Source organism: Talpa occidentalis, unplaced genomic scaffold (assembly GCF_014898055.3).
Source record: "Talpa occidentalis isolate TD23 unplaced genomic scaffold, MPIMG_talOcc4v2.1 talOcc4.8, whole genome shotgun sequence".
In the NCBI taxonomy this organism is placed as follows: Eukaryota; Metazoa; Chordata; class Mammalia; order Eulipotyphla; family Talpidae; genus Talpa; species Talpa occidentalis.
In genome coordinates, this window is record NW_023605194.1 from 103710764 (window position 1) to 103814709 (window position 103946).

At 39.3% G+C, this 103946-nt stretch overlaps 1 protein-coding gene and 1 long non-coding RNA gene across 2 annotated transcripts; both read right to left on the reverse strand.

Annotated features, from left to right (window-relative positions):
• Positions 1 to 10764: 10764 nt before the first annotated feature.
• GUCY1A1 (guanylate cyclase 1 soluble subunit alpha 1) lies at positions 10765 to 60111 on the reverse strand. Its single transcript, XM_037497894.2, has 10 exons — positions 59549 to 60111; positions 59125 to 59198; positions 34223 to 34588; positions 33437 to 33498; positions 29571 to 29629; positions 27572 to 28281; positions 25454 to 25939; positions 21486 to 21629; positions 16327 to 16481; positions 10765 to 13582 (listed from the first exon to the last, which is right to left on the reverse strand). The coding sequence occupies exons 3-10, from the start codon at positions 34475 to 34477 to the stop codon at positions 13381 to 13383; spliced, it is 2073 nt and encodes a 690-aa protein (XP_037353791.1). The 5' UTR covers positions 34478 to 34588; positions 59125 to 59198; positions 59549 to 60111; the 3' UTR covers positions 10765 to 13380.
• A 321-nt stretch (positions 60112 to 60432) lies between these two features.
• LOC119234848 (uncharacterized) lies at positions 60433 to 102459 on the reverse strand. The gene is made up of 3 exons (XR_005122685.1): positions 102400 to 102459; positions 95746 to 95906; positions 60433 to 60624 (listed from the first exon to the last, which is right to left on the reverse strand). It is a non-coding gene; the product is annotated as an uncharacterized LOC119234848 (long non-coding RNA).
• Positions 102460 to 103946: the final 1487 nt, after the last annotated feature.

Below are 103946 nucleotides of genomic sequence, written 5' to 3' on the forward strand. Positions count from 1 at the left end.
ATTTTCATTGACATTGGCAGCAAAACAACTGTGTTATGTACACCCTTGTGTGTTTATAAAACAGACATGTTGGAGAAAATGTCATTTAGCCTGTCTTTTGAGGGATCTTCAACCACAATTTCCAGTGTCTCCACAGGCTATTCCCCCCACCTGGCAAAGAACATCAAACTCAGCAAAAACAACCAAACTGAAGTATTTTAACCGGATTCAAGAGCCAGTAGAGATGCTGCACTTGAGGATCCCCAATCCTGATTGAAGAGATTGGAATGTGAAAAATATTTGCTCCACTGGAATGATTCTAGTGCTATTTAGTTTAAAAAAAAAGCCTTACCTCTAAATAACCTCTGTAGTTCACCAAGTGCCTTCACACACTGTCTTTTTTCTCCTTTTCCATTATTTCATTGTCCCTGAAGGAAATAGCATATGGGTCATTTTGCATCTGAGGCCCTGAGGCTAGGAGGAGTGAGAGACTCTGCCCCCTAAGGCTTATCAATTGACCCACTGACCCTACCGCAAACCATTGACTTCAAACCTTGAGTTCTTTCCTTATATCATTCTTTTCCTTCATATGTCTGGAGAATCAAAAGGTGGTGTTTATTACAATGCCTAATAGAGTAGGGAAAATCAAAAAAGAGAACATGTGCAACTTGATAACTATGTAAACAGAAAACAAATTAATGTTAATTTATAAAAATAAATAAATTCAGTGCACTGGACCCTGCATATTATCCCCCTAACCAGAGCCTGGGAAAGCTATAACAAAGCAACATGGAAGGAATTCAAAGAAACTAAATGTTCCTCTCCCTTTCTAAATATGGGTATAGCTCGGAAAATTAGGGAAATGTGGGTTGAGATGTTTACCTGGCAATCCATTCACGATGGAGAAATGGTCTCTGTTGGCACTCCATGCCACCTAATAGAATTACCCCCCACTTTGAGGGACTGATACAGGTTCTTAAGATTAAAAATTCTGATTAAAAAAAAAATCTCTTGAGGAGGTTTTAAAATGCACATTTCTGGGTCCTGGACTTGTGATTCTAATTGATGAGTCTGTGGTTGTTTCCTGGAATCTACAACTTTAACAAGTAGCTTCTTCCTCCAATGATTCTAAAGGACTGTTGTCTGGTTCCAGGTGAAGCTAGTTACTCCTGTTCTCTACCCTGATCCCATCATTGAAAATGGAGAAGAACCCAGTATGTTGGGAGCTCCCTGTAATAAAGCGCAAGCAAACTTTAAGCTGTTTGCAGCAGCTCCAGGAAAGCTCTGTACAGGCTATTTCCAGCTCTGGCAATGGTGAGCTTCTGTTAGCAACTGTTTGGCAGGGATCCTACTCATAATGCAAAACTTATCCTGAACAGAAGCTGCCCTCATCTTCCTTTGACTGGGTGGAGGTGCCGCTCTGCAGGAAAGGATTGTCTAGAGACTCAGAGTAAAAGAAGATGAACCCCTCCAGGATCTCTTCACAGTCCCTACTGCAGCCAAAAAGAGTGGTCTCCTCTCTCCACATTTTAAGAACCTGTCAGTATCCCTTCTTTTGCCAGGAGACAACATACCTCTTTGTTTGGGTGCAGTCTTAGGGGGTGCTCTCCCTCCCCCACCTGGGAACCAAGTAATAGGGAGGTAATAGGGAGGACATTTTTGTTTATAACTCACATGTGTTTTTCTTTGTCTGGAGATAAGGACTTCTGGGTCCTGGTGAAGTTCACTCAACAAATGATGGACACACTCCAGAGAGTTCTGTTGGTGCTTGTCTCTTGTCGGGAAAGGAAAGGGGGCAGTAAACCCATAGATCAGAGGCTTAACGGGGTTGCTGCTTCAAGATTCTTCCTTCAGGGTGGCAGGTAAAATGAGGAAGAGGGTTCAATTTTATGGTGATGCATGGAACTAGACTTTCGTTTGGGGTCATATACAGATATTAAAATGTATGCCTGTACACCTGAAAAATGAAATATAATACACACACATATTTGTTTAAAAAGCTATTTGCACCTTAGCCAAGGACCACTAGGCATCCAGAATTGGGAGAAATAAAGTTCTGTTTTTTACGTAGAAAGAAAAAAAATAAGGAAAGGAAAAGAAAACAAAGATTTTTCCTTCATGGTTAACTACAGTCAGTGCTACATCACTTCCAAGCCATTTATATGTGGACTATAGAGAAGCAAAACAAGGGATCATAAAAGACCAAACCAAAACAAAACTTAGAAATCCAACTGTAGAATTGAGGCTACCAGAGTGGGTAGTGAAGTGTGGAAGGGGCCGCAATGCATTGTGGTGGAAGATTATGGGTACGTTGGCTGTGGGTGTGCTGTGGTTACATACATCTGAAGAGATGTGACTCTGTACCTCTGACCCTCATACAGTGTTGCATGCCAATGTTATCGCAATAAAAATTTAAAAACATATATAAAAATTAAAAAATATTAAATGTTGCAATAACTTTTGGAAACTAATAAATCATAGTAGATGTAGTGATAGTATACTGAGAAAATAAAAATTTTAGCATACTCAAAAACAAGGCTACCCTTTCATTTTGATTTTTGGTAGATATTATGGTATCTATGTGTGATATATGTGATAAAATGTATACATCTTGAGTTATATATAAAATAATAAAAGTAACATACACAGCTGCCTCATAGTCATACTATGGGCGACCAATATTGAAGCAAACCTCAAGCTAAGAAACTGTTCTGCTCAACTCCATAAAATTCTTCAACCATAACTCAAATCACATTTATATTATCAAGGAAAGGAATCTAATGGAATTCTAATAGGAACTGTGGGAATCTGTAAAGCAAAGACCTTTGACACAGCAAACATTCCATTTTATTATAATTTTCATTATAGAGCAGCTTTGCTGTAGTGGTGAGTTATGTGAGAACCATACCTTAGAAACTCAGGGACCCCAGGCAGGTCAGATAAAATGATGAGGCAGTTGGGTAGGTTTCAAACACAAGGGAGTGCTGAGGAAATCAGTGAACTATTGAATATTTACCCCACCCAGATGAGGCAGCTGCTCCTCAGAGACAGGACAGATCCTCAGCAGGACAGATCCCAGGCCCAGTGGTACACAGACACTGAAATTCCTTAGTGAGACCTGTGATCCAGATTTCTCTCTTAAATCATCCTACACTAACCTTATAGTAGTTGCAAACTAACAAGATAGCCTGCTGAGATACCATAGCATTAGCAGTAGCGAGAGTAGCCAGTTTTCAGAGTCCTGAGTCACATAGGGTGATGCAGAGGGTCACTGGAACCCTATGCATGCAGTGGGCTACAGTGCAAGATAGGTAGCATGGACTAGAGCACCTGTGTCTTTTACACTGGTGAGTCAGCTCACCCCTCTTTGCTCTGGAGGGAGATACTATCTCCATCTACCAAAGCAGTGTTTGCTGGACAAATATTCTTGCTATACAAATATGTACACAGATACTAGATAGTGTGGATCAAGCAGTCAGAACCTGTGTTCATAAGACTTTCCTTATGAGGAAAGTGAGGGCTCCTTCTGAGAATATTCACCCCTAATGGCTTCTGGAAAATGTTCATAAGTGTCCATTACTTTACCAGCACTCTGATTAATCCGATCAAAGAGCTGGGCCCGAATCTGTTCAGTTTGCCACATACAGGCATTTAATTGTAATTATTGTCAACATGATCCCAAGCTGCAAGCTGAGGCCAATCTGTAGCACTATCCTAAACTTTGCCCTGCCACCAATTTTTGGGTCCAACCACCTGAATAATTCCTATAAACAACCAGGTGTCTCTTAGAAGGTGAATTGGCTTTCTACTCACATTTCATTTTGCAATTTGGCCAGAAACATTGTTCCAGATACAGCATAGTCTATTAGAGATAGTATAGATTCTGACTTAATCCACAAGGAGAAAACTGGGGCAATTTTGTCATCATCCATAGCCACAATTGCTGGTCAATTCAGGCTGACCTGGCTGCCTTCAAGGGTTCTTGGCAGTATCTTTACTATAAAGTCAAGGAAAATTTTGCAACTGTGCTTAAACTCTCTAACTTCCATCACAGGGACAACTGATAGTACTATGTCCAAAAATAATCAGCTCTTCTTCCAGGAAGCTTTATTTATTAAGTAATCAAGATCTCCATAGCTGTCTGCAAGCTCCATGTCCATTAAACACTTGGAATATGCGTATTCTTTCTTTAGTCCTACTTAATCTTAGAGGATGAGTCACTGTGTTTTCAGAATGACGGAAAATTTATGTCCAAGAAGTACAGTCCCAGACTGCCCATGGTACCCTGGAAAGAAAGTGTTTACCGTTCTTGGGAGTTTCCAGGTGGAACTTACTTAAGTCAGGGTGCATGGTTAGTTGTATCTCCTTTATGGCTTCCGGGCAAGCTGGTAGACATCCAGGTTTCCAATTCAATTTGAATAATGAGTCTATTTTTATTTGTGGAGGCATTGTCTGTGTGCAGATGGCCTAACCTATCCTATAGAGCCTGGCCACCAACCAATAATTGTATCCATTGGCCCCACGAATGATTGATCAACAGCTATCGGGATGGGGTGAAAAAGACAGGTGGTTTATGGAGGAGATGCAGGAATTGGAGCCCCCCCTCCCCTGCTATTTTGGATAGATTCAGTGAGATTAAGGGAAATTAAATTATGTTCAGAATAGTCTGGCAGGAAAAGGCAGGTCTAGTGTTCAGTAAAATTTAAGGCATTTAAAACAATTTGGGAGTCATACCAGAGCATTTTTCTTTATGAGAAAGTCTCCCTGGGTGACTCTGAAAGATAAAGATCATTAACACTCTTTGCTCTGCCATATCCCCTGGGGTTCAAAATGTTCCCACCACAGGGTTATTGTTCTTCCCCTACCATGAATCTGTATCACAATTCAGTAACTCTGGCTTCACATTTTTTCCCAATCTTCCCCTAATTGCGCCCTGACCTTTCATTCAGAAATGAAAGCCAAGGGCATTTTATTAAAAACTTAGGTAAATTGATTGAATCCCCCACTTTAGCCCATGTGAGCCACACTCAACCGAGAGGTCATTATTTTTACGCACTAGGCCCATGTCCAACGCAGCCAGAGACTCCAGGGAGCTAAACTAGAAAAAAGACTGTTTTCTAGGTCCCGTTTCTAGACTACCAACCCGAGGCTGTATAGGACATGCAGACCTGGGGTTTCAGTTAGGAAACAGCAAGATGCATCAAGCCCAGGAAAGGTCAAAGCAAGATCCTAAATTTTCAAATGAGATCTATTTATCTCCTTCTCCTTCACCCTGTTCATTACCCCAGTGAGATGACTGCATTCTGCAATCAAACTTCCTAATTAATGTGTGTAAACCAGGATGGGGTGATAAGCACAGAACCAAATTTTTGATTCAAATTTTGAGGAGCCCATTCCTGTAATCAATAATACCCAGTGCTTATTGATGGCAGGAAGCATGGAAGGTCAGCTGCTTAACTGGGCTATGTACACATTGTTGAGTAGTTTATACAATAGAAAGTACACCATTGTTAGATCGTGCCTGTTCCAGAAAGCTTCAAAATATACACAGCTTATTTTCGAGGGCTACAATAATGAGACTCTAATGAGTTGATCAGGTTAGAATTTCAACACCTTGACCAGCAAGAAGTGCCAACATTCGCAACACACCACGGACTGCTTCAAAAAGAGGTCAAAGATCTAATTTCTGTCTGCCAGAATTGAGAGACGCAATGTTCCCAGTAATGGTCTGGCGACTCACACCATGAGACAACCCTTCTCAGGAAGGAGTGGCAAGCCAGGTCAGCAGCGGTAACCTCTGAGTCTGAAACATACTGTGCATTGCTTGTTATGGTGAACGTTTTGCTCTGTTTCATATAAAAATGGGTCCATACAGTGATGGTGGGAATCTGGGTGGGGTAGGGTAATTCAGCCCCTGGTTCCAGTCAGTGTATTCAGAGAACAGGCCCTTGTCATAGACATTGACCTTGGAGGGTGTAGGGGCAGGAAGGCCACAGAGCAGGATATCTAGGATCCAAGCAGACTGGGTGGGTAAAGGAGAGTCCTTGAGCCCTCGGTGGCTTTCTCTGGCTTTTCTTGAGCTTTTACATGTAGTACAGCAACCAGGTACACAGCAGGCAGAGGTGCCAGAGGGCCAGGAGGCAGGCAAGACTCCTAGCCCCCAGCAAGTCTTCACTCTGGGATTCTCTGGCTTTCTTTCTCCCCTTCCCTCTCCTGCCTCTCTCTGCGCCTCTGCATCTCTTGGTGAATATCTCAATACTGCTGCCATGGCCCACAGATGTAAACAACACAACTTACAACAATGTGACAAATGCAGGTGCCCCATAAGGCAGGGCAATCCTAATGCAGAGGGCAGAAAAGCCAGAAAACCATTTATCCTACAGAGGGAAATTGTCTCTGTTTTCTAAGGCTACCTCCTAGCTAGACATCCTTGAAAAGGCAGTGCTGCCAAAAGGTGGTTGATACTCTGGGAAAAACATGTTTGGTAACAAACCAAAACTGACCAAATGCCTAGGCAACCACACTTGGGTAAGCTGAGTCCACATTCAGTCTTACTTTTAATAGTGGAAAATTTTTTATTTCATGTGCAATTTGAAAAACTGGAATATAAGTTTTATTGGAAATAGGCATTTGCATTTTGATATATGCTTAGTAATAATTTGAATTATTAACTGAAAAGGGATTTTGGATACATTGACCTCTACACAGCAAAAATCTGGAATAATGGTTGTGGGTCCTGTTTTTCTGCACTGTTACTTGGAGTTAGTTCTTCATTTGTAGCAGCAAGAATAACATCAGCGTGAAAGTATTTGTGCTGCTTCAAGCAATAGTTTCTACCTAACTCAGGGGTTCCTTTTGCTTTTTAAGCAGACATCACTTTAAATTTTAAGAAGGCTTTTATTTCAAACTTCATTACAATATTTGTGTGACAGTAATATCTAACAAAACTTCTGAGACACATGGTAACTTTTTGATAGGCTTTGCAATTTGGCCAGCAGTAGAACTCAAAATAAACAAGTTATTTAAAACAACTATGAAGTAATAATAAAAGGACTGTTGCTTGTATCAAGAGATTTTCAACTCCAATTCCAATAGCTATCTTTTTTTTTTCACATGGGGGGAAAATGCAGAGTACTTGCATTAGGGGAAAAAAATGAAATACCAATAGCAGTACATATTTACCAAAAGCTAGATAAAATTAGGTTGAAAGATAGGGTAAATATTTGCTAAAATAAGCAAATCTTCTTTGTGAGGCCCCATAAGTAATTCTACAGACGATTAAAAAAGACCTAATTCCTTTAATTTTTAAAAATCAAAAGTAGTGCCAGCTAAACCAAAGCCATAGGTTTCTTCCAGTTATTCATTCTCTGCTCATTTCAAAAATTATTTACTATTACATCCCCAGGCAGATAAGAACTTCTTAGTTTGAGAACAGGTGGTACTTCAAAGGGGTGTCTAGAAGTAATTCCAGGGAATTCCCAAACCTCTGGAAATATACCCCAAACATAAATCTTGGGATATATGTACACATAAACGTTTTTAGAGGGGTGATGGTCTACATCTTTTATCCAGTCCCCAAGGTGATACATGAAAGTGAAAACACACTGGCCAATTAATTGTAGCAGTAATATACAGAAAATTTACTGGGATAGTGAAGAAATTATTAGAAGTTATAATCATGCTCACTTTAAAAGGTAAAATAAGCTTTTATAGTTTATTAACTTGAGAGCATCCTATTATATTTATAATCAGAAGCATTAATTTTTACAGAAATACTTTTTATACATTTATAATAATGTTGATGTACTAAAATGTTTTGCTAATACTGTAGCAAAATCCCAAAGATTGACAAACACTCCTGCAGAAGAGTGAATATCAAGTTCTAAGAATTTGCAGGGCATCTTCAATTGACATGTGGGAGGAGGTGACGGATCAGTACATTCTCAAAGGTGAACAAATTTTTATTCACTTCAATTTTGCAAGGTGCAGTTTCTCTGGGGAAGAAGCCAACCCCTTGTTACTGAATGGTGTTGGACATTGTACCTCCCCTGTCACTGGGCATCCTGCTTCTAAAGACACAGACTTCCATGACCACTGTCAGCATCACTTTGTAAAAGTCTGCAGTTTCCCCCACGTTTAGGTGTGTAATAACTGCATTATCCAACTTCCGTTAACAGTGTGTGAGTCTCTTCGCTTTGTTTTCCTTTGCTCAGAGTCCCTGATAGTTCTTCCCTCAGTACAGATGGTTCTCTGGAAGCCTTTTGGAATAAACGCACATCTTAGCAGATACTTTAAGATCTGTGTATTATACAATGTCATTTTCTGCCAAGCAACTTTTTTCACAGTGTGTAAAGTTAATTTGCAATTTGATATTTTGACCTTAAATACCTAAAAAAAAAAAAAAAAAAAAGAGAAAGACAGCATGATCTTGGCCGAAATCTTCTACCAGCAAATGTGAGACTATGTTCTAGGTTTTCTGTTTAAATATTTTGATATCTTTCCTGAAGTTTAAATTTAAAATGTTAACATTTTCCTGAAACTTAGTTTATTGTGATGGAAAAGAATCTGTACTGATGATAAAGGAAGCCTGGTTTTTAGAGGATCCCTTTCTTTTTCTTTAGCTTCCTTCAAAATATTGGAATCTATGCATTTATGAAGATGTTGGCATGTTGTTTAGTTTTATTTTGCAAGTACTGAATGTAGAAAGCCGGGGCCTGAGAAGACAATGGAAGACCCTGGGATTAAAAGGCATGTGGGTTGTCTGAGCTGGTCAGACAAGCGTAGGCTGACAGACAGGCTAAGAGCAGGGTGCTTCCAGAGATACAGATGGCAAGGCTATGCAAAATGTTTGAAGTGGCTTAAACTCAGAATACCAAGTGAATGCACATTAGCAGAGTAAAAGCAGCATTTAAGAGGCGACCACACTTTATCTAAAATCTGGAAGCTAACATCTAAGGACAGAAGGAAATGGAACACAACAGAGGACAAAGGGCTATTGACTTCCATGAGCTCATGGCTTTCACAGCAGGAGAGAGTCTTCCCCCTTGTCACTAGAAAATGTAGATATCCCCAGTGCCTAAGAAGAATCGCAACCAAAAATGACCCCGGAAATTCTGGAAACTGGTTGAAAGTTTCATTTGCTGTTCTCTGGGGCTTGGAGCTAGTGAGAGGCCAGGGGGTGCACTTCCCCACAGTGCCTGCAGCACTGAGCGTGTGGAAGAGAAAGGAGGGGAAACTGTCACAGGAATTGTGACCCCGCTGGCCTCACCCCTCTGGTGAGCACCCACCAACTCACCTGTGCCATGTCCCCCCATCCTTAAGAGCAGTTATCTAAAGAGTGAAATAATACCGAGGTACACAATGAGGCAAAATAATGCCTTATCGTTGGGTGAAGGGTAGCGATCTATCAAATCACCCCCCAAATATGCACCAGAAATTCCTTTTCACTTATTAATGATTTATCCAGATACAATCTATGGACTGAAAACTACTGAAATAATTCATTAACCCATTCTTTAACTGCTGCTTAAACTTGAATATTGGTTTAAAGCATACATGACCCTAGAAGTCATTTGGAGCATTTCCCAGGCTGGGCAATGTCAGGGTTCATGTGTATCCCCAGGGTCCAGAGACTATGTGGAGCATACTTCCCACTTCATCCATCTCTTTCTCTTGCTAGGCTCACCCCAGAACACCCTGCTCTGTCCTGTGACTTTCTGATCTAATCATAGGACAGGCTTAGGCGTGGTTTGCCTCAGTGAGACTGACAATATCAGAGAGAATTGATAAGGAAGAAAGGTTACTAAAATGCTGAAGCCACTCCTCCTTCCTTCCATCCCACCAAAGGACCTGAAAGGATCTGAAGACTAGTGGTCTTGAGAGTGATATGAAATTCCAAAGTCAGACATCCCAGCTGTATGATCACGCTTGCGGTCACACACCCAGTATCATTCTTCTGAGATACAGGACAATGCCCATTAAATCATCTGTGCGAGTAGACATGCACCCTTACCCATGTTGTCTCTGATGTTGCCCTGGAAATTACACATCTGATCATCCCATTCTCTTCCTTTAACACTTGAGGTCTACCTTGCCTAGTAGATCTTAAACTGTTGGGGAAGGTGGGTTGTTGTGCTTGTTGGTGGGTGGTTGTGCTTTTTTCCCCATTTTGCTGCTTCTTTTCTTGTGTGAGATTTATTTTGAACAAAGGACTCCATAGCAATTAATAATAATTACATCATCATCTATGGTCATCACCATCATCATCATCACACACATTAACATGACAGTCCCCTTTATGATTTATGTTCAAGTGGTTTTTCTGTCCTTCTCATCCCCAACTCATTCCAGGAAGCTCACTGTCCAGGATGTATTCTGTGACTCTAAGACTCCACTTCTTTGTGTGTGTACTTTATTTTCCTGGACATGTCCCCCACCCCCGCCACCACCCTGAGCCCCTCCCAGCTTGATGGACTCCTCTAAGACTCCAACTTCTCCATGTCTCCAAGCACGGAGTATCTTACTTTGTGCTTCCATAGAATTTTGTAATTATTTCTTATGTTCACCTTTCATTTTCCTTTCTTTGAATCCTAAAACAATTCTTTATCTTTGAATTCTAAAAACAGCATTATTCATGGCACATTGGAATCAGTAAATAGTTGATGAATAAATAAATGAAAATGGGTAAATGACTCTATTGGTATCTAAATTCACATTGCATTTTCTTGCAAAGTCTGGAGGGAAACAAAGATAAGGCAAAATGGGAAGATACATTTTAGCTCTCTATTTCCCTTTGCTTTTTGATGCAAACATCTTCAAAAAGCTTCAGTGGAACTCTAGGTTTGCTTGAGAAAACCGCATAGAGAGAAAATTTATTTACTACACATAAAACAAGGGGACAAGAGGCATGAATGGCAACAATTAAACCTGAACAGAAGGATCAGTTCCAGAATTCTCAGGAGAAACATGCTAATTGAGAAGCAGACATGAAATACACATTATATGCAGGATACTTAGACTGGCAACGAGAGCCCCCACCTTGTCACACAACTGAGTCCATTCTTTTCTTCATCCTCAGTTCCTGCTTTGGCCCTTAACTTTCTTTGACAACTTACTCTCTAGGGTCTCTACCCTGGCTGCCATCAGTGGTTTGGATCTGAAAATGTCTCCCTAATTGCTACCATCCACGGTGGGTAAGAGAAGGAATGAAAAAGGTTTCTTCAACATTTTTAGCATCAGGTTTGTGGGTTTTGAATGCACCCTACCATGGTGTATGTTTTTCTTGCATCAGGTTCACAAGTTATTCCATAACTTACTTGATGAATCTTAGTAGGCTGGTCTGGGAATCTACAACAGATAATTTAATTTTTCTGAGAAAATATACTTTTTAAGTAACTTTTCATTTAGATAAAATGTAAAATTTATGGAAAAGTTGCAGGAGTAGTATAACTTTTACTCAGAATGCTTTTATTTTTCTCCAGTGGTTCTGTGTGTGTGTGTGTGTGTGTGTGCATGTATGCAGACAAATATACCTCAAATTTTAATTTACAAACCTTTAGAACAGAAATTACTACAAATTTGGGGTCTACTTATTATTTGATAAAGAAATATTATTTTATGCTGTTTACATTTTTAAAATTTCTATTATTTTCCTTATAATAAGGGTTCCCTTCCTGAAAGAAAAAATGTGTTTTTATTTTCCTTTCAAATGCTTTTATTAACCTCATATAATTGTGAGACTATAACTATACTTTCCCGGGCCTATGTTATACCCCAAAAATAACACTAGTAATGACTGAGATATATTCAGTCCTTACAGTAGAGTATCATTTAGTAAGGACAATTATTATAATATCTACAGTAGAAGCCTGTGGAGATTAGAGATCAATTAATTATGATTTTTTTATTCCTGAGGTTACCATGAGTTTAGCTAGGGACTTAACGGAAAAGTTAAGAAATTTAAACTGAGTTACTTCTTATAACCCCAATGAAATTTAGGTGCCTCTAGGGATCTGCTAATACTGATTTAAAAACTATCAAGTCCTCTTTTTTCTTACTTTGAAGTTGAGCTCTAATTTTTAAAGGCAAATCCTTATCCCAAACAAAATTCTGTACATTATTTTGTTCACCAGAGATCTTAAAGTATCATTAAAAATAAAAGTACAAGCTCCAGAATAATGCTTGGGAATTTACATAATGAAATTACAATTTTCTTCATCAATACTAACATCCCATTTTAAAAATGCCATTGAAATGTTTGAACTAGAATTAAAAAAAAAACCACAGATGTGTACTAAAGACAAAAAACTTAGCCTACATACACTCATCAAATTGTTCAACACAAATATTTTTAAAAAGAAGTATCAGCGAAAAGAAAGTCTTATTTTCCGCTTCTGAATGAAGATGTTCTGATAGGAACTTTACATGGCTGAGCATGGCAAAGAGGATGTCTGCTGACAAAAATGGATCTCACTGTGTATGTGAGTGTGAGTACACATGAGCATGTGTATGTGGGTGTGTGGCTGTGTGCATGTAAATGTTTGACTTCTGTACTTCATGGTGTGTTCCCTGGACCTTACTTTATTCACACATTGCTTCTAGTTAAATGAAATTGTAATGATATTACTACATTTTAATACAGGCTAAAAGCCTCTTTTATCCTAAATATTATGACATGAAAATGAATGGATAAGAATTCAATTGCTAATATGAATGAAAATAGTTTTTACCATGTGTAGAATAAAACAATGCCAAACAAAAAGTAGTATATTTATTGTCATGACATGTTACGTTCAGTAGAATATTTTTATAAAATAATCTTCGATATTTACAGAATTATTTCATACTTATATTGCATCTAACCCATAACTGCTTATTTTCTCTTAAAAAGTGCAACAGAAAAACTTATTCTATTTTATGGTCGTATGCTAACAGTTTAATGAAGAAATGTAATAAACTGAAGAGTGGAAAGGTTAAAAGAGCTGATGGTATCAAAGACAGTAATTTCTACTCAAAAGCTTTTTTAAGGCAAGACTATCACAAATACACTTTCATAGCCAAGGCTAGGGATTCTACCAGGGCACGAGAAGGCAGGTGACTCCATCAGGCTACAATTCCTGGTCTATATACAGGTGCTAAACTTTGCAATAGAGAGTGAGTGATCATTATTTAACAAAAGTGGTCCCCAAAAGTCACATTTTGAGGTTTCTTTCATTTTTTTTCACCTAAGTACTGAAGTGAACACATTTTGTCATGTTAAGTGGAAGAAAAGTAGATTGTGACTGAGCTCCTGAAATTTTAATACTGCTCTTTAGCTGTCTGCAAGCCTAAAGTGCTTTTGGAAGTTCCACACAAGCTCAAAGGAGTCAAACCCCAAAAACTAATAATCAGCTAAATGTTCTGCTAATCTATTCCTGAAGCTTTGCCTAAAAAATCGGCATTGCCATCTTCAACATCTTTCTTCTGGAAACACGGTTTTGATGTTGTTCCTTGGTGATAAGCTTCCAGAAAATGACAGATTCCAGGAATTTCACTGGGGAAGTTGGGTGGAAGTTCCTCCCTGGAGCGAGGGGTGAACACAAAGCCAGGGCAGTCTTTGAGTAATCTGGGGAAATTAAAATAAGAATGTTAATATTAAAATTTAATAATGACATAAATGTTTTTCTACTCAAGAAAAGGCAACATAGTTAAATAAATGTTCTTAAGAATATTTAAAAAACAGCTATTTTTGGTATGCTTAGCACAATGTGCCTGATGATGTTAACAATGTCTTTGCATAAAAATCAATTCACAATAATAAGAAAATTCTACCAAATAATGTATTTTCTTCATTAGGGAAAATGACTGTGAAATATTTTTGCAATGATATAAGCTATATAATCTATATAGTAGTGCAACTTCAGCAATGTAAGGAAAGCAAAATAGTCCAAAGTTTAACTATAGCCAAAACAATGCATAAAAATGTTACAGAATAAGGTTTCCTATGTTGAAAGAAATAAAACAAGTCCATTTATCAATTCATCAATTTTGTAAATATTATTGTGAAACGACGATGGTAAGAAATGATGAAAGAGAATTTCTATGGAAGTGAAAATAGTATATATGTGAAGTTTTATATAAATGAAAAAAAGTTCTAATAAGATGAGATTACATTTAGCTTTCTCAATAAAAATTTTATGAATTCTAGGTTAGCAGGACTAAAATGAAATTTAATTAGACATGGGGACACTCTACTTAGTATGCTAGTACTTAAAATAGATTTTCTTCTTAAGTTCATCTGTTCTATCAAATTTTATTTTTTGTTACTACTTTTCCAATTGTGCTGAACTCATTTTAAATCTCAATGCCATTTGTTTCCCTGGCTCTCTGTCCAAGGCAAGCTTAGGCTGGCAGGAGACCAGTGAATGAACGAGAAAGAGGCAGAAAAGGGGATGGCAGACACTGGCAGGATACGGATCAGAGGGGACATTTTAGTCTGGATAACAAGTTTAAACTTTATTCTGGTTTCTCTGGGAAACCAGTGGAGGAGGTTTAATGCAGGAAGGACACAATGTGATTTATGCTTTAGAAAGACAATCTGGCTCTCGCATGGAGGAGGGCTGGTGGGGAGGAAGTGTGCAGGGGAGCAAGGAAGAGGAGAAAAAAGTGAGGACGGTACTAGGGTGAGGTGGGAGAAAGGAGGCTCCACTTGGGGTGTGGTATCGAAGGAGGTGAGAAAAGCTATATTCAGAACACAATTTGTAGGCAGATGAGATGGCCATGAGGGGAGAAAGGGATGATGGTGCTGAGGTTTATGATGTGATGATGTGCAGATGGCAGAGGCATTTTAAGGAAATTCAGCAAGTTTTCCGCATGGGAAATGGAACAGAGTAGTGGGGAGTGTGGGTGAGGAGAAGAATCACTTCTAATAGGATTATTTGATTTCAATATGTCACCTAATTTAATCACCTACTGGAAATGCAAATGGGATGTGAGTCTGTAGCTGATTGAAGAATGAAAGGACAGGTCGGCGGCAAAGAAGGTGAGTCAAAAAGGTTCAGACACAGATGAGACTAAGGGGTAGAGCTTTGGGCTCTAGAATGTTCAAAGGCTTAGCAGGGAAAGAGCACCGAGGAAAGACAATGAGAAAGTGTAGCCGCGGGAAATGAGCATACCAGGTGAGTACGTGGCCCCTCAAACCTAAAGAACATGTTTGAAGGAAGAAGTGTTCAAGCTGTTCTATGGAAGAAGAAGGAACTAGCCATGACTTCAATGGAATAAGAATGACTCTTATAAAACCCACCTCAGTGGGATGCATGGGACAATACTGCTGAGTGAGCTGAACTTGAGAAGGAGGCAAAACAGTAGAGACAGTGAGAATGCACATCCCTGGGAAGGAATTTTTTCTGGAAGGGGCAGCAGAGATAGGGGCAGGTTGCTGAAACAGACTTGGAAGCAAAAAAATCATTCCATCACAGAAATTGAGCATAGAGAGAATGTGATCATTTTCAGAATAAACATTTTTGAGAAAGTGAGAGGAAATAGTGCTGAGAGCAAAACTGGAAGGGATGATATCAAATGAGCAGGGCAGCTCTTCCCAGAGACAGAGGGGAGGCAAGTGCCCTGGGGTAGCTATGCCAACAGATCTGCAGCACGAAGGTGGTGTAGAGACAGGCTCAGCCCTTTATGCTGGGAAATATCAAGTGATGAAGGGAAAGGAAAAGTTGTTGGAGCTTCAAGGAGAAAGAAGTGCTATGAAATAGCTGTCTCTTAGAGTAAAGAGTTAACTTGCTTGGTGGACGGTAGCTACCATATAGTACTGGAAAACTTTTTTGTTGTTATTTAAGGGCATCCATCACAATTTGACTTTTATTTATTTTTAGGTTATAGACAGCAGACATTTATTTCTCATAGTTCTAGAGTCTGGGAAGTCACAATTTGATTTTTGAAACGAGGTAACATTTATACACAGCTGGCATCTAAGTTAAGGGAAGTCTTTGCTGGGGACAGCACCCTGAAAATGTGTGGATTCTGTGCTAATCCTGGGTAGTTAGTGCCAGGATGCACTGCAGTATACTGGTAATATCAAAATACCTGTCAAGGCGTGCAGAACATTAATACATGCTTTGAGAAGACGGGATATGCATCAAGGAGTCAAATTATAGCTATGCTACAAATCTCAGAAGAATCATTCTCATGAAGCTAATGAGTAGCTTAAATAGGTTAAAGTGGGGGTAATAAAAGTTATTGCTTTTTCTTTTTCTTTTATGGTTATCTTAACCAAAAACCAAAAAGTCATGGAGAATGACACAATGGGAGAAAAATGACAATTGCACATACATAAAAATAATTGGTACATGCAGTCAGTACCTGTACGTTGTTGGGCTGACATTGATTTTCCGTGGGACACTGCAGGACTCAAATTTGTTAGCCAAGGTGACGTTGTTCCCAAAAAGGCAGTAACGGGGCATTTTAACACCGACTACTCCAGCAAAAACAGAGCCGGAATGCAACCCGATTCGCATCTGAAACACAAAGTGACATAATGTCCCTAGTCCCTGGTAACACACCTCCCACTTGTCAGGGTGGCGGGAATGCCCAGTCTAAATTATTTCTCCCCCACTCTGCACTCAGCACTCCTCCTGCCTCAAGCCCTCCAGCCAATGTCCTGCTGCTCCTCACATTCAATTGGAAATGACGAGCCAGGATCAGTCCCACTGACTGGCTTCTGTGTGGAAAGACAGACCTCCCCAGGATGTCTGAGCAGGCCTCCCCAGCTCTATCTTTCTGGCATGCAGACTCCTTCCAGATGAAATCAATCAAACAAGGCCCTGTAGGAAATTTGACAACGCTCAACTACCTGAGAGAATGTAACTTGGAGACCCAACTCAGAATTAGGGTTATTACAGAAGTAATCTTTCTCTTTGAATAGTCTATTTATATGGCAGGTCAACATCTAATGACAGAGCATCTGCTCCTTGTCATGTGAATTACTTTCTTCCCACCTTATCTGTGATGCTCCAGGTCCCTGTCCAGTTTTTAAACTCAGAATATATACTCTGATTTTATGTCTTGTTCTCTGTGCCTGGTGGAGGTGGACTCTCTGTCTGCACAAAATTTAATTTTGATTTTTTTCCTTCTACAAATCAGCCTGATGTTAATTGGATAATTCGACCAACCAGAGATGAACCCAGGGGAGTAGGGAGAGATGCCCCCTACTCCGCCATAGTGTATGACATAAATCATCTTTATTTTGCTGATCTTCAATATCTGAAACAGTCTGTGGGCTGTTTATGTGAACCTGTTCTATCCATCAAATGAGACAGACAGAATTTTCAGGAGCTTTTTCCCAAAAAGCTGTCAGAGAGGAGCAAAGAGAACCCTCAGGAAAAGAAATGTGGGCTTCTAGGTATTTTGCTTTGAAAGACCTTTATGCCAAATACTGCCTCTGCTATTCAAATGACTAACAATTAGAGGAAGAAAGTTGTAATATTTAAGCAGAAAATGACAAAGGAAGCTGAAAGCTGGAGTAGCTTAGCCCTGGGTAACAGGGGCTACAGTGCACACACTTCAGTGGAGAGCATATGGACCAGTGCGGAACCGTGTTGGACCACAGATAGAAGAGGCAGTTTGGGGTATTTTGGGGAAGAGTTTAGTTATTCAGAAAGGAATCAATGATCTGGAGAGCCACTGAGACAATATTTTAAACTGGGGTCTTCCAGAAGATATAAAAACTTAAGGACCTTAGAGGTACACAGATTTTTAAATTACTGCTGCAACAAGAAGTTAAAGTAGGGACACTGTCAATGGAAATCAGACATCAAGTTCATTATTTTCAAGTTCTATATACAACTGATGATTTAAAAAATATTAAATAATGCATTTTAAACAAAGGCCAGTACTCAGCAACTTAGATGCAACTTAGAATTCAGAAGACTTTGATTCTGCCTCATTTTATAAGTCATTTCAGTTATCTGCCAATAACTTTCCAGAATCATTTGCTCATACAATGTCAAACCATGCATTTTGCAAAATTTTCCAGCAAAAGCACAGTATTATAAGTCAGGAGGTTTGCATTCTGAACCGAACTCTTCTGATAAGTGGCAGTCTTTCTGCCAGTCTCTTTATTTCCCTTATTTCTTCATCTGTAAAATGCAGGATTGGGTTAATTTTAAAGTCCCTTCTTTGTCACAGTTTCACTTGTATCAACGAAAATCATATGTGATTATCCTCCTTCAGAATATGGTTTTGCACATATCACAAATGAACAATGTAAACAAACAAGAAATGCTGAGAAAAGACTATTGCTGCCTGTAAATGCCAGCAACTACTGTAGCGTTAATGCTGAGAAGGTATTGGCTCTCTTCCGACACTCTTCTGGTTCAACCAGTTTCTGTGCACTCAGCCATTCCAGCTTTTTCTATGGTAAATCTAACCCAGAGTTTTTACTTTCCAAGTTCATAGTCAATATATAAATACAGCCTCCTGAAAAAAGTTCAAACAAGGCAGGTAAGGGAACATCACCCTGCCTGCTCTCCATTCTCCAGCTCTTGGAGCTCATTCTCAGAAACTTTCTCACCAGGGGTCTTTTCAAACACAAGCCTGAGGATAAACTAAATAAAACAAAACCTTTTAGACTCTATGACCAACTAGTGATCACCAGATCACCAGTGAAGGGATGAATGGTAACTGTGTAAAAGAGATGATTATGTGATGATGGATAGAATTTACATCTTCATGAGCAATAAAATGATCCAAAGTTTAAGATTCCTATAATGCTCTGAACAGAAACCTGCTGGAGACTCCTCTGTTTGGTGATCACTGTCACAGAGGACATTTTTTTTAATTAATTAATTTATTTATTTTATTTAAACAAGAACTGGGGTACAGTCCAGATGCATGGGAGGGTGAGAGGGTTCACCAGAGACAGCAGGGGACAGAACAGGCAGACTGACGAAATACCTGCTGAGGGGAGCAGCGGGCGAGACAGCAGAGGTCTGCTTCATCATGTGGGATTCTCACTGGCCGGGATCGAACCCGCGCTGCAGAGGCTGCGGATAGCCTCACAGCGCTGCGTTCAACCGCCTGCGCCACCAGGGGAGGCCCAGAGAGCATTTTTCATCACAAACTCCCGGAACCAGGAAAGGAGGGACACCAGAAGTTTGCCCACGGTCACCTGGCGCTTACTGACTTTCCTTTCTGCTTTCAGTGCTCTGGTTTCTGCCATTAGCTGCCTGCAGCTTCTAAGTCTGGGTTGGTACATGTTAGTGAGGAAATCAGTCAGAATAAGGGACTACATGACTGGTATACATGACAATTTGGAGGGAAAGAGTATAAAAAGAAAAATAAGGGAATATTTCCTGTTTTTTCATTTTGATTCCATGGGATCGGGATAGCAGGGTAAGAAGTGGTAAAAGTTTTTGAAGCCAGATAGACTTGACTCTGACTTATGACCCATGACAGCCCCTCATCCATCAGTGAATGTGGTTCCTCTTCATAATGCTGTTTCACAGATGAAGTGAGACAATGTTTAAGTCCCAACACGCTCCTTCTAATACATTCATATTCTCTCTATATAAAAATACTCCTCACTCCTATGTCTGTGATACTTCATGGGTGGGTCTGAAGGTCATTGGGTCTTTTCCAGGACCGTAAGTTAGTACAAATAAAAAGGTGGTTAATTCTCACTTTACAGGTCATTAAAGCTAAAATGGTACTACCCAGATGATTATCTCTGAAACTACCTATAAATAATTCTTCCATTTATGAAACCAATCTACATTTCTACAAATGAAGGAGTCATCCCACTCAATCCCCCTGCCACAAACATAAGCATCTTAATTACAAAATTCACTTATTTGGAAATAACTGGTTCTATTGTTACTTCATGTATTTTGAGGATTTAATTTGATGCTATAAGTACTAGAGAGAGAGAGAGAGGCATAATTCTCCTATTCAAGAAGAAGTAATAATAGAAATTAAGTCTGGAAAAGTTAGATGCTGTGGTGCTTTTAAAATACAATCACTAATTATTTCACACCCTTCCTGTGGAGACATGGGGTCTAAAGCGGCCTTCCCCTGTACAGGCTTATGATTGTTTTGACGAATAAATAGAATGGAAATGTCCCTGTGTGACTTCTAAGGTTGGGTCCAAAAAGGACATGGGCCACTGGCACATGGGCTTCTATGTGAGAAGTGTCACTGCCAAGAGGCTACTGTGCAGGAACACTATGGCAGCCCCAGAGGAGCCCAACCTTCCAGTAGTACCCCACAAGGATCCAGGCACATATGAGAGGCAGCCATCTTGGAATGGTCCTCTTGCTCCCAGTGGTGCAATCCCAACCATTACAATGCCCTCAGTCATTCAACAATTCCAGCTCATGTCCCAGATAGTGTAGAACAAAGATAATGCATCCTTATTATGCTTCACCCAAATTCCTGAAGCACAGAACACTGGCATAATAAAAGGTTTGTGGTTTTATGCCACTAAAATTAGGGAAGTGTGTCAACAACAATTTGTAACTGGAACAATAGTTGACTTTGAAAATAGCTGAGAAGACTTAGACATATGGCTTCTATTAAGATTGAAGAGAACCAAGGATAATTTTGAGATGTTATAGTTTTGCTTTTTTACATATTTTTTCTTTTGGTATGTTTTATAACATACCAAATAGGATTTTGTATTTATTCAAAGGTCGATTTCCGAAGACCTATTGAGGACTGCTTTAGAAAAATTAAACAGTAGATTCACTACAAGTGGGATGATTCAAGTGTCTATTCATGTTCTGTCTCAAAAACCAATGCCTAATATGTTAATTTATTTTCTCTTCTGCAAGGCATTATTCTGGTATCTGGCTCATCTCGAAGTTTTGGAATGTGATGTGCCTTGGAAAACATTAGTGGGTTAGTAGTCGACATTCACCCTAGTGCAATGTCCTCCCCTGCAGTCTCTGGGAAACAAAAAATTACATATTTCATTCTCTCCTGGCATTTCTAGATGCATTTAGTTTTGGTGAATCACACACATTTGCATGAGCTTTGGAAGTCAGGATTCCTGCCATGATTGCACTTCTGGTGCCTCCAAGGGCAAAACAACCGCAGAGGCCTCTGGGTCTTCTATGTTAAGCTGAACAGGGAGCTCAGTTCCAGTCGCTCATTTTGCGAGCGTCCTGAAATGGGATCACCATGTTGCAGATTCAAATTACAGTAGGCACTGCTCTGCACTGTAGTCAGTGACAGAGACAGCAGCTTTTGGGCAAAGCATTTCCCGACTTCTTGTGGTGTCAGCCTCTAGATATAGAAAAAGCAACAGTTCTGAAGTGTAGTTTTGGGAGCCATTTTCTGGAGCTCAACTACTAGATGGCTTCTTCAATCCTCTCAATGTAAGACTTTTAATACTCCGACGTCCTGCTAAACAAGTTAGAGATTTTTCTCTCTGCAATGAAACCCCAATAATATACCATTCTTTGGATAACAGGTAGTAAGCACGTCCTCTCCTGAGATCTCTGGGCGACATACAGCTGCCTTACCTTGATGGGTTCTCCATGGGGAGACATGACTTCACCAGAGAGCTCCATCATCTTCAGGGCCATCAGCGCTATCTGGACAGCGTGGGTGTCACTTTCTCTGTGCAGTCCCCCCGCCACACAGTATGCATCACCTATGGTCTCCACCTGCACACAATACACCCTCTATATTAAAAGTGAAAGCTCAGGAATACTCACAGCACACATTGTATAGCAGTGTTCATGCTCTGTGGGGAGCCAGAGTAAACCTGATCCTCTCATAAATGGCTTTCCCTTCCAGGAATAGCACAAGTTTGGAGACCTCACATCAGGGCTTAGTGATTTTACATTCTCTCAGCATAAAATTTAGTGTTTAGCACATTCACCAATCAACCAATATGGTATGAATTTTATGTGAGAACATGAAATGGAAAAACTAAGATATTACGATTTTCAGAAGGACTTTGGGGATCCTCATTGCTACTCTGAGTGTCTACATGGGTGTTAACCACATAGTGTAGAACCCAGGATGTCAGCTCAGGAGGGACAATGGGACAGTGGTGCCTGGAGGCTACCACAAATCAAGCTATACAGATTCCATGTATCATGTCATGGTTATTGCTGTGGCCACAGGTGATTGTATCTGTCTGTGATGCTGACTGTAGAAAGCTAACAGTTACTTTTTTAAAAAAAAAGATTTATTTATTTATGCATACAAGAGCTGCGATATAGGTCAGAGGTGTGGGGGATGAGAGGATTCACCAGAGACAGAGTGGGGAGCAGAACAGGCAGACTGACTGAAATACACTGCTGAGGGGAGCAGCAGGCGAGTCAGGATAGGTCTGCTGCACCATGTGGATTGCTCCCTGGCCTGAAGGGTATCAAACTCATGCTGCAGAGGTTGGGGACAGCTTATCAGGTTGTGTCTTAACCCCTCATGCCACCAGGGAGGCCCCACTAATAGTTACTTTAAATCCATGAAATGTTAATAGTTAGCTGCACTTTTCTCCTCTAAATATTTACTGTGACTTGTCAGATCACATCACCCTTCCAATGCAAAGCCTCAGATGTGGCGGGAGGGTGAGGAGAAAGCATGGAAGAAAAGAAGACAACCTTGCAGGGATTCCCCATTTCACACAGGCTGAATGCTGAAGCCTTCAATGCCCTCAGTGTTCTTGACCTGTCTACTAATTCCTGACATTATTTCCTTGCTTTCTCTCTTGTTTGCTTTGTTCCAATCCCACAAATATGCTCACGCTTTCTACTCAAAGTCATACTTCGAATCTTCCTGCAAATAATCACTTGGCCTGTCCTTTGTATCCTTGGGGATCTGCTAAAATGTCACCTTCTAAGAAGCTAGTCCTGACCACTATCCATAAAATAGCAATCATGCCTTGCCCTTTACCCTCTACCTGTTTTATAATAAATAATAAATAAAAGGTTTTCCTTTCCTCCAGAATACTGCACCAACTGGAGCACTATACATTTACTTATTGGTTTATGGTCCTTTTTCCCCCCAGTAGAATACAAGTCCTCTGAGTTTATTTCACTAACGCTTATATCGCCAGTGCCTGGGATGTGTGTTCAATATATTCCATCATTATTCGACAATGAAGAAACAAGGTGGCAGTGCTTCTAGAAGTTTCCCTCAGCAATGAGTGCATGACGTGCTTCACATGGTAGCTAATACATCACAGGTGTTCAATAAATGTTACTACCTGGACTGTCACGCCCCCTGGGAGGTGGTGCCCTCACTCCCAGTTGGTGCCAGTGCCTATTCTCTGGCCTGCAATGGCACCTGGCTGGGTGGGAGTGCAGTCAGCCATCTGTCATGTCCTAGGCAAATCTGGCATTTTCTCCCCCTACATATGAACACATAATTATCATAGGATTTTGCCCACCCATGTTGGCAAATGTTGGATGACCAGCAAAGATCTGCCGAAACAATGAATAAATGAAAATGGAAACAAATGGAAAAATAAGTAAGAGACTCAAAGACAGAAGGTGAAATGAAATCCCCGGTGTGCTCAGGAGCTAATAAATAGGCTTGGAGTAAATAAGCTTGACCCTGCCTTGGAAGGTGTCACACTCCAGCAGCAATGCTTATACCTTCCCTCTATTTCCAGTGTATCCCATGGTTATGCCCCTTCCTGATTATTTACAGCTTCCTCAGGTATTTTCAAGCACAGTCAGAAGTGAAGAGAAAGCGGAAGTAAGGGTGGTATGGAAGGGTCTGGCTGGAAATGCATTGGATTAACCAGGGCCTCTGGGGCATCCATCCTTGGGGAGAAGCAGAGATTGTGAGTACGTGACTCCTGTCTCTTCAGAGCAGTCACAGTGGCTGGCAAAGACACACAGGACTTCCCGCTCATAATTCTGAGAGAGGAGACACGCTCAAGATGGAAACTATCTACAAGTAAATATAGTAAATTCCACAAGAGGCCATCAAGTTTAACTGAAGCCAATTATTTTATCTGTCATATTACATGGCCCTCTTTTTTCCCAAGGGAATCTTAGCTCTGTCTGGAATTTCCTGTTAGAAAATTTAAAAAGGAAGGTTTTACTTCAGGCATCTAGATTGGAACAAAGCAGGGGCTTACGCATTCCCATAAGTAATGATGGTTTCCTCCTTAGTAGCTGATTTATTTCATGTCGGATTAAGCTCTAAAATACCAGATTGCTGTGTGGCAGATTAAGAGATGATTCAAGCCCTATCAATGAGAAACATGTTTTTTTCCTTAATGTGAATATCTGAAAAAAGGCAAACAAAAAAGTTTGAAATTTTAAAGTAATAGGCAGAATGTGAAATCACTTCATTAGTTCTCTTATTGATAAGTTATTTTTCATTATATAAAATACTATTGATAATATTTCTTAAAATAGTTGATTACAAAGGAGCAGACAAAACCAAAACAAAACAAACCCTAGAAACTGGACTAGAACTGAGGCTACCAGAGGGTAGGGAAGGGGTGGAGGTTGGGGGTGGGGGGTGAAAGGGCTGGGGGAGTGGGGGATGGAGGAGCACAAAAAGGAGGGAGGAGGCTCAAGTGGATTGTGGGTGCTTTGGTTGTGGTGTGTTGTGATAAATTACATGTGTGGAGGTGTGAACCTATAATCCTAAATTATACAAAGTTATAAATCAACATTACTTCAATAAACAAAATAAATAACTTTTTATATGGTACAACCACTGTGCATCCCCAGGGTCTGAAATGTCACCTGCTACATCATGGGCACTATTGTCTAATAAAGAACAGATATTATTTACCATAATATTTAACACAGCACTGTTTATGAAAAGTATGGGATATAATTATTCATGCTATGAACTCTGCAGATGGGTACTGCTTCCTGTTTTAGAAATGAGGATGATTATTTAACTTCCTCAGCTTGAAAAGTAAGGTAGAGAGCAAGAATTGAAGACAGGCCCCCATGATTCAGATGCCTCTGCCCTTGCTCTCCATAGTAAAGCCTTAAGTAGTGGCTAGATTTCTGTTAACCAGCTATGAAAACTATCAGGCTATCTCTATACTGAATTAATCTATGTAAAGACAATTTATATAACACTCATGTTTTGTTACTTTTACCTACGACACCAAGGGCAAACTTGCCCTGTATATGTTACATTTTGAAGTATTTCATGCTTCATAATTCACGTAGACTTTCATGGTCAGATGTCCCCAGTTCATTGACTTTTGACTTTTGCCTTTCCATGGTTGCTAAACCCCACCCTCCATGTAGCCCATCACCCCTCCACCCCATTCTATAAGACATTGTGGATATTCTTTCAAGGAATGACAATCTTTGCCTCTGAGCAGATCCAGAGCTATTTCTGGAGACACCCTCCCTCCCCCTGCCATGGCTAACGTCTTGCCTGCTCCAAGATGAGCCTTGCAGGGCCCTAGAGAAAGCCTTTCCTTCGTGCTATTACTCAGGTCCTAGTGGTCCATGCCTTTTGCTTGGGTAGGGCCACGGCCCTGCTCCATCCCTACCTTGTAGACATCCAGCTCTCCGCACTGCTGGTCAAAGCGCGTGTAGAGCGCATTGAGCATGGTGATGACCTGCAGGGGTGAGCACTGCGAGCAGATAGCCGTGAACCCAACGATGTCTGAGAAAAGCATGGTGACATTGCTGAACTTCTTGGCTTGCACAGCTTGCCCTTGCCACAGCTGCTGCGCGACCTCGCAGGGGAAGATAGAGCACAGGAGATCAACGGTCTTCTTCTTCTCCTCCTCCAGGGCTTGGTGGGCTTGCTCGAGGGTGGCCTTCAGCTTGCCCAGCCTCTTCTTCAGGCCATCTTGGGCCCTGGCTTGTTCCCCTATCAAGACCACATCCCTCAGGGCATTGTGGATCGGGATGTCTGAGAGATAGAGCCCTCGCCCTGTGAAATCTTCCAATCTGTCCACACAGGGTGATCCTAAGAACAAGATGGCGCTGGATTCCACAATGTAGATCATTTGGCCTTTGAGGTCCATAACCTGTGGAGCAAAGACAAACAAGTGTTGCCGTTCATTAAGTTGCCAATATCTTTTTGAGCCAAAAGAAGGGAAGAGGAGGTAGATATAGAGATAATCCCTTTGTATTTGAGCTCAATTTTCTCTACCTGCTGACAAAGAGCAATGTGCTCTCTTACAGTTCCAGTTTGAGTTCTAAAACCCATAGAGATCTGAAGAATATAGTGGACTACAGTCTACACGGAAATCATGATTTTCAATGAACAGTGCCCCAAACCCTTGCTTCAGTGCTTTCTTCCTACATGGCAAGCTGATGCGTTTGTTACTGTGCTGCTTCTATAACAGCAGCTGCCAGGAATGACTGTACCAAGGAAGACTCAGGAGAAGTGAGACCTTACGTGATTATCTGGAATCACAAGATTCACTTGCAGGAAGAGGACAGATGTGTCCTCATGTTCACTACAGCACAACCTCAAAAGCACACATCCTTCAAAAAGGGTCTGATTAAATAAAGCAGAGGACAAACACATAATGGGACACCACAAGCCTTTGAAAAGTGAAACAGACCTGTAGCTAGTGTCACAGAAGGATGCCCAGAGTATTTAAAATAAAATTATTGATAGTAATTTCGCTGCTATTAAAAAAGTGTGTAACTAGTGGTTTTGGTTATTTGCATATTTTTAAAAGATTTTTTTAAAAGATTTATTTATTTATTTATACAAGCACTGGGTACAGTCAGAAGGGAGGATGAGAGAATTCAGCAGAGCCAGAGCGGGGAGCAGAGCAGGCAGACCGACGAAATACACAGCTGAGGGGAGCAGTGGGCGCGGCAGGAAAGGTCTGTGCACCATGTGGGACCCTTGCCAGCGGCCAGGAATCAAACGGGCGCTGCAGAGGCTACAGGCAGCTTCGCAGCCCAGTGCTCAACCACTATGTCACCAGGGGAGGCCCTGATTATTTGCATTTTGAAAGTTTTAAGTATTATCTACTTTAAAAACATCTAGCTAGATTATCTTTATCCCAAGGAATAATAAAGCTGGTTTCATTTTGGGGAACAAACAGTGGGTCTGACAATAATGTGTCTAAACATTCAGTGCATCACAGCTTCTATATTAGCTTTGTTTGTACTATCAACTATGATTTAGCAAACTTTCCAAAAGCTAAATAATCACCAAAGTTCTCTACCCTGAAATGACAGAATATTCTGCCAAACACATTCTGTCATGGTTAATCCAACAAGTTATTGATTTTCCATGTCTATTAGATACTGATGAGAAATCCATTATAATGGTCTCCTTAAAGAAACAAGTAGTTATTCTTTCTTCATTGTAGAACAATACTACCTATTAATTAAGTCAGCTATTTGATGACTGACTATATATCTTTATATAATTTACCTAATTCAGTTACAAAATACTCTAAAAGGATTTTTAATGATCGACTATATTCAATGACTATTTGTGAAGTAAATAAGCAAGTGGAAGTATATCACAGAAAATTATATTCTTACATTTATTCAACATTAAAATTATATTAGAATTTTAAACATGTTTCTCTAAATATTTGAAGTGGTACGCATATATTTTTGTCTTTATGTTTCTAAACCCAAAGTATGATAGACTCTATCTCATATTCCAAATACTACACATTCCTTACCCGTGAAGATTTCTTCACCGAGTTGTCCCATCTTCTCACTCGGACCACAAATTGCATATTCAACATCGTCATGATGCCACTAAAGGTTTGGCTGATCTTGGGGGTCAGAATTTCAAAGTACTCTTCAAAATGAGGCTTTCCTTGAAGGTCTCTCCTGCTCATCAGCCTTCGAATGCCATTGCCAAATTGCAAGATTATCATATCTTTGTCAAACATGAAGTGGAATGGAAAGGTCTTACAGAAGAGAGAAGCAGGGATCACCAGTGAGGACTGGGGCTTGCCAGGGGACAGCGAGGGCTTGGTGCTTTTGATGTGAACGGAGTACAACAAACAAGGCTCATTAACAAACTCACTGCAGTCGCTAGGGAAGCAGGAGGGTATTATTGACACTTGCACTTCAGTTTCATACAATATGTGAGCAGCTGCCTTAATGATGCCTGGGAGAATCAGGGACGTGATTTTCTTAGGAAAGAAATAATAAACATTTAAGAAATCCTGATCCTTATCCAGACACAAAATGGATGCATCCTCAAGCCGGCCTCTCTTTTCTGCTTCTTGGCAGTGGCTACTCTGCTTCAGAAGGGTGCTGAAGCTGTTTAAAAAATCTTTGAGGGTTCCTCCAACCACCCCTAGGATGTGTTCATCTTCCTCATAACATATTTTAAAAAGCTCTTCACCGAGAGATTCTTTGACGTTCTCCACTGGAACTCCTGAAAGCACAAAATAGATCTTCTGCCACATCAAATGCACCATCCTGCTCATGTTGTTCTGTTACTGCTATTTTTAACATTGTTTAATTTGATTATTCAGTTTCCTCTATAGCTGGTACAAAAAGTACCAACCAAATTAGCCACCTATATTCAAATGAGCTACAAAGATTAGTGTCTTAAATTCTGACGACTCCACATAAAAATCCCAACTCAGTTAATTAAAAAAAAAAGCACAAGTTTTTATCTCCCTTAAACTTAACTTTACAAGAACAATTGGACTTCCAGGATCAAGTCTGTTTTCAAAAAAGCTTTGGTGTAGTACATTGACAAAAGACTACCCTCTCCCCTCCAGGACCTCCTGCAATATAAGCATCAGACACACAAATTAATTTAAAACCATTGGCTGTGAAATTCGATTTTGTCACTTTTTTGTAGACAGTGCATGACATCATTTTTAAGCAAAATAATTTCGTTGTTTAATGTTACCCGAATGAATATTTGTGTGGAATATTTTATTTACCTTCTCCAACTTCTCCTTCCCTTCCTTTATTCTTGAAACTTTGTTCCAAATTTTCTCACTTGGGTCATAGGAAAAAAAATCAGTGCCCCCTTCACTGTGCAGTTCCAATGTGTGGGGATGGTATTTAGATAGAGCCTGACTCCTAGGAAGGGACTCAGTATAAGTTATCATCACTGCCACCATCATCAGCAGCAACCAAAGATCTAACTTGTTGGTCCATATACTCAAAATTTGAAAAAGATAATGTAACAAAGTTATTCATCTACTTTCTCTGCTGAATTAGTTATTAATATGAGAACACTATTAATCCTTTTGCTAGAATAGCTTGCAGTTTTTGAAAAAAAATCTTATTTTTATTCTCTCTCCTCTCTTATTACCAAATAAAAAAATTCTCTATTTCACTTTGAGTAGACTTTTTGTGCATCAAGAAACAGTTAAAGTCAACAACATAGCACGTAAATGTCTATTAGTCAGTTCCCCATACAGCCTTTTCTGCTTCTCAGCAAATAGGAGAGGAGATGTTTTAGGGCAAATAAAATATAGGAAAGGAAGGAAAAAAGTCATCTTTTATGGTAACAACCCATGATATTGAACACTTTACATTGGAAGAGACAAGAGTATAAATATAAATATTTTAGAAGAAATATTGATAACTATTTTAGTTCTACGGTAAATATTTTCTACAAATAAAAATATTAGTTTATAGATAAATATTAGTTCTACAAATATAATTACTTCTTAATGTACATATACTATAGCAATTTGTTACCTGCTGCAACTGCTTGGTCAACAATTATTTTTTCAAAGTCTTCTCTTTCCAAAGAGTTCCTGAAAATATTGCAATACATTATAAACTGACAATGGGATGTTATCACTTCAGATTACAACATACAGAAATCATGGAAAATAATTTAAATTGCCTTTTCTATACAGGCAACACTTGACGTTCACATTCATAAGAAAAGAGCAGTCACAAGCACAACCCAGAACCAAGTTAGAAAATCCCACAACATGAGAGATAGAGTGTCTCATCATCATTTATGAACCATTACCTTTTAAATTAACTTTACTGAGGTTTACACTAAAAGGTTCATACTGGCAAGGAACCAAGAGTATGAAATGGCCAAGAGGGACTGGAAATAAATCGTCTCAGAATTAATTTTCTGATAACCCAACAAAGAAAAAAAACTATATACTGATGGATTTCACTTTTAAGATTCACGAGTTTTTCCTAAAGCAAATATATATTTTGCCTTTGAATTTTCATTCTATATATTTAACTTTCAGACATCATTACATTAAAATTTTATTCTTGACCTTGTATTAAAAAATCTTTTTTTTAAAGATACGTTTATTTATTTATGATTACAAGAGCTGGGGTACAGGCCAGAGTTTTGGGAGGTGAGAGGATTCACCAGAGACAGAGGGGGGAACAGAATGGGCAGATAGACCAAAATATACTGCTGAGGGGAGCAGCGGGAGAGTCAGTATCTGCTGCACCATGTGGGTAGCTCCCTGGTCAGGGATCGAACTCAAACTGCAAAGGCTGAGGACAGCTTCAAAGTGTTGTGCTCAACCCCTTGCGCCACCAGGGAGGCCCCTAGAAAAAAAATATTCTTTATTCCATTTCTCTACTGGTATCTATAGAGCAGAAGTTGAAAACAACACAATAGAACATGTTAAATTATGAAGGTTTTGGTCATTTCAGTTGGGCAACTTAACTGTTTCTTGGTGATTTCTGATGATGATGACTAATTATGATTCAATTTGCCAAACTACTAAAGCATATTAGAAGATATCCAAGGTTTATTTGTGGTTCAATCTGCCATTACACAAGCCAAGTTTACAAACAGGCATAAGTCTAAAATTTTCAACAGATCTCATAAAGTATGATATCTGTTTCAAAGAGAAAATAAGGAAAATTGCCCAATCCACTACTTTATCACATTAAGGTATATTGCTTATACTTATTTAAAATGCTAGGTACAATAATGTTCTTATTTAAATTGGTTGAGGATCATTATATGGTATTACAGTTTGACTCTAGATATCCCCAAACTCTTTGTTATGTATTTTATATTAATTCATCTTCAGATTTGCCTCTTTTTCCCTCATTAGTGCAACTTCTATTTTTGTTTCTAACAAAAGAGCACAAATGTGGTCAGAGAGCTCTAATTCTGCCAATTCCCAGCACCCATGATAAGGATGTAAGAAAGCTTAGCTGCTCCAAAAAGAACATAGAACAATTCAAACTAAGCTCACTATCAAAACTAAAAAAAAAGGTGAACGCTTGCATGTTCACCAGTGAATGTGTATACATGCACACACTACACACACACACATTCACACACACTATGATGTAATCAAAAGATCCTATAGAATGAAATAAAGCAAAAAATTTTTCCAACCAACTCAGAGAATATACCATAATTGTAAGAGGGTGGTCCCCCAGAAAAGGGGAGGTTACAGGGTTCTTGCCCCACCCAAAATGAGGGTGGAGCTGACCAGGGAGAGAAGAAGCTGCAGAGGAGACTGGAAAGGAAGGAAATAGGATGAAGAGCCAGGAGATCTGGAGGAGGCACATGGAGCTGAGAGACATGTGAAGAAACTGTGCTTGCCTTTTGGTCGTGGACTGTGTGACACAGCTGTGGGTGAGAGACCCATGGGGAGGTGACAATGGCAGATTTTGTCTTGATCTTGATTTTGCACTTTTCCTCCCAGACTTGTCTGGTTGTTTCTGATCCTTTTCTGTGGGTCCCCACTGAAAGGTGCTTTAAGCTTGTGGCAGGCTTTGGGGCCGTGCTCTGGGCCAATCCTGCTTGAGTGGAATTTTACCCACGAGGGGACGGGTAACTTTGGGTGTCTGATTTAGAAACTATATCCTTTGCCTTTCCTGTATTGTTTACTAATTGTATTAAAGTTCCTTCTCACTAAAGTCTCATATGTTTTGTGTTGATGAGGCAGATGGCAGAATCTATTTAGAGCAGGCAGGTTTGCTGGCTCTGGGGTGCCCCCCTCCCCGCCCTGTAACAGATTTGGCGCCCAACAACCGACTCAAAGAATATACCATAATGATGATACTAAAACTCATGCACTTAAAAAAAGGAGAGGCTCGAGAACTTCATTTACGGACAGTTTGTTGTTTAGTATATTCATTTTTGCAAAAAGTAGTTAAGATCTGTTCATCAGTTGGCACACTGAGAGCAGTAGACAGGACAGTTGACTTGCATACAGGAAGATGGAGGTAAAAAAAATCCCAGAAATAGTTTATCTAAGAACTAAAAAATGCAAAGCAGAGAAATACCTTTTAGGATATCAGCAGGGGGTCTATGGAAAACAGGAATCCCTATCTTATTTCAACAACTGAATGATTATCACCAAGACAAATAAAAGGAATGAACAGCTCTTGGGGAAATCAGGCAAGTAGGGTAATAGATTTTTCAAGATTTCCAAATAAAATGAGAGTTGCTTATTTTTTTTTTAATTTCAAGATTTTTTAGAAGTGATATTCTGCTGGGATCACATCCCAACTAAATGTCTGCATCTGACTTAGAAACATTTCAGAGCGCAAAGCCCTGAGAGGAGATTGTGAGTAGGCAGGGCTGCCAAGGACTCAGCAGACAGACATAGCAGCCAGGCTACTGGGACTCGTGGGTGTTTTATCAGCTGACTGAGTATTCAGGTCAGAGGCTTTCTGGAATGCTCTTCATATCACTCCTGTAAACAAAGCTTCTGTCAGAATCATAGATTCACACTCTCTCCTTTTGGATCCATCCATGACCCTTTCTTGCCTTGCCTGCTGCCTGCTTTCTGGGCCACTTAGTCAGCCAGGAAAATTAAGCACAGATAATCCACAGAGCCGATTGTTCACTCAAAAGTAACAGACAGAAGAATGGATTTATAAAATATTGCGGACAATGCTATCATTGGTTTGTCAAACTTCAATTTGATCTCAGTTATTTATTCTATCATTTACAAGTGAAATGATTCATGAGCTTTCAGTAAATCAAAAACAATGTTGCTCAAATTATCCATCAGCAGTAAGTGTGCAAACATCTATCTGAAAAAATGAACTACATAATCAAATTTTCAAGAAATTTCCTTATTTATTAAGTGTCTGTTGAAAGCTCTTTTAAAGAACATTTTAAAGACAAAACACAAGTAAAAAGAATAAAAGGAACTGAAATTCAGTCGGAGCATACCAGCATAACCAAGTTGGTTATGAAAATACTAAAATATTTCCCTAAGGAGTAACAAGCATGCCTTATCTGTTGCTAAATATTTTAGAAATTTTCCCTGAGTAGAGATTATTTCTTATGGGAGCGTGTTAAAAGTCTCATACATGGCAACACATTAAAATCATGGACTGAAAAATTGGAGCTTGAAATTCAGTTCTGCCTTTCCCTGATGTGCTATAAGATGCTTAACATTTATATAAACCCAGGTTAAGGGATGTATAAAATGTGAAAAAGAAGTACACTTTCTTCCAGTTTAGTAGCGGCTAAAACACGAGTCCAGCATCTGGCATACCACAATGAATCAAAAAGCACTGATACTTTGAGTAAATGTTGGCTATTAGTAACAGTATTAGTGAGGCTTACAGGAGGTCTACATAACTGAAATGGATCAATTTACCTGTTTTCTTTTATTTTGTGTCTTGCCAATGTTCTTTGAAGAGCGAGGTTCAACCGCTCAAACTGAAAATTGAAAAGAAAAGTTGTAAATATTCCCTGAAAAGTTAATTCGAGGTAAATATTTAAGATTCATCCTGAAAGCTTCTTAAGAAGCAGCAGAAATGTTAATGATAAGTGTGGTAAATTCACACTTTGGAAACAAGGTCTGGTTTTCTATGGATTTTTTCAAACATGGGAAGAAATAGTGAGCTGACAGTCATCTGAGTTTGCATGTGGGTTATGGCCACAACTGGGTGGTCTCTCTGACAGCTGTGAAACAAGGTCAGGCTGAGCTGGATCCCAAATAGAAGACTCCGTTTTGGCAATGTCGGGTCATCCATGACAGAATCATGAGCATTCACTTCCTCTGAGTCAAGAAGTCCCTTTGGATGCTCTGCCAATATTTCCATCTCAGTGTGGCACAAGCAAGGGCTCTGGATTACTCACTAAAACTCTAGGGAAAAGATGCTGCTATTCTTTCCATTTTAAGATAAGGAAGCTGAGGCTAAGAGGAGTTAAATAGTTGCCCAAAGTCATAAAGTCCATTAACATGGAGGATCCTTCTGGAAAGAATTCAGAATCTTGAGCATTTTAAGATTAAATACAATGATTCTTAAAAAAAAAAAAAAAGACCTGTCTTTATGTTTCCAGGAATAGTCCACACTTACAATAATCTTGAAAGTGAGAGCAAAACCTTCTTTTACAGTTTTCCAAATATCAGTAAAAACTCCAAAGGGCAAGCACTCACCTCTGGGAAAATCAGTTTGCAAATACTCTCTGCCAAAGTGTGGAGATAGACTCGGCTCCGACTGGTCTTCCTCTGAGGAAGGCTTCCTTGGGCATTCTTCTCAGGCAGGTCCTGACAGATGGGGACAGTTGCTTCACAGCTCTCCAAGCTTCCTGCTACTTCTTCTGAGGACTCCTTAGGGACCTGCCCTGGTGCCATTAAGGAAAACGGGCAGTCTCCAGTAATCTTGAGATCCTTTAGCTTCGTGCAGAACATGGTGGCAGTGGTATCTCCTGAAGCAGGTATCCTCCTGGGGAGCTGATCTTATGTGGGACTGACAAGTGGAAGGCACCCTCAGATCAAGGACACTGCAGACGTAGGTTGACCCTGAACAGTGGGAAGAACAGGAAGAGGTGTGATTTTATATGCCTATGACAACAGGAAAAGACAGGCGAGAGAAAGGAAAGAGCAGCCATGTCATTTTCAAGGAAGAAAACAATTCTGGAGCAAAGGTCAATTATAAAATGGATGGCACTTTCGAAAAGATCTTTATTTAATATGTATTATTTTGGTAGACTGGCAAAATGCTTGCTTTTAGCATTTTTCAAATGGAGTATAGTTTTGTCCAAAATATCTTTAATCTAAAATATTGATTTTCATTTTTATAACCCATTTGGTCTGACTTGAGTCCTCATAGTAGAACACTATGGTTTTATGACAGAAGCTAAGTTTAAAGCTATGTTGTATCAGTGTTACAATGACTACATTCTCATTCTGATTTTTTTTCCTGAAAAAAAAAAAAAAAACAACAGAAGAGCATAGACCAATGTCTCCCAAACATACTTACAGGATATATATATGATGCACGTGTGTGCATACGATGTTCAAGTCTATTTTTTCAGACCTGAAGCACTGGCTTTCAGATAAAAAAATTAAATTGAACTGATAACCATAAAAAAGGATTCTTCTCTATAAACAAAAAAACAATTTTAAAGTATCATGAAAAGGAAAAAAAAAAATACTTTTTCTTTCAAAGAATCTCTGGTCTCCAAGAACATGCCAGTGAATTTACAAAGGATTCTGCATATGAATCCTGATGACACTGGAGTAAACCCAAAGGTCTTCCCAAGGACCCACTGGGCCATTCTGGCACAGTCTCTCTTATACTTTTATTTTTGCTGACCTTGTAGTCATGAATTCACCGACACTGTAAAACTCACTGATCATCAGTCATTTGTCACCTGAAATGTCTGGGTGTGAATTCAATTTATCAACAATACTGATGGTCTTCTTTATTTTTTTTTTCAAAGATTTATTTATTTATTTATTTATTTGTACAAGCACTGGATAGTCAGAAGTGTGGGAGGGTGAGAGAATTCATCAGAGCCAGAGTGGGGAGCAGAACAGGCAAAAGGACCAAGGCACACTGCTGAGGGGAGCAGCAGGTGAGGCAGGAGAGGTCTGCGTGCCATGCAGGACCCTCCTCTGGTGTCCAGGGAGCAGCTGGGGATCGAACCGGCACTGCAGAGGCCGCGGGCAGCTTCGCAACCCAGCGCTCAACCGCTGCGCCACTGGGGAGGCCCTGATGGTCTTCTTTAAATGGGTCCCCCAACCACTTCCTTCCTTAGAAAATCCAAAAACACAAAAATGAATGGAAAAGCATGGAAATGGAGCTCAGGGGCCTCCCTGGTGGCACAAGGGGTTAAGACACAACCTATGATGTGATCTGCAGCCACTGCAGCATGAGTTCAATACCCCGGCCGGCCAGGGAGCTACCCACATGTTGCAGCAGACCTCTCCTGACTCACCCACTGCTCCCCTCAGCAGTGTATTTCAGTCAGTCTGCCTGTTCTGTTCCCCACTCTATCTCTGATGAGTCCTCTCACCATCCATACCTCTGGCCTGTACCCCAGTTCTTGTATGCATAAATAAATAAATCTTTAAAAAAAACAAATGGAGCTCAAACTTTTTGTTTTTTCCTTTCTTTTATGGGTGTCACCATGGTCTTAATAGGTTCCTAACACAAACAAGCAACAACCTGTAATTTCTCACAGACAATTCATCACCTAAGTTTAGAACAATGGACAATTCATTTTCTGCACTGGGACAAATAAGGAAGCTCAACTCAAGATGTGCCAGCCTGTAGGGCATCGGAGACATGGGTGTCACGGAAGACCATGCATCCTGCCAGGTCAAAGAAGCGGCAGCACTTTCCATCACTCAACTTGCACCCCAAGCCTAGGAGCAAATGTAACTTTTGAATCTTTAAGAAGGTCTAAGTAGGATCATATGTATTCATGAGCAGAACATGTTTTGCCAGAATAGAAAGGTTGCTGTTTAATGCTACAGGTTATCAATGGTTCCTTGGATTCTGAAAGACCTAAAAACCTAAGGCTCTTAATCACATTTCTTATTAGGCTCAAATTCACAAATATCTGTTTGCAGTGACCAGCAAATTTTCTGGAAAGGACCAGAGAGTAGATACATGTAGTTTTGGAGGTCCTTATCAGCCGTGCAGCTTTGCCACTGCAGCCGGAAAGTGGTCATGGCTGATCTAAAAAAGCACAGTCATGGATGTGTCCTAAAAAGTCATCTTAGCAAAAACAGGCTGTGGATTTGGCCCATGGGCGACAGTTGCTGACCTCTGGTTGTACAAAGCTGGGCGAATTAAATGAAACATTTCGGTCAAAATATAATTTTGATTGTAGGACCAGCGTTACTTCATGTCCTTACCCATCCCATTCCCAAAACACAACATCCTATGTGGATCCAGTTTTGTATAACTTTAAAGTAATAAAAGAGAGCATAATAGGTAATATGAAATGTTTATTTTAAAAATTATAATATTCTTTTATATTAACTTTCAGGAAGAAGACTTGGATTAACTAAATGTCATGGTTTTTATTACATCAAAATATAGCTACAATAACTAGAAGAAGAGGGCTGAAATAAAAACAGAAGATCTTAGCTTGGATATGATAAAGGTATAGAACTATTTCCTAAAATAAACTATTTTGGTACATAGCAGACTTTTAATAATAGATTTAGGAGTCTGGCATAATACAGGTTATGATAAATTCTTCCATTAAGCTTTATTTCATTAACATTGGATTTCAACCTTTATCCCAAAACCCAATAATTTTATTGTCCTCTTCCTAGATTCAGTCTGGTTGCAGTAAGCTCTGATTGACTTGCAGTCAACCTGCTTTGAAATTCTTTCTTCTCCTGTATTGCACAGTACCATAATTCCCAGCAAATGTGTTTAACAGTTTTTTATGAAAGTAAAAACAGCAACAGGAAACAAGTTGTGCTTCAAGATCAGTTAAGTGTTTAGTCTCATTAAATCACATATGCATAAACAAGCTAATTAGCATTCTTCATCTGTTCAACTGATGAGATTACATTACAAAACAGATGCACACAGGGCTGATACCTTGGAAACCTGTGTTTGCCTGCCTGGAATAGAGAATATGTTCCTCAACTGAGTACTGAGGGTTTTTAGGTATAACCTTAGCAGCAATTTCAGCAAATTGCTTCACTCAGTCACTGCACTTAGTACAGCAGGACTGGTTGCAGAAATCAAAGTAACATGGCAAGGGAAAAACAGATTCATTGAAGTAACAAGTTTGGTGACAAGACCTTGGCAAGCATGGAATACATGTTCTCAGAAATCCAGAGAGAGTCCTGTCATCCCCTAAGTTGATGATTAAACAGCTTCCAAATATATTAAATGTTCTCTACCTATTACTAGTAAGTGATTAACTCTGCTATGGTGAGAATAATGATTCAGCTTTGGCTTCATATTAATAAGCAGGATGCATTACTGTTTAGGTAAAAGAGTCATCCAACACTTCAACTCTTGAAGTTCATTAAGCAAGGAAATTCTGTTTTTCCATGCAAAGTACACTGAGGAAAAGACCCCACAGGTACTCTGATGTTTTTACAAAAGCAAGTCTTTTTTTCCCCAGGACAAATTGCTGAGTTTATTTTTCTTTCTTTTTTTTAAGATTTATTTTTATTTATACAAGTATGGGGGTACAGTTAGAGGCGCGGGAGGGTGAGAGAATTCACCAGAGCCAGAGCGGGGAGCAGAACAGTCAGACGGATGGAAGACACTGCTGAGGGGAGCAGCAGGTGAGGCAGGAAAGGTCTGCCCTGCCACATGGGTTTCTCCCTGGCCGGCCGGGAATCGAACCCACGGCTGCAGAGGCTGCAGACAGCTTCACGGCACGGCGCTCAACCCGCTGTGCCACCGGGGAGGCCCTGAGTTTATTTTTCAACAAATAAATTGCAAAGGAGAAAAAGAAAGATGGAGGAGATACCTGAAAAAGGTAAATTCCTTGACATATATCAAACTGTTGTAATATGGCAATCTTATTTGGATTCTGATTCAAACTTAAAAAGCAGATTTTTATTTGGAAATGGGTGGAGGGAATGAAGAATTAAGTCTCATATTAAAAGGACATAGTTCTAACCAATGTCCAAAATTAGATCTAGGGCCTAGCTATGCCCAGATCTGTGACTAAAGAGGTATGAGCAGTCTAAGACCAAATTTCAAAATCCGTATTTTTAATAGTAGCTGAAAGGAGGAGATGACTTCATAACAAACTGTCTTAGTAAGGGCGGAGTCTGAGTACTCCAAAAGAAACGTTAACAACCATTTCCATAAACAAATGTCAAGAAAACGGTTTAATTTCAGGTAAAATAAAAATCTGGAAAGTTTTCATTCTCCAAAAATTGAAAAAAAAAAAATTTGAATCCCATAAATCAGCCTTTAAAAAATGTTTCTTTTCCCTTTGCAGTAGGAAATATTTATAGACCTTTCCCAGATGATATATCAGTAAAGCAAGAAAAAGTGATAAGAAAACTGGTGAGAATGTCCAACTCTCAGTCCAAGTATTAAGTTTATAAAAAGCAAACAAGTGGCAGCCTCCCGCATGTTATCACTCCTCCCTAGTTTTGGCAAGATTTCTGCTTCCCCTTATAGTTACACTTCTCACAAGATCAGGCCGCATGTGTTGTGGGCATTTCGTTAAATCCTAAGTCTAATTCTCTGTGTTTTGTCTCCACCATCTTTGTTAACTGGAAGCCCTAGCTAGGTTCAATGATGAGCTCTTAGAAATTACAACTGAAGAATTTTCTGGATTTTAACAAACTTGAATTTCCCCATTGGCACCTTTTTCACAATGTAATGCGTACTCCCACAGATTCTTTGATACCCGGGATTGCCTTCTACTTCATTAATCCATTGTTTACCTCTCATTCTATTTGACAGGTGTTTGTAGAGGGCTACTATATATCAGTTACTCTTATAGGCTCTGGAAGCAGGTCAATGAATGAAGGACATTGCCTGCCCTTGTGGAGTTGACAGTCCAGCCGGGAAACTCTGTCTGACACACAGTTCCAGGGGCACATGTGCTATGAAAGGGGAGGCATATGGTGCTCTTGGAACACAAACCAGGGATGGAAGCCCCATGCAGCGGAAAGACAGATGAGCCAAGCTGTCACCTTGAACCAGAGGAAAGAGTTCCAAAGAGAACAGTATGCTAGGAGGCTAAGGCAGAGCTTGTCAGGGTCTAGGAACTGAAATACTTCCAGTCTGGTCAAACATGGGCTCAGAGAGAGGAAGGTGATGGTGATGAGAGATGAGACAGGGAGAGATGAGGCTGTTGGAGAACTCTGTCCACCATGTGAAACCAGTGAAAGCTCTATTTAAAAAGCTATCAACTGAATGACTAAGAGGTAAGAATGTGGATAGGCCAGATTGTATGTTGAGAGATTATTTGGACTGTAAAATGAGAAATAGGTCAGAGTTAGACAGGTGGCTAATCTGGGCTGACTTAAACAGTGACTCTGAGAATGAAAAAGTGGATCCATTCCAGAATTATTTCAGAAAGACAGTCCACAGGCCTTGGCTACTGACTGAATACAGGGGTGGGAGAAAAGGGAGGAATTATTCTTCTGCCTGTAAGTCTCAGTACCACAGCCAACGAAAGACTCTAGGGCCCCTAGAGACCAATCAGAATGGTCCCTAATATATTATTTGAGTTATTCAATCATAGCTGAGCCCAGATTTGGGGTTTGCAATACATAACATCTTGTGGGAGTTGAAATGCTCCAGCTCTCTTGTTAGAATCTCCTTCTCCCAAAGTCCAACCGTGGGGAAGCTGACTCCAACTGGGATTACAGAACAGTGCATTCAATCTCCTAACAGCTGTATCTGCAAGCAAGGACAAGGTGTCTCTGGGTATTTTTATAGGGTGGAAGGTTCTTATCTCAACTTTTTGTACTAAAGCTCATACTAGTGGCCCTCCAAAAGCAACAAGATCAACTCGAAAGACATCGCCGCCTCACTTCTAGGGAGCAAACAAGTCAGAAGAAACCCTCTGGGCCTCCCCTGGTGGCGCAGGCGGTTGAGCGCAGCTCTGTGAAGCTGTCCGCAGCCTCTGCAGTGCAGGTTTGACCCTGGCCAGTTGACAAGGGTCCCACATGGCGGGGCAGATCTCTCCTGTCTCGCCTGCTGCTCCCCTCAGCGGTGTATTTTCATCAGTCTGCCTGTTCTGTTCCCCACTGTGTCTCTGGTGAATCCTCTCACCCTCCCATGCATCTGGCCTGTACCCCAGTTATTGTATCAATAAATAAATCTTTAAAAAAAAAAAAAACAAAACCCTCTGGCTTGACTGCTTTACAGCAGTTAAAGTATGAAGCAAAAACTTCATTTAACAATTATTATGAGGGCCTCCCTGGTGGCACAGGGGTTAAAGACACTCCATCACTGAGCTTGTCACTTCACCCATAAAGTGACAGAATGGTGATGGATTGGGGATGTATGAAGAATTGGAGAAAATCTATACTCAAAGAGCATTGTACAGGAGAATCAGGCCAACAAAAATCACTAGAGAAGTGACAAACTTATTTTATTTTCTCAGAAATATCCAGTAATATTTTATAGCTATGTACCTTATCACTTTTCAAGACTTGCTTGAGAAAACTCTGATATGCAGTGAGATTTTGTTACCCTACAGACACAGAAGAATTCTCCAGTTAAAGAACATACCATAAAGCCATAGCTATGTTAATAGCGGAATTCTCTTTACAGGATTATAAAAGAATAAAGTTTATGGCACAGCTCAGAGCAGTATGATCCTATTTTTGTTTGTCTAATTCCATTTTCTCATATGCTGCATGCCAAATTTCTTCAGCAAAAAATTAGAATATAAAAACTGGGGACTATGCTAGATTTTAAAACTCTTTTTCTACTCAGGCTGAAACCAAACCTGTGATTTAGCTCAATTTTTTAAATCTCAAACACGCTTGTGTCATTGATATACATACTGTCTCCTGTAATCTAGTTGTTTCCACTGTGGAAAATATTTTAAACAAAATAAACTCATAACAATCTAGCTGAAATAGCAATTCTGTGGTATCTGATTTTCCTTTCCTGGAATGCTAGATTGACAAATGAGTAATTTTTTTTTTTTTTTACACAAACAATGTTGTGTCCAATCATAGCTTTTATAAACTAAATGTTTAATGTTTTTCTCATTATTCAGTTTAACCTTCTTATCTGCTAATCTTCTCAAGGCTTGCCTATTTTATAGAGTGGTTTAGGTGAAAGACGAGGAAAGCAAGGCACTCACTCCATGTTAATTTTAAGATATATGTGAAATCAAGGTAGACACCCAGGCTCCCATTAAATAGGAAATATAGGGGTTTCTGACAAAAGTAAATTCTGGGATTAACAGTAAGTACAGAGGAAACTTGAATTAACATAATGAACAGCTAACTGAATAGATATCAAGGTTCCTTCTTCCCTGATGGGAAGCAAGGAAAGAATAGACCCTCCAGTAGAGGAAAGTCAAATTATCTGGGCTTCAATCTGTTAGATTTGGGGAAAAAAAGATTCTGGAAGATATCATTACAGTGACCACATACTCTAATCCTGTCCTTGGAACTTTTCTTAAGCTCCTTAAGAAAAGGGTCTACAACTAATAGAGCCTTGAAAAATTAAGACTTAAAAACACTGCTGGAGGTGGCACCTGTCCCAATCCAACCTAAAACAAATTGTTCATGAAATGTAGGCCACACAAAAAGAAACAAAGAGAGAAAACTAAGAACGGGAGAAAATGACGGAGGTGAGCAGTGGTGATACCTCTGCTAGAAGCCAGGGCTAAAGGTGAGACAAAGCTCTTCCCCACCCTCCTCCACTGCACCCCCCCTCTACCACACTGGAAACACCAGCAATCAGGACCTGTTAAAGCAGGGGGTGGCAAATCATGGTGTGTGGGCAAAATCCAGTTTGCTAAGTTTTTGTCCAGCCTGCAAGCTAGAAATGACCTTTATTTATAAAATGATTGGGTAAAAATCAAAAGAAGGTTTCATAATACATGAGCATTATATAAGGTTCAGATTTCAATGTCCATAAATAAAGTTTCATAGGAACAAAGCCAGGCTATGACATAATACAGAATATATTAGTTTTTGTCCATTTCCTGGTATTAGGCTCTTAAATATCCTTGGAATCTCCAAAGTGATAAATGTCCTTTGTGTGTTAATGAGGAAACTGGTGCTGTGGGCTTCAGTACAGCCTGGGGGTGGCTCTGGGCACCAGGACACCAGCCACTTAGTTAGAAGGCTAGAACTTGCTATACCAGAGCACTCTGAGAGTAGGTGGGGCTGGAGTTTGAGTTAATTACTGATGGGCAATAGTTTAGGCAGCCATGCCCACATAAAGAAGCCACAATGGATCCCCCTAACCTAACTTCTGGGTTGGTGAACAGATGAAGTGCTGGTAGGGTGGTAGGTTGGCATGCCTGGCAAGGGCACGTGCTGACCAAGACCGTTCCACAGCCCTAGTCCTACTAGTTGAGTTCATTAAGACATAAACCAACAATTTGGTAAGTAAACAGTTTTTTTTCTGAATTCTGTGAATTATTCTAGCATTTATTGAACCTGAGACTGGGTGTGGGAACTTACAACTTATAGTCAGTTGTTCAGAAGTCCCAGAGGCACAGATTTGTGATTGGCATCTCAAGCTGGGGTAGTCTTGTGGGGCTGAGCCCTCAATTTATGGACTCTTGACAATAACTCCAGGTGAACAGTGCCAGAATTGAAACAAATTATATATATAAAACACCCAGCTGGTGTTAGATACATGCTTGGTGAGGGAAACCCACACATTTGGTGTCAGAAATGAGGTGCTGAGGCTAGAGGAAAACAGAAGTCTTTAATTTCACACATTTCTTCATGTACATACTGTCCATGGCTGCTACTTTAAAACTCTGTCGAGTTGAGTAATTAGGAGAGAAACTGTTAGGGGGAAAAGGCTGTCCTAAAGCTAATTCCATACAAGCTTTGTGGACTCCACCCCCACTCCAGACCAAAGCCAAAGACACTGGGAACTCCAACTCCCATCACCACCAAAGGGAAGGTTGCTGGGACCTGAGGGTGGGGTTAAGCAGCCAGGTTGGTATAAAGCCAGACATGTGGGCTTTGGAGGGGTCCCCCATTTTGGCTCTCCACCAGCTTGGAGCTTCCGACCAGCTCGGAGAGTGCCTTTGGGTTTCCAGGTCGGCGGATCGGGTAGGACGCATTAAAGACTTTATTTCCCCATTTTCTCCCTGAGTTGTACATTTCCTTAATTCCCTTTCCCTTGTAAATAAACCTTTTATTAACCTTTTGTGTGTGCCTGTAGTGGAATATTAATAAGTCCCTTGTAAGCGCGCGGGTGAGGACCCATAGCAGGCACCCCGTTTTATATCGGGGTTGCCCTATAACAAAAACCACACGGCCAGCAAAGCCAGAAATACTCATTATCTTGTCCTTCATGGAATCAATTTGCTGACCTCTGCTTCCCCTCCTTTGGGGAAGAGGTTGGGGAGAGTGAGAGAAAGTAGGGGTGAAGGGAGGGAGGGAGGGAGGGAGCCAAGCAGGAAGGGAGGCAGGGGGAGTTTTAGGATTAGTTACAGAAGAAGAATGTGAAACACAGATTTAGTAACTTGCCATTGTCAGAGAGTGGAAAGGCTTTTCTGATTAGAATCAGTGCTTTAGGGTGATCTTGAGATATGAGGACCTTCTTAGCCACAGGTAACATAGTGATTATTATTCAAGTTCTTCTACCAAAAAATGTAGCCTGCTAAATATAGAAGACAAGAGAAAACGAAAGCTAAGGCTGAGGCATGTCAGTGAGGGAATGAGGTGGACATCTTCCTGAAACAGATGTGAGACACCCTTCTAGAGTCCCAGTGACCTTGGAAGAGACACCCTTTTGCAAAGCTGCACTTTGACCTTCTCTGATTTTAGGAATCCAAGTAGGATTTGAAGACGACTAGGAATATCATGGGTATGTCTAACACATTTAAAGGCCTTTGATGATAAAGCACAAAAATAAGTTATAAGAAAGTATGTTTTCTTGATTTTCTTTTAAAATTCTAGGGAAAAGTCTAATTAAAGTGAAAGAAAAAGGCTATATTAATGTTGACACAAAAAAGTTGTATTTCAAATCCGACCTTCCTCTTCTACAATTAACCCAACACTTCAGTCCTGGAGATTGAAGAGGAAGAGGTTTTCTACAGGGTCCTGGGGCCACAGACCCCGATTGGTTGGAGGTCCAGGGTGTATCAGGGGCTCAGCTCTGTCTATTTCTTGAGAGAGAAAATATCCATGCGTCACTGACAGTAGGACAGAGATCCTTAAAGCTGATGCTGGAAGCAGGTCAGCAAAAAAAAAAAAAAAAAAAAAAGGCAGCAAAATCCAACTCAAATTCAATTTATTCTGAAGTTATTACATAATGATTAACTCAGAAGAAATCACTAGCAGAAATGAATTTGGATTCCTGAACATGTGCTTCACAGGTATGTCTGGATACCAACCAAGTCCATGTAGAACGAGGTCGAGCTCTTTCCCATTGGATCCCAAAGCACAACCATACACTTTGAAAGCCTTCTCGCCTCCAATTGATTCAAAATTCCTAGGAGAGTATAAAGAAGCCAACCGCTTCACCACAAACCTCAAACATTTTTTTTCTTTTTCATGTTAGTATCTCTTACATAAAAGTCAACATAAAGACATAGGCATTTATATAACAGAATTTTAGAATGAGAAGAATTGTTAAAGAGATTATTACAATTCTTCCCTGCTGCCATATTTCATTCATCCATTTATTTATTTATTTATTTATTTTTTAATTTTTTTACTTTTTTTTTAAGAGGTCTGCATATTATCTGGAAAGGAGAGAGAGAGACTACAAGAGTTGTTCGAGAATTATCTATTGAAATTCTTTCCACTTTCAGGTGACAGAAATCCATTTTAGTGACTTGGTCTAAACCCTAAAGTTCCTGAGCTATAGAGGTGAGACAGGAACTCACCCAGGTTGACCATTTGCCCAGAGCTCACTGCAATGGACTCTGATTGCTTCCTCAATGGAAAGATAGAGTAATCTCCTCCTGTGGATTCCTAACAATGGTAGGGACTTCCTTGAGAAAATATGACTTTTAGTATGTTTAATTCAAGCTCCACTCTTAAATCATTTGAGAATCATCATAACTACGTCAACTTAGTCTAATTAGAGGTTACTATTTCATTGACAAGTCACATTAACAATAATATAAACTATAAGGTTGGCTATCTTGGTTTCCGAGAATATTCCTCCACATTCTTTTCCATGATTTTCTCATCACCTTTTTAAATTTCTCAACAATATATCTTCAGTCCTTTTTCAATTCTCTAAATATTTTGTAAATAATGTTATTCATTCCCCTGTCTTTGCCACATAATTGAAAGTTAGGTTATGTTTCTAATCTTAATCTAACTAGCCAGGACAGATCACAGTCTATCCAACTTTGGATATCCAGAGAACTATTTTACACTGAAATTAAAAAAGAACTACTGACTTGAGATAATCTGGTATAAACATGAAAAGGGTACAGCTAGCTTAAATCTTTACTGTCAAATTTACTCAATACTTTCTCTTGATTCCCCCTAGATCTTCTTATGTACAAACACAAACAAGCATATGTAAATTACAGACAAGCAAATACACTTTTCAGAAAGTTTTCCTTTTCTGTTTCCTTACTTTTATTAGCTATTTTACTAATTTTTATTATTTTATTTACCTTTTCTATTTTTTTTTTATCTTTTTGGGAAAAGAGAAATCTCACTATTCATAGAAATGTATGACTCTCACTAAGGTCAGCTGACAAAACCAACAATGCTTGTGCCATTCTCAATTCACCTTTCTCACTTCACTATGAAATTAGCTAAATGAAAACCATGCATACTTCCCAAGGTGCCTTGCTATCAGAAGCACTTACCTCAGTACCATATATCACTGGACATCCAATAAATAGAGCCTAATGCCAGCAAAATATGTTAATATTAGGTTATTAGCCATAATTAAAATATAGGGCAAAACAGATTAAAAAACACCTCTACAAAATGCAAATAAAATGAGGTTAATTTGGAGCCTATGGAAAGATTTGCATATAATTGGCTATTAGAAAATACATTTATAATCTAAACAAAATTTACTGACCTTCTAAGAGTAAAACTATTTCTTTAATATTCTGCCAACTCTATTGTGTGCATATATATATATATATCACATCTGTCATATAAAATTGTCTTAATTGGCTCTAAGTGGAGAAGAGAGAGAAGATTAATAGTGTTTTTAAGAAATTTGACTTTCAGGCTAAGGCAGACAGAGCTTCTTGAAATGTATGGAACATGAGCTTTTTGAACATGATTAGGGGTTGGACATTAGCCATAAGGAAAGGGCACACCATAGAGAGAGACCAGCCAGCAAATGCAAGGAAGGAAGTTGAGGGAAAGGGCAGGAAAAGTTGGGTGATAGAGATATTATAAAATTAAAGTTACCACCATGTTGCAGCTGCCTACATCTGAGGAGCAAGATGACTCAGGTTTTGTGTAGATGGACAATGGTGTCATTAGCAGAAAGTGGGAACAAAATGTAGGCTTGAGAGAGGGAATATTGCATTTTTGTTTTGCATACATGTTTCTAAAACTGTTAATGGGACATCTCTGCATTTGAAAATTGAAGCCTTAACTAAGGAGCCTATCACAGACTAGAGGTATGAAACAGTGGTCCTCCCCACAAGAGGAGGGCATTAAAATCAGTTTTAATTCAAATTGTTCAGTGTTAAAGACCGCATGCAGAGAGCAATGGCTAGGTCTGTACACTGGGGGATATTTATGTTTAAGAAATGGAGAATAGCCTGGTTTCCAAGCAGAAGCAGCTGGCAAGAAAAATATGGTAATGAAAAGAGGACATATGTTCAAGAGAAGCGTGTGCTGGGAGCCTGAAAAGAGTAGGGAAGTCTATTACTTTGGCTGCCATAACAAATTACACAGACTGGATTGTTCAAAACACAGAAATCCATCTTCTCACAGTTCTAGAGACTGGAAATTTAATGTCGGGACCAGGGTCTGGTGAGGACTCTCTTCCTGGGTGGCCAATGACAACCTTCTCACTATTGCTTCTCGTGGGAGAGCAAAAGCGACGAGCTCTCTAGTGTCTTGTCTTATTGGGGTACTAATCACATCATGAGGCTTCTACCTCATCTAAACCCAACTATCTTTCAAAAACTCCCCCCTCAAAATACCATCATATCGGGGATTAGGACTTCAACATACGAATTTTGTGGAGGGACACAAGAAGAATGAGAAAATATCATTTGACTTTTAGATTCAAAAGGCATTTATGGGCCCTCCCCAGTGGCACAGCAGTTGAGCACTGGGTTGCGAAGCTGCCCGCAGCCTCTACAGCGCCGGTTCGATCCCCGGCTGCTCCCCGGCCACCGGAGGAGGGTCCCACATGGCGCGCAGACCTCTCCTGCCGCCCGCTGCTTCCCTCAGCAGTGTACTTCGGTCCTTCTGCCTGTTCTGCTCCCCGCTCTGGCTCTGGTGAATTCTCTCACCCTCCCGTGCTTCTGACTGTACCCAGTTCTTGTATAAATAAATAAAAATAAAAACAAATCTTAAAAAAAAAGGCATTTATGACTTTGATGAGAAAACTTTTGATAATAGAAGGGTAAAGGTGAAAGGAAATATGGAGTTATGATGAGGAAACACTATCTTGTCATTGAGTACAGATTACATTAAGGCCAATGGAATGATAATAGAGGGATTCTGAGGCTAGAAAACATCTTGTTCTTTATTTATGTATATTGGTAACTTTCTGTAATTAGAAATACTACGCAGTGTACAAAGATAGCTCAAATAAGGTCAAAGTACAGAGTCTTCCACTCTTGGATTGGTTTGTACAAAATCACAAGAGATTTGTACTACAACTCTAATAATAAGAACGAGATCTGTAAGGGACATAAGGATAGTTTCAAAATAATCTCTCAGAGAGCATCAATAAAAATACTACAGTTAAAGTCACACTTAAAGGTAAAACACTGAACACTTTCCTGCTAGATTAGGATCAAGGTAAGGCTGCCTCCTCCGACCACAGCTAATTAGCATCATACTGAAGTGAACTCCTCCCTGTTGCAAAGTTAAGAAGAAACAAAAAGCAAAAAGGTAGAAAGAGAAGAGCAAACATATCCTTATTTTTTATAAGTATACATAATTGTCCAAATAGTAATTTCCAAGGGACCTACAAAAAAACAAATGGAATAAGAAATAATTTTAGCAAGTTAAGAGGATGCAGGGCTAATATACAAATGTCCATTTAATTTCTATACTAAAAGTAAGCAAGTGAGAAATGATACTTCCCAAACATCATTGATAATAACATCAATAAATATAAAATACACAGAAATAAATCATGCCAAGGTTTGTAACACCTCTTCCTGAAAATTATAAACAATGGTATGACAAATTACGAAAGACCTAAAATGGTGGAGCAAGGGATTAAGCACTGCACTATGAAGCAATCTGCAGCCTCTCCAGCATGAGTTCAATCCCCGGCCAGCCAGGGAGCAACCCACATGGCAAGGTAGACCTCTCCTGTCTCCCCTGCTGCTCCCCTCAGGAGTGTGTTTCAGTCAATCTGCCTGTTCTCTTCCCCACTCTGTCTCTGGTGGATCCTCTTCCCCACTCTGTCTCTGGTGGATCCTCTCACCCCCTGCATCTCTGGCCTGTACCCCAGCTCTTGTATGCATAAATAAATCTTTAAAAAAAAGACTGAAATGAATGAAAAGATGTCTCATGTTCAATATTGCTAAGGTATCAATTTTCCCTAATTATTCTATAGATTCATTGCAGCCCCAATGTAAATCTCAACCAGTTGTTTAGTAGATGTTAACCAAATAAAGCTAAGATTTAACGGAAGACATAGAATAACCATATCAATATTAAAGAAGATAAACAAGACTTTAAGACTTACACATGTAATTTGAAACTGATTATAAAGATACAGTAATCAAAAGAGTTTGGTTTGAAAAGAGAAACACAGAATTGAATGGAATACAGTTCAAAAACATTTACATTTACAGGTTCCATAACTCAATTAGAATATCAGAGCAATTCGATGGGGAAAGAAATTTTTTTTTAATAAGGGATGTTGAAACAAGAGGGTATTATAAATGGAACCAAAATCAAACATTAATTCACTGTGTGTGAAACAGACTCTGACCACAACAAAGCTATCAATTGCTATGCATGGAACCCATATTAAGATAAAAATAACTAACCCAGTTTTACTCTGGTTTGACTGAGACAGATAACCAGGGCCACAATGTGCTGGTGAGGAAAAATGCCCTAACTGTCCCCAGAAGACAACCAAGACGGAACAGAAGTGTAAAGAAACCACTCTCTTGAGGACTTTCACATGTCGCTCTGGACTTCCCTCCTGTTCACATCCCATCTTGTTGCCCAATGGATCCCACCTGCACCTCTCTTTTTATTGATGCCCCACATTCTGGGTCTTTCGGTTTCCCTTTTCTCTTAACCTTAAAAGTCTATCTCCAAGCACCAGCTCTTGATGGAAACAAAAGCAACTTAGTAATTTTGCTGCAGGGAAAACTAGGTTGTGCTGCGCTTCGGGGCAAACAATTCTCTGTGGCCTTGGAGAGAAACATGCCAAAGGACTGCATCAACCCAAAGGAGCTGGAGATCATGGGCCAGGATAGAAGCTCTAGGGCAGGGCTGGTCCCCTCATATGCAACCTTCATTCTTCTGGCCACACCTTCAGGTTAAACTCAATATTAAGAGGTAACACAGTCTAAATTAGGATTAATACTCATCACTGGGGGCTCGGGGGTGAGGCAGGGGAGAGGGTAGGGGGAAAGAAGCAACTTTCTGCCATGCGACCAAGATATAAACTCTATCAAGATATAACACAGGGCTTCCCCTGGTGGGGCAGCAGTTGAGCGCTGGGTTGCGAGGCTGCCCGCAGCCTCTGCAGCGCCAGTTTGATGCCCGGCCACCGGCGAGGGTCCCACAAAAAATAAAATAAAATAAAAAAATTTAAAAAATGAAAAAAAAGATATAACACAGCTCTCCTGCCCACCATGGCTGAATTTTTCTAGCTTAAGACAATGCAAGGGTTTAGGAATATTCACATGATCAGTCACCACAGAAGAGAACCAGAAATAGATGTTGTGGCATAGTATTCCATTGTTATTTGGGGTTTCAGTGGATAAAGAGGAATGAAACTTACAATTAGTTGCTGCAAATATTGTAAACCGTATATTGTACAAATATGTAAAAATGGAATTTCATCCGAAGGGTTTTCATGGGGGGAACTGTTTTTGCAAATTGCACTGAAAAACGTACGGGGCTATTCCCATGAAGAATATCTTGTTTTAAATCTTCACATATCAAGTCCTGACAATGTTACGTGTTTATTATTTTTTTATTTTTTTAAGTTTTCTCCTTTATTTTGTTTTGTCTTCTCAATTTGGTTCTATTTGCATGGTGGGGTATAGTGGAGAAGTAGGATTATTTGACTTATGTCTTTTCTTTTTCTTTTTTTTTTTTTAAAGATTTATTTATTTATTTATTTATTTTTTTTTATTTATTTATTTATTTATTTATACAAGCACTGGGTACAGTCAGAAGCGTGGAGGGTGAGAGAATTCACCAGAGACAGAGCCAGGAGCAGACTGACGAAATACACTGCTGAGGGGAGCAGCAGGCACAGCAGGAGAGGTCTGTTGCTCCATGTGGGACCCTCGCCGGCCAGGCGGGGATCGAACCGGCACTGCAAGGGCTGCGGGCAGCTTTGCAGCCCAGCACTCAACTGCTGCGCCACAGGGGAGGCCCTGTTCTGTGTTTATTTAAACCTCTTCCATGTTACATTTGTAATCTTCTATATAATTCACTCATGTGCTATGGGGATTAAATTTTATGCTCATGAGTACACAAGCAAAGTTCATATTGTACTAATGACACATTGATATTCCTGTCCCACCTTTTATTAAATCAATAATATAAACTGACTATTATTTACCTACTTAGAGCATATCTGAAGGTACAAAATAAATGGAAATTGAGAACAATGAGCACCTACCAAGTTCAGTGCATGCATATAAAATTACACTAGTGAAATAAAAAAACTTCTCCAATAAAAAAACATAGTATTAAAGTCACAAGGTTTAACAACCTCAGTGATGGAAGCACCAGTGCACGGTAGGAGCCAGATAACTCCCTGGTTAAATCTAAAAAATGCTTACCAGACTGAACAACTTCAGTTGATCTAGGATGCTGAAAAAAAAAACAAAATGGTTCCATTACCTAATAAAAGCATAGACCCAGCCTGAGTCCTGGGCTTTTGTAATCTAACCCTTCTTTTCCTTAAACCATTTTTGTGACTCTTCCCCAGCAGGACCTCAGGATTCCAAGAGGGCCCAGGTCATATCACATGCTTTTACTGAGAGCTTCTGATCCGTGGAGCACTCTACTGGGTGTCTGTCCAGCATAGGAGCTAAACGAAATGGGACCTTCTCCCACAGAGGATCGGTCTAGAAGTGCAATCAACAGTTCAGGCTAATATAATATGAGAGGAAAAGATTAACAAGTTGTAGGAATACAGACGATGCTAAGCTTGACTAAGATCGGGTAAAATTTCTGAGTCATAAAGCCTGGTGTGAGATTTTCAGGATGAGAAGATACAGTCTCTCAAGAATCCAGCAAGGGAAATCTAGAAGAAAGAAGGGTAAGGCAGAAATCTAGGAAAAGAAGAAAAAGTAGTAGTATTTTCCATTAAGGAACACTTCAAAGGTGTGGTTTGAGAAATTGTGGCCCTTTCTCCCTCCATGCCTTGGTAAATCTACATGTGCATGCGTGCACGCACACACACACACACACACACACACATACACACAGAGTCATCTACTTCCTTCAGTGTCTTTTCTCCACTGTCTAGAATATTCTTCCCACAATTTCCTACTTGTAAACCATGCAGGACCTGTGATCCTGACCCTGTTTCCAAATCTCTTTAAAATCATCCTGACCCTGTTTTTGAATCTCCAGTAAGTCCTAGATCTTCTCAGTCATACTTTAATCAATATTTCCATCTTATAGTACTGCTGTGCCTCTTTGAAGTTCTTGAGAACTTATTAAAACTTCACCATAAACATTAAAATCATTGTTAATCGCTGACATCTATAATGCTGAGCCCTTTCTCGATTCTGTTATCTCCGCATGCAGACTCTAAATTCCCTCAAGTCAGTGTCATAAACTTTACTTGTCCCTCCATGACAAACATAATCTGTAATAAACTTTATTGTGAAAACTATAAAAATGTGACTGAACCTCTGAGAAGAGTTTCATTAAATATAAAGTGGCTTGAAGCTTCCAAAAATTACAAATTCCAAGGAGTCCTTTGAATCCTTGTTATTTTTCCCAGATAAAGTGGTGATAACAGTATTTTTATTAGATAGAGGAAGAGAATACTGACTTTGGGGAAATGAAGAAATTTATAGGTAGGCAGGACTACCCTATTCTTATTTTGTTTCATCTCCATTCCTGAAGAATGTAATGTTCATACTGCCAAAAGTAAGAAGAAAATCAAAAATAGCAAATTTAAGAGCCAAGATATAGTATGACAAATGTTCTAATGAATTTTGAGAAAGTACTACAAAGTACTGAAGGCATTAGTTAAAATCAGCTTTAAAAATATTATGATGAAGAGAAGGGTTGATAGAGAACAAACTGTCTCAATTTCCAAAATAGAAGGGGTGGATTCCAACTCTTGCTTGGCGAGTTTCATATTAGTGCGAGGCACCGTTCCAAAGTGACCCTTAAAGTGTCCTCAGAGTGAGTACAAGCTATCTTGAGGTCACAAAGAACTTAACATCATAAACTAACCTAGTGTTAATCCTTTTTGTTTTTTATAGGGTTACCTGATACCTGTTCAGCACATGGAAATGCATTTCAGTAAGGAGTCTGACCAACTCTGTCTCTAGACTCCAGGGGTATACAGAGGACTGGACACTCCAAGGAAAGACACTCACTGGACACTATGACTGGTTGAACAGACTTTCAAAGAGGATTAATCCATAGACTCCTACAAACTAGACAATTTCTAGGGTCATGAAAAATGTACTTCTAATTCATTAATTTACAGTGATCAAGTGTTCAAATGTAAAATTGGGGAAAAATAGACTTGCGAAAGAATATGCAAAAAGATGCATAAGTAAAAAGTGTAGCACTGATTAAATAGAAAGGTGGGGGTAGAGTAGATTAGATGTTAGGGTGATTTACTATAACGTGTCTGGAGGAGATAGTGTGATATAGTCAACGATATTACTTCACTCCTCAATGTTCAGATCTGGGGGCCATATGTAAGAAAAGCAGGAGAGGATCCAAAGGAAGAATTCCCTGAAGAAAATGAGACACCCAAACTGTGTCAATTAAGGATGTACGGGGGCCTCCCCGGTGGCGCAGTGGTTGAGCGCTGGGTTGCGAAGCTGCCTGCAGTATCTGCAGCACTGATTCCATCCCCGGCCGCAGGCGAGGGTCCCACATGGCGCAGCAGACCTCTCCTGTTTCGCCCACTGCTCCCCTCAGCAGTGTACTTTGTCAGTCTGCCTGTTCTGTTCCCTGCTCTGGCTCTGGTGAATCCTCTCACACTCCCGTGCTTCTGACTGTACCCAGTGTTTGTATAAATAAATCTTAAAAAAAAAAAAGGATGAATGGAAGAAACTGAGTATTACCATAGAGACTGCACAAGCATCATATATAGAAACATTTATTGTTAGTCCTCTAAAAAGTCAGAATAAGGATATGAATATTATAGAGACCAACAGTATAGTTGAATAAAAGAAGTGTCCCCATGCTCAGAACAGGTCTAAAAACAAAATGTTTCCCACATTCAGGATAAATCTTGCTAAATAATTTACCTAAACTTATCTTAATTGTCTCTGTGAATTTAGAAAGATCATCTGCTTAGAATGAAGAGTAAGGACAATCTGGGTTGATTGAAGAATCTGGAAATATGTGGACATAAACTGTGGAAAATCTGATATGGACTTAACCAAAAAAGAATAACTTCCTCACCTTGTAACGTCCCTTAAACAGGAGTTAAAATGAACCAATTTGGGGTTGACGAAGAAAAGACACAGTTACATCATTTGGTCCAGCTAAATTCCACAGTGAGAAAGGCAAGAGGATATCAAAGGTGAAGTGCAGACTGGGCTCTGGTTGGTCAGAGGATGAGAGATTTGGGCACTGGGATAGGGGCTTTGCTGCCCAAGATGAGGTGTCAGTAAAGAGAAGAGAACGTGGGAAAAATGGGATGGCAAAGGAACCACTGTGGGTGGTGGTGAATGTCTGGAATTATTGGGAGGACAAGATGCCATGGTTGAAAAAAGGAGAATGTGAAACTCTCAGCTTTTTCTTTGGGAGCAATTCTTAGTGAGGAGAAAGCCCAGTGGGTGGACCAATGGACTCCCAAAGGGAAGAAGAACAGGTTGGGGTCATGTGAAAGTCAAACGTGGAGACGTAGAATGAAGCCCTGAATGATGACAGCTGATTTACTTGTAGAGAGAAAAGCCTTCATTACTTCAGACTCCCAAGGAGAGCAGAATGTTCAGGAAGTTAATAAGCACCAGCAATGGGGAGAGGTAACACGAATGAGGGATGTACACTTAGAAAGTTGGCAATGGTGAAAGGATAACAGTTTACAAGCAGTTCTGAACAGGCTGTGAGCCACAGCAGAGAAGAGCACAGAGTGTCTCCATAGGACCAAATATTAACATTCCATTCCTGACCTTTGCAGATCAAATACTGTTCATTAACTTCCATTCTTGAATAGAATAACTTACAAAAACAAGTCACACACACACAAACACCCACACACTGTAATGCAATCAAACAAAGATGACAAAAACTAAGCTTAACAGACAACTAATATGTGCCAAATACTGTGAATCCAACAAAAATAAATCCTGAGGGCCATATGAGTTTACAGACTTCTAGACATGTACTTTCACTGTTGCGTGCATAGCAAAAGGTGATGAGAACATAGGTTAGGTCTGGAAAAGGTTTTAGGATTGCATTTTACTAGGTCTGCCCAACTCCTTTTCTAAGAGTTCACTTCCAAGCCATTGTCTTGTATTGGCTTCCTGCTAATTCTTACTCTAGTGAGGAGGAGGTGGTATGTGAGCTAATTAATTTAAATTGCCACTGATTTTCTGAAAGGGGGGGGAGCTCATTAAAAGATTATTAATGGCCAGAAAGCATTTCAGGTAAGCAAAGTTAGTACCTCACATATTTGTGGTAAGGGGACTCTTGCCCAGAACTTCTCATCCCTTCCCTCCAGCTGGAGTTGGAGGGGTGAGCTGGCACAAAACTCTTCAGCCCTCAGAAATAATTTTATTCATACTTTATAAGGTTCACACTTCATAGGAAGATGAAGCCTGTAGACCTGAACCCAGGAGAGAGATTAAATAATATCAAATAGTTCAGGTATTTTGAAACTGTTAAACAGAAATAAGAGATGCAGCTATGACTCAAGATAGACAAGATGTTACTCCCAGCCTAAGCACTTGATCATCAAGAGACCTAAGGATTTCCAAAAGCTCTTCTTGTATCAAGTCAAAATGGAAATACAAAAAACAACTACCACACAGGCACCCAATAAATATTTGCTCTAGATCACCTAGAGACTGAAAACCATTGATTATATAAATTTTAGAAAGAAAAATATCTGCTTATACAAATATGCCAAAAACTAGAAAAGTAATGGATATTTAAGAAAAGTTGGTTGGGTAATTAGGTGATTTTAAAAAAATCTGTTGTATATCCTAGCAAGTAGAAACTAAGCAACTTCCTGGCAAATCTGACATACAGAAATCATTCTGAAAGACTACTTTCCTCCAAGTGTTTTTTCCATCAATAATACTTTTTGGCTTGGTTTATCACTTTATGTTTCCATTTCTTTTTACTTGGAGAGATCCACTCTTCATGATCATTTGATTTTTATCTATTTTTGAAAAAAAAGTTTTATTAGAGTTTTTTTTTTGATACATATGTTGTTTTAAATCAACCTGTAAAAAAAAACTCTACTCCCCCACCTAAATTTATATTAATTATTAGTAAATGCAATCTACATATGTAAATACAGGATTTAATTTCCCTTCTATAGTTTCTGAAAAAGTCATACAATATCCTAATTTATCAAAAATGATATTAACTAAAGATTTCATTTTTTAAAAATTTTCATGACAAAATTGTTAACATTTGGTCACAAAAATATTTTGATGCAGGCCTACTGGAAATAATTTTAATTATCACTTCTTTAGTATTTAGTACAAAATAGTAATTAAAAGTTTTCAAAATGACCCATTGAAACTAGATGACTTAAGCTATAGTTATGAAACATTAAGTAAACATTGTGATGCTTTCTACATTTCTTTGTCTTTCAGTGTCACCAGGTAAAAATAAAATATCTTTTATTCCCTTCTGCATTCTCTAAATGACAGAAATCTATCTCAGACATGTTATTTTATACCTGAAATCCAGAAACAGGGCCTTTGAGGGGTAAATGGTAGTCACACACTATAGAACAAACACTACAACACATACTGCATATTTCTGCTGAGTTTCAAAGAGAGGAAAACATAATTTTTATTTTGTTTACATTACTAGATGAAGTACAGTAATATACAGAATGTACCTGTCCATACATTGCAATTTCTACTAAATAAACTTCACCTAAGTTTTCTAATTAATACATTTAAAAACATACAAGTGGATCTAGTTTAAATGAAATGTTAATTACTGTAACGCTAGTTATTCTAGATTTTCCCTAGTATTCTATGTCTCCAGGCTTTATGTGAAGAGCCAGTTGTTCTGATAAGAAAAAGTGTAGCTTATATGTTTCAATTCCCTGGTTCTTATTTTTCCAGTGGGTCACATAACCTGTTGGGTCTCCTTTGGCTATTTAGCAAGGCTATCTGTCTAAAAATGCAGAAGGTCAAATGTTTAGATACGATATCAGGGACTTCACAGGATATGAAGGATCCTGACCTCTTTGTTTAATAACAGCCCAGAGTGTAGACGACACAGACAACCTTCCCTTCAAGAGTAATAAGGCTTATATGGCTTATTGGCAAATTCACGTTTCCTTTGGAATTTTAGACACATTGTAATATTGTTGCTACTGATTTTTTTACATTCTTCATAATGTAGTGCTTGAAATAACCACTCCCGAAGAAAACAATAGTCATTTTAGGAAAAGCAGCAGATTACTTCTACACTATGAACCAAGACTCTATCATTGTTTATCCACGTATATCCGGAGGGTTAGCGATGTTCCCCCCAAGACTCCTTCTAGCAAGGGGGCAGGCATGTAGTGAAATCACTATCAGAGGGCTGACCTGAAAAATCTCTACTGCTATGTTGTTAATGAAACACTAATAATAATAATAATAATAATAATAATAATAATAATCCACATATACATATATATGATGTGTTCACTTTAAAACTAATAGGGGTTTCCATACGTCAAAAACCAAGAGGCCTTCGACCAGCCACTATTAAGTGAGGTACAACCTGATTTCCTTCGGAAGATGTAAACTCTTCCACTGCAAAATGAAGAGAAATCAGCAAAAGGAGGCACGAAATCCACAACCTGAAATCACATGACCGCTCTGCCACGCAGCCCTCCCCCAGGGTGACCCGAGGCTGCTCAGCCTCCTAGTCCGGGCTGCAGGCATCGACCCGACTCGGGGGACGGTGGGAACCCCCTGGTCGCCGATCCCCAAAGTGCCACAGTCAAAATGAAAACAGGAATTAGGCTGCCAAGCAAAAAGTCACACGCACGCACGCGCACGCACACTCAGACACACTCAGTCGAGCTTCCCTGGAAGTTCTCCGGCTGCGCCCTCCAGGACCCCCCAGTTCCGCGGCCGCGCTCCCCGGCAAGGGCTCGCTCACCCGCGCAGCCGCCGGCGGGACGCAGTTGCCTCGCAGCCCCGGGCCGCGTCAAGCCGGGGCTGGCCACACGGCCCCGCGCCCCGCGCCCCGCGCCCCGCGCCCGCGCCCCGCGCCCCGCGCCCCGCCGCGCCCCGCGCCCCGCGCCCCGCGCCCGCGCGCCGCTCCATCGGCCCTCTGCGCGCGGGGCCGCGGCCGTGCACCCCGCAGGCTGGCTCCGCCGTGGGAGAGCAGCGGCCCCGGCGCACCCCGCGGGTTCTCACGGCCGGGCTGCGCCAGCACAGCCGCCGGCGCCGCGCGGCCGCTCGCCCACCCCCGCCAGTCCCTTCCCGCGGGCGCCGCAGGTCCCCCGGGCCCTGCGCCTGCCCCTGCGCGTCGTCTCCTTTGCCCCCTCGCTCCTCCCCAGCGTGGGAACCGGGTCCCGGCCCCCCGCGGCTGGGCAGCTGGGAGCCGCTGGCAGGCAGGCGGCCGGGGAGTGGGGGCTGGGGGCGAAGGGTGAGCGCAGACCCGGGCCCCGGGGAGGGGGCGCCCCTCTGGGGAGGCGCGCCCCGCGTGGGTTCGCGGCGACCACTTACCCGGCGGCTTCCCAGACCTCGGCGCTGCGTTTCCGGCTCTGCAGCAGCTCCGGGGCGCGCCTCTCCAAGTCGCACTGCGAAGGCAGAAAGAGTGGGCGTCGGGGGCGGGAGGCCGTGGGCGGCCGAGGGGCCCCGCAGTGGCACCTGTGGGTCCGGGCGCCGGTGCGCGCGCGGCCGCGGCTCCGGAACTTGGACCGGCTCGCGTCTACCTGCTCAACAGGCGGGACCGCCTCGCGCGCCCGGCTCCCCGCGCCGCCGCGAAGCAGACAGCCCCGCTCCCGTCCCGCCCTGGGTCTCGCGTCTCCTCTCCGATGACCCCACAGGATCCCTCGCCGTCCCTTTCCCTATTGCACCGACTTCTGTTCAGGGTCCCTCCCCCTCCCAGCACCCAAAGACTGAACAGAAAGTAGCGGGTAACACGCACCATGGCGAGGGCGCTAGGGTCCCGGGTCCTCCATTGGCCCAGGCGCTCCCTCCCAGGCAGGTACCGGTCGCCCGGGGCGGCTCCCCGCGGCTCTTTCTTCCTCGGGTCTGGCGCAGGGAAAGCGCAGGGCGACCGCTCAGAGACCTGCTGGTGCAGAGCTGGCTCTGGGGAGTCCCACCCACTCCGCCAGGGCGAGGGAACTGAGTCCTGGCCCCTCCAGCCGCCCAATCGCCATCCCAGCAGTTCCCGAGTGGAGCAGACACCCGGGACGGGGAAGAGATAGGAAAAGGGCGAACGCGCTCAAGGAAGATTTGGCAAATTAAAAAAAAATGGAAAGAAACGTTTCCACTATGCACTGTTGGGGAAAACCCTAGCGTTCCATAGTCCAAAACCGCAGCATTGAGACTGGAGGGTTGATACTGGCACGGATGGTCTTCAAGTTTTAAGTCAATCTGTTCCTTTACAAAATCGATCCTATGGCTACAGAGCATGTATATCTTTCCAGTGAGGTCATGCTTCTGCTTGGTGCATTTAGGTCTGTTTTGTGGTTCCGTTTTGTTGCGTGTGGATGTGTGCACGTGCGTGCATGTGTCTGCCAGAACAGAAAATCAAGTTTTCCTATTCATGATTTTGACCCACCTTTATGACTTAAAAAATAGTCTCATTATTCTGTTTCAATGTGAAATCACAATTAAGCATGATTATTGTGACTTCTTCAAACCCAGCAATTTGGAGACAAAATTTTCCCGAACATCTCCACATTTCTCCCCAAACCCACCAAATACTCTGGTCCCATTGTGGACTCATCACAATTGCACATTTTTCTCCCATTCTTGCCTGCTATGGGTGCTCTCCTCATGACAAACATGTCAGAGTAAGCACACACACACAAAATTTTAAATAAGATAAAAGGGACATTTTAATAAACTTTGCCTTGAATGGGGGAAGTTCAGAGGTACAAGCACATGAACTTCTGTGCCTCTGCCATCTCTGAAATTTCGTCTTCCTTGATTACCAACCCACGATAATCTCTTAGGGCATTAGGGCTTTTGTCCTCGGTGCTTAGAATTTAACACCTAGAAGAAAAAATAAAAAGAAATACCTAATAATGCATAATTAAATGGGACCTCATACCACGAAAAAGTTACATGTCATACTATGAAAGCTCAGAGGAAAAAGAGCTGTGTTCTTCCTGGAGAAATACTTGATCATGGAGCAGCATTATAGAATTAAGCCTTATAAGACTAGTCCTATTTGGAAAAAGATGAGATAAGAGCTTTGTTTATTATTGTTTTTTCCAAGGAGAAGAAAACTTATAAACATAGACACAGAAGGGGGGGGGGCAGCATGACACCAGCACTGGAGAAACAGGGGATAGAGCATTAGGCGGAAATGTGAAATGCATAAATAAAAAGCAAAGGAAGATAAAGTGGGAAGATCAGCTGGGTCCACAGGGCCTCACTGGTCTGTCCTCTAGCTGTTATGCATCATAAATTTGTATAAAAATGGTTTTGTTGTCCTCTACTGGGACTCTTGTCGATATTGCTTTCCTCTTGGAACAAAACCCATTAATTTCTGCCTTTATCATCTTCAAACTACAGCACATCAAACTCCTTAATAAGTACTGTATTTAACCTTAGTTAATTCTACCATGGGTTACTCAGTCTTATCTAGTATCCAGGCTAGAGGGTGTTTGGTGTTCCCCTTCTGCTATCCTTTAAGAGTACCAGGCAGTGGGGTAAGTGGGGAAAGCAATTAATCTAGACTTAAGAGTGGACGGTGGCCATTGGTTACACTATGTACCAAATCACAAAAACTTGTACAACACAAGAAAGATAAGAAGAACATTATTATCCATTTTTTTCACTATATATTTTTTCTTTTAAGATTACATACATTCAATTTGTTTTCAACATACCTACTTAGATAAATTTTATTTATCGGCAATGCCTCAAAATGTCTCATTGGGAACGTAAAGTTTTGATTAGGAAAAACGGATTATGTGATGGTGGATGCCCTGACTTTCCAATCCTGGCAAAGACATTCATGAAGTAGCTTGGACTTTAAGAGATTTCATCGATAACAGAAATGTTGTTCACACTCATTTTTCAAAACAGATATGTTTGTCAGCGGGAAATAGAATGGTTAGCCTCTGCTTACCATTCCCCCTGCCCAAAGATGTCCATGTCCTAATCCTCGAAACCTGTGAAAGCATCATTGCATAGCACATGGAAAGGGAGACTCAAGATTACACATAGAGAGGCTGTTAAGGTTGCATGTAGAATAAAGAATGCTAATGACTGACTTTGAGATGGGAAGATTAGCCTGGATTATCTGTGTGGATCCAATGCAGTCAAGAAGGAATATCTTTCCATTTTTCAGTGTCTGTTCTCTTCTTTTATTTATTTTAACAATGTCTAGTAATCAGACATCTTCATGTATTAAAAGAATTAATATTGTTAAAATAGCGATCTTTCCCAAAGTAATAGGCAGATTTATTGCAATCCCTATGAAAGTTTCAATGCCATTCTTCAAAGAAATAAACAAAAACTACTGAAATTCATATGGGATCACAGAATAACCTAAATAATTATCAGGAAAAAAAAAAAAGTTATACGCTCCCAGTCTTCAGCCTTTACTATAAGGTGATAGTAAATCAAACAGTATGTTATTGGAATAAAAGTAGACATATAGAACATTGGAATGGATCCGAGAGCCCAGAAGTAAACCTACACTTATTGGGACAATTAATTTACAACAAAGGGGCCAAATGTATACAGTGGAGAGGAAAAAAAATCTCTTCAACAAGGGGAGACTGGGAAAACTGGACAGCCACGTGGAAAAGAATGAACTAGACTGCTATCCCACACCACATACAAAAACTAATTCAAAGATTAGTGGATTAAAACATGGATATAATACCTGAAACTATAAAATATATAGAAGGAAACATAGACAAAAGATTCTCTGACCACAACTGGCTTCAGTGATGTCTTTGCAAATTCAACACCAAAAACAATGGAAACAAAAGCAAAAATAAAGAATGGACCAGCATCAAATTTAAAAAGCATCTGCACAACAAAAGAAACTATCATTAAAATGAAAAGACACCCTACTGAATGGAGAAAATACTTGCACATAATACATGTGAAAAGGGGTTAATATCCAAGGTCTATGTAAATCTCATGCAAGTCAACAATAACAAAAACAAAATCAAATAACCCAATGATGACAATCAAAAGTGGGCAAAAGAGCTAGACACCACTAAAGAAGGCATACAGATGGCCAATAGGCACAAAATGAAAAAAAAAATGCTCATCATCCCCTTTATTAGGGAAATGCAAATTGAAACTACAATGAGATACCATCTCTATGCCTGTGAGAACGACACCTCCAGAAACAAGTGTTGGTCCCTAAAATGAATAGATGAAAGAATAAATACTGAAGAACAGATTTGAAAAACTGTTCAATGTTATTACTGAGTGTAACTATGTAATTCTATCTAAAGATATTTCACATGAGTAAAAATTAAAAAGTTAAAAAAAATAGTTCAACCACCCAAAGATAGGTTGCATATAAAAATAAAAGTCCAGAGCTATAGTTCAGCTCTCAATATAACTTAGCTCAAAACACATGTATTTTCAATTTTGCATTTTCTTTTCAATTTTGCAAATCTTACTTTTGTAAGATTTCTAACTTTCCCCAAAGTAATTGCCCATATAAAGGTGGATTCTGTTTTCTGTATCTTTGACTTTACTATTTTTTTTTCCAATAGAAAAACTAATGCCAGCTGCCAACCCAGAAATTATTTAGGCTATTTATAATGGCCTCAAATTGGAAGCAACTCAAATGTTCAGTCACAGATGAGTGGAGGAACAAATTTTTGTGCATCCATGTAACAGAATACTACTCAGCGACTGAAAAGAAGAACCAATAATACACCCAACAGCAGGGTGACTCGTAGATGATGCTATGCGTGATTCCATTTACATGAAATTCTTGAAAAGGCAAAACTAATCATAATGACAGAGGTCAGATTAATGATGGTCTGGACTGAGCCAGGGCAGGGAATTGCCAGCATAGGAGCACGGAGGATTTTTTTGGTTGGTTAATGGAAATGTTTTATCTCATGATTGTGGTGGTGGTTAAGAGAGTACATTTATCACACATTCATCAAATGTCATCAAACTAAAATGGGTGCATTTATCACATGTAAATTTATTTTAATAGTTTTTAATAAAATAATAAATTTTAATAAAATAAGAGCTCAAAGCAAAACAAAGTTATTAACAGAAAGATGAGTGAATTCATTTCTGGCATTCTAACATTTTAATTGTCCAGAGCAAATCATAACAGTTAACAATGTAGGATATAAACTATGAGTCAGACACTGTTCTCAGCACTATATGCACCAGGTCATTGGTTCCCCTAGCAAGCCTTCCAGGTAAACACTACTATATCTGCTTTAACATATAAGAAGACTGTGCTAACACTGCGAAAATTGAGCTATTATTAAATCTGCTTCACATATGAGAAAATTCACAGCTAGCAAGTGACAAAAGCAGGACTCAGTCTCAGGCCATCTGGCTCATCTGAATCACTCTGGTCATTCTGACAAGGGCATATTAATTATACAAAATAAAGATACTTATTAAACCAGATCCTTTGAGTGCTGAGAAGCCCCAGAAACCTGCATTTTAACAAGCATCCGTAGATCATTCTGGTGGTTGAGGATCACACTCGGAATCACAAAATATTTCAAGGTAGCAAAATTGTCTCATTGAAGAAGCTCTGGGATAGGTGCACGTGGGCGACACCGCCATGGGCTCGAGTTCTCAACACTTGCACTTCAGATTGTTTATGATTCACTTATTTTCTTGCTGGATATTAGTTTAAGCTGCCAAGTGAACAGGGGAGAACTTGAAATTCAACAGCTTTATTTCCTAATGGAATGATTAACCAAGTGCAGTGTGTTTCCCTTTAACTATGTATGTGGGGGAAGAGAGGGGAAGGAGGAGGTGAGGAGATTACTGAAGCAGATACTACAGTATTGGAAGTACATTCAATAATGTTACTTCTATAGAAGAAAATATTCAGAAAAAGGCTCCACTCAGATCATTTTCTCCCTATTGTTCAAATGCCATAAGGTGTACTTGTTCCTGCTTCCTTTCACGGCAAGGGGTGTTAAAAAAATAACCACTGATCAAATGAATGCCTTTTACAGAAAGCTAAAAAATCTTCAGCACCTTCCACTTCTAGAAATAGGCATATGAACAAGCCAGAGCTACTGTAGATGAAACTCTCAAGCCTCTTGCTCAGCGGAATGACAGCCTATTGCTTCAGGGGACTCCTGCAAAGCTGAGTTGAAACAGTATCTAGAACTCAAATTTACTACAATCTCACTTTTAGAAGAAAACATTTAATCTGCTACTTTACATGCACATGTTTATGTGAACATATGTATAGGGAGATCTATGGGGCCTTTAGATTTTAAGAGAAACATTGCCAGGCAATATGGCTTTCTGACCTGTAAGAGGAGAGCCATGTGTGTGAGAAAAATACTCGTAACTTTTCAATGAATAGCATAACAACGTAAAGTGTGCTTTAGTCAGCAAAATGCCCTCGCTCCATGTGCATATTGTCACAGTGAAAACTTTATCTGCTCCTTATGTCATGCTTTTTATATCTGAAATCTCTAAAATGTGATAGGAAATAACAACGTCTCACTAAGAAGTTCCCTGGAGAAAGGCCTGGTGATTTTCATGGTTTAACACAGGGCACTCACCAACCATGATGTGTTGCCCCATGAGTGAGTATGTGCCAGAAACACCTAAGGAATGGACCCAATTTTGCTTTCGTTTTTTTTACTTTACTGCAGAAGTTAAGATGCTGTCTCGGAGCTTCACTCCTAAGTGTGTCTCAGTCGTGTTTCTCCTAGAAAAGCAAAGCACGCAGGTCTCAAAGCTGGCAGTGCAGCCAAGGCATCCGAGGCGCCCTTAAATGATCATCTTGCCAGATGGGGCCAAAAGGCACATCCTGAGCCATGGTTTAAAAAAAGAAGCTCATTTAAGTTTCAAAGTAGAGAGAACTCTTGTTTTGACATAAAGAAAAGGCAAATTATGCAGAGGCAGACTTGTTGAAGTCTCATTTTATGAAAATGACAGTTATGGCTGCTGCTCTTATATTTATAAAATACTTTGTTTAAACAGTCGACAATATTACCTAAGGGAAATAATGTTTTACCAAATCACTTCTTACTTTTTTGGAGTTTGCTATTTCTGGTCTGATGATAAAAGTAATGGAAGAAATAAAAGGAGATTTCCTTTTCAACAGATGGCAGATATTTGGACAAGTCTTTCCCAGTGCAGAACATCTCACAATGCTGGATAAAATGTAAGACCTACTCTAATGTTTAGCAGACTGGTTGTCAAAAAAAGGTGATAGGTGTGACCAGGACATGAGAAAAGACTTCACAGGCGAACCAGCACCGGAGCTGATAATTGCGCTGTTATTTGCTTATAACTGGTGAGCAAGAGGCGGGGGTCTGAGCAACATATGCAGAGGAGAGAGAAATGACACAAAACCAAATGAAAAAGGAAAAAAAAAAAAACACCTTGTATGAAAATATGCCCCCCCCCCCAAGATTTCTAAGCATGTTTTCATTTCCCCTTTGAACTTCGATTGGAGCGGGGGGGATAAACAAGTCAATCCTGGGAATTCCTGATCCCACCAACCTTGCTCTTCCACATTTTTGGACTGGGAATCATACAAACTCAGTGGCTTTAAAATATCAAACACAACATATATTTTAAAGCGCTTATGTTTTGGGAATACTGTAGGGGATGGGCAGAAACAAACACTAGACCCCACTGAGGGAATCTACTTTAAAGAAGGTTTTAAATAATTTCCACAGATTAAGTTTGGGAAACATGAGCCAGGAATAAAGAAATCAAATACATGAAGAAAAATTGTACTGTAAATGATAGAATGAAGAGCTTAGTAAATGAAAAGTCAGACCTATAAGGGTTACAAAAGTAAAATATATTCACAACAGCGTATCAAATAAATATGCTTAATATATTTTAAATAAAATATTCATACTTTAAAAGGGAACTAGATTATAAACCTTGACCTCTTTGAACCTGGAACCAGAGAGAACTTTCAGAAATGAAAAATGTCATCATTGAAAATAAAATCTCATGGCAGAGTTAAAGAGCAGTATAGATAAAACAAAAGATAAATTTAATGAATTAGAAAATAGCCCTAAAGAAATAACCAGAATTTAGCAAAAAGTTGGATTGAAAATATAAAGGTTAGGTTAATACGTATGTAGCATACTACCAAAAGAGAGAAACGATTTGGTGGAAAGATAAAATTAAAGGTGATAACAGATAACATTTTCAAGAATTTAAGTGATAGGGGCCTCCCTGGTGGCGCAGGTGGTTGAGTGCCGCACTGTGAAGCTGTTCGCAGTCTCTGCAGTGTGGGTTCAATCCCGACCAGCCAGCAAGAATCCCACATGGGGTGGCAGACCTCTCCTGTCTCGCCCGCTGCTCCCTTCAGCAGTGTATTTCAGTCAGTCTGCCTGTTCTGTTCCCCACTCTGTCTCTGGTGAATCCTCTCACCCACCTGTGCATCTGGCCTGTACCCCGGCTCTTATATAAATAAAAATAAGTCTTTAAAAAAAAGTAACTATATATTAAAAAAAAAGAATTTAAGTGATAGTCATCCCCTCCACTTCCATCACTTTCAACATTTTAAAATTGGGTATAATGTGTATCTATAGTATTTCTTCTTGATCCACTCATCTGTCCTTGCAAACTTAGATTACTTTTAGTATCTTGTACAATCAGAAGTACGTGGTTTGGGCTATAAATGATATGGGAAAACCCAAGTACCTACTTGAGTACAAGTCTTTGAATTTAATGCCTTCTACTCCATCTATGAAGATTCACTATCTAGTTACTATTACAAGATTCAAATATTTAACAAGCATAAAATCACGTTCTTGCATTAGCAGCAAATGTATAGAATCATCAGTAACTAAAGTACACTTATGTATATTATCTTCAAACAGCAAGTTTTCCCATCAATTTGATGAGAATGTTGTTTAACATGTTTTTCAAGATGTAGCAAATCAATTTCTGTGATGAGGATTTTTTTTTTGATTTGTATTAAATTTCTTTTATTCCTAGGTGGAAATAGATGTTAGCAATAATTTTCTTAGAAGTTATGGAAAAGGAAACATCCTACTTCCTCTGTTTATAACAGAAATTTCCAATGTCATACAGTAGAAGGACTTGTGGCTCAGAGGTCTTCTCTTTCTCAGAAGAAATTTTTTTAACTTCCAAATTAAATATATCAAAAGAAGAGCAAAGATGAAAAAGTGTACACAAAGGGTTTTCCCTTTTTGCTCTTGAAAAAGCAAAGATCAATTTCCTTTGGGTATTTGAGTTTATAGAATAGAAAATGCAATGGAAAAAAATGAAAACATCTGGTTTGAGTAATCCATGTTGAGATTCAGAAATAGAGGATATTGCATAGAAGATACACTAAGGGATTATGTCAAAAATAACTTTGCAAATTGATTTAACCATATGTTTCTTCATTATATAAAATCGAGACTAAATATACAGTAACAAATTACATTGGTGAGCAAGACAGTTTAATATTTCTTCCATAGTTAGTGAAAGCAGATGCAACAGCCATGTATAAAATTGAAAATAGTCAAAGTGCTAAGAAAGCGAGGTATGAGACCTTATAAAGGGGTCTTTTTCTCTGCTGGTGGGAGGTTAAGTTGTGGTCAGGGAACCTCCCAGATAAAGTGATATCAAAGCTGAGATGTGATGTGTCCATGGTATTAGAAGGGAATGTTGGAGAAGGTAGAATGGAAGGCTTTTGAGGAAAGGAGTAGTGTGTGCACTGAGCACAGGAGAGACATGCTGGAAGCACTGAAAAAAGATGAGTGAAGTTGGTGTGGAGATTGCAGAGAAATGGTGGCTTTGGAGCCCATGGTTTGGAGGGCATTCAGAAGTCCTATTTTGTTATTTCCAAATCCACTTAGACCTCTGTCGTACTCTATTTTATATATCTGTACCTCTTCCCAAAGGCATCTCTAGGGTGCAGATAAAGTTGACTCTGTTGTGAGGAAGCCTCAACCCCACCTCTTTGAAGACCAATCTGTGGAAATTTCTTCTTCGTATACTTTAGAGATTGACTTCTCTAAGGTCAAGAATGATATCCAGGTTCTTACTGTTATCCCTACAATAGGGATTTATCTGGGTTCTCATTATCCTTGCCTGCTCTAGCTGCCTCTCACCAGTGAGGTTTTCCCTTTCAATGCTCAAATCTTGAACAAAAGTTGAGCAAAACTTATTGTTTATTTTGCATATATATATATATATATACACATACACACACACATAAAACAGATTCTATATTGAAATATTTTGCTATTCTGTCTGCAGTGCTTGGCCATGAGCTATCTGAGGATAAGGGTTATAAGCCTTATTCATTAGGAATAAATATACATTGAACGGATGCATTAAACAAAGCTATGTAATTACTCAAGAAATAGAACTTTGGTATTGAATAATTGTATTTAGGTTGTTACTGAAGTGAGTAGCCCAAGTATCAGGCTGTCTAGCAATAGTCATGGAAAGGTGACTGTAGGCAGCATGAGTCAGACTAGGAACAGCTGCCAGTGCAATTATAGACCCTGGCTATCTAAGTTGTCTGTTTTTTGTTTTTTTGTTTTTTTTCACTCTCCCATCTCAGACTATTAACTTGGCTAGTCTATATTGAAGAGTTCAATCCATTCTTCAGATTACTGTCATTTTTTGTTAATCTGCCTCAACACAGAAAATATGTGTACTGTGCAATGCATTTTCATGGATCCACCTCTCTTAAGGACTGGGATAAGACAAGAGAGGGCAGAAGCTAAGTAGAGCTAAGGGTGCTCACTCTGGTATCCCTTCCCTCCTACTCTACAAAACACTGAAATGCAAATGAAAGTGACGTTATTGTAGGGATAATCTTGAATTTATTCCAGCTTATTATCCAGAAAATCTTGCACATACTTGAGTCTTTTGCTAAAATGAATATATGTCACAATTGATCTTGACAAATCACTATTTAAAACTTTTATCTCATTTAGTTACTTTGAATGGGACCTTTGAATATTAGGGCCAATCTTGACATAAGAGTAAAAGTTTTATCATGTTAGATTATTCCATTTCTATCTTTAAAATTATGATCAACACATTAATAGCAAGCTATTATAGACTCTTGGGGCTGCCAAGTATTGTTGCACACTGCTCAGCTCCAGGAGTAACAGGCACATGCATTACTTAATTGTTGTGAAGCTTAATTCATAATTCTACATAGAATTTCTGTGGGTATTATGTGATATGTTGATACCAAATTTCTCATCATTGATTTACCAGTATTGTGTTCCAGACAGTACTAAGTATATTCATTAGATTCGTTTTCCAAGATTTTTTTTTAAATTTATTTATTTATACAAGAACCGGGGTACAGGCCAGATGCACAGGAGGGTGAGAGGATTCACCAGAGACAGAGTGGGGAACAGAACAGGAAGACTGATGAAATACATTGCTGAGGGGAGCAGCAGGTGAGACAGGAGAAGTCTGCCTCGCCATGTGGGATTCTTGCCGGCCGGCTGGCCGGGATCGAACCCGCGCTGCAGAGGCTGCAGAAAGCTTCATAGCGCGGTGTTCAACAACCTGCGCCACAAGGGAGGCCCAGTTTTCTATGATTTCTTGATGAGAATACCATTTGAGAAGAAATAAAGTTATTGACTATGGTCAAGACCTATATATCTGTGAACATATTAAACTATTTGACCTATGTTTTCCCTGAGCAATATGCACAAACCTTGGAAATTAGGTTTCCTAAAGCTCTCTGGTCCTCATCACTGTCACACAAATATAGAATAAATCATTTTTAGGGCCTCCCTGGTGGCGCAGGCATTTGAACGCAGCACTGTGAAGCTGTCTGCAGCCTCTGCCTTGCCAGTTCGACCCCCACCAGCCTCGGAGCAACCCACATGGTGAGCAGACCTCTCCTGTCTCGTCCGCTGCTCCCCTCGCAGTGTATTTCGTCAGTCTGCCTGTTCTGTTCCCTGCTCTGTCTCTGGTGAATCCTCTCACCCTCCCGGGCATCTGGCCTGTACCCTGGCTCTTGCATAAATAAAAATAAATCTTTAAAAAATAATCATTTTTAATTCTCGCTTAAAAATGTGTTTGGTCAAGAGAGACTAAAAGTGCTGTTATTGAGTCCTGAATTGTGAGCCTGTTTGTGTTGGCAGAATATTTTTTATGCCAGAATCTGTAAGGTTTTCTCTGCTCAGTTGCTCTGCAACAGGTTGATTTGTTCAATTTATTTTGTCAACAACAGTGGATGAGAAAATCATGTTCAAAATACGTTCTTTTGAAAGACTTTTTTTTTTTTTAACTTTACACTCCACCATGCTATAAACTCCTTGAAAGCAGGGGTAGCATTATTCATTTTGAATCTCTGCATCTGGTAGATGAGGTAGTATGAAGTGCTGAGTATTTGTGAGAACAGGCATGGATATTTTCAAGAATGATTGCTAATAGAAATCTCTCAATATTGAAGGAATTAATGTATCAGTTCATGTACGTAAGATGTTTAAGTAGTGATTTGTGTAAATAGCCTAAATATATTCTAATGACTATACTATCATAGTCATACCATCTGTATGATTAAGAATCAACAATTAACAATTTCTGTCAATTATTATTGCTAACATAATGATCTCTTTATGAGTAACCATAGAAGATTTTCAGAGTAAGAACTTAGTTGTTTCAAGTGAGTTTTATATGGGACTCTCTATGAAGATACAAATTATGTGTCTGAAGCCGATATTTTCAAATGTGATTTTACAGAAGCAGCAATTTTAAGATATCATAGTGTGAGGCTAAAGTGGATGAGAAAGCATTGCTTTTTCCGAAGCAGTTGGAAAACTATTTCATGCACTGCACACTCCAATAAAGTTGCCAAAGTTCCCCAGCCAGGGGGCACAGCATAATTCTCACCAACCAGCTTATTACAAATAGCGAAACTTACCCCACTAGACATTTAGTATTGAATGAATAATGACAAAATGAAACTGTTGAAGATTTGACTTGAAAAGGGAACAGATATAAAATGTGGTCCAACAGATGGAGTATTTAAAACAGAAACAGCTGTGGATAGTCAACTTGTTTTCTTTAACCAGTCTCCTTTCCCAGTCATTAAAACACTTTTTCAAGGCCATGTACTAAGTTTGAAATAGCTATTTTGTCAACATACATCTGCATGATCTCAAAAGCTACATGGTGTGACTTTTCCATGCAATTAGTAGAGTTTCATTTGGAAGAGTACATAAGAATGTGGAAAAAAATAGGAAAATGCCTTTTAATAAGAGGCAAAAGGATGTACTCTAGAAGAATAATGATAACTTTCCACATTAGTGCATAATAAATGTCCATTTTGTTATTGCTTTAAAACAGTAATGAGAAGATTAGCTGCAATATTACAAAATAGTCTGCAGTCATGGAAGTGATAAAACAAAGTTTGCATTAGATTTAAAATCAACATACTCTTCCCCTCCTAAATTAAAAACTCATTTAGAATGAATGTGGTGATAACTATTAAATGGGTATTTAGTGATTAACGCTTATCAAATATTTCATTATTTTGGGATTGTAGTGGAGGATGACAGAGTACTGATGGGTCAGTAATAATTTATTATTCCATCAATTATTAGTGCTATATCTGAATTAAAGTAAGTAATGTTAATATCTGCATTAAAAAGTTGTTTATGTGTTTACTGTTGGTATCATTAAGTTACAAGAAAGAGGACCTCCCTGGTGGTGCAAGGGATTAAGTTGCAGCACTGTGAAGCTATTCGAAGCTACTGCAGCATAGCACAAGTTTGAACCCCGACCGGCCAGGCAGCAACCCACATGGTGCTGCAGACCTCTCCTGTCTCGCCCACTGCTCCCCTCAGTTGTGTATTTCAGTTAATCTGTCTGTTCTGTTCCCTGCTCTGTCTCTGGTGAATCTTCTCACCCCCAGCACTCTGGCCTGTACCCCAGTTCTTGTATGCATAAATAAATAAATCTTAAAAAACGTTACAAGAAAGATTATTATGTATTAAAAAATAAAATTTACATACAAGATGTATTTACTACAGATAAATTAAGATGAAATGTAATTGGTCATAGTTATTTATCACCTATCTACATTCTTGGATTCAGGGTGGTAAACTGATTTCATCTTTGTAACCTCTAAGAGATTGGAAGTGGTTACCTGAGGCATTATGTTGAGAAGGATTCTGAGGACCAGTTGAGAAAGTATATATAGATAGGTGAGATATTTGGGCTGGGGGTGATGAGTGATGGCCTGTATAACTAATATCTATTATCCCTAGAGTTAATATAGGAATTAATATAGCTTAGAAATTAACTGCAAAGATAAAACAATTATATTATGTATATAGACCTCTATATATTTAACATTTTACCCTAAAATATCTTTTAAAATTTTCATTAAGTTGTAGTAAAGATTATACTTTGTTTTTCTCTCTAAATTACAGTACTTTCTGTGGCATATCATGCCCCTCATAATGTTTCAATATTTGGGCTTTGGTTGTAAAAATAAAGTGAGAATTCTAGTAAACTGAAAGCAGAAATCCCACCCTTGACAGAGTATTTAAAATACCACTTGACATACAACCAAGAGCTCAAAATTTCTATAAACTGCTTGGATAGTGGGTACTAAATTGTTTTTAAATTGGAATTTACAGGAACAAAACATATAAACAATGGAAATGAAGACTGACTCTAACCTAAATAAATAAAAATTGTTGAAAAGGAGATCATAATTACTGTTTAAAAATGTAAATTATAGAAAACACATTCCTGGGCCATTGACAGGGTGAATGACCCAACTCCTGCTCCCTCGTCTCAACACAAGACTTCTGGAACTAGTGTTTTATAAGTATAAAAGATACTCAAAGTTTTTGGTTGACACTGAGAACTCTACAACAAAGATCACTGAAGATTTGGTGACAATAATAGAAAACTAGTTTGCCACCATTCAAATGTATCTGCTTAAAGGAAAAATACAAAGATTAGGGTTTGGGCTTGGGTCACAGGCTAGCTCATAAGGAAGCTACTAGATGCCTCGGACATGAGCAATATCAAAAAGAAAAGACTTTGAAAAGTCTTTTTAAAAGATTTTTAAAAGACAGTCTTACTTTGAAAAGACTTTTTAAACATTTTATTTTTCTAAAGTTTCTATTTAAAAGGAGCTGACCTTAGTTGAAAATTGGTTTTCAAAGGAAGAATGAGTCATGCCAGAAATATTGTCAATTTTGCTTTTACGAGGCTTGGCAAAGGACTTTCTATTTTCTCCATATTTTATGTAACCTCAAAATAGATTTAGGAATTCCCCCTCCTAGAGTGAACATCGTAATATCAACTTGTATGTAAATGAGTTTTCATTTTCCAAAGAACTTTCACCCACATTACGCCTGCTTTGCTAGTCCTGACAACCTCAGCAGTACAGAGTAGAGGTGTGAACACCCCTGTTGTTTTGCAAATGGGAAAATTAAAACTTGGCTGATTAAAGGGTTTTCCAAGGACACATGGTTTCTATGAGCAGAGCTGGGAGCTGAAACCTAAAACGTCTGATTCACTACTTCATAGTTCTGACCACTCGATGTTGAGTACTGTGGGAAAGCCCAAGGAGGAACAACCTATGTCTTCCTGAGGAATGAATGTCCTTCCACTACTGACAGAGCAATAATGGTTTAGGAACATATGCTTTTAATAAAGGCCACAGAAAATGTCCCCATTCACAGCAAGAAAAAATTCTTATATTGTGCTATATTATCTCTTTCTCCTTTCATACATCTCTCTCCTTACTTTACAAATTATATTCTGATGACTTCCATATTTCTAGTCCTACTTCAGATTTCCCTTCTTCTATAGCATTAGATCAAAATGTATATCACATACTGGCTACCTACTGGAATACCTTCCAAGAAAGCCAGACACAAAATGCCCCAGATAAAATAAGCCATCTTGTTTCCAAAACTTATCCTTTGTGTTTTCTATGTTGAGATTGACACCATTCTCTTCCATACTAAACATGAGTTAGGTTGCATATTTATTCTTTCTTGTCTAATCCTTCATATTCGATTTTGCAAATCCTTCTTAAATACTATTGTCTTTCTATCTTCCTACTACCTTTATTCAGGTCAACCTCTTGTGAATTTTTTCATCTAGACTGAGGTTCTCACTTTCCAACTGGCCTGCTTCCTGTAATCTGACCCCTCTCCATTCTATGACATAGTCAGTCATGAAAAGCAACCCAAAATATTTATGATAAAGTTCTCACCCTATAATATGGCTTATAGAGTCTACCTAATCTGGTTCATGTTTACATATCAACTTTCTGCCTTATTTCTTTCTGCTCCAACACCTAAGTTTCAGCTATTTTAAAAGCAATTTGGATGTCAGGCTATAGAAGTTCAATGCTGGGTCTATCCCATTTTTTTTGCCATTGGTAGATGGTATTACTCTTCTGGTATAAAGTCCAGTTCTCAATGTGATCTCTCTCTCTCTCTCTCTCTCTCTCTCTCTCCCACGCACACCCCCCTCCCCGTCCCGCACTGGGAGATTACAAATATTTTCTCTGAGGACTGAGCCATAATTTGCTTTGCAAACTGAAATGTAAGCAGAAGTGACCAGTGTCACTTTTGGATGATTGCCAAAAGTGTGCTTCAACATGATATCTGTCTTCTGCCAAGAGACAGGCCATGTCCAAGGTGGAAGATGACTCATCAACCTGTGTTCTGGAGGAAAGAAGACATGGTACATAACTCTAGTCAATCTATGATAACACGTACAGTAAAGACAAAATGAGCATTTGTAGGTATGAACCACTGAGTCTTGGAGATTTATTTTTATTATCTTAACTTGCTTTTATGGACACATCTGCCTGGAATTATTATTCCTCTCTGTTCAGCTAACTCTCATCCATTGTATCCACTGAAACTTCTTTCTCTTTATAACTTGTTTCTAATTCCTTGTCTGTGTGTAATTCTTATGTTTCCATAGCACTCTGTACTTCCCATCATAATAGCACTCATTGCATTGCATTGCAATTATTTGTGTATTGTCTGTGTCCCCAACAAGATGGTCAATTCTACATGGACATGGCCCATTTCTTTCTTTTTTGGTCATCATTTTATTTCTATCTCTTCATAGATCCAGTGTATAAACATTATGCAACAGCTATGTTGTATGAATGAATAAAAAATGAAGAAAAATCAATCAACTCTGTTCTCCTATCACCAAATATGGCAGAATGTTTTCAACCTCAGAGTTGCATAAGTAACAACCATACTAGGAAATTCTTTTTGCTTTGATGACTGATGGAGTAATAAAAGGAAGACTTGTTTTCACTACCTTTAGCATGCAGCAATCTCCTTCTTTTATCATATATTTGCACACTACAGAATTATTTGAAAAATTTGAGTTATAAATTGTAGCCAAAACTACATTTTTGTCACATGAGTCCCTTGAATGGGTTCAGTTTCACTGTAGTAGTCATGCCCCGTAATGACACCACTACCATGAAGGACAATTTGTCACTGAATCACAAATTGAAATAGTAAGGCAATCATCCAATTTCAGGCAGATCTATGAAAGTTTTAGAAGGAGATTTGGTGAATCGGTATCTTCCTTAAATTGACTGATGTACTGTTCTCTTCTTTATTATGTGTTTTGATATAAGACATCAGCTAGTAAAATTTTAATCTAGAGTTATGAAAATTCTAGTTTTAGATTAAATCACAGTATAGTTTTGGGTTCATTTTTGTGTTATATGTTGCTGACTCCCTAGAATCTAGTCATAAATACAATAGGTTTTCAGAAATATTTCCTTTCATTCTACACCCTCCTCTTGGTCCTACTTATACTTTTCCACATCACCTCAGTTTCTGAACCCCATTGGACTATTACTGATATTTTAAATGAAGCCTATCAGTGTAGCTGTTGGATAGAGCTGTTGGTTCTGAAGCGAAAATTTAGAGATACAAAAGAGATAGGAAGCTTTGCCACAATTAGCATTTCTAGTAAGGGGGCAAGAAAGATGTAGCCAGAGGTGTTGTCTTTTCTGAAAAATAGTAAAATAGTTTCCTGGAATCTAGAATAAAGAGAGTCTTTGCAATAGTTAGGACTATATCTAGAGGAAGCAAGGAGATTTGGCATAGGAGATGTGATATAGGGTACTTTGGGCATTAGATTAATTTTAATGTATTAGGTTTATGCATACATAAACATGCATACATATATTAGCTTTAATATATAGATAATGTGCAATCACACACATTTTAAAATGTATTTGAAGCTAAAGAAACTTGTTCAAGGATCTTATACAGGCTCTGGATGTAATAAGTTAATAAAACTAGCCATATTTTGTTTTTTGTTTTTTTTAAGATTTATTTATTTACTTATACAAGCACTGGGTACAGTCAGACGCGCGGGAGGGTGAGAGAATTCACCAGAGCCAGAGCAGGGAGCAGAGGAGGCAGAAGGACCGAAGTACACTGCTGAGGGGAGCAGTGGGCGGCAGGAGAGGTCTGCGCGCCATGCAGGACCCTACTCCGGTGGCCGGGGAGCAGCCGGGGACCGAACCGGCGCTGCAGAGGCCGCAGGCAGCTTCGCAACCCAGCGCTCAACAGCTGTGCCACTGGGGAGGCCCAAAACTAGCCATATTTTGTAGCTTACAAATAATCTAATTTTTATCATAGAAAATTGTTTTTATGCATGACGATTATCATGCAATGACCTAGGACACTACACATATAGGGATACATCAAGCTAATGAAGAAACAAATTAGACACCTTCTAATAAATGAATGCTCTTACATGTAACTTATTTTCCTCCTTTTACCATGTAGCTAGTAGTATCTGCCAGTAATAGGGTGAGAACTCTCCTAAATTTGACAAGAATACATGTATATAGTTTCCAACCTACAGTGTGTAGTTTTATTGCAGCCAAAATATATATTTCACCCAAAAAATAGATCTTCCATGACCCAGAATCTCCCTCGTATCTCTCTCCTAGGTAAAGGGGAAAAAAACCACAACACGACAGGTGTTAGAGTGCTGGAGTTTGGAGCCCCAGATTCTTTCTCTGGAGATGTTCTGCTCACATAGCTGTTTGTTTAGTAAGACTCTAGTCCAGAGGCTCATATTTTTCTAGAGGTTAGTTTTTCAGTTTCAGATGAGGTAAAGAAGCCAGGCCTGAGATCTATGAAATTGAAGGGGTTTGGGGTGTGGCTGGGGGTTAGAACCACTTCTCAGTGACATTGGGATGGTTAAACTGGTCCCCAACAAACATGAGGTGGGAAGAGAGGAACTAGGAAAGTTCCAGTGCTGGCCACTCTGATGGCCTCGAAGGCCCCTGCTCTGTGGACCTGTTGTGGCCGCACACCTGCTTGGCCGTGGGTGCTGCGTGCCCAGCCAGGAAGGGTCCCTGCCTCTGCCTCCAGGTGACATCAGCACACGCTCCGCCAGGCAAGACAAGATCTGCTGCCACTGCCTGCCAGGAATGCCACTGCAAGGAGGAAGGCAGTGAGGACCATGGTGACTTAGTTGCCCCAAGACTCTGACATGAATAACATTTTAACAGCATCATTAAATGCCTGAGATGTTCAGGTCATGATGTTAAAGATAGAAAGACATTATTTAAATACGGTCTTGTGGCCTCCTCCAGCAGCAATAAAGTCAGGATATTTTCGGTTACTCCTATCCAGATTACCCTTTTCCCAACCACAACATGACTCTTCAGAGCAGAGGGAAAATATAGGAAATAAAATGACCCGAAACAGTGGCTTCAAATTAGACTATTTTATGACTCTTTTGGAAGCCACGGGGGAGCGTGATAAAGTACTTCAGGACTGGCTCAGAGGCATCCTTCAAAAGATTTCAGGGGTTACACTCTGTCCTATGGCATAGTATCTTCAAAATCCAACTCTGCCCTCTCCAGACATTTATTCCCTCCTGCAGTGTGTAGGAAGAAGCAAGGTTTATCAAATAAATCTTTCCAGGATTTGGTTTTCATGTTTATGGGCTATCTTCAACAGAATTGCCCCTCCCTCAATTGCATTTAAGCATTTTCATGACTGAAATAAAGCTCAGACTTTGCTCTAGTGATCCTATCTAACTTGGAAAAATCAATTTCCTATGGGAAAGAAGAGGAATTACAGTTACAGAAAATACCCAAGGGCCTAGAGAAGATCATGAAGTCAATTAAACGAAGACAGAAAGAAAAGTCAGTGTCCTTTGATGACTCAATATTGAGTACACTTGTCAGATACCTGCTTTGGATTAAAAAAAAAAAATAGATGACTTTTTTGTATTTTTATACCACTCAGCTTAGAGTACTGTAAATGCTTACATCTGTGTGATTCACTCACCTGTATGACTCACAGGTCCCTAAAAATGGGAACTAACGTTTGAGCCTTTTCTTAGCCTTCATCAATTATGTTAGAACACTGAATATATCTTGGAATTTCCAGAGTCCTTAGCACTTTGCTCCATCTTTACCAATACTCCCAATCCTTGGTTTAGATAACTGGCAATGATGATCATCAATTATCATTTATAAAATATATTTTCTATAAAATATATTTTCACAGGATGCCTATGTGTTCTGGATTATTAAGGATAATGTGAGTGTGTGTGTGTGTTCTTTGCTAAAAAGGTTCTTTGCTAAAGTAAATTTGGGGAACAATTTACTAAACATACTTAATGCATTTGTTTGGCACAGTATATGCAAGCCATTAATAAACTAATAACATTTCTAAATCACTTAACTGCCTCTGTAACCCAGTTCCACTCACCACTGTGGACACCATGTAAATGTAACCTGGAAAATGCTGTCTCAGAGACTGGCTAACAGCTTGCTCAGTTTTATGTGTAGTCAATCTGACACCCCAGAACTCCCCTTATCCCATTAACTGTTAATTGTCTGTTATTCTGTCCCAGGAAGCAATTGCAGAACAAGGCTGAAGTTATCTCTCCCCTGATAGTGTCACCTTCAATTCCCCAATGCAGGATTAGACTGTCCTGCTTTTCCAGTCGCAAGCTAGTCTCTAATTTCCAGAACATCTTGGATAAGTTTCTCACTCTTTTCTTTCTCTATTTCCACCTAATTATTTCTTAAATTCTCATGTTTTTCTTAAAGGCCTTCAAAAATAGCAATAAGACATTTGACTCTTTCAAATTTACCCTGAAAATTAGTTTCAAGCGTTTGTGTGTGGTCCAGCATTCTACCCATTATTAGTTACCACTGAAGAGAAAAGTTGTATTTTTCTAAATCATGTGATGTTACCTCTCTCATGGCTTTTGTTAGACTCTCTCCATGACACGGAATTTTTACAGAAGAGCAGTGAGAGTGGAAAAAGAAAACTCACTAATAGGAATGAAAGTTAATTCAGGATGAATTTCCTAATTACCTTCTCACCTAAAAGGGAAATAATATTGAAAGTTGGCCTTTCATCAGGTTAATTGGCAAAATGACTGAATTAAGCACAGCAAGGCTATTGTTAACATTACAATTTGTTTGGAATTAGGCTGTGGGAAAGAGGAGTTTCTACAGGAAGTTAAGCCAAGTTAAACAGAGAAAGGAAAAAATACTGTTATTCCCTTTACTCCAAGTCTGGGTTAAAGGGTTGATTATGTGGGAATATGCCAAAGGGTCAGATATTCAAAACCATGGAATCTGGCTTCTTGACAAATACCTAAATATAACTTAAGGTTTCAAGTACTTTTTTTTCCTATTTTATTCCATTAATTTGGAAATTTTGATATAGATTGTTATCAAACCCAAAAAAGTGGTTTGGGTTTTTATAATAGCAAACTAAACAAGAAGCTAATATATTTCTGCATAGAGGTTTTTATGGTTTTACAGACATCATATTTTTCAGACACGATGTAATACGTTCACTGTTCATAACACATGTACCCCAATGCATTTTAATACATGCACAATATCATCATTTCATTGAATCGTTAGAGAAGAATCTTAATGAACTAGATCATGTCACATAAAATTATGTAGCATTTTTTTACTTGAAATACGAAACTACATTAAGTTGCCATTCTTGTGTATTAGGAGATTGACTTAAAATGGCATCACTTAATCATGTAAAGTATTGAAACCAAACTGTGGGAAGAATTTCTTCATCCTAAGTCAAGTGTTAGTTTGATGATATGTATCTATATTGTTATCAGTGAAAGTTTGCACTGCAAAATAGTTTTTCTGTGGTCAGTTCTGTGCTGGCTTGCCTTGTTTTTAGCAGGACTGTGGTCCAATATATACCATCTTTGTTTTGTAACACCAATCTAAACATTGTAGCTTTGTTGGTATAGTAGAACCCTCATATGTGCTGATTATTTTATTTTAAAAAAATTGGTTTCTTTCCAAGAATCATAGTGCCATTATTTTTAGTTAAGCTTTATGTTCTCTTGGTTGTAATTTTTAGGCTCGAAAGAAATCTCCTAAACTCTCTTAAAACACAAAACATTTTTTCTCTTCCTAACCCAACTCCTCATGGCTGCCTTGATTTTAAATGTATTGAATTAATTGTTCCTTTGACCAAGAGTTAATAACTTTTCCCTATAGTCCATTCACCTTACTTTAGAAAGTTCAGAATGTTTCTGAACATATCCAATGTTTTCTTTCCCTTCTAAGCAAGGATTGCTGCTATTTGTCCTCTGACAGTAAGCAAACAGAAACACCAGTGAATGTCTTTTTAAGATCAGATTCAAAGTCAACAATTTAATGAGACTGAACAGACCATACATATTTTCTAACTAAAAATTCCTTCTTCAATATTTTTTATTTAGTCTCCATACATCATAGCTCTTGAAAGGTATGAAGGGATCTGCTCTTTTATAACATGTTTTAACTTCACTGAAATGATGCCATCAGGATTGGCATATTGCATCTGCTATAAAGATGTTTATTAAATGACATTAGTAATAGCTAGGAGAAATAGAAGAAAATTAAAAGTTTAGTTAGCTGGACAGAATTCATGAGTAGTGAATTCTATAGTTAAATGACTAGACTTGATTTTCCTGTTATCAAATAGACTCAGTTTTTTATGTTATCAGAGAATTTGAAACTATTTCCATTTTTACAATAGACATTTGCCTCTTCTAGAGGTTACAAACTCACAAAAGAATTTGATAATTTTTTTCCAAGTTGATTTTGTATAATTCATTTATATATACTTCATATATGTTGCAGATAAAAGATAATTGACTTCTAATAATGCCAATTTTAAAATAGAAAATAATCTTGGTCATTATAGGGATGTAAACCCCAAAAGACAAAATGTATTTTGGATGACAGCAAAAGAAAATAAAATGAGTTACATAGTTTGAATTTTTACTTCCTTCTTGTGAAAAATATATTTCATTTAGAAGTAAATGTAAAAACTTCTCTTTGCCACCTGAGTTAGCATCATTTCCTCATTAAATCCTTACCATGAGAAAGTTAATAAACACTTAGCATTAATCAAAAACCTTTAGAGTAACACAAAGTAGGTGTTATCAGGGGGCAAGTGATAATGCTGAAGTGGAAATTCCTAAACAGAAAATGTTAGAACCAGCATTTCTCTTTGTCATTAGCTGTTGAATTGAACGCAATTCTTTACCAAATTGGGGATTAACTTTCTATGACCACTTTTTTTTTTAATTCTATGTCACTGCTTTAATTCTTTTTTTTTAAGATTTATTTTTATTTATTTAAACAAGCACTGGGCACAGTCAGATGCGCGGGAGGGTGAGAGAATTCACCAGTCAGAGCGGGGAGCAGAGCAGGCAGAAGGACCGAAGTACACTGCTGAGTGGAGTAGCGGGTGGCAGGAGAGGTCTGCGCGCCATGTGGGACCCTCCTCCGGTGGCCGGGGAGCAGCCGGAGATCGAGCCGGCGCTGCAGAGGCTGCGGGCAGCTTCGCAACCCAGTGCTCAACCGCTGCGCCACCAGGGAGGCCCTCTATGACCACTTTTTAAAACATCGACTAGGTATACAATCGAACCCATCATGTCAGTTCTGTTCTACAAAGCCCACAAAAGGCAGGTGTTCTCCCACTTACTAAGTGTCCTCCCACTTAGTCTCCATTCCTAAGAATAACTTGATGCATCCTAAAATAATACCGCTACTCTCGCCACAGTGGCCATCTGGATTTCTTAACTTTAATATGCCAGGATGCTTCAGGAGCCAAGGCACTAAAACCTTCCAGTTGCCCAAGTCAGAAACATGGGGGCTGTCTCCTCAACAGGATTGGGCTGGTTTCTCCAAGGTTTAAGTGACTAGTGCTCTGTGCTTCCAAGCTGAGGGGGAGACATATGATGTTTCAACACAACAAATGCCAGAAATTTTGCTTGCAAGAGAATGAAAATTTCATCTGTAAATCCCATATGGACCATTGGCAAGAGATTATCTTTTACAGTGGAAGATGTATTTCTAGATGCTTGGGAAGACTAAAGAAAAACAATATAAAAATGAAGGAAATCTGTGACTCCAAGAAAATTCACTTTCTGCAACTAGCTAGTGCAAGTTGGAGAGGAAAGGGGTAGTGATAATCCCCTGTACGGCCAGAGCAGCCCTGTCCATGATGACACCTGCTAGTGATCTGGGTCTGTGGAACATCTGAAATGTGGTTTATGTGATTGAGGGACTGACCTTTTCATTAAATTGATTGAGTTTGAAATATCCATAGAGGTAAAGGGCTAGTATATTGGATTACATAGCTTTGGAAACTGAGAAATTTCCTTTGACATGATAGGGGGTGAAAACTTGGTAACTGCTAGAGGAAGGCCAGGAAACAAATGATAAGGGGAGAAATGACACATGGACAGAGAAGTGCAAAGGCCAAGGCATCTGATGAAAGCCAGAGGGATGAAGAAAGATGGTCACCACACTGAACCCTTCCACACAATTAGTTAGCAAATTATAGAAGTCGAGAGAGAAAATTATTGTCTATTTTGTTATTCTTATAATACTTAAGATTTATTTTATTTATATATACATACAAGAGCTGGGGTACAAGCCAGAGGTATGGAGGGTAAGAGGTTTCACCAGAGACTGAGTGGGGAGCAGAACAGGCAGATCCACTGAAATACACTGCTGAGGGGAGCAGCGGGTGAGACAGGAGAGATCTGCTGTGTCCTGTAGGTCAGCTCCCTGCCTGGGGATCAAACCCTGTTTCAGTGGCTGGCAATAGCTTGATAGCACTGAGACTTTAACTCCTGTACCATCAGGGAGGCTCAGTACTTAAATATTATTATTGTCATAAGCAATGGTTGAACAATATCCATCCCACCTTGTCAATATATCAAAAAATACATGGTATCAAAAATATTATAGTTGTGTCTAATAGAAAAACTATCAGCTATACATAAAACTAGAAAAAAAATTTACATGACAAAAGGGATTTCTAGCACATATATTTCAAAGAGGACACTGATTCCGCTTTCATCAAGCAGCTCTTAGTAAATTATTCAAAAACACAGCTCTATTGACAATGTGCTGACACTGATTTGCTTTTGCCACAAATAGAAACACTGATTAAGGAAAACAATCTGACAAGTTGAGTGAACAAGCACATTGCTTGATAGAAAATCAGAAAAGACGCTTCAATGGGTCTCCCCTATTTTCTGTATATTGTGATTCCTATTTCTGGAACTTAGGAGACTCCAACAGAGTTGAGAAATCACATTTGATTACCAACTCTAATTTGTGGCTTTCAAGGTTAGACTGCAAAGGGGAAAATGTTGGCTGGGTGGCTACGTGGTGGGAAGTGATCACCGAAGTGGGGGATTCCTTTGTATAAATATATCACAGAATGTAAGGAGACTTGCTATCAGGAATTAAACACTCTGTTTACTTTTCTCCTCTGTAAGCCTTTGCCAAGTTCATAATTACATGCTCAATATAAATTTCATACAATAATTTAGTGTATCTGGCAATGCTTCCAAACTTGACCTATTTATGGAAATGCGCAGGACTCTGTGGTTCATGTTCTAAGAATACAAAGTTGGGAGACATCAGCCCCATGTAGGCTTGTCAGGAGGCCATGGACACTGACTTGAAGTGCAGGGGGTCAGGGTGGTCAGCTAGTTAAAAGATCTGGGAAGAACAAGGTTTTCTGAGTCCAATTCCCTTGAAGGCATAATAATTCTGTTTCTCCCTTCCAAAAGGATTTTATAGTAAGTTGTACTTTATAGTATGTATTTTAAGTATTTTATAGTATGTTCTCATTGATGATAGAAGGTTTTTTAAGTATTGCAACTAATGATTGTAAGGGGAAAGTGATAAGTAGAAAATAACTACTTTGCCATTTCTAATGAAATGAATGACACAGGCAATAACAAGAAACTGCCACACTAAGGCCCAAGGAGAAAATCCATCTTGAGAAAGCAGGTCTAACCTGAGTGGACACTGATGGCCCCACCTTCGGTTATGGGTACCGTAAGCATTTCTTCCTCTCTTCTGAATTCTCTCTATCGCATGTCCTTCTCCCTGCCCCGCTGTCTCTTTCCCCCCTTCTTCTTTCCCTCCTCTAGTAAACTGCTATTGGACCCTGTTGGAATTGACATTGAGGATGTAAAAACCTAACATCCATTCTTTGTTTTATCTTGAACAGACATTATTAAGTAGAAGGAAGCATCAGGGCCAGACCCAACAAAATGTCAGTACCACTCTCATGGTGTTCAAGCTGCAGGATTTCATGCCTATTACTTAAACATTTTGAGCTTGGGTTTTTCACTTCTCAGCTATTAGGTGGATGGATGAGATAGAATTATAAAGGATCTAATATAAGAGTCCATAACAAGAACTTGAGAGAGTAAGTTCATGACCTTTCCAGCCACTCTGCCGTGCACAACCTTGAATGAGAACAGGGGGGCTTCAACATGTGTTCCCTTCTCCAGTCTGGTCCCTTCTGCTCTGCTTCGACCTGGGATCTGGACATCTCTGTCATCCCTCTGCTTTGGCCATTCTTTTTAATCACCCAGAGCCCCTTAAATCATCTCTCTGTTCATTCTAAGCATAAACACTAATTGATGACAGCCAAAGAGCAATTGAAAAGATCAACTATTCTAATTTAGCCTAATTAGCCAGACAAATATTGAATGATAGGATGTAAATTCATAATTTCTGAGTTTCATTTTCTTATTTGCATGAAACACTAAAATAATAGCTCTGATTATGATATATAGTATACATCTGTAAGTGTAATGCATTTGTGTAATACATTTCCTTCCATGACCTAATCAATTCACCAAAAATAATATTTGATAGATCACTAAAAAAAAAAAAAACAGAAACATTCTTACCTCTCTTGATCCCAACCCCTTCATTCTTCCATCTTTCCACACTGATACTGCAAGATCTCTGTAACCCTTGAAATCTTCAATGTCTTTGAGCGCTCACAATAGAAGAGTTGGGTATTCTATATATCTCGTACGTCTTTGCTACCTACTAGCACCCCCATCCCAACCATAAGTCACCCTTTATCTAAGGCATACCAGGAATGATATATTCCAACAATGAGGTTACTTTCATTTGAGTTTGATGAGCTATTTATTATAGTGATTTATGGTGGGTATTATTACAGAATAGTTTTGTAGAAATAAGAATTACATGCCTATCTATTCCCATAACCAAGAAAAGAACTGATGTTTTACATTCATGAAAACAGTGAAATCTTATCATCTGTGTGCCAGACTGAAAGCAAGAGCATACCCTGAATTTGTCTTCCTTGTTCTTTTGCATATTTCAAAGCAAGTATACCTTATCTTAAGGAAAATATATGCAGCTTGCTCATATTTAGTAGACTGATTAGAGGAAGGAAAGCCAAAGGTACAGATGCTTGAATCATGTGACCCCAAATTTGGGAACTCATTTTGCATTACACAGACTGTACTCTGCTCAGCTACCACAGATGCTATTGTCCATGACTACTTCCTTAATGGGAGCAAAACAGGCTTCACAGACTATGCTCTTCTTTTTTAGTATTATACTAGAAAATACACTCTTAAAAATAAGCAGGGGCAAAGTTCAATAGGCACTAATCACCTACTTACTTCCATATCACATATTAACATGGAATTATTAAAAGGATCAGAGTGGAAAATGATCTTATGTAAGTGCTAAAATGTAGGAATGAGTCAGGTTATCAAAGAACAAAAGAAAATCCAAACAGGAAAAGTACTGAATTGCTATTAGTGATTCCTGCACTTGTCTAAATTGTTAGTAACCAGGCAAAATAGCAACAAGCTGGTTGAAATTTATGGCCACGAGTGCACGCTATTCCCAGGCCACCACTTGAGAACCTAGAAGAAGACAAATTTCTCATAAAAGAGAACTTTCCCCCCAACCTCTGGCTTTACATGTCCACTATTTTGAGCATCGGTCTCACTTAGATGGCCCATCACAGGAGGTATTTCTTGTCTTTCTCTGAAATTGTTGGGAAATCCTATTAGCAACTACTTCCTTTTCTCTTCATCTCTTGGGCAAATCTGATTACAATACTCTGTTAGAGTTTACTTCTTTGGTAGAGAAATTGGCTTTTCCTTGAAGGAGCTTGGCCCAAGTTATCAGAAAAGTAATGAACGGTTTTATAAGAAATGGCATGAATCATTGGATGATGAAGCAAGATACACAATTCCCATCATTGCTGCAAATTAATTTATACAAGTTACCAGAGTTTTAGAACAACTGTGTCTGGTGCCAATCAACATGTTGAGTGTGAATGCTTCAGAACAGGCTGAAAACAAGTGAGATCAACCATATACACAGTTTTCTATTAAAAGCAATCTGTTGAACAGGACACTCTATCTGATATACATGAATCCAACATGTATTTTTTTTCTTATTGTGGGAAAAAATCACATAACACAAAACTCACAAAACTCCTCCCAACAGTTTCTACAATGTGTGTTTTTAATGTTGCTCAGACAGCCCAGCAAGATTATGAAATGACTTTTGACTTTACTGAATCAGCAGAAACAAATACATTCACTATAGTTTTAGAACCACATTATTTGCTGAAGCTTAATCTTAAACTCCTTAACAAAGTACTGTAATCAGATTTACCAAGGAATGAAAATAGCAGGAGTAGAAAACAAGTGTAGAAAACAGGTAGAAAACAAGAAAACATAGGAAAGTGTTTTTCCTACCTAAGTGCCCATTGGCCACCGATTAGACAAAGAAATATGGTCTAGATATACAGTACAACACTCCTCAGCTATAAAATGATGAAATCTCACATTTGAAACAACATGGAGGAAACTAGAGGGTTTCCATCTGAAATAAGTCAGATGAATAAAGACAAACACCATATAATTTCACTCACAGGTGGTACATAGAAAAAGCAAATAAATGGATGAACTAAATAAAACAAATTTTTAGACTACAAGACCAATTAATGGTTCCCAGAAGGTAAGGGATGGGTGGGAATGGTTTTCTAAGAAATGGCATGAATCACTGGATGATGACGCAAGACACATGACTCCCATCATTGCAGCAAATTAATTTATACAAGTCACTAGAGTAACTTGGGAGGGTTAAATCAAACAATAGGAGTCCACTGTATGGTGAAGGATGAAATTAGACTTTGAGTGGTGAACTTAATATAGGATATACAGATTATTGATTTGTATGCTGCACACCTGAGACATAGAATGTTCTAATGCAAAGTAACTTCAGTAAGAGAAAAAATATGCTTTCTCTTACCCAAAAAAAAAAAAAAAAAAAAAAGAATGGCCTTTTCCCCATAGTATTCCTCATAGAATTCCATAGTATTCCTCAATAGAAATACCTTCAAGCCACCTTCAGTGAACCATCAAGCTTTCTTGAATGCTTCTGTCCTTGTCCAATTAGACATTGGACTCCATTTTGGGGACTATGTTGAACATGCCCTCTACCCTCTTGAGACCCATTCTCTACTCTCCACTTTCCTCTGTGTCCTAGGAGGTAGAACTGAAAAGAATAAGTCATCAGTCTCTCATGTTTCCTAGTTTCTGGAGGAATTCAACAAGTAACGACTCTGGGAAGAGCTCCAGAGTCATGAAGTCCTGGCATTTACTTCCTTGGTTCCCTCTAGTGGGGGGGCTCTCTAGAGTGGGTTGACTCTGTAAACCAAAGGACACAGCTCCCATTGAGAGACCACCCTTCCTATAGAGTAGGAAGTACAGTCCACCCTTCCCCAGTAATGGCTCCCTCTGTTTGCCCCTTCAAGAGTCACACTAATAATGACTCTTACTGTGACCAGCTCTGGAATGGACATCTTCCCTAGTGCTTTTCCTCATCCCTGATCACAGCTTTTAAAATTGTCTTTATTAAATGTTTCCCCAGCTTGCATGTGCTAGCTAATTCCTGCTGAGCCCAGCTAATACAATTGCAGAGTGAGGATAGAAGCATTTGATTAGATACATGACCAAGAAGAGAGCAATAGGGGGCCTCCCTGATGGCACAGGGGTTAAAGTCTCAGTGCTATCAAGGTATCGCCAACCACTGCAGCATGAGTTCGATTCCTGGCCAGGGAGCTGACCCACATGGTGCAGCAGACCTTTCCTGTCTCACCCGCTGTACCCCTCAGCAGTGTATTTCAGTCAGCGTGTCTGTTCTGCTCCCCACTCTGTCTCTGGTGAATCCTCTCACACACATACCTCCCCCTGCCCCCTGCCCCGCACCTCTGGCCTGTACTCCAGTTCTCGTATTCATAAATAAATCTTTAAAAAATAATAATAATAATAAAATAAATCTTAGTTTAAATGCCTTATCATTTATATTTTTCAATATAGTAATAAAGAATCACCAGATAAAAGTAAAACTATGAATAAATATGGGGGGGAAATAGGATCCTGGGAAAAAGAGCTAAGTTTTAATTAGTGATGAAGTTACAGATTGCTTATGGCTTTCTTACTAAACATGATTTTGCTGAAACTTCTAGCAAAAAGAAAGCCCTAACAAAATGCCTTTTGATAATTCTATATAGAATTAAGTTAGTTCTGTCCCAGAGTACATTTATTGAGAGGGTACACCAAAGTAAGAGAAGTGTAGATTTTCTATAAAAACACATGAATACCATGTTGATTAAGGAAGTTACACAAAGTAAAGATTCCTAAATGCCACCATCAAACAAGCCTACAGGCAGGTCTCGAGTATGTACTGGTGATATGAAAACTAACAATGATCAGGTAATTTGGATCTGCTTAAAATCAGTTTTTTCTGTATTTTACAGTGTTCTTTTTCTGGAATTTCTAGGCTTAGTTCTTCCAATCTGTTAGTTTTGCAATTCTTTCATCTGAAGAGCTTCATCTGATCAGAGAAATGTTAATAACTAACCAGTGCATTTGATCAACTCTCTAATGAACAGAAGAGTTTTCTTGCTAACAACTTCCCAGATAGAAGCAAAGGAGTAAGTGGATATTTGCATATCATTGACTTCATGTTTCATTAAGCATGAATTCAGAAAGCATTGTCTCATATGAATATGTAATATTTTTAGATGAAATGAATATGAATATGCAATATTGAGAAGGCTGAAATGCACTCAAGAAGATGGAAATGCCTTACCAATCTAACCAGCTGTACTCTTTCACTGCTCAAAATGTGGTTTTCATTACAAATGAATTGGCCTTCAAGGGAGAATTTTCTCACGACTATGAACTCTGATTACTTAATATTACCAGGAAGCACAAATTAAATAAAATGATATACATAAATGAGGAATGTGGATCCTGGAACCTGCTACTGAATACATTTCACAAAGATAGTGTTTTGTATGGTTTAAAAATGTGGGCCTGTGATGACTGAGGCTGAGAGGTGGTAAATCATCAGACAAACTTTTGGTCACACTCAGATCTGCTATGACAAGATAAGGAGAGCATTTGATTTTTTTTTTGCAGTAAAGTCTATTCCCATGAAAAGGTGGGGAGTTCTTTCCCGGTAGTTTCTGAGAAATGGAGAGTCCTATTTCTGGGGAAAAGCTAGTGTGAACTTCTTCAACCCAAAGAGTAGAAAATAAATATGTTGTGATATTTCAGTTCAGTGACACTGCTCATCATTCTCAACCTTTACCCTCTATCATATTTTCTTCCAGTTTAAGATCTTATACCATAAAAACCCCTTTAATGATATAAAGTAGTGATGTCAATCATCACTTAGAATTCTGCAGAGGGCCTCATTCCTTTCAAAGCCAAAGAAGAGGCCTTACAATGTCTTTCTACACCCTCCTCCTGCTTTTACTCCAGGATCTAACTCTTCATTCACGTCCTCCACTGTCCTCTCTCACTGATCACCCTGTCCAGCCACATTAGTCCCTGTCTCTTCCCAGTTCAGGTAGTAACAGGCCTTTGCTCTAGCCTTTCCTGAACTAGGATGCTCTTTCCAGATAGCTACCTGGCCATCACCTTGATCTTCTGCTAAAATTTACCCACAAAGACAGCTATCTTGTTCTCTCCAGGTAATATAATAAAATACCACTCATGTTCTATTCCATTTTATCATCTTTACCTTGTCCCAAGTTTATGTTTCCAAAGTATCACCTACTAAAGTTATATGCAATTTGTTTATTATGCTTATTTTTATTATCCTTCTCTTCACCTCCCTTCCCCACTGGGATATAAGTAGCATGAATCAGAAATTTTTTATTTTGTTTTTAATTACATGAATGATTTATTTTTTGATTGAAAAATCACCTTTAGAAAACTAAGATTTTTTTCTATTTAATCAATTCTTTTCCTTAAAAGTATTGAAATGTGTTGGTTTATATCATTATGTAAGTCTCAAGTGTATATATAGTATCATAATTCCACATCTGCATATGCTATGTTATGATCCCCACCAAAAGACTAATTGTCACTGATTCTTTTATCATGAGGGGGTGTTACAGCACTTAGAGCAGTGGCTGACCTGCAGTAAGTAACAGATAAATATCTGTCTAATTTCACAAGCTGCACATCAAAACAAGAACATATGAATTAAGGAAGAGATTACCTTATTCAACTTATTCAGAATTCATTTTAAGAATCAAAAACAAGAATAGCTCACATGAACACTACCAAGAAAGAGTTGCACCTAAGAATTAACTGCAAGTCTTTAAAGGCACTAGTCACTCTTTCTTTACAATATCTTTTCATTGAGGTAATGTTGCATTACAACATTATGTAAGATTTAGATGTGCATCATTATAAATCAACATCTGTACAGACCACATTAGATTTAGCACAAAAAGTCCACCATACAACTGCCTCCTTTTACCCAACTTTGTGCTCAGCAAACTATGGTGTGGGCCAGATGTGGCCAGCCACCCTTTTTTTTTACAATCAGAGTTTATTGGAACACAGCCGCACCCATTTGATTACACAGTGTGTGAGACTGCTTTTTCTCTGTAATAGGAGAGATGAGAAGTTGTGACAGAAACCATCTGGCAAAAGGAGCCTAAAATTATCTGGCCCCTTAGTTTGCTGACCCTTGATTTAGATCAAAGTTACTGACATTTTGCAAACAAATTCATTTCCAAATTCCAGCAGTTATCCAAATAAATATTTTCACTTCTATGTTAAGGCAGTAGAGGGGATCTAAACGAGAGAGACTGCTTAAAGTGTCGTTGCTTTTACACTCAGCTCTCTCCGTCTGACATATCTTAAGTGTTTGAATTCTCCAGTGATTTATGGACTTAAATGGAAATTTTAATATGCCAGAATTCTTAACTGTGTGACCTCTCGAGGTCCCATGGTAACTATTTTATTACTCCAAGTTCTCTATATTCCATAATGCTATTTTTTATTTTATTTACTTATTATAATGTACTGGATTATTCAGTACATATGTCCTCAGTCCCCTCTTTCTATTTAAAAAAGAGTTCCCTGACGTTCTCTGAAAAGTATTGTCAGACACTATTATACTATATTTATACTTCAATAATTTTCTTCAAGGAAGATGTAATTTTCCTTAACATTTAATCCTAATGTAAAATTAGTGTACCTTATTTAGCAACATCATTGTTAACCTAATAGCTGCATTATAATTAATGATAGAGAAAGGCAGATTAAGATGACAGATTTATCATTATGCTTAGCAAAACATATGATATTAGTACTTTTAAGGGACTGCATTTAGGTGCTATTTTAAACCACTCTTAATTGAATTCAAAAATCTTATCTTACCAGAAAGTATAGTCAACCTGAGGCAAAACTGAATAATTCATGTAAAAATATCTTTTCTCAGTTCTCTAAATTTTTAGACGAATTTTTACATGCGTGGTATATGGTGTGTGATCGAATAGATAGGTAGATAGATGATTAGACAGATATATAGTTAGAACAGAGTGTTCTGCCTGTATAATAGCCTATAGGAAGTATGCAATAAATACAATTGTTCATTTGCTGTTAATTCTTTCTCTTCTTACCATTAGACATCAGAAATTATGGAAGAACTTTGGAAAATTTTTTATTAACAGAATGTATGGAAATAGCCAAATCGGGCAATCACGATCTTACAATTTTCATGTAAGATTTAAATAATCCAACTACATTTTTCAAAGAAACATCCAACTAGACAATTGCCTGCTTCATTTGGAACTCTATGAATTTAGATTAAATATATATATATGTATATATATATATATGTTCTGGGCAATTAAATATGAAAATCAAAGCCCCATTTCCCATTCTATTTAACAATCAAGTTTCCATGTTTAGCCAATAATTTCCATTCTTGGCTATTTTTTTTCTTTAACCGATCATATATTTATCAAGTGCCAACTATGTGCCAAATGCTGTTGAAGAAGCTGGGGCTATATCCAGGAAAACAAGTCCCTAACCTCTTGGAGCTTACCTTATAGGGAGAGAAAATAGTGAAAAATCAGCTAGACAAGCAAAGATAGTGTATACCAATAATTATTAAAAATGATGCAGAGAAAAATAAAACACAGTAAGGGACAAGGTCATACAAAGACAAGGGAAGGGGCGGTGGGATGCTTCTTCCTGGAGTTACTCTGGGAAACTCAGTATCAAGGTGATATCTGAGCGGAGAAGTGTCTTAGGTGAGAAAGCAATGAGGCAAATGTGTAAGGAAAGACCATGCCAAGAAGAGGAAACATCAACAGGGAAGTCCAACATAGGGGCCTGACTGACAAGTTCAAGGAACAAGGAACATCAAGGAGAGCAGTGTGGCGAAAGAGCAAGGAACAGGGAGAGTAGCACTTAAGGAAGCAGCGATGATTAAGTAGTTGAACGTGATTTCTTCCATATAAAATGCCTAGGTACCTTGATCAGTTCTGGTCACTGTAACAAAATACAGCAGACTGGATGGTTTAACTAACAAGCATTTCTCACAGTTCTGGAGCCTGGGAGTCCAAATCAGTGCACAAGGCTGATTCTGATGAGAATCTTTGTCCTGCTTTACAGCCACCATGTTCTTATTTCCTCATAATGAAGAGAGGAGAGAGGTAGCCAGCTCTGTGTCTCTTCTGTTAAGGGAATTAATCTCACTCATGAGGGAGCCAACTTTATGATTTAAGCACTCCACAAAAGACCCCATCTCTTAGCATCAATAATTGTTGTTAGAATTTCAACACATGAGGGCCTCCCTGGTGGTGCAGGGGTTAAAGACAGAGTGCTATCAGGCTATCCCCAGGCACTGCAGCATGAGCTCAATCCCAGGTCAGCCAGGGAACTGACCCACAAGGCACAGCAGACCTCTCCTGTCTCCTCCTGCTGCTCCCCGCAGCAGTATATTCCCGTAGATCTGCCTGTTCTGCTCTCTCTGGCAAATCCTCTCACTCCTCACCACCTCTGGCTGACACCCCAGTTCTTGTATGCATAAATAAATAAATCTTTTTTAAAAAAAGAATTTCAACACATGAATTTGGAGGGACACAAACATTTAGTCCTAAACACTAGGCATTCCTGGGTTTTACTGAACCTGTGGGTGCTCATGGGAAATCTCTCCATGATATTGTGGAAGAATTTAAAATATGACCTACCTGCCAGGCTGGAAAGATGAAGATTCGCACTTCAGTGATGCAGTTGACAGATTCTAATCCATTCACCATTGCCCAGGCTGTTCACTACTAGAATCCTACTACACAACCCTGACTGGTGTCTTAAAGGTTTTAACTATATAATTAAGTTTCCAAAATATTACCCTTGGTTATGAAAGGGAGTGCACTTAAAAAGTATTACAGATTAACATCAAGTAAACCAGGACCATACCAGGAAAACTTACATGACTTGTCCTTCCACACTAAATCCAGGCCCTCAGCATCTTTCCCACCAGATCTGGGCATTGGATTCTGCGGAGCTAGGACTCAGCCGCATGTTTGCTTTATGAGATGCACCTACACTCCTTCCTCCAGGTCTCGCTAATTAAACTACCAATACCAGATGTGGCAAGAGAGCCGGGCACAGACTAGGACACCAAAAGCCTGACAGACGGCGATTCTACCTCAGACTTAGGGAACTTCACGTACCTTCTTCAAAGTGGTGGGATTCCCTCCCCTGTACTTGTGCAATGTCCTCCAGAGGTCAGACTTTTTGAAACAAAAATTAGAAAAAAAAACCATCTAGGGTCTCCCTGGTGGCGCAGCGGTTGAGCGCTGGGCTGCGAAGCTGCCAGCAGCCTCTGCAGTGCCGGTTCGATCCCCAGCCCCTGGCAAGGGTCCCACAAGGCATGCAGACGTCTCCTGCTGTGCCCGCTGCTCCCCTCAGCAGTGTATTTCATCAGTCGTCCTGTTCTGCTCCCTGCTCTGGCTCTGGTGAATTCTTTCACCCTCCCGCACTTCCGACTGTACCCAGTGCTTGTATAAAAAAATTAATTAATTTTTAAAAATCTAGGTATTTTTTACTTTTTGTCTCATATCACCTTTACGCTCTATTGTGGGAAGAGGCAAATCACTCTTTTTTTCGCCTCATTATTTCAAAACCATTTGAGAGGTAGGCGGAAATTATCAGCACAGAGAGTGAAAGGTCAGCTTCGTGACTGACACAGTTGACTGGAGAATGTGGTTTTAGATGCAAGGCCAAGTGGTCTTATAAATACTTTACCTCTTGAGAATTAGACAAACTTACTCACTGAAACAGCTGGACAACTTCAGGTCTCCTCAGCAGGGGCAGAGCCCACTCAGAAAGGTCACAGCTCGAGAGAGTAGAGGATGTGACACTGTTTCCAAAAGACAGAGCCTAGAAGGGACTCCAATCTCACACACAGAATGACTTTGGCATGGTGAGTTCTGAAATAGAAGAAGAAGTCAAATACATTTCTATCACACGAGTCCCTAAATATGGGGCATATGGCAAGAGAAAAGGAACTTTCCAATAGGAACTCACCCTCTGATTTGTCTACAGCAGCAAGAACCAAGTAAAATTGGTGTCTCAGGGAACAATTCTGTTCACACCATAGGTTTTATGTGTAGGAGGATTTTACAAAAGAATCTAATTCTCTTTTCTAATTGTAGTTCTTAGATTTTTAATAAATATAGACCATGTATATGTGCATAGCAGATGTCATGATTTTCATTTTATTTCCTCACACAGAAACCTTCAAATGACTCCCTTTTATAAGTTAAAGTGGAATATCTTACCCCAGAGTCAATGGACTTTACAATCCTGTCCTAACAAATCTTTCCACAGAATGTTCTGCACTTACCTAATGGAATCACATCCGATTCCAATCAAGGGAGCCTAGTAAAATTAGTTATGATATAGTCATTTCATTTCTGATTGTTTGGCTTTATGTAAAAATATGAAATATGTATTCATAGTAATAAATAGAAGATCTGAAACACACAAAAATGATACTGTACTTATCACTTGGTAAGTGGGGTGATAAATGTTTTTCTTTTCTTTTATTCAGTGATTATGATCTTTTGCTTTGGAAAAAATTAAAATTGGCCATGATTTTAAATTTAAAATATGAGTATTAACATATGTTGTTGTCAGGAGAATTTCAAAACAATCTACACACTCAGTACATTAGTTATGGTTGTGAACTCAATTAGAACTGGTGGTAGGATGTGAGGTGGGGCTCTAGGTCAAAAGAAAAAAGCTTTGAAAATATTCTCTACCTGCAACTACTGGGGAAAAAAATCCATCCTTCTCTAGAAGCTAATGGACTCTTTATACTGTAATCTGTAACAGCACAATTTTATTTGCCTTCTCCAAATGATACGCATTCTAATTTGTCATGAGAAAATCCTCTGTGTTTTAGAGGTCACAGCATTAATGATAGAGTCCTGGTTCACAGGCAGTTCTTCTTCCCTTTTACAAACAATGATAAACTCTCATATTTTGCTTATTATAAATAAGTTTGACAATAACAATGAAAAAATAAATATTTTAACGACGCGAATGAAGACATGAAAATGAAGCGACCAGATACATATTTATGGAAGGAGTCTGTAGACTTTATAACAATGTAGTTATGATTTTCACAGTACCTTTTGTCCTGGCTTTTGGGGAATATTTTAAACAATAATTAATTATGCTTTGGGAGTGGATTTAATGAAGGGCTCATTGTTCCACCTTTCTTTTGTGACCGGACCATTCCTTAATCCATGTCCTATGATCTGTACGCATGTTTATGGGGCACTTGCTGTACATGCCCCATGCTGTGCTGAGACTTAACCATGAATGGTCTCTGCTCTTAGAAATTGAGGATTCCTTTTTGTGTTCATGTGCTTTGCATTTCAAGCTGACATCCTTGCTTCTTAGCACATTTAATGTGAATTGCCTTGGAAAGAAAAAGAATAGTAGAGAATTTCCCCTGATTTGCATAGTACTGTCACTGGAAGATCTCAGATCAGGCCTTTATAAATCTGAGATGCCTGAGCACCACCCTAAAAAGGGATTTGGGGACCCTTCACCCAGCTAACACCACTATGCCTCACATTTCCCTCCCATGCTCTGCCCAATTTGAGTCCCTAAAGGAAACCCCATCCCTACCTCATGCTTTAATGCCTTTGATCCATTCCACTTTCTTTCCCAGCCTAAGATTTCTTCTTTGCTGACCTCTTGGAGTCTCATCTTGCAACTGCCCCATTTTCAAGAGGATTCCTTCAACCTACGTTAGGTCTCCTCTTGTTATTATTATTTTTTAATCAATCACCTTTGTCCCTTTCTGCTTCTATCCTAGCAATAATCACAGCCTGTAAACATCTTGTCTATTTCCTATTTACAACACACCCATTTGACTCTAAGCTATATGACTGCTGTGATCATGTTTACCTTTACTATTGAAGTCTTAACTAATTTTTGAATGAAAAATGAACCAACTAACTGGCTAACTGCCATCGCCTTCCTTTGGCAGAGGGCTTTCCAGAACACCTCTCTGGATTGTTGGCAAAACTTTGGTTGCTCTCTCCTAGGGAACATGCCAGCTGACCTCTGTGTGATGAGCAGCTATCTCCATTTAAAGAATGTCTTAAGAGCTGCCCTCCTAAGCAGTGAACAGTGAATGGGGCAATTCCATTTAGAAGACTTAGATATGTGACTAATATACAACATTCAGCTTTAAAGCAAACTTAGAGAGGTTAATTATGTTTTCCAAGGTCATATTTGAATTTGAATTTGTCTGACATTAAATTTGTGTCTGTGTCCATACCAAGCAAGCCCTGGCTGATAAAATGAGACTGAATGTCTTATCTGCTGACTTCAATCCCATACGACACTGTGTTCTGCACCTCTGCGAGAGAAAAAAAATGGGAGGAGAATGGTTGCTGGGCAACCAAGGCACCAGGATGTCCTGGTTGCAGCATAATCAGTAGGAATCTGGCAAACCTCCCAGAATTAAGGAAACAGGAATAATCATTTATCTGTGCTCTAATATCCTATCAGGGTTGCCTTGAATTCCAGTCTTGTCTGCTAAAATTGTAAACATCATTTCCAACTCACATCATCCAAAGTGTAATTATCTTCTCCAGCATAATTTGAAACTCTATTGGCTAATGATTTAATTCAATTGATGAATTCATCTAAATTATAGTATCAGCCCTAGACATTTCTATATGAACCATGATTTTTAAAAAGGACGTTTTCTTGATATTAAATTATGTCTCACCTGCATGAAGTCACGTATCTAGATAATTAAATTTTCTAAATATAGCCAGTAATTCTGATTAGTTTTAGGAGTGGACTTAAGATTAGCCAGTCTTAGTGTCGTCAGTACTAGCCAGCCATCAGAACATGCAAAGAGGGTTCCAGAATGTTTTCATAACATTAAGGCACTCACAGAAAATATAAAAGGCTTGAAATTGAAGTGTTAGGAAAGTTGAAGGCTGGCGAAGCTCTCTGGGGAGAGCTGTGCTATGTAATCCCCGCCTCCACAACACACAAACCCAGTCAAGAATGAATGAAGAGTCTGAAAGGTATCTGCTAGTGAGAAGGTTCAACTGATCCCCAAGGAACTTGATATAGGTTCCCTGCGTTTGAAAGACAGAGTGAACTGACGGCTTATACCCCAGGAATCTCAATGGTCACAAGCTGCCTGTAATGCCTTCTTACAGCAGAGTTGGGGTTATGTTTTGCTGGAAACCAGCGCTGGCACTGATAACAACTTTACTATTGTGTTTTCAGTGCAACTAGGAGCCCGGCTTAGCAGGATGGGAGGAGTTGTCTGACGCTGGGTGTCCAAGGATCACCTGGAGAGTCAGAACGACCTCTTGAAAAGATACCCAAGATGCTAAAATCTGTCCATCTGGGAGCTGTGTAAGAAGTTGTAAGTGACCAGCTCTTAGTCGTGGGAGGTAGGGACAACATCTCGAAGAGTTCCAAGAGAGAAAATACCAGTCCCAGGATGAGTCAAGAGACAAAGCAACAGTAGCCCCTTCCCACTGCAGGCTTCCTGCCGGGGCCAGGCTGTGAGAGGAAACCATCGACTAAATCCACTCAGCTGGCCATTGCTGCACCAACTAGCGGTTTTCATGGCTTAAATGGAGCCTGTTCTGGAGAATAAAGTGACTGAAGTTCTTTTCATGAAGACAGTGTCCAGAGAAAGTATGAAGCTGGTCTCCAGCATGAGAGAGAAGAACCAGACCCAGATGACATTCTCAAACAACAAGGGAGAAATAGCAAGAAGGTTTCCTTTGTTCCTTGTGATTGTTGCTTCTTATTGTCACTGGTTTCCTATATTTTCCCGAGGGAAGAGCTCCACAGTTCGCTTTATCAGCATTGTGAACATCATTTCAAACACTTGAAAGATTATTTGTATTCAATATCATTTGTGTTTACATTGTACTGAGTTTCCTAGCCCGCGGAAAATGAAAAATGGATGAGGGTGTGATAAAGCCACACAAGAATGACCAAAGTTACACACAGCAAACACCCTTCAGACTTTGGAAGAGTCGTTTCACCCAGACATAGCCAAGTCTCGTTAATGTGAGCGAGCCAAGCGCAACTAACATGGTGTTTTCCTTGTGCCAGTCGCTCTGGCAAACATGGACCCCATGTGTGTGTTCCAAGGAAGGAATTGCTCCCTGGGGTGCTGAGGAGGGAGCCCCAATGTGGCAAGTGGAGAAACTTACAGGACTACGGTTGAGGTGACCTGGCCTTCAGACCCAAGGGAGTTACTTAACATTGTTATTTTCTACATTTGTCCTGACTAAGAAGGCTGGGGAGTCCCATCGTCAATTCTTTGAGTCAGATATAAAATCTCATTTTATAAAGTAGGAAATGGAAACTTACAGAGATGCTCATTAAATATGCACCAAAGAACTAGTATTCAATCTAATTTAAACTCTTCACTACAAAGCATTTTCTGTCAAATTAACAGCAAATTAGGAGGCTAGATCTTTTTGCTCTGACTTACAAAGCATAAATTTGCAAATAAAATTTCAAGAGCACAAGATAACTCCTCAATAGAGCTTCTGAGCAATTTAACATTATTCGTCATATAGATGATATGCTGATGAATTATAAAGAACTAATACTATATGTGAAGCATTGTTCCAAGCATTGGATATGTGTTGATTTCATCATCATATAAAAATCACTAAGCTATATCACTTCATCCACATTTTCAGAGGAGAAAACTGATGCAAGGAGATTATATCTAATAGAATGCTTTACAGCAAATAAGGAGACAGTCAGGACTCAGACTCAGCTGCCCTGGCTTTGGAACCAGTGTACTTTATAATAACTGGACATTCTTTTTTCTTTATTTACTGGATAAATATTGAATTAATATACATATAAAAAAAAGGAAGAGTATTAAGGAACAGCAGCATATGCATTGTTATAAGCATATTTGGTCACAAATTAGAATGTGTTCTATTAATTTATGTAAGAAAAAGCTCTCTGAAGTGGGATGGAGAAAGGCAAACACCAAATGACAGGTGAAGCAGGATTTACACACTAATGAAATAGCATTTTGTGTGCAGGGCAATAGTGTCATACTCAGGTGTGAAGATAAATGACTTTGCCTGGGGTAAAGGAAATTAGCCTTTCTTTTCCTGATACTATTGGGATGATGTTACACCCTGATAATTACAATATTTTAACACATGTGAAGTGAATGAGATAACTAACACGGGTGAAAATAAGCCAATGATCCTTTCTTGATAGATTTGAGAATGAGCTTCTTGGTTCTCAAAGGAGGCACAAGACATTGACTTTATAAAAAAAATCAAAAAGTGTCAAATACAAAGATACTGCAAAAGAGTATATTCACCAAAGTCTGGGGTTTTATATTCCATCCCCTTGCCTTGGTCAAGCAGTTTTGTTATGGTCCCAGAGAATACAGTTTGCCATTCATCACTCAATCAACATTTATTTATTTGCTTGTGTTTATGTATGTTTGTAAGTATGTACTGTGTACTTTAAATAAGCATTTAGAATAGCCCATCATTTATCAGCATGCCAAACAAAACCTTCAGGGATTCAGAAAGTTTTGTTGCAGAATTCCCTTTTTGACAAATGGGACCTGAAGAGGATAAAACATCTCACATTCAGCACTCAAGCAATTATGTAACAATACCCGTGTGACATGCAGAGAAGCAGAGAGGAGGTTGCTCCAGAGAGTTAAAAGAAAAGAAAGTGACAATAAAATCAAAGCCTCTCTCCATCTCCTGAGTCACAATGGGTCACACGGCAGAAATGACAGGATTTTGACAGATGAAAGAACTGGCAGTAATTTTCTCTGACAGCAATATGAAATTCTTCTTTAGGATAGGCTGGCGAAGATTGCGAGGAAGAATAAGTCACAAATTTGGAAATCCCAAGGTCAAAAGCCAGCAGATCTCAATTAAAGAAATCATAAATGCCACTTCAACTTTGGTTGGTGGGAATGAGCTGAACTGACAGCGCCCACAATGGGGTATCCTGCCAAGGTCAGGGCTAGCAGAACGCAGCTCCTGGTAATACAGGCTTCCTGTGGAGACTTGCCTTCCTAATACTCCCGGCCCCAGTGTGGCAACACTTTCATTTATTTCTCATGTCATTGCTTTATGTTCAGTTTGCTTGAAAGAATATACTTTGCACCAACAAAACTATATAAGATTTTCAATGTAAAAACCTTTTGTTTCCCCTCAGACTACTTTCCCATGAAACTGAAGTATTTGTCTCCTCTCATATCCTATATAAATCTGCCAGAAATCCTGGATGAGTCTTCCTACAGAAAACATCCAAAATCCAACCACTCTGATCACCCCCATGTTGAATGAGTTAAATGCCCCTTGGGGCCACCAGCATCTCTCACCTGGATAAGCGCCTCTTAACCAGCCTCTGACTTACCTTTGGTCTTCCTGATGCCTTCTCAACAGGCAGGCAAGATGGTCCTGTGATCATTTCCACACATAACATGCATTAAAAGAAAAAAAAAAGCAATTTATATCACACCACTACTGTAATCAAACATTGCATTTCCTTCTAGAAAAACACTGATGTACTTTCAGTGACATTTAACCTGACTCTTCACCATAGTCCCTCCCCTTGCCCACTCTGCTCCATAGGCACAACTGCACCCCCTGCCTTGGACTTCACACAGGCTGTTCCCTCTTTTTCCTGCAGGAAAAAGGACAGTGCTAAGCATTCCACGGTGCTCTTGCGCTGAAAGTGACATCAGTTTGCAGGATGGCTCCCCAACAGGAGCATTAGTCACTCTTTTTTTTAATCCCAAAGGAAACCAAAGGTTAGTGTAGGTTCCCCATATAAGAGACAAGAAAATGGGCTCACGAAATATCAGGGGTCTTGCCCAAGCTCACTCAGTTAATTTAAGATGCTTGTGAGGTGACATCTTTCCTGATGACACCAGTGTCCAGGTGACACTGTCTTCTGTGCTCAGGGAACCCTAAGGAAGCTTCTCCAGTCTATAACTGCTGATGCCTGCCTTTCCCACCGGGAAAAGTTCATATCTTTGAGTCCTCTTTGTTTCAACCTTGTCTAAAAGCAGTTCAGATTCACAGATTTAAACACACCTAAAACCACCTTGTAGGTAGTGGGCTGAGAGCTTCTGTCCTTTTGATGCTGTATGATTGTTTTCTTTGAATTTAGTAAATTCATGCTGGAAAGAAAAATTTTGAGTCCTAAGATTATGGCAAATCTAGTCAGATGATCATGCCAAATCAGAGAGTTCGTTTGTTTGTTTATAAGAACGTCATTCATTTTTTCAGACACTTAATACAATTTGAAATCTAGCCTTATAAATTACCAACAGAATCTAACCACAGACTTTTTTTTAGTGTTTGTGGAATTATTTCTCAAAATATATAAAACTTCTAAGAAAATTACATAAATATGCACCAAAACACTTTATCTTTACAACCATAAAAATTGAGTAAAGTAAGCATGTAAAATGTATGCATTTTTCCCCATTGGTTTTAACGAAAAAAATGATCCTTAAGAAAACATTGGATAGTAAACAAAACACATGATCAATGTTCATAGAATCTGGAACGATGTTAATGTGACTATCATTGGATGAAACTGTTGTTACAAGCAAACAGCTGCTAAGTTTCCACAAACCAAACACACTGATGTCCAGATAACAAAACAGAACTGAGCTGAGCCTTTCTGGTGTTCTACCCACTTCCAGTCACTTCAGTGCTGGCCCTCCCTCTACTGCAAAGGTCATCATAACTCATGGTGAAATCCTTGATGCTTCACTTCTATTTTCACATCAGCTTTTTTAGGTCTACAGCCAAATAAAAGTTGCACATATTGACAAGTGTACAATCTGATTTTTCAGGTGTATATGGTGATGATTTCATACATGTATACATTGTGAAATGATTACCATAATTAAATTAATAAACACATCCACCATCTCACACAGTCATCTT

Bases quoted from the DNA above. Each gene is read 5' to 3' on its own strand.
- GUCY1A1 (XM_037497894.2), bottom strand. From the start codon at position 34,477: ATGTTCTGCACGAAGCTAAAGGATCTCAAGATTACTGGAGACTGCCCG. The intron at 33,499-34,222 runs GTGAGTGCTTGC...TTCAATTTTCAG, and splicing joins GCAAACTGATTTTCCCAGAG to TTTGAGCGGTTGAACCTCGC. The intron at 13,583-16,326 runs GTACTGACTGCA...TAATTTCCCCAG, and splicing joins GTCAGCCCAACAACGTACAG to ATTACTCAAAGACTGCCCTG.